The sequence below is a fragment of the Hemiscyllium ocellatum genome, chromosome 7 (assembly GCF_020745735.1).
Source record: "Hemiscyllium ocellatum isolate sHemOce1 chromosome 7, sHemOce1.pat.X.cur, whole genome shotgun sequence".
Classification (NCBI taxonomy): domain Eukaryota; kingdom Metazoa; phylum Chordata; class Chondrichthyes; order Orectolobiformes; family Hemiscylliidae; genus Hemiscyllium; species Hemiscyllium ocellatum.
In genome coordinates, this window is record NC_083407.1 from 1,423,166 (window position 1) to 1,567,344 (window position 144,179).

Below are 144,179 nucleotides of genomic sequence, written 5' to 3' on the forward strand. Positions count from 1 at the left end.
AGCACCACCGTTTTAAGGCGTCGGATGCCGGTGGCCACGTACTGGACGTCTACCGCTGTCCTGCTCGCTATGTCACGCGGCAACGTCCAGCCCAGGCCCCGGCACCCAGCATGTCCCCGACCCTGGTCACCCTCGCCGCCACGGCCCTCCCCTCCGACAGCCACTCGAACCCGCGAGCACGGAGGTGCGGATTCCTGAGCAACGGCTCCCTGACGACAGCCGCTACTCCTGCCGGAGGGTAGGCGCGACGTGATTCGACCATGTTCCAGACAGTGATCAGGTCCTGGTAAAAGACAGGCAGCACCTTGAGGGCGACCTCCAAACTATCACGATCGACGAACAGGAGCTGCGTGTCGTAGTTGAGGTTACGCACCTGGCGGAAAAAATCCGTCCCCAGGGCGCACCACCGAGGAGGAGGCTCGACGTAAAGGTATCGCTGCAAGGTCTGAAGGCGGAAGGTCGCGACCTGGGTGCGGACGCACACCAGTGACTGATCGCCCTCCTCAATGGGGAGACTCAGAACCTGCGCAGCGACCCAGTGCATCTTTTTATCCCAGAAGAAGTCGACAACGTTCTCTGGATGTCAGCGACTAAGCCAGGAGGAGGGACCAAAGTGACCAGCCGGTACCACAGCATGGCGGCCACCAGCTGGTGTATGACCAGCACTCGGCTCCTGTAAGATAGCACTCGGAGCAGTCCTGTCCAGCGGCCTAGGCGAGCCGAGACTTTGGCCTCCAGCTCCTGCCAGTTGGCCGGCCAGGATTCCTCGGTCGGGCTGAGGACAGCTTCTTGGGTGACTCGGTTACTTTTGCTATTGGCCCACAACCAGTTTTATAAATATTTCTGGTACATGAAGGACAGGAATGAGAGTTGAGCCTAGTGGGAAACTGCAAATCCTTCTGTACTTCAACACCTCAGTAGGAAAGGAGCAAAGTAGGAGAGAAGAGATCAGGGTCAAAAGTGGAACCAATTGGGCTGACAATTGGCAAGTAACATTTGGGTTAGGCAATGACCAAGACCAATGAGAGACAATCTGACCACTGCCCCTTGACATTCAGCAGTGTGACCATCACTGAAATACCCCACTATTAACATCCTGGGGATTATTATTGACCAGAAACACTACGGCACGTGCCATATGAACACAGTGGATACAAGAGCAGAGGCTGAGAATACTGCTAGGAAAACTCACCTCCTGACTCCCCAAAAAATCTATCCACCATCTACAAGGCAGAAGTCACTTGCCCTGGATGGGGGCAGCTCCAACAACACTCAAGAAGCTCAACACCATCCAGGACAAAGCAGCTGCTTGATTGGCACCACATCCACAAACACCCCCTCCCTCCCCCCACCCACACTCAGTAACAGCAGTGTGTACCATCCCCTCCCTCCCCCACCCACACTCAGTAACAGCAGTGTGTACCATCCCCTCCCTCCCCCACCCACACTCAGTAGCAGCAGTGTGTACCATCCCCTCCCTCCCCCACCCACACTCAGTAACAGCAGTGTGTACCATCCCCTCCCTCCCCCCACCCACACTCAGTAGCAGCAGTGTGCACCATCTACAAGATGCACTGCAGAAATTCACCAAAGATCCTTAGACTTCCCAAACCCATGACTACTTCCATCCAGAAGGACAAGGGCAGCAGATAAATGGGAACACCACTCCCTACAAATTCCCCTCCCAGCCCCTCACCATCCTGACTTGGAAATATATCACCGTTCCTTCAGTGTCACTGGGTCAGAATCCTGGAATTCCCTCCCTAAGGGTCTACCCACAGCACATGGACTGCAGCGGGTCAAGGAGGCAGCTCACCCCCCACCTTCTCAAGGGTTTAGAAACGAATGCTGGCCAAGCCAGGAATACTTGCATCAAATGAATGGTAAAGGCACAAGGGAACAGCTTTGTTTAAGGAGGAGAGGAGCATGTTGTATCAGTCCATACAACAACACCAGCTGGCAGATAATTTCTAATCCACAGCGAACACAAGGTATGTGCTGACCCTAGCTCACCAGTAGGTTTAAAGGAGGAGTATTCCACAGCACAGGGGATCTCCAATTTATAATTGTCCTACTTACAGGGATGTAATTTTGGATCCAACATACAAACATTTCCTGTATTTAACAAACGATTGTTTCATATTATCCTGCATTGTGTCCTGACTTGCATACAAATCAACTGGGAAACAGACTCAAGAACTGGTTCACAAACTGGGGATTGCTTCTACACAGATCTGATCAGGGAGCTGACTGTAACTTGTGAAACAGACTGGAGAAATGTTTATTAGTATATCTCAGAACAGAAGCATCACACTGATCCCCATAACAAGACCTTTATTGAATGCAGAATTATCACAGACTCCATGTAAAAACCCATCATTCAGCATACAGACACACAGAGACTCCTGATGAGACTCAAGGAGGCCACTTACCGAGGAAGAGAAAACCTCATTCGAAATGCTTCCTTTCTCCCTCTCACTGTCAAAGCACTTGCTGCTGGTATTGTCACTGAGAAACTGTAGCTTGGATGAAGGTGTGACAGACAGACACTGTGACAGGAGTCAAACTGTTCCCTGGATTAGAAAGGGTGATCATTGCACTGCATGAAATCTGCTCTTTGTCCATTCCAGGGACTGAGATCAGCACTGCCCTATTCCTCAGGGAACAGTAACTGAAGAAAGAGCCGGTGAGACCCATTAATACTGGCCATGCCTTGCCCATTCCATGCAATGGGATTGATAGAACAACTTATGCAGAACACCTTGGTTGATGTGACAGCCCGACAGAACAAAGTTTCCCTCCCCTGGTCAGTGAGAAACAGAGTCTGGAAGGAGAAAGCCCCATTCCCTGCAGTCTGTGCTTCCTGTAGCCTCCTGCTATGTCGGGCACTTCGACAGTCTATAAGTTACATATCAATGCTCCATCATACACGGTAGCAGTGTCTCTATGCAGTAATCAGTTCCCAGTAATTCTCTCACACTCGCTGCTGCTTCCTGTGCTCCTGTAGGCAGTGGGTGGTGCAGAACTTGTATTCGAGATATTCAAAGGGAACTCTGCCCAACAGAGATTCTCCACAAAGCCAGCAGCGTCTATGCAGACAAAAAGACAACAATGCAGTCATAAGCATGAAGGAGAACAAACTCAGTATATCACAAGAACAACAGATTTACCAGGATGTCGCCTGGTATGGAGGGAGGGTCTTACTAGGAAAGGCTGAGGGACTTGAGGCGGTTTTCATTGGAGAGAAGGTTGAGAGGCGACTTAATTAAGACGTATAAGATAATCAGAGGGTTAGACAGGGTGGACAGGGAGAGTCCTTTTCCTCAGATGGTGACGGCGAGCACGAGGGGACTTAGCTTAAAATTGAGGGGTGATAGATATAGGACAGATGTCAGAGGTAGTTTCTTTACTCAGAGAATAGTAGGGGCATGGAACGCACTGCTTGCAACAGTCGTAGACTCACCAACTTTAAGGGCATTTAAATGGTCATTGAATAGACACATGGATGAGAATGGAATAGCGTAGGTTAGATGGACTTCAGATTGGTTCCACAGGTTGGTGCAACATTGAGGGCCGAAGGGCTTGTACTGCGCTGCAATGTTCTGTGATCTAATAGTGCAATTCACAAGCATCATCCCTCACTTTTGATCAATGGCTCTTGCAATACATTGGAATCAGGGTGGTGGGGGAGAATAGCAGATACCGAGCAGTGAGTTCGACGTTTCGGGCCAGAGCCTTCATCAGGAATGGCTCTGGCCCAAAACGTCGAATTTCCTGTTCCTTGGATGCTGCCTGACCTGCTGTGCTTTAACCAGCAACACGTTTTCAGCTCTGATCTCCAGCATCTGCAGACCTCACTTTTTAACCGAGCAGTGAGTCACAGACTGGAATCTCATTCAGGGGCTTGGGTTGGTTTACATTTAGAATACCAGACACCTCGGAGTGAGTTACAGACTGGAATCAAATTGAGGGGTCAAGGGTGGTTTATATATAGAATAATAGATACCTGGCAGAGTGTTACTCTGGCATTGTAACACTCCCTCAACAAGGACCCTCCAACAGGGCAGCACTCCCTCAGTATTCACCCTCTGACAGTGCGGCACTCCCTCGGTAATGACCCTCCGACAGTGCAGCACTCCCTCAGTACTGACCCTCTGACAGTGCAGCACTCCCTCAGCACTGACCCTCTGACAGTGCAGCACTTCCTCAGCACTGACCCTCCGACAGTGTGGCATTCCCTCAGCACTGACCCTCCAACAGTGCGGCACTCCCTCAGCACTGACCCTCTGACAGTGCGGCACTCCCTCAGTACTGACCCTCCGACAGTGCGGCACTCCCTCAGCACTGACCCTCTGACAGTGCGGCACTCCCTCAGCACTGACCCTCTGACAGTTCGGCAATCCCTCAGCACTGACCCTCTGACAGTGCAGCACTTCCTCAGCACTGACCCTCTGACAGTGCGGCACTCCCTCAGCACTGACCCTCTGACTGTTCGGCAATCCCTCAGCACTGACTCTCTGACAGTGCAGCACTTCCTCAGCACTGACCCTCTGACAGTGTGGCACTCCCTCAGCACTGACCGTCTGACAGTGCCCACTTCCTCAGCACTGACCCTCTGACAGTGTAGCACTCCCTCAGTACCTACCTTCTGACTGTGCATTGCTTGTCTTTAACATGAGAGTAGTGTGGTTCCCATTACCTGACAGTATTGGTTGTGTTGTTTTCCACCTGCTGGGCGAAGCGTTTCTCAGCAGCCAGTGCACGCTGGAAAAGAGAGAGTGGAATCCTGAGTCACGCAGTCGCCACAATAATCCTCTCCCTGACCTTCACTCACATGACCGTCTTTACGGGGCCCATGGGAGCAATAAGCCCAATGGTGGTGATGGTCAGAAATATCGAGCCCATTGATGTTGAACGTTAAGTACCATTTTGTCAACACGCTTACACTTTAAAGTTTCAGAGATGTACAGCTTGGAAACAGACCATTCGGCCCGACACGTCCATGCTGACCAGATATTCTAAATTAGTCCAGTCCCATTTGCCAGCATTTAGCCTATACCCCTCTAAATGCTTCCTAATTCATGTCTCCATCCAGATGCCTTTTAAATGTTGTAATTGCACCAGCCTCCACCACATCCTCTGGCAGCTTATTCCATACACGTACTAGCCTCTGTGTGAAAAAGTTGCCCCTTAGGTCCCTTTTAAATCTTCCTCTCTCACCCTAAACCTATGCCCTCTAGTTTTGGACTCCCCTACACTGGGGAAAATACCTTGTCTATTTATCCTATCCATGCCCCTCATGATTTTATAAACCTCTATAAGGTCACCCCTCAGCCTCCGACGCTCCAGGGAAAACAGCCCCAGTCTGTTCAGCCTCTCCCTGTAGCTCAAATCCTCCAACTCTGGCAACATCCTTGTAAATCTTTTCTGAACCCTTTCAAGTTTCACAACATCTTTCCGATAGGCAGGAGACCAGAATTGAATGCAATATTTCAAAAGTAGCTGAACCAACGTCCTGTACAGCCGCAACATGACCTCCCAACTTCTATACTCAATGCACTAATAAAGGACAGCATACCAAACACCTTCTTCACTATCCTATCTACCTGTAACTCAACTTTCAAGGAGCTATGAACTTGCACTCCAAGGTCTCTTTGTTCAGCAACACTCCCTAGGACCTTACCATTAAGTGTATAAGTCTTGCCCTGATGTGCATCTCCAAAATGCAGCAGCTAACATCTGTGATCACATCTGCCACTCCTCAACCCACTGGCCCATGTGATCAAGATATCGTGGTACTCTGAGGTAACTTTCTTCACACTCCAGTACACTATTAATTTTGGTGTCATCTGCAAACTTATTAACCAAACCTCCTATATTCACAATCAAATTATTTACATAAAAGACGAAAAGCAGTGTACCCAGCACCGATCCTTGTGGCGCTCCACTGGTCACACACCTCCAGTTTGAAAAGCAAATCTTCACCACCACCCTCTGTCCCCCAGCTTCAAGCCAATTTTGCATCCAAATGGATACAAATTATTAAACAATTTAAAATGTGATGCTACACCATCATGTCCCTGTCCAATCCCAGGCAGATAGCATCCTCACACCTTCTCTCTCTCACTCATAGCTGCATATTTCTTCTTCTCGATTTCCTCTTCTTCTAATCTCCTCTTCCGTTCCTTCTGTTCTTTCTCTCTTTGTTTCTTTGCCATTTTCTGTGCTCGCTTTTTCTCGGATTTTTTAATCTCCATTTCAGAGGTTAGTGGTCCAGAAATCTGTCAAAACACAAAAGATGCGAGATGTCTGGATGCACCTGGATGTAAACCCCACCCATTGTGGTATAAGGCAACAGCTCATCGACAGCTTCTCAAGGGCAACAAATGATGGCCCTGTCAGCGCTAGCCCACATCCCATAGAACATTACAGCGCAGTACAGGCCCTTCGGCCCTCGATGTTTCACCGACCTGTGGAACCAATCTGAAGCCCATCTATCCTACACTGTCCCATTCTCATCCTACCCCCAACCAATGACCATTTAAATGCCCTTAAAGTCGGTGAGTCTACTCCTGTTGCAGACAGTGCGTTCCAAACTCCTACTACTCTCTGAGTAAAGAAACTACCTCTGACATCTGTCCTATATCTATCACCCTTCAGTTTAAAGCTATGCCCCCTCGTGCTGGCCATCACCATCTGAGGAAAAAGGCTCTCCCTCTCCACCCTATCTAACCCTCTGGTTATCTTCGATGTCTCAATTAAGTCACCTCTCAACCTCCTTCTCTCTAATAAAAACAGCCTCAAGTCCCTCAGCCTTCCCTCCATACCAGGCAACAGCCTAGTCAATCTCCTCTGAACCCTTTTCAAAGCTTCCACACCTTCCTATAATGCAGTGACCAGAACTGGACACATTACTCCAAGTGCGACCGCACCAGCTGCAGCATGACCTTATGGCAAGGCTTACCAATAAAAGCTAAAACACTGTATGCCTTTTTAACAACCCTGTCAACCTGGGTGGCAACTTTGGGATCTATGTACATAGACACCGAGATCTCTCTGCTCATCCACACTACCAAGAATTTTACCATTAGCCCAGTACTCTGTATTCCTGTGAATCACCTCACACTTATCCGCATTAAACTCCATTTGCCACCTCTCAGCCCAGCTCTGCAGCTTATCAATGTCTCTCTGTAACCTGCAACATCCTTCATCACTATCCACAACTCCAACGACCTTAGTGTCATCCGCAAATTTACTAACCCACTCTTCTACGCCCTGATCCAGGTCATTTATAAAAATTACGAACAGCAGTGGACCCAACACCGACCCTTGCGGTACACCACTAGTAACTGGACTCCAGGATGAACATTTCCCATCAACCACCACCCTCTGTCTTCTTTCAGCTAGCCAATTTCTGATCCAACCTGCTATATCTCCCACAATCCCATTCCTCCGCATTTTGTACAATAGCCCACTGTGGGGAACCTTATCGAATCCATATACACCACATCAACCACTTTACCCTCATCCACCTGTTTGGTCACCATCTCAAAGAACTCAACAAGGTTTGTGAGGCACGACCTACCCTTCACAAAACTGCGTCGACTATCCCTAATCAACTTATTCCTATCAAGATGATTTTAAATCTGATCTCTTATAACCCTTTCCAACACTTTACCCACAACTGAAGTAAGGCTCACTACCCTATAGGGTTGTCTCTACTCCCCTTCTTGAACAAGGTGACAAATTTGGTATCCTCCTATCTTCTGACACCATTCCTGTAGACAATGATGACATAAAGATCAAAGCCAGGCTCTGCAAACTCCTCCCTGGCTTCCCTCGGATAAATCCCATTCAGGCCAGGGGATTTATCTATTTTCACATTTTCCAGAATTGCTAACACCTCCTCCTTGTGAACCTCAATCCCGTCTAGTCTAGTGGCCTGTATCTCAGTATTCTCTTCGACAACATCGTCTTTCCCTAATATGAATACCGATGAAAAATATTCCCCCATCTCCTCTGAATCCATGCACAACTTCCCACCACTATCCTTGATTGGCCCTAACCTTATAGAACATAGAAAAATACAGCGCAGTACAGGCGCTTCGGCCCTCGATGTTGCGCTGACCGAAGCCTACCTAACCTACACTAGCCCACTTTCCTCCACATGTCTATCCAATGCCCGCTTAAATGACCATAAAGAGGGAGAGTCCACCACTGCTACTGGCAGGGCATTCCATGAACTCACAACCCGCTGAGTAAAGAATCTACTCCTAACATCTGTCCTATACCAACCTCCCCTTAATTTAAAGCTGTGTCCCCTAGTAACAGCTGACTCCATACGCGGAAAAAGGTTCTCAGTGTCTACCCTATCTAAACCCCTAATCATCTTGTACACCTCCATCAAATCTCCCCTAAACCTTCTTTTCTCCAATGAGAACAGCCCCAAGTGCCTCAGCCTTTCCTCATACGATCTTCCTACCATGCCAGGCAACATCCTGGTAAACCTCCTCTGCACACATTCCAATGCCTCCACATCCTTCCTACAGTATGGCGACCAAAACTGCACATAATACTCCAGATGAGGCCGCACCAGAGTCTTATACAACTGCAACATGACCTCAGGACTCCGGAACTCAATTCCTCTACCAATAAAGCCCAGTACGCCATATGCCTTCTTCACAGCACTATTTACCTGGGTGGCAACTTTCAGAGATCTGTGTACATGGACACCAAGATCCCTCTGCTCATCCACACTACCAAATAGCCTACCATTAGCCCAGTAATCCATCTTCTTGTTACTCTCACCAAAGTGAATGACTTCACACTTAGCTACATTGAACTCCGTTTGCCACCTTTCTGCCCAGCTCTGCAACTTATCTATATCCCGCTGTAACCTGCCACATCCTTCTTCGCTGTCCACAACTCCACCGACTTTCGTATCATCTGCAAACTTGCTCACCCAGCCTTCAAGCCCCTCCTCCAGGTCATTTATAAAAATGACAAACAGCAATGGTCCCAAAACAGATCCTTGTGGAACACCGCTAGTAACTGCACTCCAAGATGAACCTTTACCATCAACTACTACCCTCTGTCTCCTTCCAGCCAGCCAATTCCTAAGCCAAACCTCTAATGCACCCTCAATGCCATACCTCCGTAGTTTTTGCATTAGCCTGCCATGGGGAACCTTATCGAAGGCCTTGCTAAAATCCATATACACCACATCTACTGCTTTACCCTCATCCACTTCCTTGGTCACCTTCTCAAAGAACTCAATAAGGTTTGTGAGGCACGACCTGCCCTTCACAAAACCATGTTGACAATCCTTGATCACATTATTCCTATCCAGATGTTCATAAATCCTATCCCTTACAATTCTCTCTAAGACTTTGCCCACAACAGAAATGAGACTCACTGGCCTATAGTTACTAGGGCTATCCCTACTCCCCTTCTTGAACAAGGGGACCACATTCGCTATCCTCCAGTCTTCTGGCACTATTCCTGTAGACGACGACTTAAAAACCAAGGCCAATGGCTCCGCTATCTCCTCTTTAGCTTCCCAGAGGATCCTAGGATAAATGCCATCAGGCCCAGGAGACTTTTCTATTTTCATCCTTTCCAGTATTCCCCAGACCTCTTCCCTACATACCTCAAAGCCATCCATTCTAATCACTTGTGACTCAATATTCACATCAGCAACAGTGTCCTGTACCTGAGTGAATACTGACGAAAAGTATTGATTTAGTGTCTCTCCAATCTCCTCCGCCTCCACGCACAACTTCCCACTACTATCCTTGACTGGACCGATACCTACCCTAGTCATCCTTTTATTCCTGACATACCTATAGAAAGCCTTTGGGTTTTCCCTAATCCTACCAACTAAGGACTTTTCATGTCCCCTTCTCGCTGCTCTTAGCTCTCTCTTTAGATCCTTCCTGGCTACCTTATAACTCTCAATCGCCCCAACTGAACCTTCACGCCTCATCTTTACATAGGCCGCCCTCTTCCCTTTAACAAGGGATTCCAATTCCTTATTAAACCACGGCTCCCTCCCTGAGTAGACTGGGACTATACATACTGGAATTTAGAACAGTGAGGTGGGATCTTATTGAAAAATAAGAAATTAGGAAGGGAATAGATAAGACAGAAGCAGGGAGGTTGTTTCCACTGGCAGGTGAAACTAGAACTAAGGGGCATAGCCTCAAAATAAGGAAGAGCAGGTTTAGGACTGAGTTGAGGAGGAACTCTTCACCCAGAGGGTTGTGAATCTGGAATTCCCTGCTCAGTGAAGCAGTTGAGGTTACCTTGTTGAATGTTTTTAAGGCAGAGATAGATTTTTGAACAATAAAGGAATTAAGGTTTTTGGTGAGAGGGCAGGTAAGTGGAGCTGAGGCCATGAAAAGATCAGCCATGATCTAATTGAATGGGAGAGCAGGCTCGATAGGCCGAGTGGCCTACTCCGCCTCCTGGTTCTGATTCTGATTCTGCCAGACCCACTGAGTTTCTTGAGGAATTTCTGTTTTTATTTTAGACTTCTAGCATCTGCAGCTTGCTCTTTCATTTTAATATTCCAGCCTGGCTTGGAACAAGACGGACTGGATATAACCCCTCGGCCTGACCCGCTGTGCTTTTCCAGCACCACTCTAATCTAAACTCTGGATATAATCCCTCCTCATTCAAAATAACCCAATGGGTTGGGCATGTCACTCTACTTTTTAACAAGTGGGAAAGAGGATAACCAGGTAATTACAGACCATAGAACATAGAACAATACAGCACAGAACAGGCCCTTTGGCCCACGGTGTTGTGCCGAACATCTATCCTAGATTAAGCACCCACCCATGTACCTATCCAACTGCCGCTTAAAGGTCACCAATGATTCTGACTCTACCACTCCCACAGGCAGCGCATTCCATGCCCCCACCACTCTCTGGGTAAAGAGCCCACCCCTGACATCTCCCCTATACCTTCCACCCTTCACCTTAAATTTATGTCCCCTTGTAACACTCTGTTGTACCCGGGGAAAAAGTTTCTGACTGTCTACTCTATCTATTCCTCTGATCATCTTATAAACCTCTATCAAGTCACCCCTCATCCTTCGCCGTTCCAACGAGAAAAGGCCGAGAACTCTCAACCTATCCTTGTACGACCTATTCTCCATTCCAGGCAACATCCTGGTAAATCTTCTCTGCACCCTCTCCAAAGCTTCCATATTTTTCCTAAAGTGAGGCGACCAGAACTGCACACAGTACTCCAAATGTGGCCTTACCAAAGTCCTGTACAGCTGCAACATCACTTCACGACTCTTGAATTCAATCCCTCTGCTAATGAACGCTAATACACCATAGGCCTTCTTACAAGCTCTATCCACCTGAGTGGCAACTTTCAAAGATCTATGTACATAGACCCCAAGATCCCTCTGTTCCTCCACCTGACTAAGAACCCTACCGTTAACCCTGTATTCCGCATTCTTATTTGTTCTTCCAAAATGGACAACCTCACACTTGGCAGGGTTGAACTCCATCTGCCACTCCTCAGCCCAGCTCTGCATCATATCTAAGTCCCTTTGCAGCCGACAAGAGCCCTCCTCACTGTCCACAACTCCACCAATCTTCGTATCATCTGCAAATTTACTGACCCACCCTTCGACTCCCTCATCCAAGTCATTAATAAAAATTACAAACAGCAGAGGACCCAGAACTGATCCCTGCGGAACTCCACTTGTAACTGGGCTCCAGGCTGAATATTTACCATCTACCACCACTCTCTGACTTCGACCGGTTAGCCAGTTTTCTATTCAATTGGCCAAATTTCCCTCTATCCCATGCCTCCTGACTTTCCGCATAAGCCTACCATGGGGAACCTTATCAAATGCCTGACTAAAATCCATGTACACTACATCCACTGCTCTACCCTCATCCACATGCTTGGTCACCTCCTCAAAGAACTCAATAAGACCTGTAAGGCAAGACCTACCCGTCACAAATCCGTGCTGGCTGTCCCTAATCAAGCAGTGTCTTTCCAGATACTCATAACTCCTATCCCTCAGTACCCTTTCCATTACTTTGTCTACCACAGAAGTAAGACTAACTGGCCTGTAATTCCCAGGGTTATCCCTATTCCCTTTTTTGAACAGGGGCACAACATTCGCTACTCTCCAGTCCCCTGGTACCACCCCCGTTGACAGTGAAGACGAAAAGATCATTGCCAACGGTACTGCAATTTCCTCTCTTGCTTCCCACATAATCCTAGGATATATCCCGTCAGGCCCGGGGAACTTGTCTATCCTCAAGTTGTTCAAAATGTCCAACACATCTTCCTTCCTAACAATTATCTCCTCTAGCTTACCAGTCCGTTTCACACTCTCCTCTTCAACAATACGGTCCCTCTCGTTCGTAAATACTGAAGAAAAGTATTCATTCAAGACCTCTCCTCTCTCTTCCGACACAATACACAGTCTCCCACTACTGTCCTTGATCAGACCTACCCTCGTTCTTGTCATTCTCATGTTTCTCACATACGCATAAAAGGCCTTGGGGTTATCCTTGATCCTATCCGCCAAGGATTTTTCATGCCCTCTCTTAGCTCTCCTAATCCCTTTCTTCAGGTCCCTTCTGGCTATCCTGTATCCCTCCACTGCTCTGTCTGAACCCTGTTTCCTCAACCTTATGTAAGCCTCCTTCTTCCTCTTTACTAGACATTCAACCTCCCTCGTCAATGAAGGCTCCCTCACACGGCCATTTCTTTCCTGCCTGATAGGTACATACATATCAAGGACACGTCGTATCTGCTCCTTGAAAAAGTTCCACATTTCCACCACATCCTTCCCTGACAGCCTATGCTCCCAACTTATGCTCCTCAGATCCTGTCTTGCAGCATCATATTTACCCTTCCCCCAATTGTAAAATCTACCCTGTTGTGCGCACCTATCTCTCTCCATGACCAAGGTGAAAGTCACAGAATTGTGGTCACCATCACCAAAATGCTCACCCACTAACAAGCCCATCACTTGTCCCAGTTCATTACCGAGTACCAAATCCAATATGGCCTCCCCTCTGGTTGGACAATCTACATACTGAGTTAGAAAAGCTTCCTGGACACACTACACAAACACCGCCCATCCAATCTACTTGATCTAAAGAGCTTCCAATCAATATTTGGGAAGTTGAAGTCGCCCATGACTACGTCCCTGTGGCTTCTGCACCTTTCCAAAATCTGTTTCCCAATCCGTTTCTCCACATCTCTGCTGCTATTGGGGGGTCTATAGTAAACACCCAACAAGGTGACTGCACCTTTCCTATTTCTGACTTCAGCCCATACTACCTCCAAAGGCAGATCCCCCTCAAACTTCCTTTCTGCAGCCGTTATACCATTTCTAATTAGCAATGCCACCCACCCCCCTCCATTTTTACCACCCTCCCTAATCTTACTGAAACATCTGTAACCAGGAACCTCCAACAACCATTCCTGTCCCTCATCTATCCACGTTTCCGTGATGGCCACAACATCGTAGTCCCAGGTACCGATCCACGCCTTAAGGTCACCCACCTTATTTCTGATACTCCTTGCGTTGAAGTATACGCACTTGAGCCCATCTCTGTGTCCGCAAGTATTCCCTGTCAGTGCTACCTTCTCCACAGCCTCCCTACATTCTTGGACCAGTTAGCCTAAGATCTGTGGTGGGGTAACTGCTAGGAGTTTGTTACGATGGATGGTGGAACTGAACACCTTGAAAATTCTCAGTTAATCAGGGAGAGCTAACATGGATTCATCACAGGTAGGTCATGCCTGACAAACCTCACTAAACCACATTAAAAGGTAATGAACAGAGAACAATACAGCACAGCACAGGCCCTTCGGCCTTCGATGTTGTACTAACCTTTTATCCTACTCTAAGATCAAACTAACCTACATACCCTTCATTGTACTATCCACCATGTGCCGACCTAAGAGTCGCTTAAATGTCCCGAATGTATCTGACTCGAATACTACTACTTGCTTAGAGACAAAAAAACTGCAGATGCTGGAATCCAGAATCCTCCCTCTGTCACCCAGATGGCCCTCTACTGCAGCACCTCCACTCCCCACTCCACCTTTTTTAAACACACCCTCCACTCCAAATGCAATAAATACAGGGACCATCCCCCTTGTCCTCACCTGCCAGTTCATCAGTCTCTGCATCCAACACATCATGCTTAAACACTTCTGCCAACTCCAACGAACTCCCACCACCAAGAACATCTTCCCCTCCCCAGCCCTCTCTGCCTTCCACAAGAACTGTTCAATTCGACAGTCCTTGGTTCATGCCTCTCCCCACCAAACCCAATCCCTCACCTCCCCCCGCCAACCCCAAACCCCCAGATACCTTCCCCCACAAGCAGAAAGGATGGAAACCTTGCTGGTAGACCACTCCCCTCACTCCCATGCATGGCCCCAAACAGTCCTGCTCTCTTCCGAACTGCACCCTGTATCAGCTGCTCCCGGTGTGGTCTTCTCTACATCAGGGAGACCGAGTGAAAAGTTAGGAAACAGCTCACCGAGCATCACAGGGGCCGACCGGACCACCCAGTCACTCATCATTTTAATTCCCCTTCCCACTCTCTTTCCAAGATAACCGTCCTTGGCCTTCTCCATTGTCACAGTAAATCAGACCACAGATTGGAGGAACAACATCTCATCTTCCACCTGGGCAACCTATAGCCTAAAAAACTCAACACCGAGTTCTCCAATTTCAAATAACCTCCCTTTCCATCCCCCAATTCCCTTCGCAGCCCCTCCCCTTCCCTTCCACTGCTCCTTGCCACCAACTGGATTCATTCCTTCCATTATCCAATCAGGTCGTACTCTCTACCTGTCTTCACCTATCCCCACGTCACCACCCTATCTTCCCCATCCCCTTTATCTGCAGCTCCCCCTTACACCCACCTCCAGTCCTAAAGAAGGGTTACACCCGAAACATCAACTTCTCCACCTCCTGATGCTGCCTGCCTTGCTATGTTCCCCAGCCTCCTGCCTGTCCCTCCTGATGCTGCCTGCCTTGCTGTGTTCCTCCAGTCTCCTGATACTGCCTGCCTTGCTCTGTTATCCCAGTCTCCTGCCTGTCCCTCCTGATGCTGCCTGCCTTGCTGTGTTCCCCCAGCCTCCTGCCTGTCCCTCCTGATGCTGCCTGCCTTGCTGTGTTCCCCCAGCCTCCTGCCTGTCCCTCCTGATGCTGCCTGCCTTGCTGTGTTCCCCAGCCTCCTGCCTGTCTATTTTCCCACCACCGCCGGCAGTGCATCCCACACACCCCCCACTCTCTGTGTACAGAACCTCCCTCTGACATCTCCCCTATACCTTCCTCCAATCACCTTAAAACTACGCCCCCCCTTGTGATAGCCATTTCCACTCTGGGAAAAGTCTCTGGCTATCCACTCTGTCTGTCTCTCACCATCTTGTACATCTCTGTTAAGTCACCTCTCATCCTTCTTCACTCCAATGAGAAAAGCCCGAGCTCCATTTCTTCATCAGACACACCCTCCAGCCCAGGCAGCATCCTGGTAAATCTCCTCTGCACCCTCTCTAAAGCTTCCACATCCTTCCTGTAACGAGGCAACCAGAACTGAACACAATATCCAAGTGTGGTCTAACCAGGCTCTATACAGCTGCAGCATAACCTCACGGCTATTAAACTCAACTCCACCATACACCTTCTTAACAATCCCACCAACTTGGATGGCAACTTTGAGGGATCTATGGGTGTGGACCCTCTGTTCCTTCACACTGTCAAGAATCCTCTCTTTAACCCTGTAATCTGCATTCAAGTTCAGCCTTCCAAAATGAATCACTTCACACTTTTTCAGGTTGAACTCTATCTGCCACTTCTCAGCCCAGTTCTGCATCCTGTCAATGCCCTGTTGCAACCTACAACAGCTCTCCACACTATCCACAACTCCACCAACCTTCGTGCCATCGACAAACTTACTAAGCCACCCTTCCACATCCTTGTCCAAATCACAAAGAGCAGAGGCCCAAGAGCAGATCCCTGCAGAATCCCACAGGTCACCGAGCTCCAGGCTGAATACTTTCCATCTACCACCACCCTCTGACTTCCATAGACCAGCCAATATCTGTATCCAGATTTCCCTGTATCCCATACCTCCTTACTTTCTGAATGCGCCTACCATGGGAAACCTTATCAAATGCCTTGCTAAAACCCATGTACACTACATCCACTGCTCTACCCTCATTAATGTATTTAGTCACATCCTCAAAGAATTCAATAACATTTGTGAGCATGACCTGGCTCTCTCAAAACCATGCTGACTATCTCTAATCAAACTCTGGTTTTCCAAGTAATCATAAATCTTGTCTCTCAGAATCCTCTCCAACAATTTGCCCACCACAGACATAAGACTGACTGGCCTGTAATTCCCAGGATTATCCCTATTCCCCTTCTTGAACAGGGAATAACAGTTACCACTCTTGAGTCATCTGGCACTACTCCAGTGGACAGTGAGGACACAAAGATCATTGCCAAAAGTGCAGTAATCTCTTCGCTGACTTCCTGGAATAACTTTGGGTATATCCCATCTGGCCCAGGGGATTTATCTATCCTTATGTTTTGCAAACTTTTCAGCACCTAACATCAGGTTGTTCCAGTATATCAGGCTGTTTCACACTGTCCTCAGAAACATCAAGGTCCCTCTGATTAGTGAATACTGAAGCAAAGTATTCATTAAGGACCTCCCCTACTTCCTCTGACTCCAGGCACAAGTTCCCTCCATTATCCTAATTGGTCCTCCCCTCACTTTGCCCATCCTCTTGTTCCCCACATAAGCGTAGAACGCCTTAGAGTTTTCCTTAATCCTACCCACTAAAGCTTTCTCATGCCCCCTTCTAGCTCTCCTAAGTCCATTCTTCAGTTCTTTCCTGGCTATCTTATAACCTTCTAGAGCCCTGTCTGGTCCTTGCCTCCTCAACCTTAAGCTTCCTTCTTCCTCTTGACTAGATGTCCCACATCCCTTGTCACCCAAGGTTCCTTCACCCTACCATCCCTTCCTTGTCTCAGTGGGACAAACCTGTCCAGCACTCACAGCGAGTGCTCCCTAAACAACCTCCACATTTCTGTCGTGCATCTCCCTGAGAACATCTGTTCCCAGTTTAGGTGCCCCAGTTCCTGCCTAATAGCACTGTAATTGCCCCTCCCCCAGTTAAACACTTTCCCATACTGTCTGCTCCTATCCCTCTCCATGAGTATAGTGAAGGTCAGGGAGTTGTGATTGCTATCACTGAAATACTCTCCCACCGAGAGATCTGACACCTGGCCTGGTTCGTTGCCGAGCATCAAATCCATATGGCCTCCCCTCCGATCGGCCTATCTACATAATGAGTCAGGAACCCTTCCTGGACACACCTGACAAAAACTGCTCCATCCAAACTATTTGAACTAAGGAGTTTCCAATCAATATTAGTGAAGTTAAAGTCACCCATGACAACAACCCTGTTACTTCTGCACCTTTCCCAAATTCATCTCCCAAGCTGCTCCTCAGTGCCGCTGCTGCTATTGAGGGGTCTGTAGAAAACTCCCAATAAAGTGACTGTTCCTTTCCTGTTTCTGACCTCCATCCGTACTGACTCTGGCGACAAACCCTCCTCGATGACCTTCCTTTCTGCAGCTGTGATAATATCCCTGATTAGCAATACCACTCCCCCACCTCTTTTATCTTGCCCCCTATTCCATTTGAACATCTAAACCCTGGAACATCCAATAACCATTTTTGTCCCTGTAATATCCAAGTCTCTGTAATGGCCACAACACCATAGTTCCAAGTACTGATCCATGCTCTAAGATCGTCACCCTTATTCTTTATACTTCATGCATTAAAATAGACACTTCAACCCATCACACTGACTGCACCTTTGCCCTATCAACTGTCTGTCCCTCCTCACAGACTCTCTGCACACTGCATCTGGCTGTTCACTACTTGCTCCATCATGTGATCCATAGCTCCAGTTCCCATCCCCCTGCCAATCTAGTTTAACTCCTCCTGAAGAGCCCGAGCAAACCTCCCTCCTGGGATAGTGATGCCCCTCCAGTTCAGGTACAACTCATCCTCCTTGTACAGGTGTCATCTTCCCCAGAAGATATCCTAATGATCCACATATCTGAAGCTCTCCCTCCTATACCAGCTCTGCATGTTCAGCTGCACTCGCTTTCTGTTCCCAGCCTCACTAGCCCGTGGCACTGGTAGCAATACTGAGATTACTATCTGCTTGTCCTGCTTTTTAACTTCCAACTTAACTCTCCATATTCACTTTTCAGGTCCTCATCCCTTTTCCTAGCAATAGTACCAATGTGTACCATGACTTCTGGCTGCTCTCTTCCCCCCAGTAAGAATCCTGTACACTTGATCCGAGACATCCCTGACCCTGGCACCAGACAGGCAACATACCATCTGGGAGTCTCGGTCACAACCACAGAATCTCCTGTCTGTTCCTCTAACCGCTGAATCTCCTGTCGCTATACCTCTCCTATTTTCCACCCTTCCCTTCTGAGCTCAATGCCAGCGTGTGAGGTTATCTATTTCGGGCCAAAAAGGAAGATCAGGGAACTTTCTAGAAGGTATGAAGTTAAATATTGTGGCTATACAAACAGACTTGGGGGTTCAGGTGCATAGATCTTTAAATGACACAAGCAGATGCAGAAAATAATCAAGAAAGCTAATGGACTACTGACCTGTATCTCCAGAGGATGGAAGTAAAAGGTTAGGGATGTGAGGATTCTACAGGCCCGTCAGGATGATCAGGGTAGAAATAGGGCCAGTCAAAGACAGAAGTGGGAAGTTGTGTGTGGTCGCTGTGGAGATCGGAGAGGTGCTAAACATCTGTTTTCACTCAGGAAAAGGAGAATATTGTAGAGGAGAAGACTGAGATACAGGCTATTAGACTCGAAAGGATTGAGGTTAGTAAGGAGGAGGTATTCTGGATCAGTGGTGCTGGAAGAGCACAGCAGTTCAGGCAGCATTCGAGGAGCAGTAAAATCGACGTTTTGGGCAAAAGCCCTTCATCAGGAATAAAGTCAGAGAGCCTGAAGGGTGGAGAGATAAGCGAGAGGGGGGTGGGGGTGGGGCGAGAGTAGCATAGAGTACAATGGGTGAGTGGGGGAGGGAGTGAAGGTGATAGGTCAGGGAGGAGAGGGCGGAGTGGATAGGTGGAAAAGGAGATAGGCAGGTAGGACAAGTCCGGACAAGTCATGGGGCCAGTGCTGAGCTGGAAGTTTGGAACTGGGGTGAGGTGGGGGAAGGGGAAATGAGGAAACTGTTGAAGTCCACATTGATGCCCTGGGGTTGAAGTGTTCCAAGGCGGAAGATGAGGCGTTCTTCCTCCAGGCGTCTGGTGGTGAGGGAGCCGCGGTGAAGGAGGCCCAGGACCTCCATGTTCTCGGCAGAGTGGGAGGGGGAGTTGAAATGTTGGGCCACGGGGCGGTGTGGTTGATTGGTGCGAGTGTCCCGGAGATGTTCCCTAAAGCACTCTGCTAGGAGGTGCCCAGTCTCCCCAATGTAGAGGAGACCGCATCGGGAGCAACAGATACAATAAATGACATTAGTTGATGTGCAAGTAAAATTTTAATGGATATGGAAGGCTCCTTTAGGGCCTTGGATGGAGGTGAGGGAGGAGATGTGGGCGCAGGTCTTACAGTTCCTGCGGTGGCAGGGGAAGGTGCTCCCTTGGGATTTATCTGAGGAATCTCTGGGAAGCGAGGGAGGAGATGGTGGAGCGTTTGGCCTTGATCTTTGAGCTGTCATTGTCATTTAGTACCAGAGGACTGGAGGATTGCAAATGTTGTGCCCTTGTTCAAGAAAGGCAGAGAGATGACCCAGGTAATTATAGACCAGTGAGTCTTATGCCTATTGTAGGAAAGGTTTTGGAAAAGATTGAGAGATAGGATTTATAATCATCTAGCAAGCAACAATTTGATTTCAGATAGTTAACATGGTTTCATCAAGGGCAGGTCGTGTCTCACAAACCTCATTGTGTTTTTTGAGAAGGTGACCAAGCATGTGGATGGGGATAGGGCAGTTGACGTGGTATACTTGGACTTCAGTAAAACCTTTGATAAGGTTCCACATGGTAGGCTGTTGGAAAAAATACTGAAGCATGGGATCGAGGGTGATTTAGCAGTTTGGATTAGAAACTGGCTTTTTGGAAGAAGGCAGCGAGTGGTGGTCGATGGAAAATATTCAGCCTGGAGACCGGTTACTAGTGGTGTGTCACAAGGATCTGTTTTGGGACCACTTCTGTTTGTCATTTTTATCAATGAATTAGACACAGGCATAGGTGGATGGATTAGTAAATTTGCAGATGACACTAAAGTGGACAGTTTGGAAGAATGTTACAGATTGCAGGGAGACTTGGATAAACTGCAGAATTGGGCTGAGAGGTGGCAAATGGAGTTCAATGCAGCTAAATGTGAGGTGATGCACTTTGGGAAGAATAACAGATGATAGAGACATACAAGATGATCAGAGGATTAGATAGGGTAGGCAGTGAAAGACTTTTTCTTAGGATGATGATATCAGCTTGTACGAGGGGCATAACTCCAACTTGAGGGGTGATAGATTTAAGACAGATGTCAGAGGCAAGTTCTTTACTCAGAGAGTGGTAAGGGAGTGGAATGCCCTACCTGCTAATGTAGTCAACTCAGCCACATTAGGGAGATTTAAACAATCCTTAGATAAGCACATGGATGATGAAGGGATAGTGTAGGGGATGGGCTTAGATTAGTTCACAGGTCGGCGCAACATCGAGGGCTGAAGGGCTGTTGGGCGCTGCATTGTTCTATGTTCTATGATGCAGTTTTGCGATGGCTCTACAAAACCGCTGTTAGACCTCACTTGGAGTACTGTGAGCAGATACGGGCACCAGAGCTTGGGAAGGATGTATTGGCCTGAGCCTAAACAGGTTTACAAGGATGATACCTAGACTTTAGGGGTTGGGTTATGGGGAGAGATTATACAAATTAAGTCTGTTCTCTCTAGAATTTATAAGGTAAAGGTCTGATCTGTAGGATCACAAGATATAGGTTTAAAATTAGGCCATTCAGCCCATCAAGTCTGCTGTGCCATTCGATCATGGCTGTTGGGGAAGGTATTTTCAGTGGATTGTTAATCCAGAAACCCAGGGAATGATCTGGGGACCTGGATTCAAATCCTACCATGGCAGATGGTGGAATGTGAATTCAATAAAAATCTGGAATTAAAGAGTCTAATGAGGATATTGTCAATTGTCAGAAAAGCCCATTTCGTTCACAAATGTCCTTTCGGGAAAGAAACTGTAATCCTTACTTGGTCTGGCCTCCAGACCCAGAAGGACAATAAATGCCAGTGATGCCCTCACCCATGATTGAGTTTCTCAACCCTATTCTAGTGACTCTCCCCTTAATGCTTGATCTCCTTACAAACCTGATCAAAGTCTTCAAGATATTAACAGGAAATGACAAGATTGATAAAGATTAACTACTTTCACTGGTTGGACGTTCTAGAACTAGGCACTATAGTTTGTGAATTCGGGCCAGACTGTTCAGGAAAGTTGTAACAAAACTTCGACACACAAAGTGTGATAAATATTTGGAACTCTCTCCTCCAAATGGCTGTGGATGCAGGATCAGTTGTTAATTGAAATAGCTTGTTTAACCAAGTTATTAATGTATATGGGCCAAAGGCAGGTAGATGGAGTTAGGCTGAAAATGTGTTGCTGGAAAAGAGCAGCAACACCTTTTCAGCTCTGATCTCCAGCATCTGCAGTCCTCACTTTCTCCTAGATGGAGTTAGGCCACAGATCAGCCGTGATCTCATCAAATGGTGGAACAGGCTTGAGGGGCTGAATGGCCTCCCCCTGTTGCTATGTTCGATCACTCTCCTCTTTCCCCACAAGGTTCAGCACCATTCTTGCCGGTGCAAGCATCATTCGCACATACGATTCATCCTCTCCCTGCCTCCATCCACCCTGCCACTCTATCTATAATGCATTGGCTGCCTTTTGTGACCCCGCCCCCACCAATGCATTGGGTGTGTTACATACACCAAGGTAGATCAATGACTGTGGGCAGTGTGTGTGTTGTTCCTTTACCTGTGCTTTTGTATAGTTGTACCTCCCTGGGTGGTCTGCTACGTAACGGCGAAACTCATTCCTCGTCTCCTTGTTTGCGGAGACAGTATAAGCAGGACGAGCACATTTATCCCTGGAAAAGACACAGTTATAAGTGAGCATACGGAAACACAGCATGCTCCCAGTCACACAGAGAAACAGAGACATAGGGACATAGGAAAACAGGGACATCCATACAGGGACATCCATACAGGGACATCCATACAGGGACATCCATACAGGGACATCCATACAGGGACATCCATACAGGGACATCCATACAGGGACATCCATACAGGGTCTTATGGGAAACAGGACATGTACTCAGGAATTCCCCAGAAACACAAGCGTCTGGAACAGAACATAAACCTGGACTTTAACTCCTGGAACAAGATTTCAGAATTCCTGCAAATTATTACCATTCCTAAAAACAGTCAACATTCTAGCAATGGTGAAACTCTATAAATAGACAATAGGTGCAGGAATAGGCCATTCTGCCCTTCGAGCCTGCACCACCATTCATTATGATCATGGCTGATCATCCTCAATCAGTATCCTGTTCCTGCCTTATCCCCATAACCCTTGATCCCACTATCCTTGAGAGCTCTATCCAACTCTTTTTTGAAAGTATCCAGAGACTGGGCCTCCACTGCCCTCTGGGACAGAGCATTCCACACAGCCGCCACCCTCTGGGTGTTTCTCCTCATCTCTGTACTAAATGGCCTACTCCGTATTTTTAAGCTGTGTCCTCTGATTCAGGACTCACCCATCAGCGGAAACATGTTTCCTGCCTCCAGTGTGTCCAATCCTGTAATAATCTTATATGTCTCAATCAGATCCCCTCTCAGTCTTCTAAACTCAAGGGTATACAAGCCCAGTCGCTCCAATCTTTCAACATAAGGTAGTCCCACCATTCCAGGAATTGACCTCGTGAACCTACGCTGCACTCCCTCCATAGCCAGAATGTTTTTCCTCAAATTTGGAGACCAGAACTGCACACAATACTCCAGGTGTGGTCTCACCAGGGCCCTGTACAGCTGCAGAAGAACCTCTTTACTTCTGTACTCAATCCCTCTTGTTATGAAGGCCAGCATGCTATTAGCCTTCTTCACTACCTGCTGTACCTGCATCCTTACCTTCATTGACTGGTGTACAAGAACACCCAGATCTCTCTGTACTGCCCCTTTACCTAAATTGAGGTAGTAATCTGCCTTCCTGTTCTTGCCACCAAAGTGGATAAGCATACATTTATCCACATTAAACTGCATCTGCCATGCATCTGACCACTCACCTAACTTGTCCAGGTCACCCTGTAATCTCCTAACATCCTCATCACATTTCACCCTGCCACCCAGCTTTGTATCATCAGCAAATTTGCTAATATTACTATTAATACCATCTTCTATATCGTTAATATATATTGTAAAAAGCTGTGGTCCCAGCACGGATCCCTGCGGTACCCCACTGGTCACTGCCTGCCATTCCGAAAGGGAGCCGTTTATCACTACTCTTTGTTTCCTATCAGCCAACCAATTTTCAATCCATGCCAGTAGAAATAATTAGTAAGTTCGGGAAGTCAGTGATGTTATCGCTGGACTGTCAACCCAGAGAGCCAGATAGTGTGCTATCAATCCTGGTTCAAATCCCAGCACGGCAGGTGGTGGAATGTGAATTCAATAAAAACCTGGAATTAAGAGTCTAATGATGACCATGAATCCATTATTGAATGTGGGGAAAAACCCACCTGGCTCACTAATGCCCTTTAGGGAAGGAATCTGCCATCCTTACCTGGTCTGGCCCACATGTGACTCCAGACCCACAGCAATGTGGTTGACACTCAACTACCCTCTGGGCAATTAGGGATGGGTAATAACTGCTGGCCTGGTCAGCGACATCCTCATCCCATGAATGAATAAAGAAACCAAATTTTGACCAATCAACTTATTGGTATGGAAAGGGCCATGAGATCTTTAACATTTAAATAAAACTTTTGACAGTACAGAACATAAACAATACTGAGAGGAGACGACAGGTTGGTAGAGGGAATGAGAATGCAAGAAACAAGACTTGGATAGCATGGGAAGAAGGTTGCTGATTGGTTCAGCCGTCATTAGCAAGTGGAGGTAGCAGCAGCAGTTAACTGTGAATTTTAATTCTCAGACCAGGTAAATAGAGTCAGGGAATTACCAACAGAGTTTGGCTGCCCAAATGACCCCCTTTTAAAAAATAATGAGCAGTATATGCTTAACAAAACAATGGTCCGAGTATTCACATACGTAGCTTCTAGCACATTCAAATACATCGCACTGCAGGCCTGGCTGATCATCTCAAATCTATTTTCTGTGAAGCAACATAAATCAATTCAACATCACCTTCACTCTGATGTGCATGATGTGCTGGAAGCTACGCACATTAATACTCAGGATGCTGTTTTATGTCGCTGAAAACAATTCTGCAGATACACTGCAACTTTTTCAAATGAAGAAATCACAGAGATAGGTGAACTCTGCTTCATCCCCATGGCAATATTCTGACCAATCAGTATCTTGCTGCCTGGTCTGAGAATTAAGATTGATAGTTAATTGTTCTTGCTGCATCTGCACCCAAATTATGGCCCAACCAATCAGCATCCTTCTCACATTCCACATAAAATGACATCTCCCCCTGGGTGGGTACCAGGGCAGGCTGTCCTAGAGGTGGTCGAAAGGTGTGTGAGGGCAGACCGAGAACTGGAAGGGGCACAGGGTGGACCGAGAACCGGAAGGTGGGTAGGGGCGGGCTGCCTTAGAGTGGTCAGAAGGTGGGAAGGGCGGGGGCTTGCTGGGTCTGTATTGTCTGCACTTCTGTATGTAACCGTATTGTCAATGTACAGATGTCATTCATGTCTTTTTTATACTTTGTGAAACTGGGATTTGAGGTTTGTCCTCCTGTCCCTGCAAACTGTTTGAACATGTAGGGTTTGGGGCCTGGCTTTGCTGCTCCTCTCCCTTGTGAAATTGCTGTCTCTCGTATGCAGCTGTAAATGTAACATTGTTGTAAACTGGTTTTGTAATTTGTTTAATAAAATAAAAAATATAAATAAAATGACATCTCACTCTGTCTCACACCTGCACACACACAACATGGGGGCTGGGGAAAATATCAGCATTACCGCAGTTAGGCGGGGGGGGGGGGTAATAAAAAATAATGAACAGGAGTGTTAAAAGTTTTGTTAAAACAAAAGAAAAAAATACATATAAAACGATACCTCCTTTTTACAGATCGGTTTTGTGCGAGTTTGCATGAGTGCAAAGCAAAACAAGCAGCAAACTTCAGTCTCCTTTCTGCAATATTTGATATTTCTGTTTTCAGAACAGAATTGCAGCTCAATTCACCATCTGAACTGAAAGCCACTGTCCAGGCAGTCTGGCACTCCACCAGCAAGGGGCCTTTCGTGCCTCTGTCGATAAAGCTCAGGTTGCTGTGTGTTTTACGAAGTGTCTCCATCTGCTCTGCTATCTTGAATGGTTTCTGCATTTCTAACCTGAGCTCTCTGTGTTCCTGCGCATTGGTGGAGGGTGAATGCTAAACATTGTTTTATATTCTCTCTCCTCATGCTTTCCACTAGAATGAATTACTTCACATGTAATTCCACCTGCAATGTGCCCACCCATTCCACCAGCCTATCTACATTCTTTTTAACAATCTCTATGACAGTGCTGTCTCTATAACACCATGAAATGTTTTGTCACGTGTGGTGCCCAGAATGAGAGACCTGGCAGAGAGTATGAGACCCTGAGGTGGTAACCACCAGGGGCAGCCTCACCTGATGGCAGGATCACAGCCTGCATCCATCAGCAGGCGGACAACGTGTGCCTGACCAGCTGCTGCCGCCACATGTAGGAGGGTGAATCCTGACTCATCCAGCACCTCGCACAACATCGGCACTGCGCCCACTGCAGGACACAGATCCTGCTTCTCCAGGGCTCCAGGGTTCAGGCGACTCTCCACTCCCACCTCACTGTCTTCACTGTCACCTGTTTGCCCGGGGGTCTGTAAATGTCGCTGCTCAGTTTCTATTGTCCTCTCAGTTGCCTCATTAGAAGATTCCTTGTGCTCAGAATGGCCATGCTGTGTGTTGTGAAGCAGGAGCAGATTGCTTAGTAACTCCCGCAGGTGCTCCACATTCCCAGTCTTACACGCTGTGTACAAATCGTTCCTCAATCGATAATATTCATTCTCTGGAAAACAGAAGGACCTTACCGTTATTCTAGTGCTCATTGGGCCACCCTTCAAACCTTTACCCACTGTGATCTGCAGTGAATTAAAGTTAAAATGAGAATTTATTGTCACGAGTACTCAGGTATACACGAGTATAGTGAATAGTGTACAAAGTCACCATTCTCCAGTGTCATCTTGGTTACGCACTTGATTACAAAACCGGAATTTTACAAAAACAGAAATAAAGGAAACACACAAACACACACAGCCTGTAAAACTATAACGCCCAGATGGCTGTGTGTTTTATGGAGAGTGTCCATTTGCTCTACAACCTCGAATGATTTCTGTATTTCTAACCTAATCCCCGTGTTTCAGCACAAATTAAGCAGTACCTCGATTGACAAATGTTCACACCCTCCACCACCAATGCTCAGTCACAAGGAGCAACTAGATGCCCAACCACATGCCAGGTATGGATCCAATCAGTGAAGAGAGTTCCCTCAGATTCCCTTTGACTCTAGTTTGGCTCGGGCTCCTGGAAGCTGACTGGTCAAAGTGGCCTTGATGTGAAGGGCAGTCACTTCCGCCTCATCTCTGCAATTCAGTTCCTGTCCATGTTTGAACCAACAGTAAAGAGGTCTGGAGCGGAGTCCCACAGGCAAAACTGAATCAGATCCCAGTGAACAAATTAATGATAAATAAGTGCTGGTTGCTAGCATTGTTGGTGACACCTTCCATCACTTTGCTAATGATGGAATTTGCTTGATGGGGCAATAATTGTTTGCATTGGTTTTGTCCCGCCGTTGGTGCACCAATGCCCACATTGCCAGCTAGATGCCAGTATTGTATCTGTGCTGGAACATTTGGATTGGAGTGGGACAGGATCTGGTGCACAGATTTCAGTAATATTGCTGGAATATCATCAGAGGCCAGAGCATTTGTGTATCCAGTGCCATCGGAAGATTCGCAATATCATACAGAGTGACGTGAAACAACCAAAGACAGGAATCTGGTATGATGGAGACCTCGAGGAGTGTTTGAAGTGAAGGGTGAAGGTAGTTGGGCGGATAGATACAGAGTACATGGTGGGTGGGGCTGAGAGAAATGGTGGGGAGGCAGGAGTGTGAGACTAGGTCTCAGTGACATATTGGGTAAGATCAGTTAACTCAGCGTAGGCTGCTCTGTGGCTGAATTTCCTGATGTGGAGGCGATCAACTCAGTGCCACCTTTTCTTCAAGGCTCTGCAAATACAGTCAGAGTCATAAAGATGTACAGCATTGAAACAGACCCTTCGGTCCAACCCATCCATGCCAACCAGACATCCCAACCCAATCTAGTCCCACCTGCCAGCACTCGGCCCATATCCCTTCAAACCCTTCCTTGTCCTTTTTTGAGGTATTGTAGGGGCTGGAGGTGATTTTCTCAAATTCCAAGAGCAGCAATTACAGTTTGATCTGCTGCTGCATTATTTTGGAACTTCAGAAAAAAAAAGGTCAAAACAACAGCAAAAGGGAGAACAGCAGCCAAAGGCAGCACATGGTGAGGTCATTGCAGGAGAGAGAGGGAGAAAGAAACTGACACCACAGTGTCTCTGCCCAGTTACTGCCTTTGCTGTATGAATTCATGTATCGCTGGACATCAGAGTGCGTCTGGGAAAATTAACAAACAGTGAAATTCACAACTGATTTTGGAGGAACTGTTTGGGCGAAGTTCACAGCACAGAAACAGATAAGGGAATTGTTTTAAGTGGGACCTACAGAAAGTCAGAAGTAGTGAGTAGAGTGGGTTCTTTCTTGATTATATGTTTGTTCGAGATATGTCTCTTAATTAAACTTCAAATATAAGCCACAACTATTAATTTAACCTGGGGCAGTGTTTTGTAGAGGAATAAGACGGTGTTATTTTCTGGGTCTGTCGATTGTGAAGGAGCAAAAATGGTCTTTCACAGTGTGTTTTGTGCTTCTTGTCAGCTGTGGGAGTTTAAAGAGAGTTTAAGGGTTACTGCTGTTGGTTCCAAACCCTATCAGATCACATGGATCGATTGGAGAGACAGTTGGAGGCAATGAGGAATTTGCAACAGCAACAGTATGTGATGGATGGCAGTTATAGGAAGGCAGGGGGGTCTGTATCTCAGGTACAGTCACATAGATGGGTTAACTCCAGAAAAGGTAAGAGAGGTAAGTAGCTACTGCAGGAGTCTTCTGTGGCTATCCTCATTTTCCAAAACAGCATACTTGTTTGAAATGTAGGGGGTGATGGATTCTCAGGGGAATGTAGCACGAACAGCCAGGTTTCTGGTAGTGAGACTGGCTCTAATGAAATGAGGGGTACATCAGGTTTCAAAAGATCAATTGTGTTAGGGGATTCTGGTCTAAGATATTGACAGACTTTTCTGTGGCCAGCAGCGAAAAAGCAGAATGGTGTGTTGCTTCCCTGGTGCCAGAATCAACTATGTCTCAGAGAGGGTGCAGAATGTTCTCACGGGGGTGAGGGGCCAGCAAGAGGTCACTGTCCACATTGGAACCAATGACATTGGAAAGGAAAAGGTTGAGATTCTGAAGGGAGATTACAGAGAGTTAGGCAGGAATTTAAAAAGGGGGTCCTCGAGAGTAGTAATATCTGGATTACTCCCAGTGCTATGAGCTAGTGAGGGCAGGAATAGGAGGATAGAGCAGATGAATGCATGGCTGAGGAGCTGGTGTATGGGAGAAGGATTCACATTTTTGGATTATTGGGGTAGGAGTGACCTGTACAAGGAGGACGGATTGCACCTAAATTGGAAGGGGACTAATATACTGGCAAGGAGATTTGCTAGAACTGCTTAGGAGGATTTAAACTAGTAAGGTGGGGAGGGGGTGGGACCCAGGGAGATAGTGAGGAAAGAGATCAATTTGAGACTGGTACAGTTGAGAACAGAAGTGAGTCAAACAGTCAGGGCAGGCAGGGACAAGGTAGGACTAATAAATTAAACTGCATTTATTTCAATGCAAGGGGCCTAACAGGGAAGGCAGATGAACTCAGGGCACGGTTATGAACGTGGGACTGGGATATCATGGCAGTTATAGAAACATGGCTCAGGGATGGGCAGGACTGGCAGCTTAATGTTCCAGGATACAAATGCTACAGGAAGGATAGAAAGGGAGGCAAGAGAGGAGGGGGAGTGACTTTTTTGATAAGGGATAGCATTACGGCTGTGCTGAGGCAGGATATTCCTTGATATAGATCACATCCACTGCTCTGCCCTCATCAATTCTTTTTGTTACTTCTTCAAAAACTCGATCAAGTTTGTGAGACATGATTGCCCACGCACTAAGCCATGTTGACTATCCTGAATCAGACCTTGCCTTTCTATTTAAAAGACATCTGGATGAGTATAGAGTCATAGAGATGTACAGCACAGAAACAGACCCTTCGGTCCAACCCATCCATGCCGACCAGATATCCCAACCCAGTCTAGTCCCAACTGCCAGCACCCGGCCCATATCCCTCCAAACCCTTCCTATTCATATACCCATCCAAATGCCTCTTAAATGTTGTAATTGTTTCAGCCTCCACCACATCCTCTGGCAGCTCATTCCATACACGTACCACCCTCTGTGTGAAAAAGTTACCCCTTAGGTCTCTTTTATATCTTTCCCCTCTCACTCTAAACCTATGCCCTCTAGTTCTGGATTCGCCGACCCCAGGGAAAAGAGGTTTTTCCCACTCCACTAGTCACAGGCCTCCAGTCTGAAAAGCAACCCTCCACCACCATCCTCTGTCTTCTATCTTTGAGCCAGTTCTGTATCCAAATGGCTAGTTCTCCCTGTATTCCATTAGATCTAACCTTGCTAACCACTCTCCCATGGGGGAATGCCTTACTCAAGTCCATATAGATCACATCTACTGCTCTGCCCTCATCAATACTCTTTGTTACTTCTTCAAAAAAACTCAGTCGTTAGTGATACATGATTTCCCACACACAAAGCCATGCTGACTATCCCGAATCAGTCCCTCCCTTTCCAAATACATGTACATCCTGTCCCTCAGGATTCCCTCCAACAACTTGCCCACCACCGACGTCAGTCTCACTGGTCTACAGTTCCCTGGCTTGTCTTTACCACCTTTCTTAAACAGTGGCACCACGTTAGCCAACCTACAGTCTTCCAGCACCTCACCTGTGACTATCGATGATACAAATATCTCAGCAAAGGGCCTAGCAATCACTTCCCTAGCTTCCCACAGAATTCTAAAGTACACCTGATCAGGTCCTGGGGATTTATCCACCTTTACGCATTTCAGGACATCTAGCACTTCCTCCTCTGGAATATGGACACTTTTCAAGATATCACCATCTATTCCTATTTAGTTCATGGTCATACATTTAAGTATATAACTTTTAGGAATTAACCTTTAATGCAGAAAATTAGAGAAAAGCATTTCAAGTAAGCTTAGAGTGTATTATGATAAAAGATTGGTGTTAAATGCTGGAAACATATGATCAGAAAACTGCAACTGGAAGCAGAATGGCTATCATCCAGGAAATATTTTTGTTTTGGGAGTTGACTTAAGGTCGTTTGAATGCATCCAGTGAACACTCAAAGTAAATATTCGTAATCAAACATCAAATATGAAATGCAGATTATGAATTTGAAGATCAGTTTGAGGACAGTCCCTAACATTGCGATGAAGATGGGCAGAGTTAAGGAAGGTTCTCTGGTTTCAGTTCATCAGGGGGTTTGTGATTCAGATAATTATCATCTGGACCATGAATGCTTTAAAGTTTACAAAGATATCGTGAAGTAAATGGTAGCCAGCTACGCCTGCAATGTACAAAATGCACCCACCAAATAAGTAGAAATGGAAGACCAATATATTCCAATAATCTCGAACAAAATTACAACCTTTTTTTGCAAAATAAAATCACCATTTCCTAATGCAATCTGCAACAGCTGCCCAGCTTTGGAAGTTAAATCATCCAATCGAGTGAAACCAGACTGCTGAGAATACACAGCTCAGATCTCACTGGCTTCAAGGTTAATAGTTTCCAAATGTTATGTCGAGTTGGACTTTGGATCTGATAACATCTGTTGAATCATCATTCACTGTGTGGAATATGGGTGGAGCTTAATCTTAGGTTGGATGTTGGGAGGGAAAACAACTTGGAATATTGCCTTTGAAACAAAGAGAAGCATCAAAAGCTACGAGCAGGTGAGGTATCGTAAAGTAACCAGAACAAGGGACTCACGTGTCCTCAGTTACAAAATGGAAAAGGTAAAACGGAGGAGAATAAAAATTACTTCCCATAGGACCGTGGCACTCTTCTGGGTGGTCCCTACATAAGTAGCTAACGTTAAGATACCATGGAACTAAAAAGTTAACTTAAGGGTCTGGCGCATTTGGGAGTAAGTAATAATGTTAAACAATTTGTATTTGCATGTTTAAATGGTGCTACATACAAAATGTCTGTTATTTGTTAAAGAGGTGCAATCTTGTGGCAAAGTTCTCCCAGTTAAAATCAGGTTCCTAGATTGCTCTTTAAAGGTTGCATGTCCAGAACAGGATGGTAACCGTGATACCTTGCTCAGAAAGCCCAGCAGCAATCACTTGAGCATTTTGCAGCTGCATCGTCATCTGTTTCTCTCCAGTGGAGAATGGAGCAGCCCCAGAATCAGTAGCCTCTGTTACCTCACTCTGTGTCATCTTGTCATCTCCGTCTTCAAGGAGGGTGTCAGGAGCTATCAAAAGAAAGACACACAATCAGGATAAAAACAGGCTTAAACACACAAAGACATTGAAAATAAGAGGAATTGCCATTCGGCCCTTTGAGTCTGTTCCACCATTCCATATGATCATGGCTGATCCCCCTCCTCAAGGCAAAGTTCCCACTTTCACACATAGACCCAAGATCTACATCCAATTTCTTGTTGAAACCATTCTCATCAAAAGGCAGAAGGTAGCTTACATAAGGTGGAGGGAGCTAGGGTCAAGCTCAGCTCAAGAGGATTACAGGCAGGCGAGGAAGGAGCTTAGAAATGGTCTGAGGAGAGTCAGGAGGGGGCACGAGAAAGGCTTGGCAGAACAGATTAGGGAGAACACAAAGGCATTTTACACTTATGTGAGGAATAAGAGAATGGTCAAAGAAAGAGGAAGTAAAAACAATGACTGCAGATGCTGGAAACCAGATTCTGGATCAGTGATGCTGGAAGAGCACAGCAGTTCAGGCAGCATCCAAAGTGCAGCAAAAGCCCTTCATCAGGAATAAAGGCAGAGAGCCTGAAGCGTGGAGAGATAAGCTAGAGGAGGGTCGGGGTGGGGAGAAAGTAGCATAGAGTACACTGGGTGAGTGGGGGAGGAGATAGCATAGGGAATTTGTGTGAGGAGTATGAGGAGGTAGGGGAAGCCCCAAATGAGTTTTTTTCTTCTGTCTTTACAAAAGAAACTAACTTTTTTTGAAGAGCAGGTGTGCATGCTGGAATGGATAGAGATAGAGGAAGCTGATGTGCTGAAAATTTTGTCAAACATTAAGATTGACAAGTCGCCAGGCCCGGACCAGATTTGTCCTCGGCTGCTTTGGGAAACGGGAAATGCAATTGCTTCGCCACTTGCGAAGATCTTTGCATCCTCGCTCTCCACTGGAGTTGTACCTGAGGACTGGAGAGAGGCAAATGTAATTCCTCTCTTCAAGAAATGAAATAGAGAAATCCCCGGCAATTACTGACCAGTCAGTCTCACGTCTGTCGTCTGCAAGGTGTTAGAAAGGATTCTGAGGGATAGGATTTATGACCATCTGGAAGAGCATGGCTTGATTAAATGCAGTCAGCACGGCTTTGTGAGGGGCAGATCATGCCTCACAAACCTTATCGAGTTCTTCGAGGATGTGACTAGAAAAGTTGATGAGGGTCGAGCTGTGGATGTGGTGTATATGGACTTCAGCAAGGCATTTGATAAGGTTCCCCATGGTAGGCTCATTCAGAAGGTCAGGAGCAATGGGATACAGGGAAACTTAGCTGTCTGGATACAGAATTGGCTGGCCAACAGAAGACAGCGAGTGGTAATAGAAGGAAAATATTCTGCCTGGAAGTCAGTGGGGAGCGGTGTTCCACAGGGCTCTGTCCTTGGGCCTCTACTGTTTGTAATTTTATTAATGACCTGGATGAGGGATTGAAGAATGGGTCAGCAAGTTTGCAGATGACACAAAGGTTGGAGGTGTCGCTGACAGTATAGAGGGCTGTTGTAGGCTGCAGCAGGACATTGACAGGATGCAGAGATGGACTGAGAGGTGGCAGATGGAGTTCAACCTGGATAAATGTGAGTGATGCAGTTTGGGAGGTCGAATTTGAAAGCTGAGTACAGGATTAAGGATAGGATTCTTGGCAGTGTGGAGGAACAGAGGGATCTTGATGTGCAGGTACATAGATCCCTTAAAATGGCCACCCATGTGGACAGGGTTGTTAAGAAAGCATATGGTGTTTTGGCTTTCATTAGCAGAGGGATTGAGTTTAAGAGTCGTGAGATCTTGTTGCAGCTCTGGTTAGACCGCACTTGGAATACTGCATCCAGTTCTGGTCGCCCTATTATAGGAAAGATGTGGATGCTTTGGAGAGGGTTCAGAGGAGGTTTACCAGGATGCTGCCTGGACTGGAGGGCTTATCTTATGAAGAGAGGTTGACTGAGCTCGGACTTTTTTCATTGAAGAAAAGGAGGAGGAGAGGGGACTTAATTGAGGTATACAAGATAATGAGAGGCATAGATAGAGTTGATAGCCAGAGACTATTTCCCAGGGCAGAAATGACTAACATGAGGGGTCATAGTTTTAAGCTGATTGGAGGAAAGTATAGAGAGGATGTCAGACGTTCTTTACACAGAGAGTTGTGAGAGCATGGAATGCGTTGCCAGCAGCAGTTGTGGAAGCAAGGTCACTGGGGACATTTAAGAGACTGCTGGACATGGACATGGTCACAGAAATGTGAGGGTGCATACATGAGGATCAATGGTCAGCACAACATCGTGGGCTGTAGGGCCTGTTCTGTGCTCTACTGTTCTACGTTCAATGTTTTGGCCACAAATGCTTTTTGTGGTAGAGAAACTCACAGGCTCACTGCTCCCTGGCTGAAGAAATTTCTCCTAATCTCAGTCCTACCTGGCCTACCCTGTATCCTTAGACTGTGGCTGCTGGTTCTGGACACTTGGTCATTGGGAACATCCTTCCTTCATTTACCCAGTCTCGTCCTGTCAGAATTTTACAGGTTTTTATCACATGCCCCCTCCTTCTTCTCAGGTCCAGGGAATATAATTTAATCAAACCTGTCGCTCCCCATATGTCAGTCCCAACATCTCAGGGATCAGTCTGATAATCTTGACTTATTATTGTCACATATACCGAGATACAGGGAAAAGTATTGTTTTGTGTGCCGTCCAGACAAATCATACCTTACGTAAGTACATCTGAGTAATAGAACAGAATGCAGAATAAGATCATTGCTGATTGGTCACCTAACTCCATATCCTTTTGCCCAAATCCCTTAAAACTTCTGCTTTGCAAAACATTTTCTATCTCCGATTCAAAATTAACAACTGATCCAGCATCAATTGAGTTCCAAATATCTACCACTGTGTGTGTGTGTGTGTGTGTGTGTGTGTGTGTGTGTGTAAAGGTGCTTCCTAACATCGCTCCTGAACAGTCTGGTCCTAATTCTCACACTATGTCCCCTAGTTCTACAATCTCCAAAAACTGGAAATAATTATCTTTATCTAACGTATACTTTCCTGTTAATATTTTGAAGACTTTGATCAGATCACCCTTTAACTTTCCAAAGTCTAGAGAAAACAGGCCTAATTTGAATAATCTCTCCTCATAACGTAACCCTTGAAGTACAGGTATCATTGTATTCCCTTCAAAACCAATATATCACTCCCAAAGTGTGATGCTCAGACCTGCTCACGGTTCACCAAGTGGGGTCCACGCAGGGTGCTGTATAACTGCAGCATAACGTCAGTGTCCATGTACTCCAGCCCTCTAAGATATAAAGGGCTGGTAAAACATTGATAATGGACTCGAGCATTATCGACACTGACCCCATTAAGGGGAGAGGTACAGCGTGAGGTCACATACAGAATAAAGCTCCAGCATTTACCTTGGTTCTGTGCTGCCTTCTCATTAATGTTCTTCTTTTTCTTTTTCCTTTTCCTTTTCTTTTTCGGGTACATATCAAATTCCTTGAGCTCCAACGTTCCCAGTGTTTCTTCCAATATTTCCAAGGATGTTGGTATGTCAGCCAGACTGACAGCCTCTCCATCACATTCTGCATCACAAGTACACAAAGGTGATGCCTACAACATGTGTGTGTGGCAGTTGTTCCAAAATCAAGAAACATCAGCCTCTGTACCAGGAAAGAAAGTCGTCTTTCTGTCCCAAGTAGGAAGTGAGAATGCACGACAGTATAGTTCTTCTACTTTGTGTGAGGATTTCTCATCAATAGCATCATCACACCATGGTTTTAATACCCTTTCTAAGAGAAATTCCCAGAACTACAGACTTTGTTGCTGCATCAGTTTTCTTGTGGACAAAACTGTATGAACGATCAATGCTTAAGAAAATGAAAATGACTAGATTATGATGCTATACTGGCTTACTGACTGCATCAACACGTGCAGGCGATTATGTATTTAAATGTTTAAATCAAAGTTCATCCACAGTTCTTTCCTTTCAGAAGCTACCTGCCTGCACCCACTAAGACGAAGGAGTATCTGCTCTTTGTTCACTCTGCTAACCTCTACTGGAGCTCTGTCTCCCCAGAGCCTGTCCATCTACAAGGCACAAGTCAGGAATGTGATGCAAAACTCCCCACTCAGCTGGATTATAACACTCCATATGCGTGACGGCAGCCAGGATAAAGCAGCCTGTTTGATTGATACCCCATCAAACACCTTCCACAGTCACTGCCTTCAGTCTGAAAGCCAAGTAGCAGCAGTGTGAACCATCCATTAGATACACTACAACAACTCATCAGGCTCCTCCAAAACCAGCTTTCAAACGAGCGATCCCTACTACCCTACCTGCACTGTAGAGACTCTATGATTGTATAGTTGACTCACAATGCCCTTAGGGAGGGAATTCCAGGATTCTGACCCAGTGACACTGAAGGAATGGCGATATATTTCCATGATTTGGAGATGCCGATGTTGGACTGGGGTGTACACAGTTAAAAATCAGACAACACCAGGTTATAGTCCAACAGGTTTAATTGGAAGCACACTAGCTTTCGGAGCGACGCTCCTTAATCAGGTGATTGTACTGATGAAGGAGCGTCACTCCGAAAGCTAGTGTCTTCCAATTAAACCTGTTGGACTATAACCTGGTGTTGTGCGATTTTTAACGATATATTTCCAAGTCAGGATGATGAGTGGCTTGGAGGTGAACTTGCAGAGGGGTGGAGTTTCCATGTCTGTATGACCTTCTAAGGGCCATTCGGCCCGGTGAGTCTGCACCCACCCATCAAACAGCAAGCCACTCAGCCATTCTATCCCCATAACCTCACACTTCCCATGGCTCATCCACCTAGCCTGCACATCCCTGGATACTACAGGACAATTTAGCATGGTCACTCCACCTAACTTGCACATCTTTGGACTGTAGGAGAATGTGCAAACTCCACACAGACACCTCAGGTTGGAATAGAACTCGGGTCCCTGGTGCTCTGAGGCAGCAGTGCTAACCACTGAGCCACCGTGCAGCACATGGACGACAGTGGTTCAAGAAGGCAGGTCACCCCCACCTTCTCAGGAGGCAACTAGGGACAGGTGATAAACAAGTGACTTGCACATCCCATGAACAAGAAAGAAAAACTAGATTAGACAAGATCGACTTTGTTCTGACATCAGTCATAGCTGTCATAGTTCCACAGGATGATGCTCTCTCTCTGGTGACTGGTGATGGTTTTAACCTGACAGTCACCATGCTTCAAGCGAGAGGAGAGGTTGAGGAGGTGGGACCTGCTTGGGAATTAAACTCTGCATCTCAAACCAGCCATCCAGTCAACTGAGCTAACTTACTCCACTTGACATCAGCAAATAACAAAGTAATGAAAAGCTTCCAGGGCTTCTCACCCTCGGTGTCAGAACTTGATGCCTCTCTCACCACTTTCAGCTTCTCCTTCCAAACTCGTTTCTGTGGGCTGTGGACCGCAGCGATATCTGAGTCACTTGCTGCAAGGAAAAGAAACATGATGACAGTAATTCACCAAGCCCGTCACACATCACTGTGATGAAGGAGACTCCTTAGTTGGGCCAGGTGCTTTCTCCTGGGCTGTGTACAGTAAGCTGCCTGTACACAACGGCTGCTCTGTGTACTGCACAGTTGTGTGGGACTCACCATAGATTTCCACTGAGGAAAGGATGGCATGCACACGCTTCAGTTCCTTGAAGGTGGCTCTCCTGGTGAGGAAGGGAATGCTCCGTAATCGGCTGTCAGTCCGGTTTAGGACAGGCTCTTTGCCGCTGAAGAAGATATTTTTGTTGTAGCTGGGAGCTCGGATGAAAATGGCACTGGCTGTTTGCAGAGAGTCGGACCAACTCAGCAACAAATCCTCAACATCCTGCAACCAGGAACAAGCACCAAATAAGGAAGTGAATCAATGCTACAGTCTCGCTGCTGCTCATGGCCAGAGAAGGATAGAGCACTGAAGGTCATTCAGCCCATTCAGGTAGGTCCTGGCCCTTTAAGGGATATTCCACACGCCCCATATTGCTTTATCTCCAAATACAATCCAAAACCTTTAAGTCTGAATACCCGATTTAATATCTGTTTAATCTCTAGTCTCTTCAAATTCACTGAAGCTCCTCTTGCCTGAACCCATTCGAAGGAATTTCTCTCCTCCACGCCCTCCCCAAGATCCGAAAACGTGGTGACCAGAAGAGGACACAATAGCCCATCTGGGCACTGAGTGGTGATTTATAAAACTCGAGCATAATTCCCTTGCACTTACATCCTGCTCATAAAGCCAAAATTCCAGAGTGTTTAATTTTAAAAGCAAAAACAGAAATTGCTGGAAAAAGTCATTATGTCTGGCAGCATCTGTGGAGAGTAATCAGAAGTAACATTTCAGGTCCAGTGACCCTTCCTCAGAACAGATGGTAGCAGGGGAAAACAATGTTTATATGCAGAGACTGGGGGGTGGGGGTGGTGGTGAGGAGAGGGGTAAGGAATAAAACGTTTGGTGGAGATAGGAGCCAAAGAGACAATAGTTGGACAGACAAAGGAGTGGATAATGGACGGCCTGGGAGAATGATTGGTTGCTGTTGGGGACAGTTAGTGTCTGACAATGGGTGATGTGTAATAGCAGGGCATGTGATAACAAGGCCCGTGGTGGGGCAGGTTGGGGTAAGGACATGGGGGAAAAGTGTCTCATATCCTAAATATTATTGAACTAGATACTGAGTCTGAAAGGCTGCAGGATCCCCAAGTGGAAAATGAGGTGCTGCTCCTCCAGCTTGTGCTGAGCTTCCCTGGAGCCCTGCAGCAGGCCGGAGGCAGAGAGGTTGGCCAGGGAACAGGCCAGGGGGGTTACAGTGGCAGGCAAGTGGAAGCTCAGGGTCTTGTTACTGGAGGTAACAAGAATGAAGGTATTCAGGGAAGCACTCAACCAGTCTACACTTTGTGGGAAGTGCAGGTAAAGCCAGGCCATTGGATACTGAGGAGTGTTAAAACTTTCTGCTGTTGAAGGGGAAGGTACCATGGGGATGTGGAGATGGGTTGGGAATGAAGGAGAGAGTGGTCTCGGGTATCCTGGAGAGAGTGGCCCTTGCTGAAGGCTGACAAGGGAGAAGAGGGGGAGATACGTGCCTGGTGGTGACATCCCACTGAGGGTGTGGGAAATGACCACTAATGATCTGCTGGATGTGGATGCTGGTGGGATGCAAGGTGAGGTCAAGGGGAACCTGATTACTGTTGCAGGAGAGAAGGGGGTGAGGTCCGTAGTGCAGGAAATTGGTCAGAATTGGATAAGGACCCTGTCAACTACGGTGCTGGGTTGAGGAAGAAAGTGGACATTTCAGAGGTTCCCTTGTTGAAGTTGGCATCATCCGAACAGATGATGCAACACGACGCCTGGAAGAAGAGCACCTCACCTTCTGCCCAGCAACACAAGCAGAACAGATGCAATAGAGACGGAGGAACTGAGAGAATGGGTAGTTTTTACAGGAAGCAAGGTGTTAGGATGCATTGTCACGTAACTGCGAGAGTCAGTGGGTTTGTAATGGATATTACTTGCCAGTCTCCAGAGAAGTCAAGAAAGGGAAGGTGGAGTCAGAGATGGACCAGGTGAAGGTGAGAGAGGGATGGAGGTTGGAAGTGAAATTGATGAACTTTTTGCAAGGTTTGTGAAGGTTTGTAGCTCAGGTTGAGGTTTAGGGTATAGGTTTGCTCGCTGAGCTGTAGGTTTGATATCCAGATGTTTCATTACCTGGCTAGGTAACATCATCAGTGGGGACCTCCAAGTGAAATGAAGCTGTTGTCTCCCGCTTTCTATTTATATCTGTCTCCTGGATGGGGTTCCTGCGGTTTGTGGTGATGTCATTTCCTGTTCGTTTTCTGAGGGGTTGATAGATGTTACCTAGATCTATGTGTTTGTTTATGGCGTTGTGGTTGGAGTGCCAGGCCTTTAGGAATTCTCTGGCATGTCTTTGCTTAGCCTGTCCCAGGATAGATGTGTTGTCCCAGTCGAATTGGTGATTTTTTTTTCATCCGCGTGTAGGGCTACGAGGGAGAGAGGGTCGTGTCTTTTTGTGGCTAGCTGGTGTTCATGTATCCTGGTGGCTAACTTTCTTCCTGTTTGTCCTACGTAGTGTTTGTGGCAGCAAAGACATGCCAGAGAACTCCTAGAGGCCTGGCACTCCAACCACAACGCCATAAACAAACACATTGATCTAGATCTAGATACCATCTATCAACCCCTCAGAAAACAAACAGGAAATGACATCACCACAAACCCCAGGAACCCCATCCAGGAGACAGATATAAATAGAAAGCAGGAGACAACAGCTTCGCTTCACTTGGAGGTCCCCACTGATGATGTTACCTAGCCAGGTAATGAAACGTCTGGGTATCAAACCTACAGCTCAGCGAGCAAACCTACAACCTATTGATAAACTTATCCAACTCCAGACAAGAGAGGTATGCATCCTCAATATATCAGAGAAAGAATTGTGGGTAGGGACTGGAACAGGAATGGAACAAGAAATGTTCCACATTCGCCACAAAGAGACAGGTGTAACTGGGGCCTATGTTGGTACTCATGGCCATCCCTTTGAGCTAAAGAAAGGGAGAGCAGTTAAAAGAGTTGTTCAGAGGACGAGCTCTGCCAGGGCAGAGGAGGATGCTGGGAGATGGGGACGGTTCAGGATTATTTTCCAGAATAAAGCAGAGAGCCCTGAGACTATCCGGTTGGGGGATGGATTTGTAAAGGGATTACACATCCATGGGAAAGAGGAAGAGGCTGGAGCCTGCAGCCTGCAAACTGGAAAATCTGAAAGTGACCTAAAGCAACAGAGGAATCATGGATACAAGTGAGAAGGGGCTGGACAAGGGGAGCAAAGACCGAGACAAGGTAGGAAAAGATGGGTTCCATGGGAAAAGAGCAGGCAGAACCAATGAGTCAGCCCAACAGTCCTCTGTGTGGTTTTTGGGAAGGAGGCAGAAGTGAGTTGTGTGGGGTTTGGAGACGATGAGTTTGGAGGCAGTTGCAGGGGGAGGTCACTGGATGAAATGAGATTAGCTACTGTAGTGGAGACAATGGCCTGATGTTTGATGGTGGGATCATGCTCTGGGGGAGATAGGAGGAGGTTCCTGAGAGCTGGCTCTGCAATGTAGAGCTCAGTCCACTGGGAAACAACACATTCTCGTCGGCAGGCTTGACAACCAAGTCTGAATGGAATCCGAGATCATAGATTGCAGTCAGTTCCTGGAAGGATACATTGGAAAAGGTGAGGGGGTCGGCCAGAGAAATTGAGATAACGTCTGTCATGTCGACAGGTGGGCGAAGGGGTCTGGGGGACTGGGAGAGGACTCCTGTCCAAAGAAATGGACACTGAGGCGAAGGGGCAGGAAGAAGAGTTCAACATTATGTTGTAACTGAATCATTACAGGTAGGGATGCAGAGGGATAAAACTGAGACCTTTTCTGCATACAGAACAGTCAGCATCAGAGATTGAAACATCAGGAAGGGTAGTCAATGCAACAATAGGAAGGCAGGTTTGGGAGACAGGATAGCGTCAAAGGGAAGGTGAAGAGAGGAAGGCTTTGGAGGGCCATGGATATCTCTAAGTGTCTTGTGTCCTTTAACTGTTGAAAGGAAAGGAACATCTAGTTCAGTGTAACTTAGACTTTCAAAGGGTGCCCACAAACATCTCCAAGTCTGACCGCTCCAGCACCCCTTTCAACTTGGTTCCTCTACTGCATCTTTTACACTGTGGTCATTTCCTGTCCATTAAATTTCTAAGGCAAAAGTGAGGACTGCAGATGCTGGAAACCAGAGTCTAGATCAGAGTGGTGCTGGAAAAACACAGCGGGTCAGGTAGTATCCGAGGAGCAGGAAAATTGACGTTTCGGGGAAAAGCCTTTCATCAGGAATAGAGGCAGGAAGCCTCCAGGGTGGAGAGATAAATGGGGGGTGGGGCTGGGGAGAAGGTAGCAAAGAGTACAAAAGATGAATGGGGGTGGAGATGGAGGTGATAGGTCAGAGGGGAGGGTGGAGTGGATAGGTGGGAAGGGAGATTGGCCGGTAGGACAGGTCATGAGGATGGTGCTGAGCTGGAAGGTTGGAACTGGGGTATGGATTGGGGAAGGGGAAATGAGGAAGCTGTTGAAGTCCACATTGATGCCCTGGGGTTGAAGTGTTCCGAGGCGGAAGATGAGGCGTTCTTCCTCCAGGCGTCTGGTGGTGAGGGAGCGGCGGTGAAGGAGGCCCAGGACCTCCATGTCCTTGTCAGAGTGGGAGGGGGAGTTGAAATGTTGGGCCACGGGGCGGTGTGGTTGATTGGTGCGGGTGACCCGGAGATGTTCCCTGAAGTGCTCTGCGAGGAGGCGTCCAATCTCCCCAATGTAGAGGAGACTGCATTGGGAGCAACGGATACAATAAATGATATTAGTGGATGTGCAGGTAAAACTTTGATGGATGTGGAAGGCTCCTTAAGGGCCTTGGATGGAGGTGAGGGAGGAGGTGTGGGCGCAGGTTTTGCAATTCCTGCTGTGGCAGGGGAAGGTGCCAGGATGGGAGGGTGGGTCGTTGGGGGGGGAGGGAACGTGGACCTGACCAGGTAGTCAGGGAGGGAACGGTGTTTGTGGAAGGCGGAAAGTGGGAGGGGGGAGGGAAATATATCCCTGGTGGTGGGGTCTTTTTGGAGGTGGCGGAAATGTCAGCGGATGATTTGGTTTATGCGAAGGTTGGAGGGTGGAAGGTGAGCACCAGAGGTGTTCTGTCCTTGTTACAGTTGGAGGGGTGGGGTCTGAGGGCGGAGGTGCGGGATGTGGACGAGATGCATTGGAGAGCATCTTTAACCACGTGGGAAGGGAAATTCTGGTCTCTAAAGAAGGAGGCCATCTGGTGTGTTCTGTGGTGGAACTGGTCCTCCTGGGAGCAGATACGGCGGAGGCGGAGGAATTGGGAATATGGGATGGCATTTTTGCAAGAGATAGGGTGGGAAGAGGTGTAATCCTGGGCCTCCTTCACTGCCGCTCCCTCACCACCAGACGCCTGGAGGAAGAACGCCTCATCTTCCGCCTCGGAACACTTCAACCCCAGGGCATCAATGTGGACTTCAACAACTTCCTCACTTCCCCTTCCCCCACCTCACCCTAGTTCCAAACTTCCAGCTCAGCACTGGCCCCATGACTTGTCCTACCTGCCTAGCTCCTTTTCCACCTATCCACTCCACCCTCTCCTCCCTGACCGATCACCTCCATCCCCTCCCCCACTCACCCATTGTACTCTATGCTACTCTCTCCTCACCCCCACCCTCCTCTCGCTTATCTCTCCACGCTTCATGCTCTCTGCCTTTATTCCTGATGAAGGGCTTTTGCCTGAAACGTCGATTTCGCTGCTCGTTGGATGCTGCCTGAACTGCTGTGCTCTTCCAGCCCCCACTGACCCAGTAAAGTGCTGAGGGACAACTCGACTGAAAAAACATGTTCCAAATCTGTATGTCTTTCCATTGCTGCCCCACATCAGCTGGAGATGAATCACTGAGGTGTGTGAACTGCATTAGTATCCCAAGCATGCATTGGGAAACAAGATTACGGAGGTTACAAACCAGTGACCTTGACAAGAGCAGCTTCATTGTAACGCCTGAGTGAGGCCCCAGCAGACTTTGGTGCCCGGGTTTTATTCTGTCCGTCCTTCGCGCCCTGAGAAACTCCACGCTTTGCTCTCACGGTGTAACGGTGAAACGTCTTGTGGAGAACAGCTTCATTCCTGATGGGGAGGATGGATCAAACTGAGGACTCAATAGAACACAATCTATAACCGCTGTCCACATCAGGACAGGTACAGTACAGGGTTAGGTACAGAGTAAACCTCCCTCTACACTATCCCCCCATCAAATATTCCCAGGATAGGGACAGCACAGGGTTGAATACAGAGTAAAGTTTTACCACACTGTCCACATTGAAGACACTCGGGGTGGTGCATCATAATGTTACATGCAGAACAAGTGACCCTCGACTTGTTCCTCTACCCGATTCTCCCAGTGTAGGAACAGTCCGGGGTTAGAGTAAAAATTCCCCAATACTATCCTCATCAAACACCCCCAGAACAGCACAGGCAGCAGGGAGTGAGATAAAGAACACAGATGAAGAAGATGCGCCATATTGGGGCCCAAGCTTACTCCCTGAACCAGAAATGTCATGGCCAATCCACAGCTAGGCTCATAACCTTTCCTATGTTAAAGAACGAACATCTTTCAATCTCCCATTTGCTGACTTGGATTTGGATGTGCAGAGAACAATTCTAACATTTAGGAATGAAAGTGATCTCAAAAGTATCGTGAACTGCAAGGAGTTTCTTGACAAACTTCAAAATACCATGGATAGGATGGCAAATGAAAATTATCGCAGACAAGTGTAAATGAAAACATTTTGTGAACAAAACCAAAGAAGAACAATTTAAAATGAAAGGTATAATTCTGAAGGGCACGCAGGAACTGGGACGGCTGGGTGTGTATGGGCAGATCGAGAACTTGGTGATAAGGATACAAGATGCTGGAGGGTTACCAATCCAGGGATGAGTACAAAAGCAAGGAGGCTGCACATAACGGGGTGGCACAGTGGCCGAGCGGTTAGCGCTGCTGCCTCACATCGCTGGGAACCCAGGTTCAACTCTGCCCTCGGGAGACTGTCTGTGTGGAGTTTGCACATTCACCCCGTATCTGTGTAGGTTTCCTCCAGGTGGTCCGGTTTCCTGCCACAATCCAAAGGGTGGATTGGCCATGCTAAATTATTGGTATTGGCAGGCTACGTTAATTGGCTACAGGAGACGCAAGGTTACAGGAATGGGGAGGCGGGGGGGGGGGGGCAAGGTGACCATAAGATCATGGGGTGGGATGCTCTTCGGAGAATCAGTGTGGACTTGATGGACTGAATGGCCTGCTTCCATTCTGTACAGAATCTACGATAATTAGTTCATCCTCGCCAAAGTATACTGCGTCCAGAGAGAGTGTAGAAATAATGTACAAGAAAGACTCCAGGTAACAGGAATTTCAGTGATTGGAGGCTTTGGGACTGTTCTCCTTGGGAAAGATAGACTTGATCCATGGATTTGATCAAGGTGACTAAATTTCCGAGGGCTGATGACAGAGTGGATAGACAGAGTGGACAGACAGAGTGGACAGACAGAGTGGACAGACAGAGTGGACAGACAGAGTGGACAGACAGAGTGGACAGACAGAGTGGACAGACAGAGTGGATAGAGAGATACTATTGCCACAGTGGATAGAGAGATACTATTGCTACAGTGGATAGAGAGATACTATTGCCACGGTGGAAATGCCATAAACCAGAGAACAAAGGCTGAAGGGACTTGGTAAGAGAAGCAAGTGGAGCAGCATTTCTCATGCACTGAATGGTTAGGATCCCCACGCTGGCTGGCAGTTGGATGGAGGCTGTTTCAATCATGAAGTTTTCAAAAAGACATTGGATAACTATTCTCTCCAGGGATGCTACTAGAGCTATTACAGATTTCTAATTTTTTGGGGATTTTAAGGGGCATTTCAGAGGCTTTCAAATAAGCACATGGATACACAAGGAATGGAGGGATATGGGACAGGAATGGAGGGATATGGGACAGGATTGGCTGTTGCAGGTTCCAGGGTTTAAATGTTTTAGTAGGGTCAAAGGTGGGGAGGTGTGGCATTGCTTGTCAAGGATAGTATTACAGCGGTGGAAAGGATGATGGATAAAGACTCGCCATCTGAGGTAGTTTGGGCTGAGCTTAGAAATAGGAAAGGTGAGGTCACCCTGTCAGGAGTTTTCTACAGGCCTCCTAATAGTCCTAGAGACGTAGAAGAAAGGATTGCGAGGATGATTCAGGAGAAGAGTGAAAGTAATAGGGTGGTTGTTATGGGGGACTTTAACTTCCCAGATATTGATTGGGAAAGCTATAGCTCGAGTTCGTTAGATGGGTCGGTGTTTGTCCAATGTGTGCAGGAGGGTTTCCTGACACAATATGTAAACAGGCCAACAAGAGGTGAGGCCATACTGGATTTGGTTCTGGGTAATGAACCAGGTCAGGTGTTAGATTTGGAGGTAGGTGAGCACTTCGGGGACAGTGACCACAATTCGGTGACTTTTACTCTAGTGATGGAGAGGGATAAGTGTGCACTGCAGGGCAAGAGTTATAGCTGGGGACAGGGAAATTATGATGGGGTGAGGCATGACTTAGGATGCGTGGCTTGGAAAAGTAGGCTTTAAGGGAAGGGGACAATCGATATGTGGAGCTTGTTCAAGGAGCAGCTATTGAGTGTCCTTGATAAGTATGTACCTGTCAGGCAGGGAGGAAAGGGTCGTGTGAGGGAGCCGTGGTTTAATAAGGAATTGGAATCCCTTGTTAAAGGGAAGAGGGCGGCCTATGTAAAGATGAGGCGTGAAGGTTCAGTTGGGGCGATTGAGAGTTATAAGGTAGCCAGGAAGGATCGAAAGAGAGAGCTAAGAGCAGCAAGGAGGGGACATGAAAAGTCCTTCGTTGGTAGGATTAGGGAAAACCCAAAGGCTTTCTATAGGTATGTCAGGAATAAAAGAATGACTAGGGTAGGAATAGGTTCAGTCAAGGATAGTAGTGGGAAGTTGCGTGTGGAGGCTGAAGAAATTAGGGAGACACTGAATGAATACTTTTCGTCAGTATTCACTCAGGAACAGGACATTGTTGCCGATGTGAATATTGAGTCACAATTAATTAGAATGGTTGGCTTTGAGGTATGTAGGGAAGAGGTGTTGGAAATTCTGGAAAGGATGAAAATAGATAAGTCCCCTGGGCCTGATGGCATTTATCCTAGGATTCTCTGGGAAGCAAGGGAGGAGATTGCAGAGCCATTTACCTTGATTTTTATGTCCTCGTTGTCTACAGGGATAGTGCCAGATGACTGGAGGATAGCAAATGTGGTTCCCTTGATCAAGAAGGGGAGTAGGAATAACCCTAGTAACTATAGGCCGGTGAGTCTCACTTCTGTTGTGGGCAAAGTCTTTGAGAGAATTGTAAGGGATAGGATTTATGAACATCTGGATAGGAATAATGTGCTGCAAATGTGTTGCTGGTCAAAGCACAGCAGGTTGCTGTGCTTTGACCAGCAACACATTTGCAGCTGTGATCTCCAGCATCTGCAGACCTCATTTTTTACTCGAAAATTATAGGAATAATGTGATCAAGGATAGTCAGCATGGTTTTGTGAAGGGCAGGTCGTGCCTCACAAACCTTATTGAATTCTTTGAGAAGGTGACTAAGGAGGTGGACGAGGGTAAAGCGGTAGATGTGGTGTACATGGATTTTAGTAAGGCGTTTGATAAGGTTCCCCATGGTAGGCTACTGCAAAAAATACGGAGGTATGGCATTGAGGGTGCGTTAGAGGTTTGGATTAGGAATTGGCTGGCTGGAAGGAGACAGAGGGTAGTAGTTGATGGTAAAGATTCATCTTGGAGTGCAGTTACTAGCGGTGTTCAGCAAGGATCTGTTTTGGGGCCATTGCTGTTTGTCATTTTTATAAATGACCTGGAGGAGGGGCTAGAAAGTTGGGTGAGCAAGTTTGCGGATGATACGAAAGTCAGTGGAGTTGTTGACAGTGAGGAAGGATGTGGCAGGTTACAGCGGGATATAGATAAGTTGCAGAGCTGGGCAGAAAGGTGGCAAATGGAGTTCAATGTAGCTAAGTGTGAAGTGATTCACTTTGGTAAGAGTAACAAGAAGATGGAGTACTGGGCTAATGGTCGGATACTTGGTAGTGTGGATGAGCAGAGGGATCTTGGTGTCCATGTACACAGATCTCTGAAAGTTGCTACCCAGGTAAATAGTGCTGTGAAGAAGGCATATGGCGTACTGGCTTTTATCGGTAGAGGAATTGAGTTCCGGAGTCCTGAGGTCATGTTGCAGTTGTATAAGACTCAGGTGCGGCCGCATCTGGAGTATTGTGTGCAGTTTTGGTCACCATACTATAGGAAGGATGTGGAGGCACTGGAACAGGTGCAGAGGAGGTTTACCAGGATGGTAGGAAGATCGTATGAGGAAAGGCTGAGGCACTTGGGGCTGTTTCCATTGGAGAAAAGAAGGTTTAGGGGTGACTTGATAGAGGTGTACAAGATGATTAGGGGTTTAGATAGGGTTGACAATGAGAACCTTTTTCCACGTATGGAGTCAGCTACTACGAGGGGGCATAGCTTTAAATTAAGGGGTGGTAGGTATAGGACAGATGTTAGGGGTCGATTCTTTAGTCAGCGAGTCGTGAGCTCATGGAATGCACTGCCAGTAGCAGTGGCGCACTCTCCCTCTTTATGGGCATTTAAGCGGGCATTGGATAGGCATTTGGAAGTTATTGGGCTAGTGTAGGTTAGGTGGGCTTGGATCGGCGCAACATCGAGGACCGAAGGGCCTGTACTGCACTGTATTTTTCCATGTTCTATGAACCAAGGGATGGCAGAATGGATTCGTTTAATTTGGTGCCATGTTCAGCACAACATCTGAACGGTCGGTTCCTGTGCTGCATCTATCCCGTCATCTGTCTCTTACCACTGCATTTCTGTATCAGTTGAATAGGTTGTCATTGATTCTATGAAATGAAGACCCCTTCCCGTGGGAATACTGCCTCGCACATATTGCCACAGGCTACACTACATCCAATGGTGTCGTGGAATCACAGAAATGCTGCAACACTTCTCAGGATTTCGACAGTGCAGAGCAGAAGCTGGGATTCTGGTCCTTTACAAACTATTAGCCCCAGAGCTGCCCAACAGTTTAGGAAGGTGTCATACATTGGCACAGTCTCGATCGGCCGAACAGCCTGTTTCTGGGTGCACTGTTCTTGCTTCTTAACACAGGCTGCACGCATTAGCAATGAGCTTTCCCAGTGTATAGGCCAGTAGGTGGTCGTGCAGTTCTATACTTACCCTCGAAATACAGCTCCAGCGAAATGTCCGCCGCCTGTCATCAGAATGACCCAGACAGTTTGAGGGTTGAGGCTGAGCAGTGACGACAGGAGGCTGTCCTCGTTCTCAGGCTTCCTGAGGACCTGTGGAGGCAAAGGGACAGTACCATAACACAGCAACTCAGAACAGCCCATCGTGTGCACATGCCCTGTATGCTGACATATCCTGAATGGGTGCAGCTTGACTAAAAACAAGGAGACATATCCAGTTCAGACCATATCGGAACCCATTCAACAGCAGGTACGCAGCAATGAGCTGTTTCCATCAGCACCTCCTACTTGCTCAGCACCACAGGACAGCAGTACCTCACATATTCGTGCTCAAGCCTGACGTGTGACATGAGCTCGGAACCTGGTGACTCGGGGAGGAATGAAATGAAGCAGATTCAACAGTATGGGCAAGAGAACCCCACAGGATGGAAACAGGGTTACGGCAAACTGAATAGGTGTACAGGCAGGAAAGTAATTTGTGAAGAGGACATTAGCCAGTACTAAAAAAGATACTGATAGGTGAGTGGGAAAAAATTTACAAACAGAACGAAATGTGGGGAAATGTGAAATTGTCCATTTTTGCAAGAACATAGAATAGTACAGCACAGTACAGGCCCTTCGGCCCTTGATGTTGTACTGGTCTTTTATCCTATTCTAAGATCAGAGTAACCTACAAACCCTTCATTGTACTATCTTCCACGTGCCTATCCAAGAGTCCCAACTGTATCAGACTCTACTCCCGCTGCTGGCAGTGCATTCCACGCACCCACCACTCTCTGTGTAAAGAAGCTGTCTCTGACATCTCCCCGTAACCTTCCTCCAATCGCCTTAACATTACGCCCCTGCTTGATAACCACTTCTATCCTGAGATAAAGTCCCTGGCTACCTACTCTATCTATGCCCCTCTTCATCTTGTACACCTCTATCAAGTCACCTCTCACCCTTCTTCACTCCAGTGAGAAAAGCCCCAGCTCCCTCAACCTTTCTTCATAAGACACACCCTCCAGCCCAGGCACCGTCCTGGGAAATCTGCTCTGCATCCTCTCTGAAGCTTCCACATTTCCTATAATGAGGCAAGCAGAATTGAACACAATATTCCAAGTGTGGTCTAACCAAGGCTCTATAGAGCTGCAGCATAACCTCGCTGCTCTTAAACTCAATCCCCCTGCTGATGATAACTAACACACCATACGCCTTCTTAACATCAACTTGGGTGGCAAATTTGAGGGATTTGTGGACACGGTCCCTCCAAGAATCCTGCCTTTAACCCAGTATTCAGCATTCAAATTTGACCTTCCAAAGTGAATTACTTCACACTTTTCCAGGTTGAATTTCATCTGCCACTTCGCAGCCCAGTTCTGCATCCTGTCAAGTGTCCCATTGCAAACTACAACAGCTCTCCATACTATCCCCCACTCCACCTACTTTCATGTCACAGCAAACTGGGCGCTTCTTACAAATTCTACCCCATGCAGACCTCCGACGCTAAGTGTATCCCAGTCAATGTTGGGAAAATTAAAATCTCCCATCACCATTACCCTATTGCCTCTACATCTTTGCATAATCTGTTTACCTATTTGTTGTTCTTCCCCACACTCACTGTTGAGAGGTCTGTAATACAGCCCCAACAATGTAACTGCACCCTTCTTATTTCTCAGCTCCACCCATAATGCCTCACTACCCAAGCCCGCCATAGTGTCCTCCTTTAGCACAGCTGTGATATCATCCTTGACCAGCAATGCAACTCCACCCCCTCTTTTACTTCCCTCCTTGTCCTGTCTGAAGCATCTATATCCTGGCACATTTAATTGCCAATCATCATGCCCTTCCTTCAACCAAGTCTCTGTGATTGCAATAACGTCATTCTCCCAGGCACCAATCCAAGCCCTAAGTTCATCTGCCTTACACACTATACTCCTTACATTAAAGTAGATACATTTCAGGCCCCCAGTTCTTTTGCACTCATCTGCTCTCTGCCTACTCTTCTCTTTATTAATGCTATCTTCATGATCCTTACAGTTTCCACCTCACTACCTACTTGTCTTCTCTTCTGGTTCCCAGCCCCCTGCCACATTAGTTTAAAACTCCCCCAACAGCAGTAGCAAAAACTCCCCCAAGGACATTGGTTCTGGTCTGGTTCAGATGTAGACCACCCATTTTGTAATAGTCCCATCTTCCCGAGAACCAGTCCCAATGTCCAACAAATCTGAACCCCTCCCTCCTACACCATCTCTCAAGCCACTTGTTCATCCTACCTGTTGTTTCATTTCTACCCTGGCTAGCACATGGCACTGGGAGTAATCCCGAGGTCCCTGTCTTTGAGGTCCTCCTCTTTAACTTCTCTCCTTGCTCCCTGAATTCTTCTTTCAAGACCTCATCTCGTTTCGTACTTGTATCGTCGGTGCCTATATGCATCAAGCCAACTTGCTGTTTACCCTCCCCTTTCAGAATGTTCTGCAGCTGATCGGTGACATCCCTAACCCAATCCCCTGCAGGCAACATACCATCCGGGAGTCCCATTTTCGGCCCCAGAACCGCCTACCTACTCTCCCCACAATAGAATCCCCTATGCCTGTGGCCCTACGCGTCTTTTTCCCCACCCTTCTGAAAAGTAGTACCATGATCTCTGCTGCCCTCTCCTGGTGAGCCATTTCCCTCAACAGGATCCAAAACGGTATACCCGATTTGGAGGGATATGACCAGAGGGGACACCTGTACTCCCTACTCTTTTTCTGCCTTTTGGTCACCCATTCACTGTATCCCACTGGCCTGTGTCATCAATAAACAAAACAAATTAGAGGAAATCTTCAATACCATCAATAATACTCTTAACTGTCATAAATTTCATTAAAGAGGAGGAAAACAACAACAAACTGCCATTTCTAGATGTCACAGTGGGAAACTTCAAACCAGCATCTACAGGAAAACAATACATATGGGCCAAATATTGAACTACAGAAGCAATCATCCCAACACCCACAAACAAAGCTGCATCAGAACATTATTCCAAAGAGCCAACACACACTACAGCACAGAGGAACTATGCAGAGCACAGGAAAATCACCTTTACCGAGTATTCAAAAAGAATGGGTACCCAATGAACACAGAGCCCCTGCTATTTCCACCTTTGCCTCACTGAGCAGCATGGATACATTTTATCCAGCCCTGGAGATTTATTTATTTTTAAGCCTGTCAGAACACTCAGAACTTGCTCTCTGTTTATCCTGACATACATCCTCTGGCTCTCTGCACAAATTCCCACTGTGGTCTTCATGGGTTCTGCTCTATTCAGCTTTTTATCCTGAAAGTATTTGTAAAATCTCTCTGGATTTTACCTGCCATTATTCTTCCACGCCCCCTTTTTGCTCTCCTCATTTCCTTGTTAAGTTTCCCCAGCACATTCTGTCGTCCTTTCAGGTTTCTGCTTTTAGGAGCACTCGGCATCCAAGGTTGACAGATTTGTTGGTCCCCCCCTTTATCTTCATTGTTACATGACAGCCCTGTACTCTCCATATCACGTTTCTAACTGTATCTCACTACTGTGGCACAGATTTACCCGAAAGGATCTGCTCCCAGTGCTCTCTGGTCAAATTCGATCTGGTCTGATTAAAACTAGCCTTCTCCCAGTTTTGGCCCATCTTCGTCCTTTTCCATAACCATCTCTAATCTAATGGAGTTCTGCTCCTCCTCCACAGTACCTCAAACACTTCATTGACTAAAATTAAATCCAGGACTGCCATCTACGTACTGGCTTAAAAAGGCTCTCCTGGATGCACTTTAAGAACGGTCCTCCCTCTAAACACTTCATGCTGTGACTACCCCTAGGAAAGATAAAATCCTCACGATCACTATCCTAATACTTTACGCTTCCCCAAAATTTGCTGACATATCTGATCTTCACCTTCAACACCATAATCTACAAACAACCCAACGGCACACCCATGGGATCTCCGCTGTCAGGATTCATAGCAGAAGCGGTAATGCAAAGGCTAGAACAAACAGCCCTACCAACCATCAAACCACAAATCTGGGTCCGCTACGTAGATGACACATTTATCATCACAAACCGAAACAAGATAGAAGAGACATTTAACATCATCAACAATACCCTCACAGGCATAAAGTTCGCCAAGGAGGAAGAAACCGACAACAAACTCACATTCCTGGATGTCACAGTCAAAAGAAAGGACAATGGAGAATTACAAACCTGCATATACAGAAAACTGACAAACACTGACCAAATACTCAACTACACCAGCAACCATCCCAACACACACAAATGAAGCTGTATTAGAACACTATTCCAATGAGCCACCACACACTGCAGCACAGATGAACTTCGGAAAACAGAGGAGAACCACCTATACAACGTATTCAAGAAGAACGGATACTCAAAAAAATACAGTCTGCAGATTCCTCAGGAACAAACCACGACAAGCAGACCAAACACAGCCAGAAATCTTAACCACCTTACCATACATCAAAGAAGTCTCAGAAATGACAGCCAGACTTCTGAGACCCCTCAGAATCCTAGTAGCACACAAACTCACCAACACTCTCAAACAAAAACTAACAAACTTAAAAGACCCAGTACAACCCATTGACAAAACCAACGTCATCTACAAAATTCCATGCAAGGACTGCCACAAACACTACGTAGGACAAACAGGAAGAAAGTTAGCCTCCAGGATACACAAACACCAGCTAGTCACAAAAAGACACGACCTTCCCTCCCTCGTAGCCCTACACATGGATGAAAAAAAACATTTCGACTGGGACAACACATCTATCTTGGGACAGGCTAAGCAAAGGCATGCCAGAGAATTCCTAGAGGCCTGGCACTCCAACCACATCACCATAAGCACACACGTAGATCTAGGTAACATCTATCAACCCCTCAGAAAATGAACAGGAAATGACATCACCACAAACCCCAGGAACCCCATCCAGGAGACAGATATAAATAGAAAGCAGGAGACAACAGTTTGGCTTCACTTGGAGGTCCCCACTGATGATGTTACCGAGCCAGGGAATGAAACGTCTGGATATCAAACCGACAGCTCAGCGAGCAAACCTACACCCTAATGCTCAACCTGAGGTACAAACCTTCACAAACCTTGCAAAAATATATAATCTTCTATTTCTCTTGAACTGTTGGGGGCCAGTAGTGCCCTCCCTGTAGTGTGATTGCACCTTTCTGGATTTACATGGTTTCATTTGAAGACCCCTGTACAATACCATCCCCCCTTACTGGTGTAAGAGATTCTCTGATCAATCCAACCATGAATTGATGTGATTTAAACTCCTGTTTCTACACTCACTAGCATGTGGCACCAGAGTAATTCAGAGATTACTACCCTTTCTATCTCATATACTTCCCAGCTTCTTTAATGCTGTTTGCAGGACCTCATTCCTTTTCCATACATACATCATTGGTCCTAATACGTACTATTATCTCTGTCAGTCTGCCCTCTCCCTTTAAAATGTCCTATAGCTTTACAGCGACAGCCCTGATCCTGTGCGTATGTAACTGGTTGGTTTGTTTCCAGGGATATAGTTATAGTTAAAGAATATTGCACTGGCTGTGAAGCACTGTGGACAGGGTGATGATCGGGCAGTTTCTTACCTGCTTACACTGCAGGACACAGCGATATACAGAGAAATACGTGCCATCTGTGGTCTGGAAAAGAACACGAAGGCTTTGCCGACCTCGCTGTTTCTCTTCTGCAGGAGGAACCTCATCCACGGGACTGAGAACATTCTGGATGCGGTGGTAACGCAGCTGTTCCAACTCAGCGTCAGAGTGCGAGTCCTCAGACTCAGAGCCTGAAATACTGGAGATCTCACCTGAGAGAACAAATAACAGGTGTCTGTGACAATCACTGTCTTGCAGTGGACAAATGAGCAATGCCCAGGACAGGGTGTGACACAATAAAGCTCCCTCTACACTGTCCCCATCAAACACTCCTACCACAGATTCAACACAAGATCAGACAGAGTAAAAGTCTCTGCCTCATTTCCTGGGAAGGTTATCAGTGAACATCAGATGGAAACTGATTTGAGTAATGAATCTGGTACCTGCTATTTTCTCAAACCTCTCTGCGGTGACTGGTTGAGCTGCAAGCAGCCTTCGTCTCAGGTTAAACCTGTGCCAGTCCAGTTTGTAGTGCTCCTTCTGGAAAGAAGCAGAGAAGAAACTGTATTAAATAAGCAACAAAGTTGACAATCAAGCAGCTGAGAAAGACACTTGTTGCTCCTTGTCAAATATGCCATTACTCTATAAAACTTGAATCAACTGAATTTATGTCCTCTTGACAATCAAGGTGTAATCATCTCCTAATTGAGGCTGGTGAAACCCAGGGTCCAGAAGTTGATATCAATAATCCAGAGGCCCTGAGAGTGCTCTGGGAACATGGGTTCAAATATCATCACAACTCAGCTGGAATTTAACCTCAATTAATAAATCTGAAATTCAAATCTAGCTTAAGAAATCAAAAGAGAAACGCTGGAAAATCTCAGCAGGTCTGGTAGCATCTGTAAGGAGAGAAAACAGCTGACGTTTCGAGTCTAACTGACCTTTTTGTAATTTGCTTTTACCTAGCTTCAGAAATGTTTGTTTATTAATTAACATGACATTCAAAGTTTGGGAGAAGATTTGTAGCTCAGGTGCTCATTGTTGTGGCTCTGTTCGCCGAGCTGGGAATTTGTGTTGCAGACGTTTCGTCCCCTGTCCAGGTGACATCCTCAGTGCTTGGGAGCCTCCTGTGAAGCGCTTCTGTGATCTTTCCTCCGGCATTTATAGTGGCTTGTCTCTGCCGCTTCCGGTTGTCAGTTCCAGTTGTCTGCTGCAGTGGGTCCAGGTCGATGTGTTTGTTGATTGAATCTGTGGATGAGTGCAATGCCTCTAGGAATTCCCTGGCTGTTCTCTGTTTGGCTTGCCCTATAATAGTAGTGTTGTCCCAGTCAAATTCATGTTGTTTGTCATCTGCGTGTGTGGCTACTAAGGATAGCTGGTCATGTCGTTTTGTGGCTAGTTGGTGTTCGTGGATGCGGGTCGTTAGCTGTCTTCCTGTTTGTCCTATGTAGTGTTTTGTGCAGTCCTTGCATGGGATTTTGTATACTACGTTGGTTTTGCTCATGCTGGGTATCGGGTCCTTTGTCCTGGTGAGTTGTTGTCTGAGAGTGGCTGTTAGTTTGTGTGCTGTTGTGAGTCCTAGTGGTCGCAGCAGTCTGGCTGTCAGTTTGGAAATGCTAGTGTGGCTAGTCCTTTGGGTTGCGGCATGTCCTCGTTCCGAGAACAGCCAGGGAATTCCTAGAGGCATGGCACTCATCCACAGATTCTACCAACAAACACATCTATCTGGACCCAATATACCGACCACTGCAGCGGACAGCAACTGACAACCGGAAGCGGCAGAGACAAGCCACTATAAATGCCGAAGGAAACATGACAGAAGCGCTTCTCAGGAGGCTCCCAAGCACTGAGGATGTCACCCAGACAGGGGACGAAACGTTTGCCACACAAACTCCCAGCTCGGCGAACATGACATTAGTGCACGCTGGGCCAGCATGCATCGCTCATCCCTAATTTTCCAGAGTGTAACATGGGAATTAGGCTTTACTGTCACGTTTACTGAAGTACAGGGAAACAGGAGTACAGCAAAACACTTAAAATGCCACCCATCTTGGGTACAAAATCTTGCTGTGACTACAACCATGGGGAGCACACTGTCCTCATTTACCTGATCCTCTCGGTTCTCGAAGCTGCACTGACAGGCGGAGCAGTACATCTTGTCGGAGATCTCAAGCAGTACCCGTCCTTCACTGACCACATCGTCGTCTACATTAAAAATGATTCATTCATTATTTCATATTCTTTTATATGTTATAGTAATCCAACTTTCAGTCCATCCACATGCAATGATCTAGTTGGAGCCTCTTCCCCTGTGAACTGTATTAATTCCTCTTTGAACTCTCTGTTCAACAGCCTTTTGTAGGACATGAGTGGGTCTTTATCCATCTCCCTGTCAGGCTAGACATTCCAAATCCGAGTTACTTGTTGGTTAAGAAAGTTATTGTGCCCTTTCAACGGCTTGTGCTAATCACCTCAAGTCTATAGTTCAAGCTCTGGTTCCTAATCCTTCAGCCAGCTAAAAAGCAATTTCACTTTATTGACTGTCCCCAAGTAGTTTGAGGTTTTAAATTCCTCCAGCAAATCTCTTTTTAACCTCACTTCTCTAAGAACTAGCATCGAACTATACAATCCATTAAATGGCTTGGTAGTTTTTTTTTCAAAATGATGAGGACCTGGACAGGGCAGGTAGTGAGAAATTTGTAAACCAGTCAAGGACAATGGAATAGACTTAAAGTGATTGACAAAAGATATAAGCTTGAGGTGAAAAAACATTATGTTTTCACACAGGGAGTAGTTCAGCTATAGTTAGTCATAGTGGTTAAACAGCAGAGCTGAAAAGAGCACAGCAGTTCAAGCCACATCAGAGGAAAAAGGGAGTTGACATTTCAGGCCAGAACCTGTTATAGGCTTAGGGTTATCATGCCAATAGTGTGGGTTCAGTTCCTGCACACGCTGAGGTTACCAAATGATTAGGGGTTTAGATAGGGTTGACCATGAGAACCATTTTCCACGAATGGTGTCAGCTATTACGAAGGGGCATAGCTTTAAATTAAGGGGTGGTAGGTATAGGACAGATGTTAGGGGTAGATTCTTTACTCAGAGAGTTGTGAGTTCATGGAATGCCCTGCCAGTAGCAGTGGTGGACTCTCCCTCTTTATGGGCATTTAAATGGGCATTTGATAGACATTTGGAGGATAGTGGGCGAGTGTAGGTTATGTGGGCTTGGATCGGCGCAACATCGAGGGCCGAAGGGCCTGTAGTGTGCTGTATTTTTCTATGTTTTCTATGTACCACGAAGGATTCACCCTCTCAATGTCACCCCTTGCCTGGGGCATGTAGACCCTCTGTTCAAACCACCACCAGTGATCTCTCTAATAGACAGCAGCCCTACACACCCCCGCACTCTGATGATTTTACTTTTACTAGTTGGGCTATGGGATGCTTTGGGAGGGAGTGTACGGAGGGAAGTTCAGTTGCAGCATTCAAGAGGGCATTGGATGATAGTCTTTATTTAACCAATGTTCAAAAGCATGGGGGGGGGATAAGTAAGAGACTGTCACTAAGTTTGAGAGAGCCAGTGGGTATACATTGGGCTCAGTGTCCTCCGTCTGTGCCATGACCATTCTGTGGATTGGAGACAGAGAGCTGGGCGAGCAGGCGGCAGCTGAAAATAATATGACGAAGCAAAAAGTTGTAAAAGCAGCAACGATTTTGAGACCAGAAGATACAGAGTGTTTTGGGGTTTTCTTGTGGATGACCTGCAGAAATTGGACAAGTAAAGGGTGTAATGTGTAAGGGCGGGGTACGAGGGAGGCAGCTGGCAGTGCCACAGAGGGGGGGGGGGGGGGTCGGCCCGGGCCCGGGGCCGGGGCCTGGTGTGTGTCCCGGGGCTGGGGCCTGGTGTGTGTCCCGGGGCTGGGCCCGGGGCCTGGTGTGTGTCCCGGGCCCGGGGCCTGGTGTGTGTCCCGGGGCTGGGCCCGGGGCCTGGTGGGTGTCCCGGGCCCGGGGCCTGGTGTGTGTCCCGGGGCTGGGCCCGGGGCCTGGTGTGTGTCCCGGGGCTGGGCCCGGGGCCTGGTGTGTGTCCCGGGGCTGGGCCCGGGGCCTGGTGGGTGTCCCGGGGCTGGGCCTGGTGGGTGTCCCGGGGCTGGGCCCGGGGCCTGGTGGGTGTCCCGGGGCTGGGCCTGGTGGGTGTCCCGGGGCTGGGCCCGGGGCCTGGTGGGTGTCCCGGGCCCGGGCCCGGGGCCTGGTGGGTGTCCCGGGCCCGGGGCCTGGTGGGTGTCCCGGGCCCGGGGCCTGGTGGGTGTCCCGGGCCCGGGGCCTGGTGTGTGTCCCGGGCCCGGGGCCTGGGGCTTGGTGGGTGTCCCGGGGCTGGGCCCGGGGCCTGGTGTGTGTCCCGGGGCTGGGCCCGGGGCCTGGTGTGTGTCCCGGGCCCGGGGCCTGGGGCCTGGTGTGTGTCCCGGGCCCGGGGCCTGGGGCCTGGTGTGTGTCCCGGGGCTGGGCCCGGGGCCTGGTGTGTGTCCCGGGGCTGGGCCCGGGGCCTGGTGTGTGTCCCGGGGCTGGGCCCGGGGCCTGGTGGGTGTCCCGGGGCTGGGCCCGGGGCCTGGTGTGTGTCCCGGGGCTGGGCCCGGGGCCTGGTGTGTGTCCCGGGGCTGGGCCCGGGGCCCGGGGCCTGGTGTGTGTCCCGGGGCTTGGCCCGGGGCCCGGGGCCTGGTGTGTGTCCCGGGGCTGGGCCCGGGGCCTGGGGCCTGGTGTGTGTCCCGGGGCTGGGCCTGGGGCCTGGTGTGTGTCCCGGGCCCGGGGCCTGGGGCCTGGTGTGTGTCCCGGGCCCGGGGCCTGGTGTGTGTCCCGGGCCCGGGGCCTGGGGCCTGGTGTGTGTCCCGGGCCCGGGGCCTGGGGCCTGGTGTGTGTCCCGGGGCTGGGCCCGGGGCCCGGGGCCTGGTGTGTGTCCCGGGGCTGGGCCCGGGGCCCGGGGCCTGGTGTGTGTCCCGGGGCTGGGCCCGGGGCCTGGTGTGTGTCCCGGGGCTGGGCCCGGGGCCTGGTGTGTGTCCCGGGGCTGGGCCCGGGGCCTGGTGTGTGTCCCGGGCCCGGGGCCTGGTGTGTGTCCCGGGCCCGGGGCCTGGTGTGTGTCCCGGGCCCGGGGCCTGGTGTGTGTCTCGGGCCCGGGGCCTGGTGTGTGTCCCGGGGCTGGGCCCGGGGCCCGGGGCCTGGTGTGTGTCCCGGGGCTGGGCCCGGGGCCTGGTGTGTGTCCCGGGCCCGGGGCCTGGTGTGTGTCTCGGGCCCGGGGCCTGGTGTGTGTCCCGGGGCTGGGCCCGGGGCCCGGGGCCTGGTGTGTGTCCCGGGGCTGGGCCCGGGGCCTGGTGTGTGTCCCGGGGCTGGGCCCGGGGCCTGGGGCCTGGTGTGTGTCCCGGGGCTGGGCCTGGGGCCGGGGCCTGGTGTGTGTCCCGGGGCTGGGCCCGGGGCCGGGGCCTGGTGTGTGTCCCGGGGCTGGGCCCGGGGCCGGGGCCTGGTGTGTGTCCCGGGGCTGGGCCCGGGGCCGGGGCCTGGTGTGTGTCCCGGGCCGTGCGCTGTGAAGTGTCGCTGGAGAAGCCGGGAGCAGGAGAGCCGCCGGTTCAGGGGGGACCGTGCACTGTCCGGGTCACAGCCAGTGAGGGCCCACCGCCCCAGGGGGACACTCCTGTGGATAAGGCGGGTACCTGGCGGGTCAGGGCCAAGCGAGAGCTCGGTGTCGGTGACCAGCCGCAGGCCCAGGCCCAGGCCCAGGCCCGGAGACTCAAACAGCGAACACAGCCGCGCCATGGCGCCGCCGGCATCGCGCAGGCGCACAACATCAAAGGTCAAGTAGTCAGCAATGCGCATGTGCTACCGGTTGTGCACAGGCGCAGTATGGGGGAGAAGGGCCGCGGGCCTGGCGCATGGGCAATATCAAAGGTCCGCACTGCGCAGGGGATTTCCGCCCCACACGGTTACGTCAGATCCGCCCCGCTCCGCCATTGTTTCCGGTTGTTGACAGTCGGTGGTCCCCCCGCTTCAGGAGAAAGTCCGGCCTCAGGTACTGGCACCTTCCCGGGGGTCACAGCTCCAGGGCTGAGCCTCAGCAGGAAGGCCCATGGTGACCGGGAAAAACAACCATTACCGGGAGGGTCAGTGCTGAGGGAGTGCCGCACTGTCAGAGGGTCAGTACTGAGGGAGTGCCGCACTGTCAGAGGGTCAGTGCTGAGGGAGTGCCGCACTGTCAGTGGGTCAGTACTGAGGGAGTGCCGCACTGTCGGAGGGTCAGTGCTGAGGGAGTACCTCACTGTCGGAGGGTCAGTGCTGAGGGAGTGCTGCACTGTCGGAGGGTCAGTGCTGAGGGAGTGCTGCACTGTCGGAGGGTCAGTGCTGAGGGAGTGCTGCACTGTCGGAGGGTCAGTGCTGAGGGAGTGCTGCACTGTCAGTGGGTCAGTGCTGAGGGAGTGCTGCACTGTCGGAGGGTCAGTGCTGAGGGAGTGCTGCACTGTCGGAGGGTCAGTGCTGAGGGGCAGTCACTATATTTCTGTTTGTGCGATCTTTCTCTGCATAAATGTGCTGCTATGTTTCCCATGTCATGACCAAAATGATATTTCTTTTACTGTGGAACGTGTGAGCTCATGTAAACTATTGTTTTCAAGCAAGTGCTGTGATGTGGGATGTGTTGTAGTGCCTTATTCAATGTCTGGATGACCAGATGGTTTCTCATTGCAGAAAGTCTGGTCTCCAAGCTGGTAAAAAGTGAAACTGAAACAAACTATGGTGATTGCTGATTTTCAGTCATTGCTTCTCTTCCGACATTTCAATTGTGGCTTTCTCAGTCTGTGGTTTTGACCACACCTTCATAGTTGGGTACAGCATGGGGTTAGTTACATTACTCTTTTAAACTGAAAGTAATGCTCCTCTTAACACTGTCCCCCATTAATTAGTCTCAGGAGAGGTACAGTGTTTGGGCAGATAGAGTAAAGCTCTCTCTACTCTTTTAAACTGAAAGTCCAGCCCACTCTTCTTAAATCAAAAGTAAATCTCTTCATATTGTCCCCATCAAACAGCCTGAGGACAGGTACAGCACAGGGCTGGATATAAAATAAAGCTGCTTCTACACTGTACACATCAAGTACATTGACAATATTCAGGACGAAGTCAGACATCTTTGAAGTGTTGTCTCTGTTGTTACGACACGGCAGTGGACCCTTCTGGTAATTAAACCGGACTCTCAGAAAAGCCACCTCGCATCGTAATCTGTTAAACTATCAGTGACAGAGAACTCCCAAATTCCACTATTTAAAGAAAGATATCAATTTTATTCTTTAACTCTTAAAAGTGAACATTAAACAACAACTATTTATAACTCTAAGCCTCTTTTCTCTGAAAGGTCTGTTATCTACGCCCAACTCTCGAACAATGTACTGATCCAATAAAAGTCTCTATTAAAATTACATCAACTTAATTTTCAAAACTTAACAGCGGCTATCATCATCAGCTTCTGACTTCTTTCAGCTGCAGATCTCCCGGGGTTGTCTTTGGCTTTTGCTGTAAAGATGTTTCATATGAGAAAGGTACGGTTTAATAGTGTTTTGGATGGCAGTCTGTCTCTGTCTCTAGATGACAGGTTGTCGTGCTTTCTTTATCTAACTCTCAAAGTGCTGGCTTATTTATACTCCAAACATCAGATCCTCTCATCGGTTCAATGTTGTCAAAAGAGTAAACTTCAAATTCGATTGGGTTTTCATATCCTGACGCATAATTTAAACTAGTTCAATTCAAATGGTGATCAAAACAACTGAGATATCTAGTTTACAGCCAAATGTTACATATTTTCAATTTTCACTGAGACTGCTAGTCAGTCACATGACAATTGCCTGCAAGCTCTTACTGCCAAAACAGGCTTCTCTTCAAGGTACAATACACACCTTCAACGTCATAACACTGTCCACTGGATCACTAATCACTTACCTCTTTAGAACTAATTTTTCTGTTTATCTTTCCTGCTTATCTTTCAGGCATTAGTAGCCCTAAGTCTATTGGGTCTGTGTCTTGGTGGTAGTGCTTCTATCTGTGTGCCAGAAGGCCATAGTTCAAGTCTCACCTTTCCCCAGGCATGTCATAAGTGTTGGACTTACTGAAAAAAGGTACATTATCCGTTCATCTAAGTTATTGATTTGGATTCAAATCAGTTGTTGCCATCGTATTGATCTCTGTGGCAGCACTCGAGTTGTACTTTGCCAGACAAGAAACAGTCCATTACATCCTCCTTTATATATTCAATCACGGGATATGGGCATTGCTGGCTAGGCCAGCATTCATTGCCCAGAGGGTATTACTATGGATCTGGAGTCCCATTTGGGCCCAGATTGAGTAAAGATGGCAGATTCCTTTCCCTAAAGGATGGCAGTGAAGTGGATGGGTTTTTACAACAATTGCTTTGTAGAAGCTCGCTTTTCATTCCAGACTTTACTGAATTGAAGTTTCACTCTCTGCTGTGATGGATTTTGAACTTGTAAGCCCCAAAAATAAGCTGGCATTATTATGCTGTTACCATTTAATCTTTTTAGCTATATAATCATTTACTCCAAAACACACCAGACTACCACCCGCTACAAGAGCCCAGTCATAACCTGTAATTTTACGCAGTAATCTTTGATATTGTACTTGTTTTAAAACACATGGTAATTCCTTGGACACAGTGTGTACAGATTCCCAGTTATCCATGTTGGCTATTACTTCCTCCAAGAATTCCCACTAAATTAATCAAACACCTTTTCCTTTTCACAAAACCATGTTGACTCTGCCTGATTGCATTGGGGTTTTCTAAATGTGTTATTCAGTAACCTCCTGAGTAATTGATCCTAGCAATTTCTCAGTGACCAATTAAACCAACTGGCCTGAGGCTTCCTTCCTCCTTGAATAGAAAAATTACATTCGCTCTTTTCCATCTGATTGGACCATTTCAGAATTTTGGGAATTTTGATGACAACTACTTTGAAGACCCTGGGATAAAATCGATCAAAGCCTTGGAACTTTTTTCAGTACACTTTCCCTGGTGGTCTGATCGGAGCCTTATCCAGCTTCAGCAGCACGTCTCTGCTCAGTAAATTAGGGCAGCACGGTGGCTCAGTGGTTAGCACTGCTGCCTCACAGCTCCAGGGACCCAGGTTCGATTCCCTTGGACGACTGTCCTTGTGGAGTTTGCACATTCTCCCTGTATCTGCATGGATTTCTTCTGGGTGCTCCAGTGTCCTCCCACAGTCCGAAGATGTGCAGGTTAGGTGGGTTAGCCATGGGAAGTGCCGGGTGACAGGGATAGGCTAAGGGGTTTGGATTGGATGCTGTTCGGAGGATCAATGTGGACTTGATTGGCCAAATGGTCTGCTTCCACACTGTATAGGGATGCTACGAGTTTAAATCTCTAGCCCTCTTATAAAGGATACCAACACTGTATTTGTCTTCCTGACTGCCAGCTGAACTTGGACTCCGAAGCCTCCTACCTTCCCACATTGTACTCCACCTGCCACTTCTTTACCCACTTGTCGAGTCTGTCCCTTCACCCACCTTTTGTGATCATCTGCAAACTCAGTAACGCTGTCCTCATTCCCTTTTTCCAGGTTGTTAATGTATAATGTGAATAATTGTGGTCCCAACACTGGCCCCTGTGGAACTCCAGACATCACCGGCTGCCATCCTGAAAACCATGCCATTCTTCCCACAGTCAGCCAATCCTCTATCCGGGGAAGTACCTTGTCCCAAACACCATCTGCTATTATCCTGTTTCATAGCTCCTGACTCTGAGCTCCAATTTATCCTGTTTATAAACCTTTTAAGCTGTGAGTCAAAAGAGAAAGCCAGCAAGAACCACCTCTTTCTGCTCTCCACCTAATTCCTACATTGCCACCAAATTCCCTGAATGATCTCCTCACTCCGATGGTTTCTCACTCTGGATGGGACCTCTCCTTTCTGAATGTGTGAGGTTTACTGATCCCATTGAGTTAGATCTATTTGTGTTTAATCTTAGACCACCATTCTCCCTGAAGAAGATGTTGAGATTCAATTATGTTAGGGTGTTTCACCACTTAGTCATTAATTAATCCTGTCTATTGCATGTTTCCATTGTACTTGCTTGTGAGAGCAGCTGAAGAGGTCTGGAAGTGAAACTGGCCTGGGATTGAAGCTGTACAAACAGTGTCCATGCTGGCTTTGAAGTTGCACTAACTTGACCCTTTGTTCTCTTTGCAGTTGTGAGCCTTGCTGTATGTCAGTGGGACCTTCCTGTGTTGTTGAAGGATGAGTGTGCCTGTCACTAGTTGAGCCATGGCAGCATTCACCACAGAGTACCAGCGACTGCAGTCCTCCTACACCGATTCCCCACCCGGGGAGGAGGATTTGCTAGTTCATGTGGCTGATGGGGGCAAATGTGAGTTGAATGTTTTCTTATTCTCCCCCAGTCCCTACTCTCCTCACCCCATCCCTGCTATGGTTGTGAATTGGATGTATTTCTTTTATAAAGGAAGCTAGAGATCATTGGGGTCTGTTTTATGGAGTGTAGTTAATGAACTAATGTGGTTTTAAACTCTGTTTGCATACAGCTATCTCTCGTATGTAATACCTGCCTCATATTCAACAGATCATCCTCAGCCATTCTGCCAGCTCAGCGTAATGCCATCACCAAATACATTGTCCTTTCCAACAGAACCTATCCCTCTCCAACACTCTTGCCTTCTCTTCAATTATCTCCAACTTCCTCGATCCTGTGATACATTTCCATACAAGTGCAGGAGAAGCAGCAGCTTCCTGTCCCAGGCTCAGAGTACTACTTCGACACTGCTCGCAATGTGATTTAATATCCAAAAGGAAAACTGAACAGCAATTGGGTAATTGGTTTGTGTAACATCTCTGATCAGTGTATCCAAGTTTCTGATGGTCTGACATTTTAGTCTTCCACCTTTGTTTCACATTGCCCTCACTGTCCTCAGTCACCTGCATCTTCCAGTCAGGTTCAGTAGAAACCTCAGGAGCAGCCTTGTGACCTCAACAATCAGTTGAACAATTGCAAATCTCATCCTCTGCACTCATTTTGTTGACTTTGTTCAAAAAGTGGCTGTTGGTCATTCTGCCATTCACACCTTCTCTAGATTTGGTTATTTCTACTCCATTGGCCCCACGCCACTGTTTTGGACGTTTTGATCTCTCTTGTCTTCCCCTTTATTATAGACCTTTTCTTCTAGCCCTGTGTCACTGGTTGTGGCTCATAATCCATCACTTTTTAACCTTTTCCCACTTCTGACAGGAACAAAGAAACAGGAGGAGGCCAGTCGGTCCATCGAGCCATACAATCATGGCTGATGGAACTCTCAATGTCTTTTACCTACCCATCCTCGTCACCCTGTACCCCACTGGTAATCAGAAATCTGTCTCACTCTACCCTAAACATACTCCGTCTGAACTTCCACAACCCTCTCTGGTAGAGAATTCCGCAGGTTACAATGGAGTAAAAGAAATTCTCCTCATCTCCGTCCTCAATCTCATCCCCCATATTTTTAAAGTTCTGGCCTTTGGTTCCAGACTGCCAGTCAAGGGAAACATCTTACCTACATCTGTCCTGTCTATTCCTTTAAGTATTTTATAAGCTTCATTCACCTCTCATTCTTTGAAAAGCTGGAGAATATAGCTGAAAATGTGTTGCTGGAAAAGCATAGCAGGTCAGGCAGCATCCAAGGAGTAGGAGAATCGACGTTTCGGGCATGAGCCCTTCTTCAGGAATTCTCCACTGGAGAATATAGGCCCCCAGTTTGTCCAGATCTGAGTGGGGACCTGAACTTCTGGTCTTATTCCAACCTTGAGCCGAATTCTGAGGTGAGGTGACAATTATTACCCGTGACATTGAGGCTGCATTTGATTGAGTTTGGTATGGAGGAGCTCCAGCAAAATATGACCTGTTTGTTGCTGCTATCTATTTTCTACCTGTTAGCCAGCTTTTACATTCCATGTGCTTTAATGTGTTCCACCCAACCTCCTGCAGGGACTTGGATTCTCAGAAGCTTTCTGATGAAGTATACTATAGCCATTGAGTCTCCTTTATCAATTTAGTTGATCAGATCTCCCAATCGCCCTCACAAGATTGTCAGACATGATTTCCCATTCTCAAATCAAAGCCTGACTCTGCCCAATCATCCAATTGTCTGATTATCTGATCCTTTATCATCAACTCTAACATTTTCCCTATTTCTGATGTTAGGCTAACAGTTCGATAGTTCCCTATTTTCTCGCTCACTCCCTGCTGTGAGCCACAGTTGACTGACCTTGTTGGAGATGTTGCACCTCGAAGGAATGTGTAGTTGCTGTAAATTACATAATAGTTATCTTTTTTAAAAATCCATTGCCCATGATACTCATGCCTTTTCATGTATTTTCCCAATCCATTCAGTCACTTTTTGCTCTTCTTTTCATAATCTCCCTTATTCACATTGACTGACTGGTCTTTGTTCAGATTGAGCTCCCTCCCTGGTCACCATGCAGCCATGTTTCCGGAATGATAATTAGATCGAACCTTTGTATCTGTATTAGCACCTACGGATTATCTCCCTTGTTATGAATACTGTGTGCATTCAGAGAGAATGCTCTTAACTTTTGCCTTTTTGATATCATTCAACTATTGAAGCGTACTCAACACTCTGCTTTGTTTCTCCTACCTTCTAGTCTCCCTAGCAAATTCTTGATTTCCTGTTACCAACTAAATCGCCTTCCAACTTGGCTTATCACTTGAGGTTTCTATCTCCTTTACGAAATAATTTGAACCAACCCCAGCAGTGCTCACATACAACCTGACAAGGAGCTCGTCCTGGTCCTGGTCCTGGTCCTGTTAAGGTGTGTCATGTCCAGTTTGTGCAGGACCCACCAGCCCCAGAAGCAGTTCCAATCCTCCTAAATCTGGCCTCCCTTATACACCAATCTTCTTCAAACAGTCAGACCTTTCACTCTTCTACTCATGTCGTGTGACACTGGGAATGAACTCGTGGGAGTGAACTTCTGATACTGCTTTTTAATTTTCTTCCAAACTCCTTGAAATCACAGATTTGTTACGGTGCAGAAAGAGGCTATTAGTCCCATTGTGCCTGCACTGAGCTCTTCTAATCAGCATCATTACCAAGTGAAAAATTGCCTCTTTTCCCCCCTTAATGCTCATGCTCACTCTATCTAAATAATTATCCATTGATTCCATGAATCTGCCTGCATCACATTTCCTGGCAGTGAACTGCAGACCCTCATTACTCGTTGTGAAAACGTTTTCTCTTGTATTACCCTTGTTTTGTTTGCACTTCACTTTTAATCTATGCCCCCTTATTCTTCCTCCTTTCTTTAACAGCGGGAACAGCTTCTCCTGCTGGACTCTGTTCAGCACTCTAATGATTTTGACAATCTGTACTAAGTTATATTCTCAGCCTCCTCTCTCCAAGGAGAAGAGTCCCAACTTTGATCTCTCCTCAAACTGAAATTTCTAAGCCTTGGAACCTTTCTTGTAAATCACTTCTGCACTTTCTCCAATGCTTTCCTGTCTTTCTGACAATGTGGTGCCCAGGATTATACACAGTGGTCTGAGCTGAGGTCTAACAAGTGTCACATCACCTCCTTGCTCTTGCAATCTGTGCCCCTATTAATAAAGCTGAGGCCACTGTGCCTCTCTCCAGATTAATTGCTCTCTCCAGGTATCCCACAATCTTCAATGATCTGTGCACATAAACAAGGTTTAGAGCATTTTAAAAAAAATAGGGAGGGTGGAAAAAGAGGAGGGGGTGTAGCATTGCTAATCAGAGAGTGTATCACAGCTACAGAAACAGAGGTTGTTGAGGAAGGTTTGTCTACTGAGTCTATGGATGGAAATTGGGAACAGCAAGGGAACAGCCACCGCATTGGGGGTTTTCTATAGACCCCCTAATAGCAGTAGAGAGATTGAAGGTCTCATAGACCGGCAGATTTTGGAAAAATGCAGATGAAGCAGGGTTCTTATGGGTGACTTCAACATTCCGAATATTGACTGGAACCTCCTAAAATGCAGATGGTTTGGATGGAGCCGTTTTTGTCCGGTGTGTTTAGGAGGGTTTCCTTACTCAGTACGTAGACAGACCGACGAGGGGAGAGGCCATTTTGGATTTGGTACTTGGCAATGAGCCAGGACAGGTGTCAGATCTCGCGGTGGGAGAACACTTTGGTGACAGTGATCACAACTGCCTCACATTTACCATAGCCATGGAGAGTGAAAGGAGCAGTTACCAAGGGAAGATATTTAATTGGGGAAAAGGAAATTATGATATCAGACGGGAGTTGGGAAGTACAGATTGGGAGCAATTGTTCCACTGAAAGGGCACAGCAGACATGTGGAGATTACTTAAGGAGCAGTTGTTGCGAGTGATGCATGAATTTGTTCCTCTGAGACAGGTAAGAAGGGGTAAGATTAAGGAACCTTGGATGACAAGAACAGAGGAGCTTCTCGTCAAAAGGAAGAAGGCAGATTACGTAAACTGGAGGAAGCAAGGATTGAGCACAGCTTTAGAGGATTACAGGCTGACTAGAAAGGAGCTCCGAAATGGACTGAGGAAAGTCAGGAGGGGGCACGAAAAAGGCTTGGCAAGAAGGATTAGGGAGAATCCAAAGGCATTTTACTCATACGTGAGGAATAGGAGGATGGCCAGGGAGAAGGTATGGCCGATCAGGAATAGCGGAGGGAACTTGTGCGTGGAGTCTGAGCAGATAGGGGAAGTCTTAAATGAGTTTTTTGCTTTGGTTTTCACTAAGGAAAGGGAACTTGTTGTGAATGAGAACTTTGAGGAGTTGGGAAACAGACTTGAACAGATCGAGGTTGATGAAGTTGATGTGCTGGAAATTTTGGCAAACATTCAGATTGATAAGTCCCCAGGGCCGGACCAGATTTATCCCAGGCTGCTCCGGGAACCGAGAAAGGAGGTTGCTAAGCTGCTGGCAAAGATCTTTGCTTCCTTGCTCTCCACAGGAGTTGTACCAGAGGATTGGAAGGAGGCGAATGTTGTTCCTCTTTTCAAGCAGGGTAATAGGAAAATTGCTGCCAATCACAGACCAGTCAGTCTGACGTCTGTGGTCAGCAAAGTTTTGGAAAGAATTCTGAGGGATGGGATTTATGACTATTTGGAAAATAATACTGCAATTAAAGGCAGTCAGCATGGCTTTGTGAGGGGCAGGTCATGCCTCACAAATTTTATTGAGTTCTTTGAGGAATTGACAAGGCAGATTAAAGAGGGTTGAGCAGTGGATGTGGTGTATATGGACTTCAGCAAGGCATTTGATTCTTCATGGTAGCCTCATTCATAAAGTCAGGAAGTATGGGATACAGAGAGATTTGGTTGTCTGAATTCAGAATATGTTGGCTGAGAGAAGGCAGAGAATGGTTATAGATGGAAAGTATTCTGCCTGGAGGTCAGTGTTGAGTGGGGTCCTGCAGGGCTCTGTTCCTGGGCTTCTGCCCTTTGTAGTTTTTATAAATGATTTGGATGAGGAGGTTGAGGGGTGGGTTAGTAAATTTGCAGATGACACAAAGGTTGGAGGTGTCATCGATAGTATCGAGGGCTACTGCAGGCTGCAGTGCGACGTAGACAGGATGCAGAGCTGGGCTGAGAAATGGCAGATGGAGTTCAACCTGGATAAATGCGAAGTGATGCATTTTGGAAGGTCGAACATGAGTGCTGAATATGGGATTAAAGACCGGATTCTTGGCAGTGTGGAGGAACAGAGGGTTCTGGGTTGTTGGGATCCATTATTAAGGTTAGGCAGTGTAAGAAACTTTATTGTGAGGTAGTGCTCACGTAAGGTAGTATTAGCAAGTCTGGAACTTGTTAGCTTCACTAGACAACAGTAAGCCATTATGTTACACTAAGAACAGACTGAAAAGCTGATGGCATAGCCTGAAGAGGCCCCAGGGAGGGTGAGAGATAACAGGACATTAGAGCCGTGTCTAGATACACGAGGCTCAAACTGAGGTAATAGAACGTTATCAGGCGAGACCCAATCACACACAAAAATTCTGCTTTTTACCAAATAAGGATGTAACTCTGGAATGTGAGAGAACAAAAGGATAGACAAATTTAAAAAATAGTCAGAACGCCTTCTTCAGCAAGCCTGATACCTTGCTGTAACTCGATTCTCTCTCGAATAAAGCAGTCTGTTTCTTAGAATCTGACCCGGTGTCTCATTCCTCCGAAACGAACACGGGGATGGTAGTACCGTCCTAACAGGGTGTTCAAGTGCATAGATCCTTGAAAGTTACCACCCAAGTGGATAAGGTTGTTAAGAAAGTATATGGTGTTTTGGCTTTCATTAACAGGGGGATCGAGTTTAAGGGCCTTGAGGTTTTGCTGCAGCTCTACAAAACTCTGGTGAGACCACACTTGGAATATTGTGTCCAGTTCTGGTCGCCCTACTACAGGAAAGATACAGAGGCTTTGGAGAGGGTGCAAAGAAGGTTTACCAGGATGCTGCCTGGACTGGAGGGCTTGCCTTATGAAGAAAGGTTGAATAAGCTCAGACTTTTCTTTCTAGAGAGAAGGAGGAAGAGAGGAAACCTGATCGAGGTATACAAGGTAATGAGAGGCATATATAGAGTCAATAGCTAACAACTTTTCCCCAGGGCAGGATTGACTGGCACAGGGTGGGGGGGAGGGGGGGGGGGGTATAAAGGAGACGTCAGAGGTAGATTCTTTACGCTGATAGTTGTGAATGCATGGAATGTGTTGCCAGCTGTGATGGTGGAAGCAGAGTCATTAGGGACATTGAAGCAACTGCTGGACATGCACTTGGACAGCAGTGAGATGAGGGGTGCGTAGTTAGGTTATTTTATTTTAGGTTAAGGATAATCCTTGGCATGACATCATGAACTGAAGGGCCTGTACTGTGCTGTACTTTTCCATGTGCTGTGTTCATAAACAGCCAGGTTCCTCTGTTCCAGCTTCTCCTTTCATATTGTTACCTTTATTTTATATTGTCTTACAAAGTTCTTCTGATCAAAGTGCATCACCTTATACTTCTCTGAATTGAACCTCACCTGCCACCTATCTGCCCACCTATCTGCCCACTCCCCTAATTTGTCAATGTCCTTCCGGAGTTTCTCACTGCCCTATTCATAGTTTACAGTTCTTCCAAATTTGGTACCAACATAGTCCATGATTCTGACTGATTCTTCCCCCTCCCTTAGAAAGATGTCTGTGATATCCTCGATCCTGGCATCAGGGAGGAAACGCACCATCCTAGAATCACATTTCCTGGTGCAGAAACAGCTGCCTGATTCTCTGACCCATATCTATTGCTCATCCATTCTTCTCCCTCCACCCTTAGCTGGTGCCATGGACATGGGTCTGGCTGTGTTCCCCTGAGAAATCATCACTCTCTCCAGTTTCCAAACGTAATACCGATTGGTAAGTGTGATGGAGTCAGGGATTCCTGTATTTCCTGCCCTGTTTACTTAGGGTGTCTGATAACCACCCATTCCCCTTCTCCCTTTCCACTTTTAATCTGCTGTGTGATCACCACCTATCCATTCTGTCCATGTAGTTCTCTGCCTTGGGAGTGTACAGCAATGACTTGAGCAATTGGTCCTATTCCACAGCTGGAACTCAGGCTCCTGCCACTGGTGACACTTCCTATCGGGACACTGTGTGTGTGTGTGTGTGTGTGTGTGTGTTGATTTCAGACATAGCACAGAATGTACACCCCACTTGACACTGCTGACGTGCCATTCCTTGACTCCAGAAACTATTTTAGATTTAGATTCCCTACAGTGTGGAAACAGGTCCTTCAGCCCAACCAGTCCACACCGACCTTCTGAAGAGTAACCCACCCAGTCCCATTTCCCTCTGACTAATGCACCTAACACTACAGGCAATTTAGCATGGCCAACTCACCTGACCTGCACATCTTTGGACTGTGGGAGGAAACCAGAGCACCCAGAGGAAACCCAGGCAGACACGGGGAGAATGTGCAAATTCCACACAGACAGTCGCCTGAGGCTGGAATCGAACCCTGGTCCCTGGTGCTGTGAGGCTGCAGTGCTAACCACTGAGCCACCGTGCTGCCCACTTGTTACCCTTAGAGTCAGTATGAACTTACAATGAGCACTTCACAAGCACTTTCTCATAAAAAGGGAGGAAAAAAGTCGAGAGGCAAACACTAATTAGTACCAACTTCACTATAAAGATTAGAAATACTGACCAGGCTAACTCACCAATCAGCTGCTTTCCATATAGTTCTGACATCACTCTGCAATCGGTGTCTGTGCAGGAAGGTTTCTCGATCTCTGCCCTCTTTATTTTGCAATAAGCCTTCATTATTGGGGGAGCACTTTGGGGCCAGTGACCATAATTCAATTAGAGTCAAAATAGTGAAGGAAAAGGATAGACCAGATCTAAAAGTTGAAGTTCGAAATTGGAGAAAGGCCAATTTTGACAGTATTAGGCAAGAACTTTCGAAAGCTGATTGGGGGCAGATGCTCGCAGGTAAAGGGAAGCCTTCAGAAATGAAATAATGAGAATCCAGACAAAGTATATTCCTGTCAGGGTGAAAGGGAAGGCTGGTAGGTATAGGGAATGCTGGATGACTATAGAAATCGAGGGTTTGGTTAAAAAAAAAAGAAGGAAGCATATGTAAGGTACAGACAGGATAGATCGAGTGAATCCTTAGAGTATAAAGGAAGTAGGAGTATACTTAAGAGGGAAATCAGGAGGGCAAAAAAGGGATGAGAGATATCTTTGGCAAATAGAATTAAGGAGAATCCAAACGGTTTTCACAAATACATTAAGGACAAAAGGTAACTAGGGAGAGAATAGGACCCCTCAATGATCAGCAAGGCAGCCTTTGTGTGGAGCCACAGAAAATGGGGGAGATACTAATGAGTATTTTGCATTAGTATTTACTGTGGAAAAGGATATGGAAGGTATAGACTGTAGGGAAATAGATGGTGACATCGTGCAAAATGTCCATATTACAGAGGAGGAAGTGCTGGATGTCTTGAAACACAGAACAGAGGAAAATCACCTATACCATGTATTCAAAAAGAATGGGTACCCAATGGACACAGTCCACCGATTTCTCAGCAACAAATCCAAACATGCAGACAAAACACGTCCAGAAACCCTAGCCACTCTCCCCACGTCAAATACATCTTGGAAATGACTGCCAGACTATTTGGATCCTTTGGCATCATGGTAGCCCACAAACCCACCAACACACTAAAACAGCAGCTATAAAACCTGAAAGACCCTATACAGACAACAAGCAAAACTAATGTCATCTACAAAATACCGTGCAAGGACTGTAACAAATACTACATTGGACAAACAGGCAGAAAACTAGTCACCAGGATACATGAACATCAACTAGCCACAAAAAGACATGACCCTCTCTCACTACTATCTTCACATACGGATAAGGAAGGACACCACTTCGACTGGGACAACACATCCATCCTAGGACACAAACAAAGACATACACGAGAATTCCTAGAAGCATGGCATTCCAACCAGAACTCTATCAATAAACACATCGAGTTAGACCCCATCTACCACCCCCTTAGAAAAAGAACAGGAAGTGACTTCATCACAGGAATTGTCATCACCAACGGCCTGCCTGCAACAGTAGTGGAATGGCTGACATTAAGGGCATTTAAATGGGCATTGAATACACACATGGATAATGATACATATGCAACATGGCTTTGTGCATGGGAACTCATGTCTCTCAAACTTGATTGAAGAAGTAACAAACAGGATTGATGAGGGCAGAGTGGTAGATGAGATCTATATGGACTTCAGTAAGGTATTCAACAAGGTTCCCCATGGGAGACTGATTAGCAAGGTTAGATCTCATGGAATACAGGGAGAACTAGCCATTTGGATACAGAACTGGCTCAAAGGTAGAAGACAGAGGGTGGTGGTGGAGGGTAGTTTTTCAGGCTGGAGGTTTGTGAACAGTGGAGTGCCACAAGGATCGGTGCTGGGTACTCTACTTTTTGTCATTTACATAAATGATTTGGATGCGAGCATAAGAGGTACAGTTAGTAAGTTTGCAGATGGACACCAAAATTGGAGGTGTAGTGGACAGCGAAGAGGGTTATGTCAGATTACAACAGGATCTTGACCAGATGGGCCAATGGGCTGAGAAGTGGCAGATGGAGTTTAATTCAGAAAAATGCGAGGTGCTGCATTTTGGGAAAGCAAATCTTAACAGGACTTATACACTTAATAGTAAGGTTCTAGGGAGTGTTGCTGAACAAAGAGACCTTGGAGTGCAGGTTCATAGCTTCTTGAAAGTGGAGTCACAGGTAGATAGGATAGTGAAGAAGGCGTTTGGTATGCTTTCCTTTATTGGTCAGAGTATTGAGTACAGGAGTTGGGAGGTCATGTTGCAGCTGTATAGGACATTGGTTAGGCCACTGTTGGAATATTGCGTGCAATTCTGGTCTCCTTCCTATCGGAAAGATGTTGTGAAACTTGAAAGGGTTCAGAAAAGATTTATAAGGTTGTTGCCAGGATTGGAGGATCTGAGCTACAGGGAGAGGCTGAACAGGCTGGGACTGTTTTCCCTGGAGCGTCAGAGGCTGAGGGGTGACCTTATAGAGGTTTACAAAATTATGAGAGGCACGGATAAGGTAAATAAACAAAGTCTTTTCCCTGGGGTCGGGGAATCCAGAACTAGAGGGTATAGGTTTAGGATGAGAGGGGTAAGATATAAAAGAGACCTAAGGGGCAACTTTTTCATGCAGAGGGTGGTACGGGTATGGAATGAGCTGCCAGAGGAAGTGGTGGAGGCTGGTACAAGTGCAACATTTAAGATGGTTATATGAATAGGAAGGGTTTGGAGGGATATGGGCCGGGTGCTGGCAGGTGGGACTAGATTGGATTGGGATATCTGGTCAGCATGGATGGGTTGGACCGAAGGGTCTGTTTCCGTGCTGTACATCTCTATGACTCTATTATAGCACCTGTTTATCCCTCTGCAATGGATTCCCACATTCCCAGTTACTCATTCTGTCTCAACCCCATTCCAGTGCAGTCTCCCTCACTCTGACTGACTATGCACTTTGAACTAGCTGTAATATGGGCATCTCTGATGAGGCACTGGTCGGTCTTAACTTCCTGCTACAGTGATCAGCACCGAGTTCAGGCAGAAATTTCAGGTGGTTGTTGGATCACTTTCATTGTTGTGCAGTTGTCTTTTAACTTCCATAGAACCTATTGGTTCTGGGTCTGATCCTGACTCTTATGCTCTAGCTAAACTTGCAAAAACTTTACTGGTTGAATTCCATTTTGATCTAAATTCTCAGATACTCACTCTGTTTGAGTGAAGATTCCTTTATTCTGTCTTTGTGGTTTATTCTGTTGAAACTTTGTAGACCAGATATGTAACATGGTTTCTCTCTCCATAAACGTTCTTAGATCCTGCTGAGTGTTTCCAGCGTTTTTCTTTTGATACTATTTCCATTATTTGCAATGTCTTGCTTTTATCATAGAATCAGGGAATATTTGCAACATGGAGGGGAGGCCATTCCGTCCCTCATGTTTGTACCGATTCTGTAAGAGCAACTTACCTAGTCTCACATGCCCACCTTTTTTCCCCGTAGCATGTAACTTTATTTTTCCCTTTCAGATAGTAATCCAATTCCTCCTTAAATGCCTCAATTAAACTTCCCTCCATGTTACTCTTGGACAGTGCATTCTAGATCTTGCTGCAGGAAAATATTTCTCTTTGTGTCACCATTCCTTCTTTCTCCAATAACCTTAAACCTGTACCCTTTAACTCTGTGCCTAATTTTAACTCTGTGCCTAACTTGATGACATCAGCCCCTGGAAATCCAGATCAAAGTCATTGATGTTCTCAGAAACAGAGTTGGCTCCAAATCCTGTGAGGAGGCACCTTGACCCTCTCTCAGAAACATAAACGTTCTGTCTCATGCCCTCGAAACAGTGCTTAATCTCATCTTGCTTTGGAGATGTCGGTGTTGGATTGGGGTGTACAAAGGGCTCTGGACAGGATGACTCAGCTGACCATGGCACCATGGTGCAGATGGCCATTCAAGAGGGGGGAGCAAATAGACAAGTAGCTGTTATAGGGGATTCTATAATTAGGGGGACAGATAGTATCCTTTGCAAGCCGGATCGGGAGTCTCGCATGGTGTGTTACCTGCCCGGTGCCAGGGTGCGGGACATCTCCGACCGGCTTGAAAGGATATTGGAGCGGGAGGGGGAGGATCCAGTTGTTGTGGTCCACGTTGGTACAAACAACATAGGCAAAGCTAGGGTGGAGGACCTGTTTGGGAATTTTCAAGCACTAGGAAAGAAATTGAAGTACAGGTCCTCAAAGGTCATAATCTCCGGATTACTGCCTGAGCCACGTGCCAATTGGCATAGGGATAAGAAAATTAGGGAAGTAAACACTTGGCTAAGGGATTGGTGTGGGAAAGAGGGATTCCACTTCATGGGGCATTGGCATCAGTTTTGGAACAGGGAGGATCTGTACCATTGGGACGGTCTCCACCTGAACCGATCAGGTACCAATGTTCTAGCGAAGAGGATAAATAGGGTGGTCAGTAGGACTTTAAACTTCTGAGTTGGGGGGAAGGGAAAGTGAAAGCGACAGGGAGTATGGAGTTAAATGGAAAGATAAGCAGCAGGATAGCATGTGTGCAGGTGGATTTAACCTTGAGGCAGATTAGGAATGCAGCAAAAAGCAAGGATAACTTAGGGCATCTTATGACTTCCAATATCTCTAATGATAAGAAAGTTAGCATTAAGGCACTTTACGAATGCTACAAGCATTCAGGTAACAAAGTAGATGAACTAACTGCACAGATCATCGTGAATGATTATGATGTGGTGGGCATCACAGAGACATGGCTGCAGGGGGGTCAGGACTGGCAATTAAACCTCCAAGGATTTACAATTTATTGAAAAGACAGGGAGGTGGGCAGAGGGGGTGGGATGGCCTTGCTAGTTAAGAACAAAATTAAATCTGTGGCACTGAATGACATGGGGTCGGATGATGTGGAGTCTGTGTGGGTGGAATTGAGGAACTACAAAGGCAAAAATGGGAGTTATGTACAGACCTCCTAACAGTGGTCAGGAGCAGGGGCGCAACATGTACCGGGAAATAGAGAAGGTATGTCAGAAAGGCAAGGTCACAGCGATCCTGGGAGACTTCAATATGCAGGTGGACTGGGTAAGTAATGTTGCCAGTGGATCCAAAGAAAGGGAATTCTTGGAATGCTTACAGGATGGCTTTTTGGAACAGCTTGTCATGGAGCCCACAAGGGAGCAGGCTATTCTGGACCTAGTGCTATGTAATGAACCAGACTTTATAAAAGATCTTAAAGTAAGGGAACCCTTAGGAAGCAGCGATCATAATATGGTAGAGTTCAGTCTGGAGTTTGAAAGAGAGAAGGCAAAATCGGATGTAATGGTGTTACAGTTAAAGGTAATTATGAGGGCATGAGAGAGGAACTGACAAATATAGACTGGAAGCAGAGCCTAGCGGGGAAGACAGTAGAGCAAAATGGCAGGAGTTTGTGGGTATAATTGAGGACACAGTACAGAGGTTCATCCCCAAGAAAAGAAAGATTATCCGGGGAGGGATTAGACAGCCATGGCTGACAAAGGAAGTCAGGAAATGTATTAAAGAAAAAGAGAGATCCTATAAAGTGGCCAAGAGCACTGGGAAATCAGAAGATTGGGAAGGCTACAAAAACAAACAGAGGATTACAGAGAGAAATAAGGAAGGAGAGGATCAAATATGAAGGTAGGCTAGCCAGTAATATTAGAAATGATAGTAAACGTTTCTTTCAATACCTAGGAAACAAATGACAGGCAAAAGTAGACATTGGACCACTTCAAACTGATGCTGGAAGCCTAGTGATGGGTGATAAGGAAATAGCTGGCGAACTTAATAAGTACTTTGCGTCAGTCTTCACAGTGGAAGACAAGAGTAATATCCCAACAATTAAAGGGAGTCAGGGGGGCTGAGTTGAGTATGGTTGCCATTACAGAAGAGAGAGTGCTAGAAAAGCTAAAAGGTCTTAAAATTGACTAATCTCCTGGCCCCGATGGCCTCCTAGAGTTCTGAGAGAGGTGGCTGAGGAAATAGCGGAGGCGTTGGTTGAGATCTTTCAAAACTCACTAGAGTCAGGGAAAGTCCCGGATGATTGGAAGACCGCTGTTGTAACCCCATTGTTCAAGAAAGGATCAAGACAAAAGATGGAAAATTATAGGCCAATTAGCCTAACCTCGGTTGTTGGTAAAATTCTAGAATCCATCGTTAAGGATGAGGTTTCTAAATTCTTGGAAGAGCAGGGTCGGATTAGAACAAGTCAACATGGATTTAGTAAGGGGAGGTCGTGCCTGACAAACCTGTTAGAATTCTTTGGAGAGATGACAGGTAGGCTAGACTAGGGAAACCCAGTGGATGTGGTCTGTCTAGACTTCCAAAAGGCCTTTGATAAGGTGCCCTACAGGAGGCTGCTGAGCAAGGTGAGGGCCCATGGTGTTCGAGGTGAGCTACTGGCATGGATTCAGGATTGGTTGTCTGACAGAAGGCAGAGTGTTCAGATAAAAGGTTCTTTTTCAGAATGGCAGCCGGTGACGAGCGGTGTCCCGCAGGGTTTGGTGTTGGGGCCACAGCTATTCGCATTATATATTAATGATCTGGATGAGGGGACTGGGGGCATTCTAGCGAAGTTTGCCGATGATACGAAGTTAGGTGGACAGGCAGGTAGTACTGAGGAAGTGGGGAGGCTGCAGAAGGATCTAGACAGTTTGGGAGAGTGGTCCAGGAAACGGCTGATGGAATTCAATGTGAGCAAATGCGAGGTCTTGCACTTTGGAAAAAAGAATACAAGCATGGACTACTTTCTAAACGGTGAGAAAATTCATAAAGCCAAAGTACAAAGGGATCTGGGAGTGCTAGTCGAGGATTCTCTAAAGGTAAACATGCAGGTTGAGTCCGTGATTAAGAAAGCGAATGCTATGTTGTCATTTGTCTCAAGAGGGTTGGAATATAAAAGCAGAGATGTGCTACTGAGACTTTATAAAGCTCTGGTTAGGCCCCATTTGGAGTACTGTGTCCAGTTTTGGTCCCCACACCTCAGGAGGGACATACTGGCACTGGAACGTGTCCAGCGGAGATTCACACGGATGATCCCTGGAATGGTAGGTCTAACATACAAGGAACGGCTGAGGATCCTGGGATTGTACTCATTTGAGTTTAGAAGATTAAGGGGAGATCTAATAGAAACTTACAAGATAATACATGGCTTGGAAAGGGTGGACGCTAGGAAATTGTTTCCATTAGGCGAGGAGACTAGGACCCCTGGACACAGCCTTAGAATTAGAGGGGGTCAATTCAGAACAGAAATGCGGAGACATTTCTTCAGCCAGAGAGTGGTGGGCCTGTGGAATTCATTGCCGCAGAGTACAGTGGAGGCTGGGACACTAAATGTCTTCAAGGCAGAGATTGATAAATTCTTGATGTCACGAGGAATTAAGGGCTACGGGGAGAATGCGGGTAAGTGGAGGTGAAATGCCCATCAGCCATGATTGAATGGCGGAGTGGACTCGATGGGCTGAATGGCCTTACTTCCACTCCTATGTCTTATGGTCTTAAAGTTAAAAATCACACAACACCAGGTTATAGTCCAACAATCACTTGATGAAGGAGCAGTGCTCTGAAAGCTAGTGCTTCCAAATAAACCTGTTGGACTATAACCTGGTGTTGTGATTTTTAACTAATCACATCTTGTCCTGTAGGCTGATTCAATCAGTTTCATGTTCACTGAGTCGGGCTAGTAATGAGCAAAAGGTGCTTTAAGTAATCTCTAATCTTTCTGTTTAATTCTCCACAGCTCCATGGCATCACATTGAAAACCTGGATTTATTTTTCTCCAGAATATCCTTTTGAATTGTTTCAAAGTCTGTTACATCTGCATGTTAGAACGTGGTTGAGTTAACTACGGTAATCTGTCCACTTCCTTCAGTGGCACTGAACAAGGAATTGAGACACCTGAGAATTAATGCACGTCACCTTGAGATTTCAGCAGGAGTGCATTGACAGATATGGACATTATTTGGGACCTGTCAGTGCTGTGCCTTTTGTTGTGGCACCGGTACACTCACTCGACTCTTTCAGGGAGATACCTGCAGCAACTGGTGTTTTTTTTTTCAGTCCCCCCTCTCAGGGCGATACGTCTACACAGACTTGTCTCTCAGTCCTTTCTCTCAGGGAGATATTTTTCACTGCAGTCTCTGTCCTATCTCTTTCTCTGTGTTTTTCTCTATCTCTGTGCAGTAGAACATAGAACAGTACAGCACTGTATTGGCTCTTTGGCTCTTAATATTGTGGCGACATTTTACCCTTCTCTCAGATCAGACTAACCTACATTCCCTTCATTTTGCTATCTTCCATGTGCCTATCCAAGAGTCGCTTAATTGTCCCCAATGTATCTGACTCTACCACTGCTGGCAATGCATTCCATGCACCCACTACTGTCTGTGTAAAGAATCGACCTCAAAACCTTCGACATCTCCCCTAAACCTTCCTCCACTCACCTTAAGATTATGTCCCATCATGATAGCCATTTCCACTCTGGGCAATAGTCTCTGGTTATCCACTCTATCTCTGCCTCTCACCATCTTGTACACCTCTATCAAGTCACCTCTCACCCTTCTTCACTCCAATGAGAAAAGCCCCAGCTCCCTCAACCTTTCTTCATAAGACATGCCCTCCAGCCCAGGCACCGTCCTGGGAAATCTCCTCTGTACCCTCTCTAAAGCTTCCACATCCTTCCTATAATGAGGTGACCAGAACTGAACACAATATTCCAAGTGTCATCTAACCAGGGATCTATACAGATGCAGTTTAACCTCGCAGTTCTTAAACTCGATCCCCCTGCTAATGAAAGCCAACACACCATACACTTTCTTAACAGCCCTATTAACCTGGGTGGCAACTTTGAGGGATCTATGGACATGGACCCCAAGATCCCTCTGTTCCTCCACACTTCCAATAATTCTGCTTTTAACCGTATACAGAGGAACCTCAATTATCTGAAGGGGGTTTCAGGGTCCCGATAGAAACATTACGTCAAAGAGCTGTTTCAACCCTGATCGCGTCTTGTGTTTACAGGTACAATGATTAAAAACGAACTCAGCTCACCGCTGCTGAGGACAGTCCAGGCACCGTCTCCAAATTACTGATCCCCCTCCCCCTCCCCCCGTAGGGGCACGGACGGAGATTGGTCGGTGGGTGACTGATGTTTTATCACAGCCTCTCAAAGCCATGCTGACTATCTCTAATCAACCAATGGTTTTTCAAGTAATCATAAATTCTGTCACTCAGAATCCTCTGTAATACTTTACCTATCACAGACATGAGACTGATTGGTCTGTGATTCCCAGGATTATCCCTATTCCCTTCATTGACTGGTGTATTCCAGTTCCCCCCTCGTAAGGAGACGTCTGTACAGAGAATGGTATCTCTCAGGTAGAGTGAGAACGGAGATATCTGTTCACTGGTACCTGTCAGTTCCTCCTCTTTCTCAGGGATATGTCTGTACATTGACTGGTGTGTCTCAGTCTCCTCTCCCTGGGGAACTACTGTGTGCAGCATGGAGTCATGTTCATAGTGCAGAAAAGGCCTTTCAGCCCATCAAGTCAACATTGTTGTCAATAATTGAAGTATTCAGGGTGTGATTGAATGTTGCACTTGTGTTTCCTGTGTGTAAAGTGGGCTGCCTGAGGCAGTGGTGGGGTCTGTGCTCTTCATTGAAGTTCCTCATTTTACCTTAACTGCTTGGCATGTCTATCACTTGCATCAGAAGAATGGCTTCCTCTGTATGCTGCTATCCGAGATGTTTGAATTGGTGTAGGTATTCTTAGTATTAACTGCATTTTGGTATTAATCTATATCCAGCACTAGATATTCATCTAGGTCCATCTGTGTCTAACTTGATGCTGTTCCTACCCTGGAGTGAGACAATGTAGAGGGAGCTGTAGTCTGTAGCTAACCCTACGCTGCCCCTGTTCTGGGGGTGTTCGATGGGGGGACAGTGTAGAGGGAGCTTTACTCTGTATCTAACCCTGTGCTGTCCCTGCCCTGGAAGTGTTTGGGGACAGTGTAGAGGGAGCTTTACTCTGTATCTAACCCTGTGCTGTCCCTGCCCTGGGAGTGTTTGGGGACAGTGTCAATGGAGCTTTGCTTCCAGTAGAAAAGAGTAGAGGGGGCTTTATTCTAAGTAACCTCTTGCTGTCTCTATCTTGTGAGTGTTTAATAGAGACCATGTAGAAGAGCTTTACTTTCAGCATATTAGAGTAGAGGGAGCTGTACTTTGTGTCTAACCCCAGTCTGTCCCTGTTCTGAGAGTGTTTGGTGGGGACGGTGATGATAGAACTAAATACTTACAATTTAAAAGTGTAGAGGAAGCTTTCACCTTTATTGAACCCATGTTGTATGTGCTTGTGGATTGCTGGTTGATAGTAATCTCTCTCTCTGGCTCGATATCTGCAGGCAGTTTGTCTTTGTCGTGACTTTCACCACGTTCTTGGTCAGTTGTGTTGACTACGACATCCTTTTCGCTAACAAGCTGGTGAACAATACGCATCGTGAAAGCCAGCTGATCAAAGTGACACTGCCAGATGCCTTTCTACCCCCATGTGTCTGCACTGCTCAGTAAGGATCGTGGAGGAGGGGGGATTGGGGCAGACTGACAGGTTTGGTCGATCTAGTCATAGTTCAAAGGAAAGTCGGTTTTATTCCCTCACTGACATTAGCGACCTAGTTGGCTTTTTATATCTTCAACTATTTTTCAAAGTTACAATTTATATATTCGTAGAATTACACTGAATTTCCAGGATGGAAACAGGCCTTTCCTCCAACAAATCAGTGCTGGCAATCTCTGTTCCTTACAAAGCTTTTCCAACCCTCCTCCATTTAACCCCATCACCCTATCCTTCTATTCGTTCATCCACGAGGTGTTTGTACAGCTTCCCTTGCAATGTATCTGCACTTCATTAATTCCCTACAATAGTGATTTGTGCATTTTGTAAATTCATTTCAAGAGAATATGGACCTTGCTGGTTTAGCAGCGTGGATTTGCCAAGGTAGTAGTGAGCTGTGTTCTTGAACTACTGCAGCTCTGGGGGTGTTGCAGCAGCTACAGTGCTGTTGGGCAGGGATGGAGAAAGTTCCAGGATTTGGACCCAGCACCAACAAATGCAGACTTGGTGAATTTCTGCAAGGCATCTTTTGATGGTACACACTGCTGGCTATCTGACTTCGGGGAAGGGGGGTGAAGGTGAATGGGTAGGGGGCATGGATGGGAGAGGTGGGGATTAGGAAGGGGGCAGGAGGCTGGGGAAGGCAGAGTTTGGTGCTGGAGTGCCTGTAAAGCACGGTGCTCCCATGGTGGGATTAGTTTTCACTTTATGGATTCTACTTTTTAGAATCCGACAGAACGTGCTGATCATCTTCATCTTGCTGATTGCTGGCGTCTTTTGGGTTCATCGGTTGGTGAAGTTCCTCTATAACGTTTGCTGTTACTGGGAGATTCGTGCATTTTACAAGAATGCTCTGAAGATACCGATGGTATGTTCCTGCTCTCTTTATTTCTGCCCACCTCACTGCTGTTCCCTTTCCTTGGGGTTAAAGTAAGAACAGCTGAGTGTGGAGATCCATTTTCTGGAGTTGGGTTTGACATGCACTTTTTGTGAGCTGGAACAGCTAACAATGAGCCAGCAATATTGATCAATTTATTGTGGTGTGAGGGTGGTTTAATGCAGCTTACACTGGCCATCTGGGTTTTAAAAATGTGGGCTTGCATTTCCTGACCACCTTGAACCCCTGCAGTCCATGTGCTGTGGGTAGACCCACATTGTCCCTTAGGGATGGAATCCCAGGATTCTGACCCAGTGACCCTGAAGGAACGGTGATATATTTCCAAGTCAGGACAGTGAGTGGCTTGGAGGGGAACTTGCAGGGGGTGGTGTTCCCGTGTATTTGCTGTCCTTGTCCTGGATGGAAGTGATGTGGATTTGGTTATGGTACACACTTCTGCCACTGAGCGTCAGTGATGGGTTTAGGGTGACAGTTTAGAAGGTGGGGAGTGGTTAGTCACTGGCTGTTGATCAATGGGTATATTTTGTCGGAGATTTTTGTAAAGTGTTGTTGGAGGTTGTGATATTGCCCTGGTTAGTGCTGATGGTGCTTGGTGATATTTGCCGACCCTGCCAGAATGCAGAACTGGTCAAGGCTGGGTGAAGTCATTTACTACTTCTCTCTGGCTACAGCCTGTCTAATTACCAGCTGTAGAGGATAGACCGCAGGTGAATGTAAACACAACTAACACTTGTGTTCACAACCACAGGAAGTAGTTGATGCTAAAACATTGAATGTATTCAAGAAGTGATTAGATCTGGTACTTGGGGTGAATGGGATCAAAGGTTATGGGGAGAAAGCAGGATTAGGCTAATGAGTTGAACAATCAGCCAAGATCAGGATGAATGGCCGAGCAGGCTCGAAGGGCCGAATGGCCGCCTCCTGCTCCTATCCTCTATGTTTCACTGTTGGATAATCTGAGAGTGCGTTGTGCTACAGCAATTAATGTGACTTGGGCTACTCATCTAAAGCCCCTCTGGAGCTTGACCGAGTCAGCCACTCCTTTTGGGAGAGGGTTTTGAGGGTGGGGGTGTTTAAGGGGGTGGGTGTTGGGGCGTGAGTGTTGCGGTTGGGTCTAACATGGTGTTCTTGTGGATGATATTGGCGTTAAACTGTGGCAGTGTGAGCTCATGTTGTGGTTCTGTGTTTCAGGCCCAGCTCCCGTACTGTAGCTGGCAAGAGGTGCAAGCACGGATCATCCACATTCAGAAAGAACATCAGATCTGCATCCACAAGAGGGAGCTGAGTGAACTAGATATCTACCATCGGATCCTGCGTTTCAAAAACTACACGGTGGCCATGATTAACAAATCTCTGCTGCCAATCCGTTTTCACGTTCCTATCCTGGGCGAGGTGGTCTTCTACACCAGGGGTTTGAAATATAATTTTGAGCTGATCTTTCTGTGGGGTCCTGGCTCGCTGTTCCAGAATGAATGGAGTTTGAAGTCCGAGTATAAACGAGCAGGCAATCGCTTAGAGCTGGCACAGAAGCTCAGCACCCGGATCCTGTGGATTGGAATCACCAACTTGCTCCTCTGCCCCATTATCCTGATCTGGCAGATTCTCTACGCCTTCTTCAGCTACACAGAGGTCATTAAACGGGAACCTGGCAGCCTGGGCGCTCGGTGCTGGTCACTGTACGGACGGTGTTACCTCCGTCACTTCAATGAGCTGGATCATGAGCTGCAGTCCAGGCTCAGCAAGGGCTATAAGGCTGCTTCCAAATACATGAACTGCTTCCTGTCACCATTGCTCAGCGTCCTAGCTAAAAATGTGGCCTTCTTTGCTGGCTCTATCCTGGCTGTGCTCATCACTCTAACTGTGTATGACGAAGATGTTCTGGCTGTGGAACATGTGCTGACCACAATCACTCTGCTCGGTCTGTGTGTTACTGTGTGTAGGTGAGAATCCTGGGCTGAGGGCCACTCACAGGGACACATCCTGGGAGCTGCTGGGAGGGAATATGGAGAGAGAAGGCCCAGAGGATCACTGAAGGAGAAGTCTCACAGCTCATCAGTTAGAAATAAAACTAACTGCTGGAGACGCTCCAGCAAAGCTTGTAACATCACTGACACAGAATCAGAGTTAATATTCTGAGCCTGCTCCACCATTCAATACAATCATGGCTGATTACCGAAATACCTGATTACTCTGTTCCTGCTTTCTCTGCATACCCTTTGTTCCCTTTGGCCCTTGGATAACATCTAACTCCATCTTGAAATATTGTGTTTTATCTTTAACCGCTTTCTGTGGGAGAGAATTCCACAGGCTCCCCACTCTCTCGGTGAAGACATTTCTCCTCATCCCAGTCCTAACTGGCCACTCCCGTATCCTGACGCTGTGACTATTGGTTCTGAACTCCCCAGTTATTGGCAATATCCTTCCTGTGTTTACCCAGTCTAGTCTTGCTAGAATTTTATAGGTTTCTGAGATTTTCCTGATTTGTCTAAACTCCAGTTACTGTAGTCCTGTTTGATTCAGTCACTCTTCATATGTAAGTCCTGCTGGGTTGAGGGCATCTGGTGCAGGCTATGGATTGATCACTGTCGGGGGGGTCAGGTGCTGAGGGAGTGCCGCACTGTCGGGGGGTCAGGTGCTGAGGGAGTGCCACACTGTCGGAGGGTCAGGTGCTGAGGGAGTGCCACACTGTCGGGGGGGTCAGGTGCTGAGGGAGTGCCACACTGTCTGAGGGTCAGGTGCTGAGGGAGTGCATTGTTTACTTTGCTGTTGATTTGTCTCCTGGTAATCTGACTCATCTGTCTGTTTCCAGATGCTTTATTCCAGACAAACACATGGTGTTCTGCCCGGAGCAGTTACTCCGGGTCATTCTGTCCCACATCCACTACATGCCTGATCATTGGCAAGGGGCAGCCAATCGTTACGAGACCCGCGATGAGTTCGCTCAGCTCTTCCAGTACAAAGCGGTAAGGAGCCCCTGGGGCAGGTGGGGAGTGGGGGGGAGAGGATCTGGTGTGGTGCTGTGGTCACTGGGGAAGAGATGGGGTCAGTAAAGGAACCGGCAGGGTCCTGTGCAGGGGGCAGGGTTTGGGCTTTCAGCGTGCTGAGGAGGAGGGCATGTGCGTGCAGGGTCTCGGGGAGGTCTGTGTAGCGGTTGGGGAATGCGGCTGATGGGTATCGTGTGTGGGAAGGGGTGTGTGTGGGTGCAGGGAGGGCTGTGCAGGTTGTGAGGGTGTCGGGAGAGGGGTGCCTTGGGGTTTCAGGGCCTGGGGATGCTGCAGGAGGGGTGCATGAGGGTGGAGGGAGAGGAGTGCCTGGGGGTGCAGGGAGAGGGGTGCCTGGGGGTGCAGGGAGAGGGGTGCCTGGGGGTGCAGGGAGAGGGGTGCCTGGGGGTGCAGGGAGAGGGGTGCCTGGGGGTGGAGGGAGAGGGGTGCCTGAGGGTGGAGGGAGAGGGGTGCATGAGGGTGGAGGGAGAGGGGTGCATGAGGGTGGAGGGAGAGGGGTGCATGAGGGTGGAGGGAGAGGGGTGCCTGAGGGTGGAGGGAGAGGGGTGCCTGAGGGTGGAGGGAGAGGGGTGCCTGAGGGTGGAGGGAGAGGGGTGCCTGGGGGTGGAGGGAGAGGGGTGCCTGGGGGTGGAGGGAGAGGGGTGCCTGGGGGTGGAGGGAGAGGGGTGCCTGGGGGTGGAGGGAGAGGGGTGCCTGGGGGTGGAGGGAGAGGGGTGCCTGGGGGTGGAGGGAGAGGGGTGCCTGGGGGTGGAGGGAGAGGGGTGCCTGGGGGTGGAGGGAGAGGGGTGCCTGGGGATGCAAGAGGTATAGGGGTGCATGGGGATGCAAGAGGTATAGGGGAGCATGGGGATGCAAGAGGTATAGGGGAGCATGGGGATGCAAGAGGTATAGGGGAGGGTGAAGATGCAAGGGGTACAGGGGAGGGTTGCGTGGGGATGCAAGGGGTACAGGGGAGGGTTGCGTGGGGATGCAACGGGTATAGGGGAGGGTTGGTGGGGACGGGGTGTATGGGTATAGGGTGAGAGGTGTCTGGCTGTCCTGTGAGTGCAGAGGGTATTTATTGGGAGTAGTGAGGTGGGGAAAGTGAGGACTGCAGATGCTGGAGACCAAAGTTGAAAAGTGTGTTGCTGGAAAAGCGCAACAGGCCAGGCCGCATCTGAGGAGCAGGAGAATTGACGTTTCGGGCAAAAGCCCTTCAGGAATGAGGCTGGTGTGCCAAGCGGGCTGAGATAAAAGGTGGGGGGGGGGGGGGGGGGGATTTGGGGGAGGGGCGCTGGGAATACGATAGGTGGAAGGAGGTGAGGGTGATAGGCCGGAGAGGGGCTGGGGGCGGAGAGGTCGGGAAGAAGATTGCAGGTCAAGAAGGCGGTGCTGAATCCAGGGGTTGGGACTGAGATAAGGTGGGGGAGGGGAAATGAGGAAGCTGGAGAAATCTGCATTCATCCCTTGTGGTTGGAGGTTCCTTGGCGGAAGATGAGGCGCTCTTCCTCCAGGCATCATGTAGCCTGGGTCTGGTGATGGAGGAGGCCAAGGACCTGCATGTCCTTGGCGGAGTGGGAGGGGGAGTTGAAGTGTTGAGCCACGGGGTGGTTGGGTTGGTTGGTCCGGGTGTCCCAGAGGTGTTCCCTGAAACGTTCCGCAAGTAGGCGGCCTGTCTCCCCAATGTAGAGGAGGCCACATCGGGTGCAGCGGATGCAGTAAATGATGTGTGTGGAGGTGCAGGTGAATTTGTGGTGGATATGGAAGGATCCCTTGGGGCCTTGGAGGGAAGTGAGGGGGGAGATATGGGCGCAAGTTTTGCATTTCTTGAGGTTGCCGGGGAAGGTGCCGGGAGTGGAGGTTGGGTTGGTGGGGGGTGTGGACCTGATGAGGGAGTCGCGGAGGGAGTGGTCTCTCCAGAACGCAGATAGGGGAGGGGAGGGAAATATATCTCTGGTGGTGAGGTCCGTTTGAGGTGGTGGAAATGACGAAGGATGATCTGATGTATCTGGAGGTTGGTGGGGTGGTAGGTGAGGACCAGTGGGGTTCTGTCCTGGTGGCGATTGGAGGGGCGGGGCTCAAGAGCGCAGGTGCGGGAAGTGGAGGAGATGCGGTGGAGAGCATCGTTAACCATGTCTGAGGGGAAATTGTGGTCTTTGAAGAAGGAGGCCATCTGGATTATTCAGTATTGGAATTGGTCCTCCTGGGAGCAGATGCGTCGGAGGCGAAGGAATTGGGAATATGGGATGGCGTTTTTACAGGGGGGCAGGGTTGGGAGGAGGTGTAGTCTCAGTAGCTGTGGGAGTCGGTCGGTTTATAGTAAAAGTCCGTGTTGAGTCGGTTGCTTGAGATAGAAATGGAGAGGTCGAGGAAGGGGAGGGAGGAGTCTGAGACAGTCCAGGTGAATTTGATGTCGGGGTGGTCAGTGTTGCAGTTGTATAAGACTCTGGTGCGGCCTCATCTGGAGTATTGTGTGCAGTTTTGGTCGCCATACTATAGGAAGGATGTGGAAGCTTTAGAACGAGTGCAGAGGAGGTTTACCAGGATGTTGCCTGGAATGGTAGGAAAATCTTATGAGGAAAGGCTGAGGCACTTGGGGCTGTTCTCATTGGAGAAGAGAAGGTTTAGGGGAGATCTGATAGAAGTGTATAAGATGATTAGGGGTTTAGATAGGGTAGATACTAAGAACCTTTTACAGCTAATGGAGTCAGGTGTTACTAGGGGACATAGCTTTAAATTAAGGGGTGGTAGGTATAGGACAGATGTTAGGGGTAGATTCTTCACACAGCGGGTTGTGAGTTCATGGAATGCCCTGCCCGTATCAGTGGTGAACTCTCCTTCTTTATGGTCATTTAAGCGGGCATTGGATAGGCATTTGGAAGTTATTGGGCTAGTATAGGTTAGGTAGGATTCGGTCGGCGCAACATCGAGGGCCGAAGGGCCTGTACTGCGCTGTATCCTTCTATGTTCTATGTTCTATGTTCTATGTTAGTAAAGTGGATGAACTGTTCAACCTCCTCGTGGGAACACAAAGTAGCGCTGATACAGTCATCGATGCAGCGGAGGAAAAGGTGGGGGGTGGTGCCAGGTGGGGGTATTGTGATGTGGAGAGGTGGATCCGGTGTAGAGGGTGCTGGATTCTCAGAGATATGCTGTCACCCATTCCACCTGGGGAGAAGAGGGCCTTCTGTGTCTCTGGTTGTGTGGGAGAGGATCTCTCAGACCCACATCCTGTCTTGCTCCTGAAATGAAGCTGTTTCTGTTCACAGGTCTTCATCCTTGAGGAATTGCTGAGCCCCATCATCACCCCCTTCATCCTCATCTTCTGCTTACGCCGCAAATCCCTCGAGATCATTGATTTCTTCCGTAACTTCACGGTGGAGGTTGTGGGTGTTGGGGATACCTGCTCCTTTGCCCAGATGGATGTGCGCCAGCACGGACACCCTGCGGTAAGTGATACCTAGCCTTGTCCTCAGTGGAGTTCTCTTCCCTAAGGAGTCGCGGGTGCTGGGGGTCATTGAATGTATTCACACCTGATAAACAAGTGAGTTTCAGCTCACGGGGCACGGACAGGGAAATGCACCAAGATCAGCCACGATGGTGAAGCAGGGAAAGACTCCATCACAGCCACCGATCTGGTACTGCCAGCTCGCTTACTGCCTAGCCCCATGTTTTGTGCCTTTATTATTATTAAATGTGACCATTTCTGGCTGGTCTGCCGCATTCCAATCTCCGTAAACGTGAGCTCATCCAAAACTCTGTTCCCACTGTCCTTCTGTGTCCCATGCCTCGATCTCCCATCGCTCAATGACCTGCAATGGTTCCCAACACAGTGACACCGACATTTCTAAATACATGAAGATGTTAATGGAACATTAATATATCCAGAATGTAAGGGAATAGGAGTCACCTTTCAGCTGCATAAAGCCCTGACCATCTCAAACCGCACCCGGCCATGCCCCTGTCGGGCGGGCAGTGCTGACCACACCCGGCCATGCCCCTGTCGGGCGGGCAGTGCTGACCACACCCGGCCATGCCCCTGTCGGGCAGGCAGTGCTGACCACACCCGGCCATGCCCCTGTCGGGCGGGCAGTGCTGACCACACCCGGCCATGCCCCTGTCGGGCGGGCAGTGCTGATCGGAGGCAAACTTAAATTAAAGCCAGACCTTTAGGATGGTACAGTCAACTTGGTGCTTAGAGATGTAGAACTCTGCAAATTGATGCATGATCAATTTTAAATTAAATCAAATTTCAACGGAGATAAAGGACGTGGGGCAGAAGGTGATAGATCATTCATGGTCTTAGTTTATAGAGAAACAGACTCGATGGGGTGAATGGCCTCCTACTGCACCTGTGTAACAATTGCAAGGGGCTGAATGGCCTCTTTCTGTTGATATGAAAGGGCATTTCTCACAATCTCTGCTTGTGTTACTGGATGTCATTTTAGTTTGATGCAGTTCCTTGGAATATTATAAAACTGAATTTTTGTCCCTTTACTGCCTGCCAGTGGTTTTCGGGGGGTAAGACAGAGGCTTCCATCTACCAGCAAGCTGAGGATGGCAAAACCGAGCTCTCCCTCATGCACTTTGCCATCACAAACCCTCGGTGGCAGCCCCCTCAGGACAGTACTGCCTTCATCAGCCAACTGAAGGAGAAGGTCAACCGAGAGAAGGGTGCGGTGATCGGAAACCACAGCTTCCTTCCAGAAAACGGCCTCTTCGCATCCTTGCAGTCCGTACAGTCGGAGTCTGAGGTAAGGAGCAACCGGGGGCTGGGGAGAGACGCAGGCCAGTCCCACAGGGCATCACGGGCTGGGGAGAGACGCAGGCCAGTCCCACAGGGCACCACGGGCTGGGGAGAGACGCAGGCCAGTCCCACAGGGCATCACTGGCTGGGGAGAGACGCAGGCCAGTCCCACAGGGCACCACGGGCTGGGGAGAGACGCAGGCCAGTCCCACAGGGCATCACAGGCTGGGGAGGAGACGCAGGCCAGTCCCACAGGGCATCACTGGCTGGGGAGAGACGCAGGCCAGTCCCACAGGGCACCACGGGCTGGGGAGAGACGCAGGCCAGTCCCACAGGGCACCACGGGCTGGGGAGAGACAGAGGCCAGTCCCACAGGGCACCAGGGGTGGTTTGGGGGAGAGATGTGGGAGATTGGTGTGTTGGGAGCAGATCCTGGTCCCAAAGAGCTCTTGAGGTAAGTGGGAGGAGGTGTGGAAGGGCCAGTTACAGAGCTCTCGGGTGGAGGTGAGGGGCTTTTCGAGCAGGTTATCTAAGTTTCCTAATGATGAGCCCCTTGTGTTGTTGCAGCCTCACAGTCTGATCACAAACCTGATTGCGGGCCCCCCCTCCCTGGTGTTTCAGAGAGGACGAGAGGGACCATTGGATCCAGCTTCCTCACTGCGATCATTTTCTCCAGGACAGAATGTTCCGGGTAGTCTCCACACCTCCCTGCTACGGAACAAGCCAGGACGACACACAGCTGGATCCGGGTAAAGTCAACACACTCACTGTCCGACTAACCAGATTCTTGTAGTTAACCAGCTTCCTGTTCCTTGCCAAATGCATCTCCCCTCTCCATCACTGCTCCAATCACCAGACAACAGAGAGGCTGGCAGGAATAGATCAGAGGATTCGTCTGAGTGGGCAGAGTGTGGCAAGGGGCAGTGTGTGGGGAGGGGAGTGTCGTTTTTAATTTACTTATGATGTAGGCATCTCTGGTTGGGCTCAGCATTTATTACCCGTCCCTCGTACCCCTTGAGAAGGTGGGGGTGAGCTGCTGCCTTGACCCGCTGCAGTCCATGTGCTGTGGGTAGACCCACAATGCCCTGAGGGAGGGAATCCCAGGTTGATTACGCTGCAACAATACAGCTGGATTTCCCTGTGACCGTGGGTAAGAATTGTAATTGGGGTGGGGAGTGAAATCGGAATACTGGGATTAGGAGTGGGAGGAGGCCATTCAGCCCTTTGAGCCCATTCTGCCATCTAACATGACCATGACTGATCTCATCCTGGTCCCAACTCCACTCTCCCGCCTGCTCCCCACAGCCCTTTATCCCATGTTTCATCAGAAACATATGAATTTCTTCTTCGCTGTCCACTACACCTCCGATTTTGGTATTGTGACCTGTGTTTCATCAGAAACATATTAATTTATTTCTTGAATCTGTTACTGATTCTGCTTTCACTGCCCTCTGGGACAGAGAGTTCCACAGATTCACAACCCTCTGAGAGAAACAGTTTCGCCCCATCTCCGTTTAGAACCTCCCTCCTCTCACTCTATATCTACATCTGTTTAACAACCACCTTATCAATCCCTTTAGTATTTTATATCCCTCAATCAGATCCTGAGGAGCTGGAGAATCAACATTTCGGGCAAAATCCCTTCATCAGGATGGAGAGATAAATGGGAGGAGGTGGGGCTGAGTATGCAGTAGGTGGATGGATGTGGGAGTAAAGGTGATAGGTTGGAGGGGAGGGTGAAGTAGATAGGTGGGAGGGAAGATGAATAGATAGAGGACAGGTTATGAGGGCAGTGCTGAGCTGGAAGGTTGGAACTGGGTAAGGTGGGGGGAGGGGAAATTAAGAAACTGGTGAAATCCACCTTGATGCCCTGGGGTTGAAGGGTCCCGAGATGGAGGTCGAGGCGTTCTTCCTCCAGGTGTCTGGTGGTGAGGGAGCGGCGGTGAAGGAGGCCCAGGGCCTCCATGTCCTCGGCAGAGTGGGAGGGGGAGTTGAAATGATGGGCCACAGGGCGGTGGAGTTGATTGATGCGGGTGTCCCAGAGATGTTCCCTGAAGTGCTCTGCCGGTAGGCGTCCCATCTCCCCAATGTAGAGGAGACCACATCAGGAGCAACGGATACAATAAATGATATTGGTGGATGTGCAGGTGAAACTTTGGATGTGGAAGGCTCCTTTAGGGCCTTGGATGGAGGTGAGGGGGGAGGTGTGGGCGCAGTGGGGTCCGTTTGTAGGTGGTGGAAATGCCAACCCACTACCAGAGATATTTTTCCATCCCCACTCCTATCCGTTTTCTGTAAAGACCGTTCCCTCCGCAACTACCTGGTCAAGTTCACACCCCCCCCCCCCACCCCCAAACAACAACCCACCCACCCCTCCTGGCACCTTCCCCACCACTGCAGGAATTGCAAAACCTGTGCCCACACCTGCCCTCCTCACCTCCATCCAATGCCTCATCTTCTCCCCCCCCTTGGGGCCCTCTAACCCCAGGGCATAAACTTGGACTTCACCAGTTTCCTCATTTGCCCTTCCCCCACCTCACCCTAGTTTCCAACCTTCCAGCTCCGCACTGTCCTCATGACCTGTCCTACCTGACAATCTCCCTTCCCACCTATACTGCTCCACCCTCCCCTCTGACCTATCACCTTTACCCCTACCTCCAGCCACCTATTGCATCCTCAGCTACCTTCCCCCCCCAGCCCCATCCCCCTCCCATTTATCTCTCCACCCCTGAGGCTCCCAGCCTCATTCCTGATGAAGGGCTCTGGCCCGAAACATCGATTTTCCTGCCTCTCAGATGCTGCCTGACCTGCTGTGCTTTCCCAGGGCCACACTTTTTGACGACTCCACCGCAGCCTATTTTCTCACCTATTTAATGTTGCTAGGTTACATCTGTTCCTATTTGCCGATCATTTATATAAATTGCAGACCTCAACCATTTCCAAATTGAACGCTGTGACACACCCTCACTCATCAGGAATTGAAGGGCTTTTTGCCTGAAGTATTGATTTTTTTCCTGCTCCTGGATGCTGCCTGACCTCCTGTGCTTTTCCAGCACCATATTCTCGACTCTAATCTCCGGCATCTGCAGTCCTTACTTTCGCCACATCCAGTGGATGCCCATTACCTACCTTGCTGGTTACATCCTCAAAGAACTCCAGCCAGTTTATCAAGCCTGACTTGCCCTTCATGACACTGTGCTGGCACTGGTAAATTCAGCTTGGTTTTCCTCCTTTATGATTGACTCCAGCAACTTCCCCACTACAGACTAACTGGTCTACTGTTTCTGAATGTTTGCCTGTCGGTTTTGAATAAGTACACACTGGCATGTTTCCAAACCATTGGTATCTTTCCAAATTTATCTGGATTCTGGAAAATCATACTGATGGAGTCACTATCTCTGCTGTTAGCTGATTTTAATACCTTCAGCCTGGGGATCTGTCTGCCTTCGATTCCATCAGTTTACTTAATACCTTCTCCCTAGTTTTAGTAATTTCACCAAGTTCCTCTCTAGTAACTGCAGTTTTTGGAAAGAAATAATCATCTTCCACTGAAAACAAGAGACAAAATATTTCTGTTGAGGGTGGTCCTGGTTTGGAGAGGGATGAGACCAGTGGGTTGTACACACTGTTATTGGTGGCTGGTAGTTTGTGGGTGAGAGGAACTGAGTCTTCCCCTGTAAGTATCTCCAGGCCACGCTCTCCTCCAGCCAGCCAAGCGTATCAGTGGTCTCTGTGTATTCCTTTCATTGTGCTACAGTAACTAGATTAGGCTTTGGTACTGCTCTTCCCAGCTGCTGTCTGACCCTCTCTCCCTGTCTCTGTTGCTGGCAGTGTCGATATGAAAATGATGAGTTCTGGGAGCAGTGCCTGGGAGGGACAGCTCCAGAGTATGGTGCTTTCCGAATATGCTTCGACTGAGATGAGTTTGCATGCACTCTACATGCACGAGGTAAGCAAGGCTCCTTCAGTACCACCGTGCCCTGCTCCCCTCCACATCCCCCTCAGGTGAACCGAACCAACGGTATCTCCACTCACTGTTTCTATTCACGCCCCGACGATGTCAGCTGATGGAGCCATCCTGTTCTCAGCACTCTGCCCCCAGGTCAGAGATCATTCACTAAGCTGTCGCAGTGCTTCCCTGTCTCCAGCAGCTCCCCACCCCTTGTACTGTCCTTGTGCACCTTCAGCTCTGATCAGTTTTCTTTGTTAACTTTGTTCATGTCCTCTCCGAGCTCATTTTGTCACCTATTCTTGTAGCATCATTATGGCGCAGCTAGAGACCCTTTGGTCTATCGACTCCCTACTATCCCTATTCCTATTAAACTACCAACCACTTAGCCTCCCTGCTGAGTCGCTGTGTTAGCCAATAGCCTTAATGTTTTAAAGGATAACTTAAAAAAAAGAGAAAAGATGAGTTATGAGAGTAAGTTAGCTAGTAATACAAAAAAGATTGCAAGACTCTTTTTAGATGTTTCAAAGGTAAGAAAGAGGCAAGAGTGGACATTGGACCGCTGGAAAACGAGTAATGGGGAAGAAAGGAATGGCAGAGGAACTGAGTTGGTATATGATGTCAGTTTTCACAGTGGGAGATACCAGCGGCATTCCAGAACTTTGAGAATTAGGGGACAATGGTGGGCTTAGTGGCCATAAGGAAGGAGAAGGTGCTGGTCTGAAGGTGGATAAATCACCTGGGCCAGATGGACAACACCCCAGGGTTCTGAAGGAGATCATTGGGATTATAGAGGCATTGATGGTGATCTTTCAGGAATCAATGGAGTCAGGGTCCCAGAGGACTGGAAAATGGCTAATGTTACCCCCATGTATAAGAAGGGAGGGAGGCAGAAGATGGGGAATAACAGGGCAATTAGCTTGACCTTGGTTGTTGGGAAAATTTTAGAGCTCATTATTGAGGATGAGATTGTGGAGTCCTTGGAAGCCCAGGGGAGAATAGGGCGAAGTCAGCACGGTTTCGTCACCGGGAGGTCAAACCTGACACATCTGTTAGAATTTGTTGAGGAGTTAACGCTCAAGTTAGGCAAAGGAGAGCCAGAGGATGTGATCGGTTTTGATTTCCAGAAGGTCTTTGACAAGTTGCTGCACAGGCGGTTGCTAAATAAGGTGAGAGCCCATGGTGTTCAGGACAAGGTACTGGCCTGGACAGAGGATTGGCTGGCTGGCTGGCAGAAGGCAGAGAGTGGGGATAAAGGGGCTGAATCAGGATGGCAGCTGGTGACTAGTGGAGTTCCACAGGGGTCAGTGTTGGGACCACAGCTGTTCACGTTATACATTAACAATCTGGGCAAAGGAACTGAGGCCTTTGTTATTGCAGATGAGACAGAGATAGATGGCGGGACAGGTAATGTTGTGGAAATGGGGAAGTTGCAGAACAAAGTGGACAGGCTCGGGGAGGGCTGAGGGCACAGCTTCCGGGTGAAGGGGTGACCTATTTAGAATTGAGATGAGGAAGTTCTTCAGCCAGAGGTCGGGTAATCTATGAAGCTCATTGCTGCAGTGGGCTGTGGACCCAAAGTCACTGAGTGTATTTAAGGCAGAGATAGATAGGTTCTTGATTAGTAAAAGGGGGTCAAGGGTTATAGGGAGAAGGTAAGAGATTGGGGCTGAGAAACCTATCAGCCATGATCGAATGTGGAGTAGACCCGATAGACTGAATGACCTACTTGTACTCTGATATCTGATGGTGTCTGTCTTCGGGGGTTGTCCCTCTCCTTTCAGTCTAGTGTTACAGTCCCTCCCTTCAAAAAAGAAACAGCCCTTGAGTGTTCCCATCCTGTCACCAACCTCCCACATCCTTTCTCAGGATCCACATTAGAATTTCTCCAACCAGCTGTCTGGCCAGTCAATACTGAAACAGCTCCTCTCTAAATTACGAATCTCGCTGCTGGTAAACGTGGTAAATGGTCCCCCCTCATGATTCACAGCCTGGCTGCACCCTCCATCCTCCTCCAACCCCTCTCCACCATTGTCCAGCTGCTGTGACTGCTCACTCTCGGTCCCAGTCTCATCATAGGGAAAGAATCTCTGGAAATTCCCTTCCTGCTCCTGTTCTGTTCCTTCTGTGTTCCTGCATGATCCCTAGCTCTTCCTCCTTATCTACAGCCTGTCCCTCAGCAGCCAACATGCTGTCAGTTTTCACAGGAGCAGTGGAAAGCTGTTCACCATCTTGTATCGTTTGTATTGTAACCCCATTGCCCTGCCTTGTTTCTATACACCTTGAAACACTTCCCCAATTAAATCGCTCCATCTCCATTGTGATGTTTTAACTGGACCGTGCGCACCAGATCGTTACTCTGAGGGGAAATGCCTTCTGGCATCAGCCCTGAATGATACTCACTTGTCTATGCTCCCCGCCCCTTCCCCCAACCAGAGTTTTTTCTATTGATCCTAAAAACGTTTTCAAGCATTTTAAGCATTTCCGTTAGATCACCTCTTAATCTTCTTCACTCTAAGGAAGCAAACGCAGTCTGTGTCACCTGCTCTCATAATTTAATCTGTTTTATCCACGGAATCTTTGTGGGGAATCTGCCCTGTTTTCTCCTTCCTTCAAAGCCCAGATCTCCTGCCTGAGGTGTGGCACCCACAGCTGATCTAAATGTATGGTTAAACTGCCGAAGCACCTCACCCGGCTGTCTTTCTGCCTGCAGCTTCACAAACAGCAAATGCAGGGAGAACCATCACGACACCTATGGCACCGACAAGACAGCGATGACAGCGGTGAGAGTGGTCTGGAGGAGGCTGAGCTGAGGAGACCATCGCCAATGACCATCCCACGATCCTCTACCTACCCCGTCACTGCCAGCAGAACAACGGATCTCCGTGAGGAACCAGCCGGTCTCTTGCACACTATCCACAGGAGATATGGAGGAATTGACAGTAAGACTGGGGTTAATAACATAACCAGTCATTGGAAACCAATGCTTACACTTGGTGCTCAGTGTTATTTCAATGGTACACCTGCCTGTGCCCCTGTAATGTTTGACTCCTGGCCCTGGCCCTGGCCCTGAGTGGATAGACCCATGCCTCTCCATTTCCAGGCTCAAGGGGCTTCTAGCTGCACTTTAGGTTTTTGTTCGATAATCACACTGTGTGAGTGTGTCAGTGGTGGTTTAATCTCTGATGTGTTGATAACAAGCTGTACAGTAGGTGTGAGAGTAAATTAATCCCTCGGGGCTAGTAAGTACTCGTCTAAATGGTTCAGAAGCATCTCATTTTTTTAAATGCATTAATTTGATTTGAGGTATTGTAGTCACATGTACCTCAGTACAGTGAAAATCTTTGTTTTGCAAGCAGTACAAGGAGGTCAAAGCAAGTAATACAGATCAGTGTGTGTTTCGAAAGGATGTGAAATTGCTGATTGGGCCAACTTTTATTTCCTGTCCCTAGTTGCCCCTTGAGAAGGTGGGGGTGAGCCTTTGCCTTGAACAGCTGCAGTCCATGTGCTGTAGGTTGACCTGCAATGCCTTTGGCAGGACTGGCTTTCCCATTGTCTTTCCTAGTGCCAGCATGTTACCAGGTCTGCCCAGTTCGTTTCCATTTTGTTTGGTAACAGTTTCTACAATGGAGGGGTTTTCTGGCCCATTTCAGGGGGCAGTAAGAGGCAAGCACATTGCTGTGGGTCTGGAGTCACATGTAGGCCAAACCAGGGTAAGGATAGCACATTAGTGAACCAGATGTGGGTTTTTTTTATTAACTGCAATCAATGATATTGTCACAGTCACCATTACAGAGACCCCACCATTTCATTCCCAGTCAGAGTTGACAGCGGCTGTGGTGGGGTTTGAAACCATGATTCTAGGCTGCCACCCTCTGGATTCATACCTCATCACCATTCCCTTGGGGCGTAAAAAGGGGATGCTGGAGCAACTCAACAGGTCTGGCAGCATCTGTGAAGAGAGAAACAGAATTAGTGTTTGGATTCTGGTATGACTCTTGTTCAGAACTTAGATTTCCAAGATCTGTAGTATTTTGCTTTTGTTACATTCTCTGGGACTCACATTCCAAGCCCTCAGCTCCCTAACAGTAAACCACCTTATCTTTGTTTACCATCTCTTCCATCATATCGCCATCTTTTTTTCTAGGTTCTACTGAACCCCAAAGGCCATTCTCCCAACAGCCCATGGGGGGCTGGACAGAAAGCTCACCCCCTCAACATGCTGATCCTGTACCAGAGGAGGGAGTGGAGGATGAACTGCCCCCACAAATGCACCAGGTAAACAGCTTTCTGCCCCCGGTAACCCGTGCAGGACAGGCCCAGGCTATCGGGAGGTATGCAGTACTGAGGCCCACAGAGCGTGGAGTGAGAGGCGTGCATTCTTAGGAATGGTATGGGTCTGGGCTATTTGGGGGGTGGAGGGAGCAGGGGCGGGTGGGGTGGACCTGAGGATCAGGGTCACTTTGTTCACTGATTTTTTTATTATATTTTGAAGGTGTAGTTGATCTGGAGTATCTAACAGATGATGAAGATGATCCAAGAATTGGGGGCTTTCAGGTGCTTCCTGCTGCTGCATTGTCCAATGCATGGCCCACCGATGTATGTTTAACTTAATTTATTGCAATGAAATTGGTATTTGTGCATTTGGTGATGAAGTATGTCAAACTGCGCTGCAGAATGTTCTGAAAAATGTTGCCATTTTTAATAAATCATTGTGAAAATCTTTGAATATTTATTTTTAGTAATCCCTCTGGTTTCCCATCCATCAGAATCCTGAATGATGTTTTAAATAGCCCAAAGTCTACTGCTTCCATGACAGGGCCGGGACAGCGGCAGAGTTGGCCTGTCTCTGTCCGGGACAGCGGCAGAGTTGGCCTGTCTCTGTCCGGGACAGCGGCAGAGTTGGCCTGTCTCTGTCCGGGACAGCGGCAGAGTTGGCCTGTCTCTGTCCGGGACAGCGGCAGAGTTGGCCTGTCTCTGTCCGGGACAGCGGCAGAGTTGGCCTGTCTCTGTCCGGGACAGCGGCAGAGTTGGCCTGTCTCTGTCCGGGACAGCGGCAGAGTTGGCCTGTCTCTCTGGGCAACTCCTGATGAAGCAACACCCATCCAAGTCTGCAATGCTATTTCTGTTGTTATTTGCCCGAAACGTTGATTCTCCTGCTCCTCGGATGCTGCCTGACCTGTGCTTTTCCAGCACCACTCTGATCTAAACTCTGGTTTCTAGCATCTGCAGTCCTCACTTCTGCCTCTCTGGGCAGAGATGCATTTTGAAGGTTAGATGTTGTTTGCTCTCCTCTTAGTTGTTTGTTGACTCTCTTATTTTCGATTCTGTTCTGTCAAAGGGATTTCTTGTTTGATGGTCTGTAAAAGTCTGAGTAAACAGAGTGAGGAATTGGCTTATCCCAGTGTGGAGCAACATTTTGTACACAGGGAAGCTCATTGTTATGGGAATGTGAGGATAGAGAACCATTGAGCCCCTCGAGTCAGTTTTGCCATTAACTGAGTTCTGATTGATCTGTCTCTCCATATCTCACAGACTAATTTGAGAGTTTCCCCTGATACCCAGGTCAATGTTTATCCCACATGCAACATCAGATAAAACTGATGATCAGATAATTATCCCATTGCCATTGGTGGCAGCTTGCTGTGTGTTCATTGGCTGCTGCATTTTATTTCGTTATAATAATGACTGCTTATTTTCAAAACAAACCACACTCTATTAGCTGTGAAACATTTGGGGACCTCCAGTGAGCTTGAACAAAGCTTTGTACAGGTGCAGGTCTGAGGAAGAGTTCTGTGAGAGCTGCTGAGTTTCTCCAGCGTTCTGATAACTTCATATTCATGCATGGAGCAAACACCCATCCTAGCCTGCATTGCTATTTCTGTTGTTATTTCCATTTTAAGAGAGTGCATTCCAGATTTCCATTCTGTCATGTGTTGACCTGTTTCCTGACTTCACCCCCCCCACCCCTCACCAAAGACCCAGCTGTGGTTTTAAGGTTCAGCCCCTTGTTGTGGACTCCCTCTCCCTGTAAACCCCAGCCCCGTTTGACCCTAAGGCAATCAATCCTGTAAACTCTCCTGTAATCGCCTTAATGAGATTACCCTAGATGTATTGTCACTATACTAATAATCCAGAGACCCCAATAACTTTGAGAACCTGGTTTTGAATCCCACCTCAGCAGATATGAGTTCAATAAAACTCTGGCATTGAAAGCATTGTTGATTGTTGTAAAAACTTACCTGGTTCACTAATGCCCTTCCGGGAAGGAAATTCCTTCTTCAAAGACCGCAGTTTCCCCTCAGACGTGGTTAACGATGCTCTTCACCTCATCTCCTCCGCTCCCCACATCTCCACCCTTGAACCCCGCCCCTCCAATCGCCACCAGGACAGAATCCCACTGGTCCTCACCTACCATCCCACCAACCTCCAGATACATCTATCATCTTGCGTCATTTCCGCCACCTCCAAGCAGACCCCACCACCAAGGATATATTTCCCTCCCCTCCTCTATCAGCGTTCTGGAGAGACCACTCCCTCGTGACTCCCTCATCAGGCCCACACCCCCCACCAACCCAACCTCCACTCCCGGCACCTTCCCCTGCAACTGTAAGAAATGTAAAACTTGCGCCCACACCTCCCCCCTCACTTCCCTCCAAGGCCCCAAGGGATCCTTCCATATCCGTCACAAGTTCACATGCACCTCCACACATCATTTACTGCATCTGCTGCACCCGATGTGGCCTCCTTTATATTGGGGAGACAGGTCGCCTACTTGCAGAACGTTTCAGAGAACACCTCTGGGACACCCGCACCAACCAACCCAACCACCCCATGGCTGACCACTTTAACTCCCCCTCCCACTCCCACTCTGCCAAGGACATGCAGGTCCTTGGCCTCCTCCATCACCAGACCATGGCAACACGACGCCTGGAGGAAGAGCGCCTCCTCTTCCGCCTAGGAACCCTCCAACCACAAGGGATGAATGCAGATTTCTCCAGCCTTCTCATTCCCTTCCCTCAGTCCCAACCTTTGGACTCAGCACCACCCTCTTGACCTGCAATCTTCTTCCCGACCTCTCTGCCCCCACTCCCTCTACGGCCTATCACCCTCACCCTAACCTCCTTCCACCTATCACATTCCCAATGCCCCTTCCCAAGTCCCTCCTCCCTTCCTTTATCTTAGCCTGCTTGGCACACCCTCCTCATTTCTGAAGAAGGGCTTATGCCCGAAACATTGATTCTCTTGTTCCTTTGATGCTGCCTGACCTGCTGCGCTTTTCCAGCAACACATTTTTCAGCTCTGATCTCCAGCATCTGCAGTCCTCACTTTCTCCTAGGGAAGGAAATCTGCCATCCTTAGCTGGTCTGGCCTACACATGACTCCAGACCCACAGCGATGTGTGTGACTCCTACCTGCCCTCTGAAATGACTGAGGAAGCCACTAAGTTGTATCAATCACTAGAAAGGGAAAAAAGAATGAAATTGGACAAATCACTTGGCATTGACCTGGGCATTGGAAACAGTAACAGCAGGAGCAGCCCTGTTGACCCTGCAAATCCTTTTAGTAACATCTGGGTGCCAACATTAGGAGAGCTGTCTCTTAGACTAGTCAAACAATAGCCTGACACATTTATACTCACAGAATCATACCTTACAGTGTCCCAGACAGCACCGTCACCATCCCTGGATAGACCCAGCCAAGGTTGCACGATGCTGTAGAGTCGGGAGGGATTTGCCGTGGGATCTTCTACATTGACTCGAGTACCACAAAGTCTCATGGTAGCAAATCAAACATGGACAAGGAAACCACCTGCTGATCAGGTACCAATAAGAGCCCATGGTATTGGGGGTAATGTATTAGCGTGGATAGAGAGTTAGCTAACTCTGGGAAAATAGACCTGGGATAAGAAGAACATTTTCAGGATGACAACTGTAATTAGTGGAGTGCTGCGGGCACCACCATTATTTACAATCAATATATGACTTAGATGGATATACTATAGTCAAGTTTGTGTATGATATAGAAATAGGTGAGAAGGCAAGTGGTGAGGATGGCAGAGTCTATGAGGGATATAGACTGGTTACTTAATGGGCAAAGACTTGGGAGATGGATTAGAATGTGGAAAAGTGTGAGGGTATGCATTTCGGCAGGAAGAATACAGGAGCCAAGTACCGTATATACAAAAAGTCGGGAGGATTTGAAAAGAAACTATACAAGGCCACGGTGAGACCCCAGCTGGAGTACTGCGAAGAGTTTTGGGGCTCCCTTATCTGAGGAAAGACAGACTGCCATTGGGGGCAGTCGAGAGAAGGTTTATTCGGCTGATCCCGGGGATGGAGGGACTGTCTCATGAGGAGAGGGTGAGTAGGTTGTGTCTGTACTCATTGGAGCTTAGAAGAAAGAAGGGCGATCTTATTGAAATACAGAAGATTCTTTTGGAACTCGATGGGATAGATAGCGAAGGGTTATATCCTTATTGCAGGAGAGTCTAGGACCAGAGGGTATCATCTCAGAGTAAGATTAAATCCCATTTACAACAGAGATGAGGAGGGATTTCTTCACTGAGGGGAGCGAATCTAGAATTCTTTACTACAGACGGCTATCAAGGCTGGGTCACTAATTATATTCGGGACTGAGGTAAACAGATCTTTAATCAGGAAGGGAATTGAGGGTTATGTGGAAAAGGCAGGAAGGAGAAATTGAGGATTGTCCGATCAGCTAGGATCCCATTGAATGTGGAGCAGACCCGATGGGTTGAATGGCCTCCATCTGCTTCTCCATCTTTATTGTCTACTGACCTTAAATACCTTCCTTTGTTTGTGTTGATTGACGTGGTGTGTCCCTTCACCCCTTTCAGCCTCTCTCCCACCTTGTACAGCAAAACTCGATCACCCCCACCATGACTCATGTCCCAGCTCCCAGCGTGACTCATGCTCATTCCCCCCCCCACCCCCGACCGCGACTCCCTTCTACCCCCCCCCCCCCACCGTGACTCAGCCCCCCCACCCCATACTCTCAAGGAGGAGCTTTGTCCTGAAGCCCCGCCTCTCACTCCACTCAGGCCGGGTCAAATGTCACGTCTCATTCAGGGCAGGGTGGCCCCCACCCTGGGTATTGCTCAGATTGCTCCCCCCCCCACCCCCACCCCCACCCCCACACACTGCAGAGGGCTCGATGCCGATTCTGTTGTTGCCTTGCTCACCCTAAGATCTCTCCTGCATTACATTTCAATAAAACCCTTTGATCCTGGCTTTACAAGTAACCTTTACCCTTCACCCACCACCTCATTTCCTTCAATCTCCAAACATGAAGACATGGTTTTGATGACATTACAGCTCAGATCCAACTTTGTCAGTGAATGTTAAAGCTCCCCAGCTTCTGTGTGAACAGCAGAGTGGGTTTACCTGGTGTCCCTTGTCCAGTATTTCCCTTCTCGATCATTAGCACAGCTCAGTTTGCTGTTTGTGTAATCCTGCTGTATATAAAAACTGCTGCATGTCACCATGTAAATGGAGTGAGTATTTTAGAACAATTTATTGTCTATGAATCGCTTTAATGTTTCAGAGGATGATAGGGCCATGTTTCAATGTGAGTCACTCTTTGTTCTTAATATTGACTGATTGTAATGTTTTGTTTCTGTGCTTGGAAACCCCACCCTGCTGACAGTGAGTCTGCTCATGGGGTCCAGGTAATTTGCACTTTTTAATAATCTGTGTACAGACTGGTTTTGTATAAAATCTGTATATTGCACCTTTTTTAACAGATGTATAAGTCATTGTTAATAAAATGTATTAGTCACAACATGTTACATTATTAGTTATTTTACTTTCCTTCTCCATTGAAGTAGCTGATCTTCAGTGCACCTTTGACTCATCAGAAACCTGAGACCACTCAGTAAACCTCTCACCTTCAGCATGCACAGGGGAATAGTGACGTTTGACAGAGACCATACTGATAGCAGTGGGAGAAATGCTCGAGGTGGGGCCCTTATTGTATTTAATGCTATGAAATACACTGGCTTAGCGTTCCCAATGATTAATCAACTGAGCAAGAGAATACAACCGTGTCCCACATTACCCTCCTCAGTGCATGCATGCTCACTGTCATTGGACTGAATGGCCTATTCCCATCCTTGTCAGACTACCCTGCCAGTCAATATAATCATGGCTGATTGGGCACTTCAATGCCCTTTACCTGTCCTGTCGTCCTAACCCTATACCCCGCTGGAAATCAGAAATCGATCACTCCCTATCGAAAACAGACTCTAAGTTTGAATATCTGGGTGAAAACATTTCTCCTTATCTCTGACCCCACATTTCTAAGTATTGCACTGTTCTAAAATCTCTAACCAGGGGAAACATCTTCCCTGTATCTCCCTTTTCTATCCATTCAGCAGTTTGTAAGGTTCAAAAGATCATCTCTGAGTCTTTGAAACTTTAAAGAATTCAGGTCCAGTTGGCACAATTTCTCTTCATAGGACAATCTCACCCTCCTAGGAACAAGTCTGCACACCCTCTCAATGGCAAGAACATTCTTCCTGAGGTAAGGAGACAAAAACTTCGCATACTAATCCAGATGTATTCCCCACCCCCCATCTCCCCTATCCAATCTCGCACAGTCCCTCTGTATTCAATGTCTGACCATCCTGCCCATGCCAGATCTTTGAATGAATTGGATGAGAATATAGCAGGTAAGGTCACCCAGTTTGTCGTGTATTCGACAGTGAAGAAGGTTACCTCCGAGTACAATGAGATCTACCGTAACCACCCTGTTAATCTTACAGATAACTGAGATCTCCTTACAAATTTGTTTCTCAATTTCCCTCTGACAATTAGAGGATCTGTAATACAATCTCAATAAGGTGATCATCCCTTTCTTATTTCTCAGTTCCACCCAAATAACTTCCCTGGATGTATTTCCGGGGAATATCCTCCCTCAGATGCCCTTTAGATTAGATTATATGAGTTTCCCTACAGTGTGAAAACAGGCCCTTCGGCCCAACCAGTCCACACCGACTCTCCAGAGAGTAACCCACCCAGACCCATTTCCCTCTGACTAATGCATTTAACAGTATGGGCAATTTAGCATGACCAATATCACCTGGCCTGCAAATCTTTGTGACTGCGGGAGGAAACCCAGAGGAAACGCACGCAGACACGGGGAGAATGTGCAAACTCCACGCAGACAGTCGCCTGAGGCTGGAATCGAACCTGGGACCCTGGTGCTGAGAGTCAGCAGTGCTAACCACTGAGCCACTGTACCAGGTTCCATCATTTCCCCTGGCAGCTCATTCCATACCACCCTCTGTGTGAAAAGTTGCCCCTTAGGTATATTTTATCTTTCTCCTCTCACCCTAAACCCACCCCCACCCCAGAGAAAGACCTTGTCCATTTATCCTATCCATGCCCCTCTATAAGGTCACCCCTCAGCCTCCAACGCTCCAGGGAAAGCAGCCCCAGCCTGTTCAGCCTTTCCCTATAGCTCAAATCCTCCAACCCTGGCAACATCCTTGTAAATCTTTTCTGAACCCTTTCAAGTTTCACAACATCCTTCCAATAGGAAGGAGACTAGAATTGCACACGATATTTCAAAAGTGCCCTAACCAATGTCCTGTACAGCCACAACATGACCTCCCAACTCCTGTACTCAATACTCTGACCAATAAAAGAAAGCATACCAAACGCTGCCTTCACTATCCTATCTACCCGCGACTCCACTTTCAAGGAGCTATGAGCCTGCACTCCAAGGTCTCTTTGTTCATTAACACTCCCTATGACATTGCTATTAAGTGTATAAGTCAGGCAGGGAGGAAAGGGTCATGTGAGGGAGCCGTGGTTTAAGACCATAAGACATAGGAGTGGAAGTAAGGCCATTTGGCCCATCGAGTCCACTCCACCATTCAATCATGGCTGATGGGCATTTCAACTCCACTTACCAGCGTTCTCCCTGTAGCCCTTAATTCCTCGAGACAACAAGAATTTATCAATCTCTGCCTTGAAGAAATTTAGCGTCCCGGCCTCCACTGCACTCTGCGGCAGGGAATTCCACAGGCCCACCACTCTCTGGCTGAAGAAATGTCTCCGCATTTCTGTTCTGAATTGACCCCCTCTAATTCTAAGGCTGTGTCCACGGGTCCTAGTCTCCTCACCTAACGGATACAATTTCCTAGCGTCCACCCTTTCCAAGCCATGTATTATCTTGTACGTCTCTATTAAGTCTCCCCTTAATCTTCTAAACTCCAATGAATATAATCCCAGGATCCTCAGCCGTTCCTCATATGTTAGAGCTACCATTCCAGGGATCATCCGTGTGAATCTCCACTGGACACGCTCCAGTGCCAGTATGTCCTTCCTGAGGTGTGGGGACCAAAACTGGACACCGTACTCCAAATGGGGCCTAACCAGAGCTTTATAAAGTCTCAGCACATCTCTGCTTTTATATTCCAACCCTCTTGAGATAAGAGTAAAAAGTGAGGTCTGCAGCTGCTGGAGATCAGAGCTGAAAATGTGTTGCTGGTTAAAGCACAGCAGGTTAGGCAGCATCCAAGGAACAGGAAATTCGACGTTTCGGGCCAGAGGAATTGGTAGAGGAATTGAGTTCCGGAGTCCTGAGATCATATTGCAGTTGTATAAGACTCTGGTGCGGCCGCATCTGGAGTATTGTGTGCAGTTTTGGTCGCCATACTATCGGAAGGATGTGGAGGCACTGGAACGGGTGCAGAGGAGGTTTACCAGGATGTTGCCTGGTATAGTAGGAAGATCGTATGAGGAAAGGCTGAGGTACTTGGGGCTGTTTTCATTGGAGAAAAGAAGGTTTAGGGGTGACTTGATAGAGGTGTACAAGATGATTAGGGGTTTAGATAGGGTTGATCATGAGAACCTTTTTCCACGTATGGAGTCAGCTATTATGAGGGGGCATAGCTTTAAATTAAGGGGTGGTAGGTATAGGACAGATGTTAGGGGTAGATTCTTTACTCAGCGAGTCGTGAGTTCATGGAATGCCCTGCCAGTAACAGTGGTGGACTCTCCCTCTTTATGGGCATTTAAACGGGCATTGGATAGGCATATGGAGGATAGTGGGCTAGTGTAGGTTAGGTGGGCTTGGATCGGCGCAACATCGAGGGCTGAAGGGCCTGTACTGCACTGTATTTTTCTATGCTCTAAGTCCTGCTAAGATTTGCTTCCCCAAAATGCAGCACCTTGTATTTATCTAAACTCCATCTGCCACTTCTCAGCCCATTGGACCATCTGATCGAGATCCCGTCGTAATCTGAGGTAACCTTCTTCGCTGTCCACTACACCTCCAATTTTGGTGTCATCTGCAAACTTACTAACGGCACCTCTTGTACTCACATCCAAATCATTTCTATAAATGATTAAAAAGTAGTGAACCCAGCACCAAACCTTGCAGCCCTTCACTGGTCACAGGCCTCCAGTCTGAAAAACAACCCTCCACCACCACCCTCTGTCTTCTGTCTTTGAGCCAGTTCTGTATCCAAATGGCTAGTTCTCCCTATATTCCATGAGATCTACCTTGCTAACCAGTCTCCCATGGGGAACCTTGTCGAATGCCTTACTGAAGATCACATCTACTGCTCTGCCTTCATCAATCTTCTTTGTTACTTCTTCAAAAAACTCAATCAAGTTTGTGAGACATGATTTCCCCCGCACAAAGCCATGCTGACTATCCCTAATCAGTCCTTGCCTTTCCAAATACATGTACATCCTGTCCCTCAGGATTCCCTCCAACAACTTGCCCATCACCGAGGTCAGGCTCACCGGTCTATAGTTCCCTGGCTTGTTCTTACCGCCCTTCTTAAACAGTGGCACCAATTGTTAGTTAACCTGAGAATGTAACTTTTGAAAAAGGTTCTGTGATTTACACATGAGAGAAGTGAAACTATCATGGTATTCGAACAGATGAAAGACTCAACAGGCAATCAAGGTATTTTTCAATGTATAATTTCAGTTACGTCATACTGTAAATTTTTGCTATAAATTCTGTGCCTTACAATTGTGTCCTCCACAATCACCTGATGAAGGAGCGGTGCTTCAAAAGCCAGTGTACTTCCAATTAAACCTGTCAGACTATAACCTGGTGTTGTGTGATTTTTAACTTTGTACTCCTGACTTGTGCCTTATAGATGGTGGACAAGCTTTGGGGAGTCACGGTCTAGACTAGAATGGTGCTGGAAAAGCACAGCAGGTCAGGCAGCATCTGAGGAGCAGGAAAATCGACGTTTCAGGCAAAAGCCCTTCATCAGGAATACAGGCAGGGAGCCTCCGGAGTAGAGAGATAAATAGGAGGGGGATGGGGCTGGGGAGAAGGTAGCAAAGAGTACCGAGTCTGTTTCAGTACATGGTTGAGGAGTTTCAGAGCGGTGGAGATGACCTGGAGGTTGCAGAGAGAGAGAGAGAAGAGAGAGACTCCCTGAGATTCTTGTAGAAAGAGGAGGAAAGCTTCTTCAAGGCAGGCATCCTTGCAAAAGGATTCGCAGTCGGGTTAAAATCACCGAGGCAAACATGAGGACTGCAGCTGCTGGAAACCAGAGTCTAGATTAGAGTGGTGCTGGAAAAACACAGCAGGTCTCTTTGGGGTGTAAGGACTGAGTTACTTGCTGCAGGATTCCCAGCCTCTGCCCTGCTGGGGATTCACCAAGGCTACTTGAACAGGACATAGAACATAGAACATAGAAAGATACAGCGCAGTACAGGCCCTTCGGCCCTCGATGTTGCGCCGACCGAATCCTACCTAACCTATACTAGCCCAATAACTTCCAAATGCCTATCCAATGCCCGCTTAAATGACCATAAAGAAGGAGAGTTCACCACTGCTACTGGCAGGGCATTCCATGAACTCACAACCCGCTGTGTGAAGAATCTACCCCTAACATCTGTCCTATACCTACCACCCCTTAATTTAAAGCTGTGTCCCCTAGTAACACCTGACTCCATTAGCGGTAAAAGGTTCTCAGTGTCGACCCTATCTAAACCCCTAATCATCTTATACACCTCTATCAAATCTCCCCTAAACCTTCTCTTCTCCAATGAGAACAGCCCCAAGTGCCTCAGCCTTTCCTCATAAGATTTTCCTACCATTCCAGGCAACATCCTGGTAAACCTCCTCTGCACTCGTTCCAATGCCTCCACATCCTTCCGATAGTATGGCGACCAAAACTGCACACAATACTCCAGATGACGCCGCACCAGAGTCTTATACAGTTGCAACATGACCTCAGGACTCCGGAACTCAATTCCTCTACCAATAAAGCCCAGTACACCATATGCCTTCTTCACAGCACTATTTACCTGGGTGGCAACTTTCAGAGATCTGTGTACATGGACACCAAGATCCCTCTGCTCATCCACACTACCAAGTAGCCTACCATTAGCCCAGTAATCCATCTTCTTGTTACTCCTACCAAAGTGAACGACTTCGCACTTAGCTACATTGAATTCCATTTGCCACATTTCTGCCCAGCTCTGCAACTTATCTATATCCCGCTGTAACCTACCACTTCCTTCCTCACTATCCACAACTCCACCGACTTTTGTGTCATCCGCAAACTTGCTTACCCAGCTTTCAAGCCCTTCCTCTAGATCATTTATAAAGATAACAAAAAGCAATGGTCCCAAAACAGATCCTTGTGGTACACCACTAGTAACTGCACTCCAAGATGAACATAGTCCATCAACTACTACCCTCTGTCTCCTTCCAGCCAGCCAATTCCTAATCCAAACCTCTAATGTATCCTCAATGCCATACCTCCGTAGTTTTAGCATTAGCCTACCATGGGGAACCTTATCGAACGCCTTACTAAAATCCATATACACAACATCTACTGCTTTACCCTCGTCCACTTCCTTAGTCACCTTCTCAAAGAACTCAATAAGGTTTGTGAGGCACGACCTGCCCTTCACAAAACCATGCTGGCTGTCCTTGATCACGTTATTCCTATCCAGATGTTCATAAATCTTATCCCTTACCATTCTCTCTAAGACTTTGCCCACCACAGAAGTCAGACTCACTGGCCTATAGTTACTAGGGCTATCCCTACTCCCTTTCTTGAACAAGGGGACCACATTCGCTATCCTCCAGTCCTCTGGTACTATTCCCGTTGACAATGATGACATAAAAATCCAGGCCAATGGCTCTGCTATCTCCTCCCTAGCTTCCCATAGGATCCTAGGGTAAATGCCATCAGGCCCAGGAGACTTATCTATTTTCATCCTCTCCAATATTCCCAGAACCTCTTCCCTGCATATTTCCAGGCCATCCATTCTAATCACTTGTGACTCCTGTTCCTGAGTGAATACTGATGAAAAGTATTGATTTAGTGTCTCTCCAATCTCCTCCGCCTCCACGCACAACTTCCCACTACTATCCTTGACTGGACCGATACCTACCCTAGTCATCCTTTTATTCCTGACATACCTATAGAAAGCCTTTGGGTTTTCCCTAATCCTACCAACTAAGGACTTTTCATGTTCCCTCCTTGCTGCTCTTAGCTCTCTCTTTAGATCCTTCCTGGCTACCTTATAACTCTCTATCACCCCAACTGAACCTTCACGCCTCATCTTTACATAGGCCGCCCTCTTCCCTTTCACAAGGGATTCCAATTCCTTATTAAACCACGGCTCCCTCACAAGGCCCTTTACACCCTGCCTGCCCAGGAGTTATCTGCCTCAGGGGCACTCACATCCCATAAGCAAATGAAGTTTCCTGCTGTGTTTTTTCCGCACTTCCCAGGTCTGCCCAGCAGAGTGCAGTGACGCTCCAACAATGTCTCCAGCCCTTCATTAGGTTTGAGGTTTCTGTTTATTGTACAAGGCAGCACGCATGTCATTTCCTTGCACTCACTGCTTGCACCCTACAAAGATGGGTCGGGGGGGGGGATGACAGGGTGTGGGATTGGAGGACCAGATTTCAACTGGATGGAATATTGAAAGTTCTCTCCAGTGACTGGGTGTCACTGATCAGCTGATGCAATGATCCCCTGAGCCACCGTGCTACTTCCTGTGCACACACAGGTACTTCCCGTGGGTATAACTGAACGACGTTACAGGTTCAACTTGATTATCTTCGATTGGTTGTTAGGGTAATTATTAACACACTCAGGAATGGTCAACAAGTGCTATCCAACCTGAAACCACAGAGACCAGTTCAACCTCAGACAATTGTCATGGAGCTGGGATTGTAAACAGGAGCATTGGTCTCAGTGTCAGAGAAGCAATGGTTCAGAAACACTGGGTGAGGGGATCGGGGGGGGGTGTGGAGATACAACTGAGTATCATCAGCGAACACATCAAAGCTAAACATGAGATATTGTATGGTGTCTCCCAGAGGCAGCATGATGTGAAATAAGAGGGGCATAGGACAGATCATTGAGGGACACAGAACGGTGTGGGAGAAGGAAGAGAAACTGTTATTGAGGATTCTCTGTGAGAATGAGAATGGGAACAGGTGGCGTGTGGAGCAGTCTCGATGGGCTGAATGGCTGACTTTTGTTCCTAGCCCTCACAGTCTTCTAGAGTCATAGAGTCACAGAGATGTACAGCACGGAAACAGACCCTGGAGAGATTCCAGCAAGGGAGGGCAGTATTTATTGCCCATCCCTAGTTAGAATATAGAACAATGCAGCGCAGAACAGGCCCATCTACCCTCGATGTTGCACTGACCTGTGAACTAATCTCAGCTCATCCCCCTACACTCTCCCATCATCATCCATGTGCTTATCCAAGGCCTGTTTAAATCTCCCTAATGTGGCTGAGTTAACGACATTGGGAGGTAGGGCATTCCACGCCCTTACCACTCTCAGTAAAGAACCTGCCTCTGACATCTGTCTTAAATCTATCACCCCTCAATTTGTAGTTATGTCCCCTCGTACAAGCTGACATCATCATCCCAGGAAAAGTCTTTCACTGCCTACCCTGTCTAATCCTCTAATCCTCTGATCATCTTGTATGTCTCTATCAAATCCCCTCTTAACCTTCTTTCCAATGAGAACAGACCCAAGTCTCTCAGCCTTTCCTCATAAGACCTTCCCTCCAGACCAGACAACATCCTGGTAAATCTCCTCTGCACCTTTTCCAATGCTTCCACATCCTTTCTGTCATGGGGCGACCAGAACCGTACACAATATTCCAAGTGTGGCCGCACCAGCGTTTTGTATAGTTGCAGCATGATATTGTGGTTCTGGAACTCAATCCCTCTACCAATGAAACCTAACACACCGTATGCCTTGTTAACAGCACTAACAACCTGGGTGGCAACTTTCAGGGATCTGTGTACATGGACACCAAGATCCCTCTGCACATCCACACTACCGAGAGTCTTTCCATTGACCTCTGCCTTCCTGTTATTCTTCCCAAAGTGCATCACCTCACATTTAGCTGCATTGAACTCCATTTGCCACCTCTCAGCCCAATTCTGCAGTTTATCCAAGTCTCCCTGCAACCTGTAACATTCTTCCACACTGTCCACTACTCCACTGACTTTAGTGTCATCTGCAAACTTACTAATCCATTCACCTATACCTGCGTCCAAGTCATTTATAAAAATGACAAACAGCAGTGGTCCCAAACCAGATCCTTGTGACACACCACTAGTAATCAGACGCCAGGCTGAATATTTTCCATCGACCACCACTCGCTGCCTTATTACAAAAAGCCAGTTTCTAATCCAAACTGCTAAATCACCCTCAATTCCATGCTTCTGTATTTTCTCCAACAGCCTACCATGTGGAACCTTATCAAAGGCTTTACTGAAGTCCAAGTATACCACGTCAACTGCCCTAACCTCATCTACATTCTTGGTCACCATCTCAAAAAACTCAATGAGGTTTGTGAGGCACGACCTGCCCTTGACGAAACCATGTTGACTATGTGAAATCAAATTGTTGCTTGCGAGATGAATATAAACCCTATCTCTCAATCTTTTCCAAAATCTTTCCTACAACAGACATGAGACTCACTGGTCTATAATTACCTGGGTCTTCTCTCTGCCTTCCTTGAACAAGGGCACAACATTTACAATCCTCCAGTCCTCTGGTACTAAACCTGTAGATAATGACGACTTAAATATCAAAGCCAAAGGCTCTGCTATCTCCTCCCTAGCTTCCCAGTTACCCCTTGAGAAGGTGGGGGTGAGCTGCTTTCTTGAACTGCTGCAGTCCATGTGCTGTGGGTAGACCCATAATGCCCTTAGGGAGGGAATTCCAGGATTCTGACCCAGTGACACTGAAGGAACAGCGATATATTTCCAAGTCAGGATGGTGAGGGGCTCGGAGGGGAACTTGCAGGGGATGGTGTTCCCATGTATCTGCTGTCCCTTGTCCTTCTAGATGGAAGTGGTTGTGGATTTGGAAGGTGCTGTCTGAGGATCTTTGGTGAGTTTCTGCAGTGCATCTTATAGCTGGTACACACTGCTGCTACTGAGTGTACATTTTAATGGTAAGGAAGCTCATGCCTGTAGAATTGTTGCTGGAGGGGAGACGGGTTAAGAATTACAGAATTCCTACAGAGCAGAAAAAGGCTATTCAGCCCAAACCAACTTCTACCCTGTAGCCCTGCATTCCTCATGACTAATGCCCCTAACCTGCACATCCCTGAACACTTTAGCATGGCCGACCCCGCACCCTCACGGAGGAAACCAGAGCAACTCCACACAGACACAGGGAGATTGTGTAAACCCCACACAGTCACCTGAAGTGGGAATTGAACCCAGGTCCCTGGCACTGAGAGGCAGCAGTGCTAACCACTGTGCCACTGTGCTGCTCTAAAGGTACTGATTGGCTGATGTGGATGATTATGTGATTGTGGGAAGTTTGACAGACAAAAGCAGGTGCCTGGTTTAGAGACGTGAGAGTGAGATCAATACATTTATGGATTTGAGTACTGAGGGGAGTAGTCTGTTAAAATGGGATGAGATGTTCAGGTGCATGTGACTCAGATTCAATCAGGTCTTCTCCTGCGTTTTGGGTAGTGTACCTCTGAACTCTCTCAAATTGCACAGAGTTGTACATCAGGCATTGTAACATTCCCTCTGTGTCTTGTTGTCAGTGATGGTCATTCCTTGCTCTCCCAGATCCCCAAGAATGGCAACTAGGAATTCTGCACAATCAGCAGGAGACAGGGACAAACACAGGATTGTGGAGTCAGTAAATACAGTCATTCCCTTTTAAATCGAGTAATTTCAACCTCACAACAGGCGTGTGAGAGAAACCGAGAGAGCTGATATTAAATGCTGTTCCTCAGTGAGAGTGAATTGATTTAAGATCCTTGCAATCCAATGAAGGAACTGCTCTGGTGTCTGTGACAGCTCTGCCCCTGAATCGAACTGCTTTTAACCCAACTCAAACTCTGATTATCAGAGCAAGGCAGTAATGTAACACTGATTGAGACGAGAGATAATTTTATTCAGCTTTACTGCTTCCTATCAAAACTGCTGCTGTCTTTAATGCAGAAACAATGACCTCTCACCTCTCTTTCAGTTTTTGCATTTTCAATTTGCAAAGGCATTTCCTTTTTTAAACTTTCTCCCTGGAAAATTGCTGAATGAAACAAAAATATTAGAGCAGGCCTGAGCTCCAGACTACAATCACACAAACACCCCAAAAGTCCCAAACCCCTTCTCCTTCACTCCCCCTCTACACAATCCCAATGGACCCAAATCCCTTCCCATTCATTCCCACTCTACACAATCCCAATGGACCCAAATCCCTTCCCATTCATTCCCACTCTACACAATCCCAATGGACCCAAACCCCTTCCCATCCACACACACTCTACACCATCCTAATGGACCCAAACCCCTTCCCATTCACTCTACACTCATCCCAATGGACCCAAACCCCTTCTCATTCACTCTACACAATTCCTTTGCAGTCATTGTTTTTACCTAGTTGATTTTAACCCTACTGCGAATCCTCTTGCAAGGATGCCTGCCTTGAAGAAGCTTTCCTCCTCTCTCGACAAGAATCTCAGTGAGTTTCTCTCTCTCTGCAATCTCTCCACTCTGCAGGCACCCTGCCTCTATTCCTGATGAAGGGCTTTTGCCCAAAACGTTGATTTTCCTGTTTCTTGGATGTTGCCTGACCTGCTGAGCTTTTCCAGCACCACTCTAATCTAGACTCCTGTTTCGAGCATCTGCATTCCTTGTTTTTACCAAACCCCTTCCCATTCACTCCCGCTCTACACCATCCCAATGGACCCAAATCCCTTCCCATTCACTCCCGCTCTACACCATCCCAATGGACCCAAATCCCTTCCCATTCACTCCCGCTCTACACCATCCCAATGGACCCAAATCCCTTCCCATTCACTCCCGCTCTACACCATCCCAATGGACCCAAATCCCTTCCCATTCACTCCCGCTCTACACCATCCCAATGGACCCAAATCCCTTCCCATTCACTCCCGCTCTACACCATCCCAATGGACCCAAATCCCTTCCCATTCACTCCCGCTCTACACCATCCCAATGGACCCAAATCCCTTCCCATTCACTCCCGCTCTACACCATCCCAATGGACCCAAATCCCTTCCCATTCACTCCCGCTCTACACCATCCCAATGGACCCAAACCCCTTCCCATTCACTCCCACTCTACACCATCCCAATGGACCCAAACCCCCTCCCATTCACTCCCACTTTACACCATCCCAATGGACCCAAATCCCTTCCCATTCACTCCCACTCTACACAATCCCAATGGACCCAAACCCCTTCCCATTCACTCCCACTCTACACAATCCCAATGGACCCAAATCCCTTCCCATCCACTCACACTCTACACAATCCCAATGGACCCAAACCCCTTCCCATTCACTCTACACAATCCCAATGGACCCAAACCCCTTCCCATTCACTCCCACTCTACACCATCCTAATGGACCCAAACTCCTTCCCATTCACTCTACACAATCCCAATGGACCCAAACCCCTTCTCATTCACTCCTGTTCTATACATCCCAATGGACCCAAACCCCTTCTCATTCACTCTCGCTCTACACAATCCCAATAGACTTAAACCCCTTCTCATTCACTCCCTTTCTACACTCATCCCAATGGACCCAAACCCCTTCCCATTCACTTTACACAATCCCAATGGACCCAAATCCCTTCCCATTCATTCCCACTCTACACAATCCCAATGGACCCAAACCCCTTCCCATCCACACACACTCTACACCATCCTAATGGACCCAAACCCGTTCCCATTCACTCTACACAATCCCAATGGAACCAAACCCCTTCTCATTCACTCCCATTTTACACACATCCCAATGGACCCACACCCCTTCTCATTCACTCCCGTTCTATACATTTTGGGCGGCACAGTGGTTAGCACTGCTGCCTCACAGCACCTGAGACCAGGGTTCAATTCCCGACTCAGGCGATTGACTGTGTGGAGTTTGCACGTTTGCCCCGTGTCTGCGTGGGTTTCCTCCGGGTGCTCCAGTTTCCTCCCACAGTCCAAAGATGTGTGGGTCAGGTAAATTGGCCATGCTAAATTGCCCGTAGTGTTAGGTAAGGGGTAAATGTAGGGGTATGGGTGGGTTGCGCTTTGGCGGGTCGGTGTGGACTTGTTGGGCCGAAGGGCCTGTTTCCACACTGTAAGTAATCTAATCTAATCTAATCCCAATGGACCCAAACCTCTTCTCATTCACTCTCGCTCTACACACATCCCAATGGACCCAAACCCCTTTCCATTCACTCACACTCTACACAATCCCAATGGACGCAAACCCCTTCTCATTCACTCCCGTTCTATACATCCCAATGAACCTAAACCCCTTCCCATTCACTCCCACTCTACACCATCCTAATGGGCCCAAACCCCTTCTCATTCACTCTCGCTCTACACCATCCAAATGGACCCAAACCCCTTCCCATTCACTCCCAATCTACACCATCCCAATGGACCCAAACCCCCTCCCATTCACTCCCACTCTACACCATCCCAATGGACCCAAACTCCTTCCCATTCACTCCCACTCTACACCATCCCAATGCATAAAAGGGCACAGTTAATCTGACTGTGTTGTACAAGTTGGTCTGTGTAGTTAGCGTGACTATGGAGATGTACAGCACAGAATATTGCCCTTCGGCCCATTGTGTCCAGGCAAGTTGAAACAACCTCCTCCCTATTGTAACCCCGTTTCCCAGCACTTTGCCACAGCCTTGTCTGCTTTGGTCTGACGGGAGTCACATCAAAATCCTCCTTCTGTGTGGTGAGGGTTCCTGCCTCTCCCACCCTCACAGCCAGTCAGTTCCAGATTCCCCACCCCCGTCTGGGGGAAAAAGGTTACCTCACATCCCCCTGCCCCTCCTGCCCCTCCCCTCCCATCTATGGCCTGTGTTATTACTCCGTTCACCAAGGGAAAAGATTCTTTTCCAGTCTCCCCTGTCTGTGTCCCTTAACATTTTATACATCTCTGTCATATCCCCGTCTGCTCTCAGGAAACCATTCCCAGTCTGGATCCCCTTTGTCTTATTTGTCCTGCCCAAGTGTATCACCTCACTCTTCAATCACCATGATCGAATGGTGGAGTAGTCTTGATGGGCTGAATGACCTCATTCTGCTCCTATATCTTATGGTCTTGAGTTAATCGAAGGCTTAGCCCCTCATTATTTACCACCCCTTCAAGTTTTATTTTGTTTGCAAACTTACTGACCAACCTTCCTACATTCAGGTCTAAATCGTATATACAAATCATAAACAGCCTTCACCCCTGTGGGATCCGACTGGGCATAGATCGTGAGATGGAGAAACACCCCTCAACCATCATCCTCTGTTTCCTGCCACACAGCCAATACGGGATCCAATTTCCCAAATTTCCTTGTATCTCATAAGCTCTTAGCTTCACTATCAGTCTCCCGTGGGAGACCTGATCAAAAGCCTTGCTGAAGACTGAGTAAACTACATCAAAAGCATTGTCCTCACCTACACGGCTGGTCACATCATCGAAAAATTCAATCATGTTGGTCAGACAGGGCCTTCCCATAACAAAATGATGCTGACTGCTGGACAGTGTAGTCAGCATGGTCAGGGTTGTCAGTGCGGACAGTGAGGACAGTGTGGGTCAGTGTGGACAGTGTGGACAGTGAGGACAGTGTGGTCAGTGAGGACAGTGAGGACAGTGAGGACACTGTGGACAGTGAGGACAGTGTGGTCAATGAGGACAGTGTGGACAGTCTGGACAGTGTGGACAGTCTGGACAGTGAGGAGAGTGTGGACAGTGTGGTCAGTGTGGACAGTGAGGACAGTGAGGAGAGTGTGGTCAGTGTGGACAGTGAGGACAATGTGGACAGTGTGGTCAGTGTGGTCAGTGTGGACAGTGTGGACAGTGAGGAGAGTGTGGTCAGTGTGGACAGTGAGGACAATGTGGACAGTGTGGTCAGTGTGGTCAGTGTGGACAGTGAGGACAGTGAGGACAGTGTGGACAGTGTGGACAGTGAGGAGAGTGAGGAGAGTGTGGACAGTGTGGTCAGTGTGGACAGTGAGGACAGTGAGGAGAGTGTGGTCAGTGTGGACAGTGAGGACAGTGAGGACAATGTGGTCAGTGTGGTCAGTGTGGTCAGTGTGGACAGTGAGGAGAGTGTGGTCAGTGTGGACAGTGAGGACAGTGAGGACAATGTGGACAGTGTGGTCAGTGTGGTCAGTGAGGACAGTGAGGAGAGTGAGGAGAGTGTGGTCAGTGTGGACAGTGAGGAGAGTGTGGACAGTGAGGAGAGTGTGGTCAGTGTGGACAGTGTGGACAGGGAGGACAGTGAGGACAGTGTGGTCAGTGTGGACAGTGTGGACAGTGTGGTCAGTGTGGTCAGTGAGGACAGTGTGGTCAGTGAGGACAGTGTGGTCAGTGCGGTCGTGAGGACAGTGTGGACAGTGAGGAGAGTGAGGAGAGTGTGGTCAGTGTGGACAGTGAGGAGAGTGTCGACAGTGAGGACAGTGTGGACAGTGAGGACAGTGTGGTCAGTGTGGTCAGTGTGGACAGTGAGGACAGTGTGGTCAGTGTGGACAGTGTGGACAGTGTGGACAATGAGGACAGTGTGGTCAGAGTGGACAGAGTGGACAGTGTGGACAGTGTGGACAGTGCGGACAGTGAGGACAGTGTGGGTCAGTGTGGGTCAGTGTGGACAGTGTGGACAGTGAGGAGAGTGTGGTCAGGTTGTGTCCCATCGCGCTGGAAGGCTGGGAGGAGATGAACTCCGATTACGTGGACTCAGTTTGTGTCCAATGTGTACAGGAGGGTTTCCTGACACAGTATGTCGAAGGGCCGACTAGAGGGGAGGCCACACTGGATCTGGTGCTTGGTAATGAACCAGACCAGGTGTTTGATTTAGTTGTAGGTGAGCACTTTGGAGAGAGTGACCATAATTCAGTTACGTTTAGTTTAGAGATGGAAAGGGATAGGTATATGCCACAGGTCAAGAGTTATCGATGTGGCAAGGGCAATTATAATGTGATTAGGCAAGAATTAGGATGTATAGAATGGGATAGCAAAATGCAGGGGATGGGGGCAATGGAAATGTGAAGCTGGTTTAAGGAACAGATATTGCGTGTCCTTGATAGGTATGTCCCTGTCAGGCAGGGAGGAAGTGATAAGGTAAGGGAACTGTGGTTTACAACAGAAATTGCATCTCTTGTTAAGCAGAAGAAGGAGATGATGGAGAGTTACAGATCAGCTAGGAAGGATTTAAAGAGAGAGTTAAGAAGAGCAAAGAGAGGACATGAGCAGTCTTTAGTAAATAGAATAAAGGAGAATCCTAAAGCTTTCTATAAGTATGTGAGGAATAAAAGGGCAGTAGAGGTGACCCAGGTAATTATAGACCAGTCAGCCTTACTTCTGTTGTAGGAAAGGTTTTGGAAAGGATTATAAGAGATAAGATTTATAATCATCTAGCAAGCAACAATTTGATTTCAGATAGTCAACATGGTTTCATCAAGGGCAGGTCGCGTCTCACAAACCTCATTGAGTTTTTTGAGATGGTGACCAAGCATGTAGATGAGGTTAGGGAAGTTGGTGTGGTATACTTGGACTTCAGTAAAGCCTTTGATAAGGTTCCACATGGTAGGCTGATGGAGAAAATGGAGAGGCATGAGATTGAGGGTGATTTAGCAGTTTGGATTAGAAACTGGCTTTTTGGAAGAAGGCAGCAAGTGGTGGTCGATGGAAAATATTCAGCCTGGCGTCTGATTACTAGTGGGTGTGTCACAAGGATCTGGTTTGGGACCATTGCTGTCTGTCATTTTTATAAATGACTTAGACACAGGTATAGGTGGATGGATTAGTAAATTTGCAGATGACACTAAAGTTGGTGGAGTAGTGGACAGTGTGGAAGAATGTTGCAGGGGGACTTGGATAAACTGCAGAATTGGGCTGACAGGTGGCAAATGGAGTTCAATGCAGCTAAATGTGAGGTGATGCACTTTGGGAAGAATAACAGGAAGGCAGAGGTCAATGGAAAGACGCTCAGTAGTGTGGATGTGCAGAGGGATCTTGGTGTCCATGTACATAGATCCCTGATTCCTGATGAAGGGCTTTTGCCTGAAACATCAATTTTCCTGCTCCTCAGATGCTGCCTGACCTGCTGTGCTTTTCCAGCGCCACCCTAATCTAGACCATTGATCCCTGAAAGTTGCCACCCAGGTGGATAGTGCTGTTAAGGCGGCATATGGTGTTAGGTTTCATTGGTAGAGGGATTGAGTTCTGGAACCGCAATGTCATGCTGCAACTATACAAAACGCTGGTGCGACCACACTTGGAATATTGTGTACAGTTCTGGTCCCCATATTTCAGGAAGGATGTGGAAGCATTGGAAAAGGTGCAGAGGAGGTTTACCAGGATGTTGTCTGGTCTGGAGGGAAGGTCTTATGAGGAAAGGCTGAGAGACTTGGGTCTGTTCTCATTGGAGAGAGGAAGGCTAAGGGGGAATTTGATAGAGACATACAAGATGATCAGAGATTGGTAGATAGTGAAAGTCTTTTCCTGGGATGATGATGTCAGTGTGTACGAGGGACATAACTACAAATTGAGGGGTGATAGATTTAAGACAGATGTCAGAGGCAGGTTCTTTACTCAGAGAGTGGTAAAGGTGTGGAATGCCCTACCTCCCAATGTCGTTAACTCAGCCACATTAGGGAGATTTAAACAATCTTTGGATAAGCACATGGATGATGATGGGATAGTGTAGGGGGATGGGCTTAGATTAGATCACAGGACAGTGCAACATTGAGGGCCGAAGGGCCTGTTCTGCGCTGTATTGTTCTATGACTCTGTGAGGGAAAGCTCTGGGGGTGGCGTGGAGGGGGGAGCTCTGTGGGCGTGACTCTGGGGAGGGGGAAGACTGTGGGGGGGGTGACTCTGGGGGGGTGACTCTGGGAGGGGGTGACTCTGGGGGGGGTGACTCTGTGGGGCGTGACTCTGGGGGTGACTGTGTGTGGGTCTGCCCGCTGCGTTGACTCTGGGGTACAGGATCTCTCTCTCTCTCTGAATGAGGCTGAGGGTGATCGAGCTGCTGTTGTAACTGATTCTCATGATCCGCACGGATATCTCAGCTGGTGCTGGAAAAGCAATTTGCTCCGTCAGTGAGAACACAGTGCCTTCGGGAAGGCATTTATAACTAGGTTCCTCATGTGGAAGTCCCAGGAGATCGGACGTGAGGACTGGCCTGAGGCCTGGGTCACTCACGGAACCATGTCAGATGGTCACCTGATTGATGAGACCATTAGGGTCACCCATGGGTGCAGTGATCCCTCAGCTCTCCCCCCTCTACTCAATTCCTACAAACTCTCTGTTTAGATTCTGACACAGTCAGCCTGCAAAACTCAACAATTTAAATTTTAGAATTATCTGTAAAAGGAGGCCATTCAGCCCAGTGTATTGATGCTGGCTCATTGAAAAAGCTATCCAAAGAGTGGTCCTGTCACTGCACGGTCAGAACATGCTCAGGGGGCTGAATAGCCTGTTCCTGTCCATAGGTTTCTATGTTCCTTCTGCCAATATTTCACTTTCCAGGTTTTATTCAATTCTGATTTGGAGTTTATCATTGAAACGACTTCAGGGAATAGTCAGTCACTCGTGTGGTTGTGGGTCTGGAGTTACATAGAGACCAGACTGGGTGAGGATGGCAAATTTCCTTCCCTGAAGGAAGTTATTTACCCAGATGAATTTTCCCCAACAGTCCAGGTGCTTTATGGTGACCTTGATAAAGATACCTCATTAGAGAGACTTTTAATTCCAGATAATGTCATAAATTGTTCATTCCCAGTTGACAGGGTGGGATTCCAACACAAGGGTCTGTGTCCGAACACTGTCAAACCATGATCCCTGTCTGACTCACTCAATATTTCCCATTTGGCCTGAGGTCGCTGGAATCCATACTATTTAGCTGGGAGAATTATCATTTCATTCAGGCACTAGACAAAGGCACAACATTGTTGGAAAAGCTCAGGAGGTCCTGGCAGAACTGTGGAAGGGTTACTGGACCCGAAAAGTGAAGGTAGATTTCTCATCACGGATGCTGCCAGACTTGCTGAGCATTTGCTAAGGGTCTGATTTTGTTTCTGATGTCCAGCATCTGCAGTTCTTGTTTTGTTTTCATCTGCAGAACATTGTTGTTGTAGCCGGGAAAGGTTGAGCTCAACATAATATTCAACTGTTGGAGCTCGAGGGAACATTCCACAGAGTTCAGGACAGAACACAGACTCACTAATACAAGTGTCACACTGTTGGAGGGTCAGCACTGAGGGTGTGCTGCACTGTTGGAGGGTCAGTGCTGAGGGTGTGCTGCTCTGTTGGAGGGTCAGTACTGAGGGAGTGCTGCTCTGTTGGAGGGTCAGTACTGAGGGAGTCCCCCATAGATGGAGACTTTGTGGTGAGTTAAAGAACGTTTATGTTAAATAATTAGTTTACCATGTTCTGAGACAAAAGAACAGTACAGCACAGGCACAGACCCTTCTGCCCATCAGCACTGAGCTGACACATGATGTCTTTTGAATTTGAAACCCTTTTACCTCTATGCTGTTCGTATCCCTCTATTCCCCACCTACTCTTCGTCTTCGTCTCCGTCTCCGTCTCCGTCTTCATCTTCATCTTCGAAGCCTCCAATCCCAGAATCCTCAGCCGTTCCTCATATGTTAGACCTGCCATTCCAGGGATCATCCGTGTGAATCTCTGCTGGACACGCTCCAGTGTCCTTCCTGAGGTATGGGGACCAAAACTACGGTGCTTTTATACGCCAAACCTCTTGAGATCAATGACAACATAGCATTCGCTTTCTTAATCACAGATTCAACCTGCATGTTAACCTTTAGAGAATCCTCGACTAGCACTCCCAGATCCCTTTGTACTTTGGCTTTACAGATTTTCTCACCGTTTAGAAAGTAGTCTATGCTTGTATTCTTTTTTCCAAAGTGCACGACCTCGCATTGCTCACATTGAATTCCAAGAGCCATTTCCTGGATCACTCTCCCAAACTGTCTAGACCCTTCTGTAGCCTCCCCACTTCCTCAGTACTACCTGCCTGTCCACCTAACTTCATATCATCAGCAAACTTCGCTAGAACGCTCCCAGTCCCTTCATCCAGATCATTAATATATAATGCGAACAGCTGCAGCCCCAACACTGAACCCTGCGGGACACCGCTGTCACCAGCTGCTATTCCGAAAAAGAACCTTTTATCCCAACTCTCTGCCTTCTGTCAGACAGCCAATCCTCAATCCATACCAGTGGCTCACCTCGAACACCATGGGCCCTCACCTTGCTCAGCAGCCTCCCGTGTGGCACCTTATCAAAGGCCTTTTGGAAGTCTAGATAGACCACATCCACCGGGTTTCCCTGGTCTAACCTACTTGTCACCTCTTCAAAGAATTCCAACAGGTTTGTCAGGCACGACCTCCCCTTACTAAATCCATGTTGACTTGTTCTAATCCGACTCTGCTCTTCCAACACACCCCCCACAGACAAATACCCTCAACACACCCCCACAGACAAATCCCCCCAACACTCCTCACAAATACCCCTAACACACCCCTCACAGACAAATCCCCCCAACACTCCTCACAAATACCCCTAACACACCCCCACAGACAAATCCCCCCAACACTCCTCACAAATACCCCTAACACACCCCTCACAGACAAATCCCCCCAACACACCCCCACAGACAAATACCCCAACACACTCCTCATAGACAAATAACCCCAACACCCCCTCACAGACAAATAACCCCAACACCCCCTCACAGACAAATATCCCCAACTCACCCCTCGCAAATACCCTCAAATCACCCCCTCACTGACAAATACCCCCAACAACCCCTCACAACCAAATACCCCCAACATACCCCCTCACAGACAAATAACTCCAGCACCCCCTCACAGACAAATAACCCCAAATCACCCCACTCACAGGCAAATACCCCCAACACACCCTCACAGTCAAATACCCCCAACACACCCCCTCACAAGCACTCCCAACACACCCCCAAAGACAAATACCCCCAACACCCCCTCACAGTCAAATACCCCAACACACCCCGTCAGACAAATACCCTCAAATCACCCCCTCACAGACAAATATCCCCAACACACACCCTCGCAAATACCCTCAAATCACCCCCTCACAGACAAATACCCCCAACACACCCTCACAGTCAAATACTCCCAACACACCCCCTCACAAACACTCCCAACACACCCCAAAGACAAATACCCCCAGCTCACCCCCTCACAGACAAATACCTCCATATCACTCCCTCGCTGACAAATGTCCCCAACACATCCCCTCACAGACAATTACCACCAAATCAACCCCTCAGACAAATACCCCCAAATCAACCCCTCACAGACAAATGCCCCCAACTCTCTCCCTCACTGACAAATACCCCTAAATCATTCCTTCACAGACAAATACCCACACACTCCTCCTCACTGACAAATACCCCCAACAAGCCCTCTCGAATACCCCCAAATAACACCCTCACTGACAAATACCTCCAACACCCCCCTCACAGACAAATACCCCCAACACACCACCTCACCGACAAAAACCCACAAATCACCCCCTCACAGACAAATACCTCCAACACACCCCCTCACTGACAAATACCCACAAATCACCCCCTCACAGACAAATACCCCCAACACCCCCCTCACAGACAAATACCCCCAGCTCACCGCCTTACAGGCAAATACTCCCTGGGGTGTGTTTGTTTTGGGCGGCACGGTGGCTCAGTGGTTAGCACTGCTGCCTCACAGCGCCAGGTTCAATTCCAGCCTCGGGCGACTGACTGTGTGGAGTTTGCACATTCTCCCCGTGTCTGCGTGGGTTTCCTCCGGGTGCTCCGGTTTCCTCCCACAGTCCAAAAATGTGCAGGTCAGGTGACTGGGCCATGCTAAATTGCCCACAGTGTTAGGTGCATTAGTCAGAGGGAAATGGGTCTGGGTGGGTTACTCTTCGGAGGGTCAGTGTGGACGGGTTGGGCTGAAGGGCCTGTTTCCACACTGTAGGGAATTTAATTTAATCTAATACACCCAAATCACCCTCTCACTGACAAATACCCCCAACACACCCCCACAGACAAATACCTCAACACTCCCTCACTGACAAATACCCCCAAATAACTCCCAGATGCATTCCCAGTGGAATGCCGTCCACATTTCCCAATCTCCCTGCGCCCTCTCAGTCTACCCAGTGTCTGTCTGCACTCTCTTTGCCCTTTCCAAGCCATCAGCTTCCATTGCTGGTTTTTATGTGTATATTTTTCTTCACCACGTTAATGGTTTATCGTTCCCTCGGGGTTCTGAATCCTGCATTAATCTCTCCCGGAATTTTTTCAATCCCATGACAGAAAATCATTTTGGGAAGTACCTGCCCACAGTCTGAATGAAATGGGTTGTGGTTGGTCTCTGCAGGATACAGTCCCTGTGACCTTGAGCTTGAGATTGGTCAGAGAACAGGAAAGACATAAACAGTCCATCAACAGCAGGCGATGGACAGACTCAGTCGCTGTGACAATCAGACCCCAGCTTCTCAATCAGAAATCTGGTATTAACTTTCCTAAATCTGTACCCACAGGGATTTTAATTACAGTGCCCCTCTCAGAGAGAAACTTCCTGTCTTAAATGTGTTACCACTGGACCCTGGGGCAGGAGTCCCAGCTTGTGATGGTTCCCACTGAGGAGATGGGGGAGTCACTGAGGTCCCTTCTCTAGTCAATACCTGGTCCCTCTCTGGTTTGTAAACTTACAACAAAGAAAACCCCTCATCTTTCCCACTTCCAATAAATTGTGATTTTATAAGAGTGTGTTCAAATGTGGGGAAAATTAAAATGCTGCATCTACTCAGAGACTGGCAATCGGAAATTAAGAAAAAGATAATAAATGGCAGGATTCACCAATCCCGTTTGGGATTGTCCAGGTGGAGTCAGAGTGTGGTAACCATTAAAGTCGGGTGATGCTGCATGGGTTTGGAGAGGGTCAGCTCTGCCAGTTCACTGCGAGGTGTTGTATACTTTCCTGTTTCACGGTGGCTTCTGAGCAACCAGAGACAGGATGAGAGGGAGAGACTTCCCATTCTTTATGGTTTTAATTGCAAGTGCAGGGCTGCTGGGTAATGGTCTTCGATTGTTAATGATAGCACACTCTAGCCCAGAAACAATGGAATGCCAGACTTGTATACAGGTAGATAGGATAGTGAAGGCAGCGTTTGGTATGCTTTCCTTTATTGGTCAGAGTATTGAGTACAGGAGTTGGGAGGTCATGTTGCGGCTGTACAGGACATTGGTTAGGCCGCTGTTGGAATATTGCGTGCAATTCTGGTCTCCTTCCTATCGGAAAGATGTTGTGAAAGTTGAAAGGGTTCAGAAAAGATTTACAAGGATGTTGCCAGGGTTGGAGGATCTGAGCTACAGGGAGAGGCTGAACAGGCTGGGGCTGTTTTCCCTGGAGCGTCGGAGGCTGAAGGGTGTTCTTATAGAGGTTTACAAGATTATGAGGGGCATGGATAGGATAAATAGACAAGATCTTTCCCTGCATTGGGGGAGTCCAGAACTAGAGGTCATAGATTTAGGGTGAGAGGGGTAAAATTTAAAAGAGACCTAAGGGGCAACTTTTTCACGCAGCGGGTGATACGCGTATGGAATGAGCTGCCAGAGGAAGTGGAGGAGGCTGGTACAATGACAACATTTGGATGGGTCGAGTGCTGGGAGGTGGGACTAGATTGGATTGCGAGACCTGGTCAGTATGGACGGGCTGGACCGAAGGGTCTGTTTCTGTGTTGTACATCTCTATGACCATGACATTGTTTATACTCCCTCCTGCTGTGTATTCCCTACACAGGGAAACACAGCCAGGTCTTTTCCTGAGATTGCTTTACATTACATTCACAGTCCAGGGCTGGTGACTCACGTGAGGTGGCTCAGATTTGACCTTGTATCTCTTCCTTTGATTTAGTTCTCTGAAATTTCTTGAGACCCACTCAGGTGCAAGATTCCATGGTCTCCTGCGACTCTAGCTCTGTTACGAAGTGTGTATAGTTACACTTTCGTACACCATCCATGCTCTGTGCAATAGCCTACTGTGGGGAACCTTATCAAACCCCTTACTGGAATCCATATACACCACATCAACCACTTTACCCTCATCCACCTGTTTGGTCACCCTCTCAAAGAACTCAATAAGGTTAGTGAGACACGACCTGCCCTTCACAAAACCATGTTGACTATCTCTAATCAAATTATTCCTCGCTAGATGATTATAAATCCCAAATAATATAACATTTTCCAATACCTTACCTACCACCAAAGTAAGGCTCACTGGTCTATAATTTCCAGGGTTGTCTCTACTCCCCTTCTTGAACAAGGGAATCACATCTGCCATCCTCCAATCTTCTGGCACTATTCCCATAGACAATTATGACATAAAGATCAAAGCCAAAGGCTCTGCAATCTCCTCCTTGGCTTTCCAGAGAATCCGAGGATAAATCCCACCCAGCCCAGGGGACGTATCTATTTTCACACTTTCCAGAATTGCTAACACCTCCTCCTTGTGAACCTCAATCCGTCTAGTCTAGTGGCCTGTGTTTCAGTATTCTCCTCAACAACATTGTTTTTTTCCTGTGTGAATACTGACAAAAAATATTCATTTAGCAGTTCCCCTATCTCCTCCAACTCCACGCATAACTTCCCACTGCTGTCATTGACTGGCCCTAATCTCACTCTAGTCATTCTTTTATTCCTGATATACGTATAGAAAGCTTCAGGGTTTTCCTTGATCCTACCCGCCAACAACTTCTCACATCCCCTCTTGGCTCTTCTTAGCTCTCTCTTTCGGTCTTTCCTGGCTAACCTGTAACTCTGAAATGCCCTAACTGAGCCTTCATGACTCATCCTAATATAAGCCGCCTTCTTCCTCTTGACAAGAGATTCAACTTTTTGACTAAACCATGGCTTCCGCTCTCAACCACTTAGAGTCATAGAGTCATAGAGATGTACAGCAGGGAAACAGACCCCTCGGTCCAACCTGTCCATGCCGACCAGATATCCCAACCCAATCTAGTCCCACCTGCCAGCACCCAGCCCATATCCCTCCAAACCCTTCCTATTCATATACCCATCCAAATGCCTCTTAAATGATGCAATTGTACCAGCCTCCATCACTTCCTCTGGCAGCTCATTCCATACACATATCATCCTCTGTGTGAAAATGTTGCCCCGTATATCTTTCCCCTCTCACCCTAAACCTACGTCCTCTAGTTCTGGACTCTCCGACCCCAGGGAAAAGACTTTTTGTCTACTTACCCTATCCATGCCCCTCATAATCTTGTAAACCTCTATAAGGTCACCCCTCAGCCTCCGACGCTCCAGGGAAAACAGTCCCAGCCTATTGAACCTCTTCCTATAGCTCAAATCCTCCAATCCTGGCAACATCCTTGTAAATCTTTTCTGAACCCTTTCAAGTATCACAACACCTTTCCGATAGGAAGGAGACCAGAATTGCACGCAATATTCCAACAGTGGCCTAACCAATGTCCTGTACAGCCGCAACATGACCTCCTAACTCCTGTACTCAATACTATGACCAATAAAGGAAAGCATACCAAACACCTTCTTCACTATCCTATCTACCTGCGACTCCACTTTCAAGGAGCTATGAACCTTCACTCCAAGGTCTCTTTATTCAGCAACATGCCCTAGGACCTTACCATTAAGTGTATAAGTCCTGCTAAGATTTGCTTTCCCAAATTTATCTAAATTAAACTCCATCTGCCACTCCTCAGCCCATTGGCCCATTTGATCAAGATCCTGTTGTAATCTGAGGTAACCTTCTTCACTAACCACTGCACCTCCAATTTTGGTGTCATCTGCAAACTTACATGTTCTCCCTGCCTGACAGGTACATACTTATCAAGCACATGCAGTAGCTGTTCCTTGAATAAGCTCCACATTTCAAGTGTGTCCATCCCCTGCAGTTTCCTTCCCCATCCTATGCTTCCTAAATCTTGACTAATCGCATCATAATTGACTTTCCCCCAGCAATAAATGTTTCCCTGCAGTGTATACCTATCCCTTTCCCTCACTAAATTAAACATAACCGAACTGTGGTCACTATCAGCAAAGTGCTCACCTCCCTCCAAGTCTAACACCTGGCCGGGTTCATTACCCAGTACCAAATCCAATGTGTCATCGATCCTTGTTGGCCTGTCTACATACTGTGTCAGGGAACCCTCCTGCACACATTGGACAAAAACTGACCCATCTAAAGCACTTGAACTATAGTATTCCCAGTCAATATTGGGGAAGTTAATCCCATAACAACTACCCTGTCACGTTCACTGCTATCGAGAATTATCTTCGCTATCCTTTCCTCTACACCCCTGGACCTCCCAACAGGGTTAACTCTCCTTTCCTGTTTCTAACCTCAGCCCATGCTACCTCAGTGGATGAGTCCTCAAATGTTCTCTCAGCTGCTGTAATACTGTCCTTGATGAACAATGCCACACCCCCACCTCTTTTACCATCATCTCTGTTCTTGCTGAAATCCCAGAATCTGCAACAACCATTCCTAGGAGAGAGTGAGGGCTGCAGGTGCTGGAGTTCAGAGTCCGGAGTGTGGTGCTGGAAAAGCACAGCAGGTCAGGCAGCATCCGAGGAACAGGAGAATTGATGTTTTGGCCAGTGGCCCTTTATAAGGAATTTATGCCTGAAATGTCGACTCTCCTGCTCCTCAGATGCTCCCTGACCGGCTGTGCTTTTCCAACACCACACTCACGACAACAAACATCCTGTCTCTCCTCTCCCCAAGTCTCCGAAATGGCCACAACATTGAAGTCCCAGGGACCAACCCATGCTGCAGGTTCACTCACCTTATTCCGGATGCTCCTGGTGTTGAACTTCAAACCAACATCTTACTTGCCAGTGCCTTCTTGTGACCTTGAAACCTTAGTTCTGACCTCACTAATCTCAACCTCCTGTAGACTCAGACTATAATTCATTCCCATCCCCCTGCTGAATTAGTCTAAGCCCACCTGAAGAACCCTGCAGCCTTTGAGACCTTCCATTCTGTGCCAGCCCCTTTGAGCAGGAGCACTGTGAGCAGCTTCAGCACCTTATTTAGGGAAAGGTCTCATTACATTGGAGGCAGTTCTGCGAAGGGTCAGTCAGATGATGCCAGGTAGGGAGGGACTGATTTATGACAAAAGGCTAAACAGGTTGGGACTGTACTCCCTGGGGTTTCGAAGATCGAGGTGATCTCATGGAAACATATCGGATCCTTAAGGAGTTTGACAGGGTCAATGCTGAGAGGAAGCTTCCCCTCATGGGAGAGTCTGGGACAGAGGGCACAGACTCAGGGAAAAGGGACACCAACTGAAGACCGAGGTGAGGAGGGATTTGTTCTCTCAGAGGATTGAGAGTCTTTGGAACTCCTTACCGCAGGGAACTGTGGGGGCAGAGTCCGCGTGGATATTTAACGCTGAGATAGAGAGAGATTCTTGATCAGTCGGGGAATCAAGGATTATGAGGAATGGACAGGAAAGGGGATCTGAGGAACTTCCACGATCTTCGTGAACACTGACAAAAAAAAACCTGCAGATTCTGGAACCCAAAATAGACAGGCAGGAGGCTGGGGGAACACAGCAAGACAGGCAGCATCAGGAGGGACAGGCAGGAGGCTGGGGGAACACAGCAAGGCAGGCAGCACCAGGAGGTGGAGAAGTCAATTTGGGTGTTCTTTTTGAATGACAGCAGGCTCGAGGGGCTGAATGGCCTCATGATGTTCCTATTTCCTATGACGTTGTGATCTGAACTGTCATCTGAAACACATGCAGAGAAGATGGAATGACCGAATATACGGCAGTTACACAGACTCAAGATATTGTGTCCCCATCGCAGACGGCAGGTCAGGGGGAAGTGATTCTGTCCTTGCACAGAATGGCCATCAGTCGCAGAGATCAACCAATTCCCAGCAACTGAAACGGATCAGCAACATCTGTTCCCATGGCAACAGTCCCTGGCATCGGAACAACCGAAAAGGAATGACACCTTAGAAATGAACAGATACCAGAGGAATCACCAATGAAAATGCAAACACATACCATTCGGATGACCTGTTAGAATTAGAGACCATGCAGGCAGTAAATCTGCAAAGATTAACGCAAATGATCTTGGTTTGAGGTAAAACGCTGTTTTGTTGCTGAAAGGTCCTTTCTCTTGTGAGAATGTAGATTGGGAAACTTGTGTTCGAGACCACACATGGTCTGTTTTGGACTGTAGACTGAAGATCAGAAAGATGGACACGGCCTGAAAAATTAAAAAACAACTTTGGAAAAACAAGTGAACTCACTGGCCCACACAAGGCAGTGTTAGTTTTGCCCTGTGCCTAACCGTGTGTGTATCTGGCAGGTTTGCCAGGAGGCAGTGTTTGGATTGGTACCAGTTGTTGTTGTTGCTTCAAGAGTGCCCAGCATAGCAACAACCCTGTGACTGGTCAGGTTGTAGTTTAACACAGACTCTGAGGAGAGCGAATCAGAAACAGACAGAAATTATTCTGTTTTTTTGGTCTAGTTTCTGTGGCAGAGAATTCCCCAGGCTCACTACTGCCTGGGTGAGGACATTTCTCCAGGCCTCAGTTCTATCTCATATCCTCAGACTGTGAGCCCTGGTTGTGGACTCCCTGGTCACTGGGAACATCCTTCCTGGGTTTACCCTGCCTAGTCCTGTGAGAATTTTAAAGGGTTTCTGTGAAATTCCCCTCCAGTGACTGCAATCATAACTGACTCAATCTCTCCTCGTACATCAGTGCTGCCATCCCAGGAATCAGTCTGGGAAACCTTCACTGTACTCCCGTTACAGCACGAACATCCCTCCCCAGGTAAGGAGACCCAAACTGTACACAATATTCCGGGGCTGGTCTCTCCAAAGCCCTGTCTAATTGCAGCAAGATATCCCTGACCCGGGACTCAGATCCTCTTGTTGTGAAAGCCAACTCACGATTGGTCATGTTCACCACCTGCTGTACCTGCATGGTTACTTTCAGGGACTTTTGGGACACCAAGCCTCATTAACCATTCCCCGCTCTCAGTTTACAGCCATTCAGACCATAATCTGCCTTCCTGTTTTGTTCCCACATTGGGGAACCCCACATTTATCCCTATTATCCTGCACCTGCCATGTATTCCCCCACTCCCTCAGCCTGTCTAAGATACACTGGAGCATCGCTGCATTTCCACCTTCCCTCCTAGCTTTACGTTGGCTGAAAATGTTGAGAAATAAGATTTATCTCCCTTATTGAAATTGTTAATATATTCTGTGAATAGTCGGGCTCTGAGCACGGATCCCTGTGCTTTCCCATTAGTCAATGCCAGCCACTCAGAAACAAACCTGTTCATTCCCCCTATTTGTTTCTTCTCTGCCAACCAGTTCTCTATCCATCTCAATGCACTAGCCCCAATCCCCAGGTGCTTTTATCTTACACATTACTGTCTGATATGGGAGGTTGGTGAAAACCTCCTCATCAACAGAAGGACCCTGGGTCCAACCCATGCAACCTGTAAACTAGAGACTGATCATTAAAGTGCAGACCCACTTTGCAAAACTGAATGGATTGTGGAACAAGCTTTGATTTGTTTTCTGATTCTGGATTAGGATTTCCAAACTCTGCACCTCTGATTATTTCACTTCCTTCCACTCAGCAAAATGTGTGTCAGTGTGTGTGTGTGTGTGTGTGTGTGTGTGTGTGTGTCTGCGTGTGTGTGCGCGCGCATGTGAGTCTGAGTCTGAACACATTCATTGGTCTGTGTATGTGTGTAAGAGTGTGCATGTGTGTGTCAGCGTGGACATGTGATGTATGTGTGTGCGTGCATGTGCATGTGAATCAGTGTGCGTACATGTGTATCAGTGGTGCGTACATGTGTACCAGTGTGTGTATATATGTGTATGACTGTGTGCACATGTGTATCAGTGTCTGCGTATGTGTATCAGTGCGTGCATGTGTGCATCAGTGCGTGTACATGTGTATCAGTGCATGTAAATGTGTATCAGTGTATGTATATATGTATCAGTGTATGTATATATGTATCAGTGTGTGTACATGAGTACCAGAGTGTGTACAAGAGTACCAGAGTGTGTACATGAGTACCAGAGTGTGGACATGTGTATCAGCGTGTGTATGTGTGCATCAGCAGGTGTATATGTGTATCACCATGTGTATACGTGTATCATTGTGTGTACATGTGTATCAGTGAGTGCACATGTGTATCAGTGAGTGCACATGTGTATCAGTGTGTGTACAAATGTATCAGTGTGTGTATATGTATATCAGAGCGTGTATGTGTATGTGTATCAGTGCGTGTACATGTATATCAGTGTGTGTACATGTGTATCTGTGTGTGTCTGTGTATCAGGGTGTGTATATGTGTATCAGTGTGTGTATACGTGTATCAGTGTGTGTATACGTGTATCAGTGTGTGTAAATGTGCAACAATGTGTGTACATGTGTATCAGTGTGTGTATATGTGTATCAGTGTGTGTATATATGCATCAGTGTGTGTACGTGCGCATCAGTGTGTGTACATGTGTATCAGTGTGTGTACAAGTGTATCAGTGTGTGTACAAGTGTATCAGTGTGAGTAAATGTTTACCAGTTGTGTATACGTGCATTAGTGTGTGTACATGTGTATCTGTGTGTGTGTGCATCAGTGTGCGTACATGTGTATCATTGTGTGTACATGTGTATCAACGTGCTTATATGGCTATCAGTGTGTATATGTGTATCAGTGTGTTTATATGTGCATCATTGTGAGTGTACATGTGTATCAGTGTGTGTATATGTTTATCAGTGTGTACATGTGTATCACTGTGTGTACATGTGTGTCAGTGTGTGTATATGCATATCAGTGTGGACATGCATATCAGTGTGTGTACAAGTGTATCAGTGTGTGTACATGTGTACCAGTGCGTGTACATGTGTATCAGTGCGTGTACATGTGTATCAGTGTGTGTACATGTGTATCAGTGCATGTACATGTGTATCAGTGTATGTATATATGTGTCAGTGTGTGTACATGAGTACCAGAGTGTGTACATGTGTATCGGTGTGTGGACATGTGTATCAGCATGTGTGCATGTGTATCAGTGTGAGTAAATGTTTATCAGTTGTGTATACGTGCATTAGTGTGTGTACATGTGTATCTGTGTGTGCGCATCAGTGTGCGTACATGTGCATCAGTGTGTGTACATGTGTATCATTGTGTGTACATGTTTATTATTGTACATGTGTATCAACATGCTTATATGGCTATCAGTGTGTGTATATGTGTATCAGTGTGTTTATATGTGCATCATTGTGAGTGTACATGTGTATCAGTGTGTGTATGGTTATCAGTGTGTGTACATGTGTATCAGTGTGTGTACAAGTGTACCAGTGCGTGTACATGTGTACCAGTGCGTGTACATGTGTACCAGTGCGTGTACATGTGTATAAGTGCGTGTACATGTGTATAAGTGCATGTACATGTGTATAAGTGCATGTACATGTGTATAAGTGCATGTACATGTGTATCAGTGTATGTATATATGTATCAGTGTGTGTACATGAATACCAGAGTGTGTACATGTGTATCGGTGTGTGTATATGTGTATCAGCATGTGTATATGTGTATCATTGTGAGTACATGTGTATCAGTGTGAGTACATGTGTATTTGTGTGAGTACATGTGTATCAGTGAGTGCACATGTGTATCAGTGAGTGCACGTGTATCAGTGTGTGTACAAATGTATCAGTGTGTGTGAATGTGTATCAGAGCGTGTATATGTATATCAGAGCGTGTATGTGTATGTGTATCAATGCGTGTACATTTTTATCAGTGCGTGTACATGTGTATCAGTGCGTGTACGTATGTATCAGTGTTTGTACAAGTGTATCAGTGTGTGTGTATATGTATCAGTGTGTGTACATGTGCATCAGTTTGTGTACGTGCGCATCAGTGTGTGTACGTGCGCATCAGTGTGTGTACGTGTGCATCAATGTGTGTACAAGTGTATCAGTGTGTGTATATGTGTATCAGTGTGAGTAAATGTTTATCAGTTGTGTATACGTGCATTAGTGTGTGTACATGTGTATCAGTGTGCGTACATGTGCATCAGTGTATGTACATGTGTGTCAGTGTGTGTACATGTTTGTCAGTGTGTATACATGTGTATCATTGTGTGTACATGTGTATCAACATGCTTATATGGCTATCAGTGTGTGTATATGTGTATGAGTGTGTTTAAATGTGCATCATTGTGAGTACATGTGTATCAGTGTGTGTATGTTTATCAGTGTGTGTACATGTGTATCAGTGTGAGTAAATGTTTATCAGTTGTGTATACGTGCATCAGTGTGTGTACGTGCATCAGTGTGTGTGTGTGCGCATCAGTGTGCGTACATGTGCAGTGTGTGTACGTGTGTATCAGGGTGTGTACGTGTGCATCAGTGTGTGTACATGTGCATCAGTGTGCGTACATGTGCATCAGTGTGCGTACATGTGTATCAGTGTGTGTACATGTGTATCAGTGTGTGTACATGTGTATCAGTGTGTGTAAATGTTTATCAGTTGTGTATACGTGCATTAGTGTGTGTACATGTGTATCTGTGTGTGTGTCTGTGCATCAGTGTGCGTACATGTGTATCAGTGTGTGTACATGTGTATCAATGGATGTATGTGTGCATCTGTGTGCGTACATGTGTATCAGTGTGTGTATATATGTATCAGTGTTTGTATTTGTGTATCAGCAGGAGTATATGAGCATCAGTGTGTGTACATGTGTATCAGCGTGTGTACATGTGTATCAGCGTGTGTACAAGTGTATCAGCGTGCGTACATGTGTATTAGTGTGTGTACATGTGCATCAGTGTGCGTACATGTGTATCAGTGTGTACATGTGTATCATTGTGTGTAAATGTGTCAGTGTGTGTACATGTGTATCAGTGCGTGTCTGTGTATCTGTGTGTACGTGTGTGTCAGTGTGTGTACATGTGTATCAGCGTGTGTACATGTGTATCAGCGTGTGTACAAGTGTATCAGCGTGCGTACATGTGTATTAGTGTGTGTACATATGCATCAGTGTGCGTACATGTGTATCAGTGTGTACATGTGTATCATTGTGTGTAAATGTGTCAGTGTGTGTACATGTGTATCAGTGCGTGTCTGTGTATCTGTGTGTACGTGTGTGTCAGTGTGTGTACATGTGCATCAGTGTGCGTACATGTGTATCAGTGTGCGTACATGTGCATCAGTGTGCGTACATGTGCATCAGTGTGTGTACATGTGCATCAGTGTGTATATGTGTATCATTGTGTGTAAATGTATCAGTGTGTGTATGTGTATCAGTGTGTGTATACATGTATCAGTGTGTGTATGTGTGCAACAACGTGTGTACAAATGTATCAGTGTGTGTGAATGTGTATCAGTGCGTGTATGTGTATCAGTGCGTGTACATTTTTATCAGTGTGTGTACATGTGTATCTGTGTGTGTCTGTGAATCAGTGTGTGTCAGCGTGTGTATATGTGTATCAGTGTGTGTACATGTGTATCAGTGTGTGTGTATATGTATCAGTGTGTGTACGTGCGCATCAGTGTGTGTACGTGCGCATCAGTGTGTGTACATGTGTATCAGTGTGAGTAAATGTTTATCAGTTGTGCATACGTGCATTAGTGTGTGTACATGTGTATCAGTGTGTGTGTGTGCATCAGTGTGAGTAAATGTTTCAGTGTGTGTACATGTGTATCTGTGTGTGTGTGCATCAGTGTGCGTACATGTGCATCAGTGTGTATACATGTGTATCATTGTGTGTACATGTGTATCAGTGTGTGTACATGTGTATCAGTGTGTGTACATGCGTATCAGTGTGTACATGCGTATCAGTGTGTGTACAAGTGTATCAGTGTGTATATGTGTATCAGTGTGAGTAAATGTTTATCAGTTGTGTATACGTGCATTAGTGTTTGTACATGTGTTTCAGTATGTGTGTGTGTGTGTGTGTGCATCAGTGTAGATACATGTGCATCAGTGTGCGTACATGTGCATCAGTGTGTAACATGTGTATCAGTGTGTGTACATGTTTACCAGTTGTGTATACGTGCATCATTGTGAGTACATTTATCAGTGTGTGTACATGTGTATCAATGTGTGTATGTGTGCATCAGTGTGTGTGCATGTGTATCAGTGTCTGTACATGTTTATCAGTTGTGTATACATGCATTAGTGTGTACATGTGTATCAGTGTGTGTGTGTGTGTGCATCAGTGTGCGTACATGTGTATCAGTGTGTGTACGTGTGCATCAGTGTGTGTACGTGTGCATCAGTGTGCGTACATGTGCATCAGTGTGTGTACATGTGTATCATTGTGTGTACATGTGTATCATTGTGTGTACATGTATATCAACGTGCTTATATGGCTATCAGTATGTGTATATGTGTATCATTGTGAGTACGTGTGTATCAGTGTGAGTACAAGCATATCAGTGTGTACATGCGTATCAGTGTGTGTACAAGTGAACCAGTGTGTGTAAAAGTGTGTCAGTGTGTGTATGTGTGTATCAGTGTACGTATATGTGTATCAGTGTGAGAAAATGTTTATCAGTTGTGTATACGTGCATTAGTGTGTGTACATGTGTATCAGTTTGTGTGCACATCAGTGTGCGTACATGTGCATCAGTGTGCATACATGTGTATCAGTGTGTGTACATGTTTATCAGTGGGTGTACATGCATATCAGTGTGTGTACATGCGTACCAGTGTGTGTACATGCGTACCAGTGTGTGTACATGCGTACCAGTGTGTGTATATGTGTATCAGTGTGAGTAAATGTTTATCAGTCTGTATATACTTGCATTAGTTTGTGTACATGTGTATCTGTGTGTGTGCATCAGTGTGTGTACATGTGTATCAGTGTGTATATGTGTATCAGTGTGTGTAAATGTTTATCAGTTGTGTATACATGCATCAGTGTGTGTACAAGTGTATCAGTGTGTGTATATGTGCATCAGTGTGCGTACATGTGTATCAGTGTGCATACATGTGTATCAGTGTGGGTAAATGTTTATCAGCGTGTGTACCTGTGTATCAGTGTGTGTATCTGTGTGCGTATATGTGTATCAGTGTGTGCATATATATGTATCAGAGTTGGAAATGTGTATCAGCGGGAGTATATGAGCATCAGTGTGTGTACATGTGTTTCAGTGTGTATATGTGTTTCAGTGTATACATGTGTTTCAGTGTGTGTACATGTGCATAAGTCTGTGTACATGTGTATCAGTGTATGAGTGTGTGCATCTGTGCGCGTATGTGTGTCAGTTAGTGTATATATGTATCAGTGTTTGTATATGTGTATCAGTGAGAGCATATGTGCAGTGTGTGTACATGCGTATCAGTGTATGTGTGTGCATCAGTGTACATGTGTATCAGTGTTTGTACGAGTGTATCAGTGTGTGTATATGTTTATCAGTTGTGTATACATGCATCAATGTGTGTACAAGTGCATCAGTGTGTGTATATGTGTATCATTGTGCGTACATGTGTATCAGCATGTGTACATGTGTATCATTGTGAGTACATGTGCATCAGTGTGTGTACGTGTATCAGTGTGTCTACATGTGTATCAGTGTGTCTACATGTGTATGATTGTGTGTACATGTGTATCATTGTGTGTGTATGTGTATCAGTGTGTTTATAAGTGCATCATTGTGAGTACATATGTATCAGAGTGTATATGTGTATCAGTGTGTGTACATGTGTATCATTATGTGTACATGTATATCAGAGTGTGTGTGCATCAGTATGCGTATATGTGTATCAGTGTGTGTATATATGTATCAGTGTTTGTATATGTGTATCAGTGAGTGCATGTGTACATCAGTGTGTGTACACGTGCCTCAGTGTGTGTACATGTGTATCAGTGTGTGTACATGTGTATCATTATGTGTACATGTGTATCAGTGTGTCTGTGCATCAGTGTGCGTATATGTGTATCAGTGTTTGTATATGTGTATCAGTGAGTGCATGTGTGCATCAGTGTGTGTACACGTGCCGCAGTGTGTGTACACGTGCCTCAGTGTGTGTACATGTGTATCAGTGTGTGTACATGTGTATCAGTGTGTGTACATGTGTATCGGTGTTTGTCCAAGTGTATCAGTGTGTATATATGTGGATCAGTGTGGGTATATGTGAATCATTGTGAGTACATTTGTATCAGTGTATGTATTTGTGCATCAGTGTGTGTACATGTATGTCAGTGTGTGTCTTTTTTATCAGTGTGTACATGCGTATCAGTGTGTGCACATGTGTATCATTGTGTGTGTATATGTGTATCATTGTGCGTGTGTATGTGTATCAGTGTGAGTAAATGTTTACCAGCTGTGAATACGTGCATCATGTGTACCAGTGTGTGTATACGTGTATCAGTGTGAGTAAATGTTTATCAGTGTGCGTACATGTGTATCAGTGTGAGTAAATGTTTATCAGTGTGCGTACATGTGTATCAGTGTGTGTATGTGCGCATCTGTGTGCGTATATGTGTATCAGTGTGTGTATATATGTTTCAGAGTTTGTATATGTGTATCAGTGGGAGTATATGAGTATCAGTGGGAGTATATGAGCATCAGTGTGTGTACATGTGTTTCACTGTATACATGTGTTTCAGTGTGTGTACATGTGTTTCAGTGTGCGTACATGTGTTTCAGTGTGCGTACATGTGTATCAGTGTTTGTACAAGTGTATCAGTGTATGTAAATGTTTATCAGTTGTGTATACATGCATCAATGTGCGTACAAGTGTATCAGTGTGCGTACATGTGCATCACTGTGCGTACATGTGTATCAGTGTGTGAATATGTGTATCGGTGTGTGTATATGTGTATCAGTGTGGGAACATGTGTATCAGTGTGTGTATATGTGTATCAGTGTGACTAAATGTTTATCAGTTGTGTATGCGTGCATCAGTGTGTGTACATGTGTATCAGTGTGTGTACATGTGTATCAACGTGCTTATATGGCTATCCGTGTGTGTATATGTGTATCAGTGTGTTTATATGTGCATCAGTGTGAGTACATGTGTATCAGTGTGTGTACAAGTGTATCAGTGTGAGTAAATGTTTATCAGTTGTGTATACGTGTATTAGTGTGTGTACGTGTATCAGTGTGTGTGTGTGCGCGCATCAGTGTGCGTACATGTGTATCAACATGCTTATATGGCTATCAGTGTGTGTATATGTGTATCAGTGTTTTTAAATGTGCATCATTGTGAGTACATGTGCATCAGTGTGTGTACATACGTATCAGTGTGTGTACAAGTGTACCAGTGTGTATATGTGTATCAGTGTGAGTAAATGTTTATCAGTTGTGTATACGTGCATCAGAGTGTTTATATGTGCATCATTGTGAGTACGTGTATCAGTGTGCGTACATGTTTATCAGTGTGTGTACGTGTATCAATGTGTGTACATGTGTATCAGTGTGCGCACATGTGTATCAGTATGTGTATAAGTGTATCAGTGTGTGTACATGTGTATCAGTGTGTGTACATGTGTATCAGCATGAGTAGAAGAGCATCAGTGTGTGTACATGTGTATCAGTGTGTGTACATGTGCATCAGCATGAGTAGAAGAGCATCAGTGCGTGTACATGTGTATCAGTGTGTGTACATGTGTATCAACATGCTTATATGGCTATCAGTGTGTGTATATGTGTATCAGTGTTTTTAAATGTGCATCATTGTGAGTACATGTGCATCAGTGTGTGTACATGTGTATCAGTGTGTGTACATGTGTATCAGTGTGAGTAAATGTTTATCAGTTGTGCATACATGCATCAAAGTGTTTATATGTGCATCATTGTGAGTACGTGTATCAGTGTGCGTACATGTTTATCAGTGTGTGTACGTGTATCAATGTGTGTACATGTGTATCAGTGTGCGCACATGTGTATCAGTGTGTGTATAAGTGTATCAGTGTGTGTACATGTGTATCAGTGTGTGTACATGTGTATCAGTGTGTGTACATGTGTATCAGCATGAGTAGAAGAGCATCAGTGTGTGTACATGTGTATCAGTGCGTGTACATGTGTATCAGTGTGTGTACATGTGTATCAGCATGAGTAGAAGAGCATCAGTGTGTGTACATGTGTATCAGTGCGTGTACATGTGTATCAGTGCGTGTACATGTGTATCAGTGTGTGTACATGTGTATCAGCATGAGTAGAAGAGCATCAGTGTGTGTACATGTGTATCAGTGCGTGTACATGTGTATCAGTGTGTGTACATGTGCATCAGTGTGTATACATGTGCATCTGTGTGTGTGTGTGTACCTCAGTGTGCGTATGTGTATCAGCATGTGTATATGTGTATTATTGTGAGTACATGTGCATCAGTGTGTGTACATGTGTATCAGTGTGTGTATATATGTGTATCTGTGTGTGTATATATGTTTATCAGTGTGTGTATTTGTATCAGTGCATGTACATGTGTCAGTGAGGGCACATGTGTATCAGTGTGTGTACAAATATATCAATGTGTGTGAATTTGTATCAGTGTGTGTGTATGTGTATCAGTGTGTGTACATGTGAATCAGTGCGTGTACGTGTATCAGTGAGTGCACATGTGTATCTGTGTGTGTGTGTGCATCAGTGTGCGTATGTGCATCAGTGTTTGCATATGTGCATCAGTGGGTGTACATGTG

At 47.3% G+C, this 144,179-nt stretch overlaps 2 protein-coding genes across 5 annotated transcripts; one reads left to right on the forward strand and one right to left on the reverse strand.

Annotated features, from left to right (window-relative positions):
- Positions 1-2,319: 2,319 nt before the first annotated feature.
- ankzf1 (ankyrin repeat and zinc finger peptidyl tRNA hydrolase 1) lies at positions 2,320-60,420 on the reverse strand. 2 transcript variants are annotated; one of them, XM_060828180.1, is made up of 15 exons: positions 60,301-60,420; positions 56,715-56,812; positions 55,051-55,147; positions 54,599-54,819; positions 48,944-49,065; positions 43,619-43,772; positions 37,679-37,901; positions 37,414-37,512; positions 35,442-35,609; positions 31,884-32,042; positions 25,931-26,345; positions 22,108-22,219; positions 6,114-6,281; positions 4,700-4,764; positions 2,320-3,089 (listed from the first exon to the last, which is right to left on the reverse strand). In XM_060828180.1, the coding sequence occupies exons 1-15, from the start codon at positions 60,401-60,403 to the stop codon at positions 2,975-2,977; spliced, it is 2,319 nt and encodes a 772-aa protein (XP_060684163.1). In that variant the 5' UTR covers positions 60,404-60,420; the 3' UTR covers positions 2,320-2,974. The 2 variants fall into 2 exon arrangements, with proteins under 2 accessions (XP_060684163.1, XP_060684164.1); XM_060828181.1 differs by lacking the exon at positions 37,679-37,901 and having other exon boundaries at positions 43,612-43,772.
- A 172-nt stretch (positions 60,421-60,592) lies between these two features.
- Positions 60,593-105,761, forward strand: atg9a (ATG9 autophagy related 9 homolog A (S. cerevisiae)). 3 transcript variants are annotated; one of them, XR_009644904.1, is made up of 16 exons: positions 60,593-60,656; positions 64,847-65,024; positions 80,514-80,557; positions 82,467-82,531; positions 83,174-83,335; positions 84,109-84,250; positions 85,472-86,220; positions 87,090-87,243; positions 90,531-90,710; positions 91,770-92,015; positions 92,576-92,757; positions 95,840-95,957; positions 98,671-98,899; positions 100,105-100,235; positions 100,453-100,556; positions 103,617-105,761. XR_009644904.1 is itself a non-coding variant. In XM_060828183.1 (15 exons), exons 2-15 carry the CDS (start codon positions 64,922-64,924, stop codon positions 100,456-100,458), a joined length of 2,511 nt encoding a protein of 836 aa, XP_060684166.1. In that variant the 5' UTR covers positions 60,593-60,656; positions 64,847-64,921; the 3' UTR covers positions 100,459-105,761. The 3 variants fall into 3 exon arrangements, 2 of the variants coding, with proteins under 2 accessions (XP_060684166.1, XP_060684167.1); XM_060828183.1 differs by having other exon boundaries at positions 100,453-105,761; XM_060828184.1 differs by lacking the exon at positions 83,174-83,335 and having other exon boundaries at positions 100,453-105,761.
- The last annotated feature ends 38,418 nt before the right edge of the window (positions 105,762-144,179 follow it).

What these genes read in the sequence shown, in the direction of transcription:
- atg9a (XM_060828183.1), top strand. Translation starts at nt 64,922, where the DNA reads ATGGCAGCATTCACCACAGAGTACCAGCGACTGCAGTCCTCCTACACC. An exon ending in CCATGTGTCTGCACTGCTCA is followed by an intron (nt 83,336 to 84,108) that starts GTAAGGATCGTG and finishes TCTACTTTTTAG; the next exon opens with AATCCGACAGAACGTGCTGA. An exon ending in ATGCTCTGAAGATACCGATG is followed by an intron (nt 84,251 to 85,471) that starts GTATGTTCCTGC and finishes TCTGTGTTTCAG; the next exon opens with GCCCAGCTCCCGTACTGTAG.
- ankzf1 (XM_060828180.1), bottom strand. Translation starts at nt 60,403, where the DNA reads ATGGCGCGGCTGTGTTCGCTGTTTGAGTCTCCGGGCCTGGGCCTGGGC. An exon ending in ATCAAGTTCTGACACCGAGG is followed by an intron (nt 35,610 to 37,413) that starts GTGAGAAGCCCT and finishes CTTGTGATGCAG; the next exon opens with AATGTGATGGAGAGGCTGTC. An exon ending in CTATGAGTGAGAGAGAGAAG is followed by an intron (nt 4,765 to 6,113) that starts GTGTGAGGATGC and finishes TCTCTTTTCCAG; the next exon opens with CGTGCACTGGCTGCTGAGAA.